Source organism: Anomaloglossus baeobatrachus, chromosome 1 (genome assembly GCF_048569485.1).
Source record: "Anomaloglossus baeobatrachus isolate aAnoBae1 chromosome 1, aAnoBae1.hap1, whole genome shotgun sequence".
In the NCBI taxonomy this organism is placed as follows: Eukaryota; Metazoa; Chordata; class Amphibia; order Anura; family Aromobatidae; genus Anomaloglossus; species Anomaloglossus baeobatrachus.
Window position 1 is genome coordinate 953180404 of NC_134353.1, and position 102457 is coordinate 953282860.

General features: G+C 46.9%; 2 protein-coding genes across 2 annotated transcripts; both read left to right on the forward strand.

Annotated features, from left to right (window-relative positions):
- Window positions 1-200: 200 nt before the first annotated feature.
- LOC142257496 (uncharacterized) lies at window positions 201-66523 on the forward strand. The gene is made up of 10 exons (XM_075329638.1): window positions 201-324; window positions 15708-15776; window positions 16986-17162; window positions 17236-17359; window positions 17441-17505; window positions 38332-38409; window positions 39143-39319; window positions 39402-39525; window positions 39607-39677; window positions 66117-66523. Exons 1-7 carry the CDS (start codon window positions 298-300, stop codon window positions 39248-39250), a joined length of 648 nt encoding a protein of 215 aa, XP_075185753.1. The 5' UTR covers window positions 201-297; the 3' UTR covers window positions 39251-39319; window positions 39402-39525; window positions 39607-39677; window positions 66117-66523.
- Window positions 43827-55183, forward strand: LOC142260267 (uncharacterized). Its single transcript, XM_075331897.1, has 2 exons — window positions 43827-43989; window positions 53583-55183. Exons 1-2 carry the CDS (start codon window positions 43827-43829, stop codon window positions 54992-54994), a joined length of 1575 nt encoding a protein of 524 aa, XP_075188012.1. The 3' UTR covers window positions 54995-55183.
- Window positions 66524-102457: the final 35934 nt, after the last annotated feature.

Here is a 102457-nt window from a genome sequence, read left to right on the forward strand (position 1 = left end):
CCACACGTTGGGGGGCTCGCAGTGGGGGAGGCCACACGTTGGGAGGCTCGCAGTGGGGGAGGCCACACGTTGGGGGGGTTCGCACTACGCAGGGGGTGATGCTGCACTTTGGGGGGCTTGCAGGGGCCCGTGTTGCAGGTTAAGGGGGGCTCGCACAGGGAACTCTGTATTATTAATCTTTGTTTTTCATACACAGCTTGTGACTATCGGCGCTGGGTGTAATTGCCCCCCGTTGTCCCACCTTAGAGACGGAGAGAACAGTGCGGTGTAATCCACATCATCCTCCGGTGTCCTCCAATGTATTCAATGAGAGAGGAATTTATGGTAAATGCAGAAATACAATTTTTACACCAAAAACGCACGGGACTCGGATACAAGAGATTTTTCTTTCATTGTCGCCAATGTCCAACATGGCCTAATTTTATGTATTGATTTGTACAGTTGATTGTTATATATTTGTATCCCCGACCTTCTGTCTCCTCCCCATTACCCTGTAGACTGTGAGCCCCCGAGGGCAGGGTCCGCTCCCCTCTGTACCCGTCTGTCAGGATTGGTTTATTCACTAATTTATATCTGTATTTTGTGTGTTGCCCGTTCCCATGTACAGCATGCAGGGCCGCCACTAGGAATTTCAGGGCCTCATACTGGCAAAATTTTCGGGCCCCCTTGAGACTCCGCCCAGGCCCCAGCCCCGCCCCTGCCCAGCTCCGCCTCCATTCGGCACTCCACTCCCATAGTCTGAGTAGTCATCATGTGACCAATCATTCATGCGATTTTCATACTTAGTCATGTGATGCCGAGCTGCTTTTTCTAATTCTTTCAATGATCAGTGAAAAAGAGAGCGGTAAGAAGAAAAGCGAATTGTCAGATGACCGTAAGTATGAAAATCACGCATGAGTGGAGTGGCCATGTGATGACTGCTGGAACCAGCAAGCAGAGCCGAATCCTGACAGTGAGTATATTACACGCTGTTAGGATTGGGCATGCTACAGGGCTGAATTTTATAATTGAAGGGCTTGTGCAGGTTTGAGATGAGGTGACTGCCGGCTCCTGCATTCTCACTGCACTTGCACTGCACACTTTTAGGTTTCTCCCTTGCTAATTGTAAAGCGGACTTTACACGCTACGATATTTCTAGCAATTGCTGGCGATATCGTAAGCAAAAGCACCCGCCCCCGTCGTGCATGCGATATCGTGTGATCGCTGCCGCAGCGAACATTATCGCTACGGCAGCGTCACACGCACTTACCTGGTCGGCGGCATCGCTGTCGAACAATCCCTCCCTTAAGGGAGGAGGGACTACACATGGGGGAGAGAAAGCGACAGACCCCGCACTACACATGGGGGAGAGAAAGCGACAGACCCCGCACTACACATGAGGGAGAGAGAGCGACAGACCCCGCACTACACATGGGGGAGAGAGAGCGACAGACCCCGCACTACACATGGGGGAGAGAGAGCGACAGACCCCGCACTACACATGAGGGAGAGAAAGCGACAGACCCTGCACTACACATGAGGGAGAGAGCGACAGACCCCGCACTACACATGGGGGAGAGAGAGCGACAGACCCCGCACTACACATGGGGGACAGAAAGCGACAGACCCCGCACTACACATGGGGGAGAGAAAGCGACAGACCTCGCACTACACATGGGGGAGAGAAAGCGACAGACCCCGCACTACACATGGGGGAGAGAAAGCGACAGACCCCGCACTACACATGGGGGAGAGAGAGCGACCGACCCCGCACTACACATGGGAGAGAGGGAGCAACAGACCCCGCACTACACATGAGGGAGAAAGAGAGCGACAGACCCCAAACTACACATAGGGGAGAGAGAGCGACAGACTCCGCACTACACATAGGGGAGAGAGAGCGACAGACCCCGCACTACACAAGAGGGGGAGAGAGAGCGACAGACCCCGCACTACACAAGGGGGAGAGAGAGCGACAGACCCCGCACTACACATGAGGGAGAGAGCGACAGACCCCGCACTACACATGACGGAGAGAGAGTGACAGACCCCGCACTACACATGGGGGAGAGAGAGCGACCGACCCCGCACTACACATGGGGGAGGGAGAGCGACAGACCCCGCACTACACATGGGGGAGGGAGAGCGACAGACCCCGCACTACACATAGGGGAGAGAGAGCGACAGACCCCGCACTACACATGAGGGAGAGAGAGCGACAGACCCCGCACTACACATGGGGGAGAGAGAGCGACAAACCCCGCACTACACAAGAGGGGGAGAGAGCGACAGACCCCGCACTACACATGGGGGAGAGAGAGCGACAGACCCCGCACTACACCTGGGGGAGAGAGAGCGACAGAACCCGCACTACACATGGGGGAGAGAGCGACAGACCCCACACTACACATGAGGGAGAGAGAGACAGACCCCGCACTACACATGGGGGAGAGAGAGACAGACCCCGCACTACACATGAGGGAGAGAGAGACAGGCCCCGCACTACACATGGGGGGGGAGAGAGCGACAAATCCCGCACTACACATGGGGGAGAGAGAGCGACAGACCCCGCACTACACATGGGGGAGAGAGTGACAGACCCCGCACTACACATGGGGGAGAGAGCGACAGACCCCGCACTACACATGAGGGAGAGAGAGCGACAGGCCCCGCACTACACATGGGGGGGAGAGAGCGACAAATCCCGCACTACACATGGGGGAGAGAGAGCGACAGACCCCGCACTACACATGGGCGAGAGAGAGTGACAGACCCTGCACTACACATGAGGGAGAGAGCGACAGACTCCGCAGTACACATGGAGGAGAGAGAGCGACAGACCCCGCACTACACATGGGAGAGAGATCGACAGACCCCGCACTACACATGGGAGAGAGAGCGACAGACCCCGCACTACACATGGAGGAGAGAGAAAGACAGACCCCGCACTACACATGGAGGAGAGAGAGCGACAGACACCGCACTACACATGGAGGAGAGAGAGCGACAGACCCCGCACTACACATGGAGGAGAGAGAGCGACAGACCCCGCACTACACATGGGAGAGAGCGACAGACCCCGCACTACACATGAGGGAGAGAGAGCGACAGACCCCGCACTACACATGGAGGAGAGAGAGCGACCGACCCCGCACTACACATGGGGGAGAGAGAGCGACAGACCCCGCACTACACATGGGGGAGAGAGAGCGACAGACCCCGCACTACACATGAGGGAGAGAGAGAGTGACAGACCCCGCACTACACATGAGGGAGAGAGAGCGACAGACCCCGCACTACACATGAGGGAGAGAGAGCGACAGACCCCACACTACACATGGGGAGAGAGCGCGACAGACTCCGCACTACACATGAGGGAGAGAGAGCGACAGACCCCGCACTACACATGGGGGAGAGAGGGCGACAGACCCCGCACTACACATGAGGGAGAGAGAGCGACAGACCCAGCACTACACATGAGGGAGAGAGAGCGACAGACCCCGCACTACACATGAGGGAGAGAGAGCGACAGACCCCGCACTACACATGAGGGGGAGAGAGCGACAGATCCCGCACTACACATGAAGGGGAGAGAGCGACAGACCCCGCACTACACATGAGGGAGAGGGAAACATGATTTATGTTTAACTCCTTTAAAGCTGGACAATTTTAGGACCATTAAGAAAGTGTTGGAGTCGCCCGATCTACTGCACAGTCTCCTCAGATCAGATTCAGTCGGCGCCGAAAGAGGATGGAAGACAACATCTACAGTTTATTACCTCCAATGATTTCCCCTTATTATCTTCACATATTTTGTATTTTTAGTTGATTTTTTGTTAACATCTTGCGAGGATAATTTGCATATTCCCAGTGCCTTCTGGGATAAGTGAAGAGTCACCGCGAGCTCAAGGAGAACTGGGTTTTGGCCGTTACAGCCGGAAGGAAGACTTCTGAAAGCCAGGGAAGGAGTCTTGCGAGGATAATTTGCATATTCCCAGTGCCTTCTGGGATAAGTGAAGAGTCACCGTGAGCTCAAGGAGAACCGGGTTTTGGCTGTTACAGCCGGAAGGAAGACTTCTGAAAGCCAGGGAAGGAGTCTTGCGAGGATAATTTGCATATTCCCAGTGCCTTCTGGGATAAGTGAAGAGTCACCGCGAGCTCAAGCAAAACCGGGTTCTGGCCGTTACAGCCGGAAGGAAGACTTCTGAAAGCCAGGGAAGGAGTCTTGCGAGGATAATTTGCGTATTCCCAGTGCCTTCTGGGATAAGTGAAGAGTCACCGCGAGCTCAAGGAGAACCGGGTTTTGGCCGTTACAGCCGGAAGGAAGACTTCTGAAAGCCAGGGAAGGAGTCTTGCGAGGATAATTTGCGTATTTCCAGTGCCTTCTGGGATAAGTGAAGAGTCACCGCAAGCTCAAGGAGAACCGGGTTTTGGCCGTTACAGCCGGAAGGAAGACTTCTGAAAGCCAGGGAAGGAGTCTTGCGAGGATAATTTGCATATTCCCAGTGCCTTCTGGGATAAGTGAAGAGTCACCGCGAGCTCAAGGAGAACCGAGTTTTGGCCCTTACAGCCGGAAGGAAGACTTCTGAAAGCCAGGGAAGGAGTCTTGCGAGGATAATTTGCATATTCCCAGTGCCTTCTGGGATAAGTGAAGAGTCACCGCGAGCTCAAGGAAAACCGGGTTTTGGCCGTTACAGCCGGAAGGAAGACTTCTGAAAGCCAGGGAAGGAGTCTTGCGAGGATAATTTGCATATTCCCAGTGCCTTCTGGGATAAGTGAAGAGTCACCGCGAGCTCAAGGAGAATCGGGTTTTGGCCGTTACAGCCGGAAGGAAGACTTCTGAAAGCCAGGGAAGGAGTCTTGCGAGGATAAGTTGCATATTCCCAGTGCCTTCTGGGATAAGTGAAGAGTCACCGCGAGCTCAAGGAGAACTGGGTTTTGGCCGTTACAGCCGGAAGGAAGACTTCTGAAAGCCAGGGAAGGAGTCTTGCGAGGATAATTTGCATATTCCCAGTGCCTTCTGGGATAAGTGAAGAGTCACCGTGAGCTCAAGGAGAACCGGGTTTTGGCTGTTACAGCCGGAAGGAAGACTTCTGAAAGCCATGGAAGGAGTCTTGCGAGGATAATTTGCATATTCCCAGTGCCTTCTGGGATAAGTGAAGAGTCACCGCGAGCTCAAGCAAAACCGGGTTCTGGCCGTTACAGCCGGAAGGAAGACTTCTGAAAGCCAGGGAAGGAGTCTTGCGAGGATAATTTGCGTATTCCCAGTGCCTTCTGGGATAAGTGAAGAGTCACCGCGAGCTCAAGGAGAACCGGGTTTTGGCAGTTACAGCCGGAAGGAAGACTTCTGAAAGCCAGGGAAGGAGTCTTGCGAGGATAATTTGCGTATTTCCAGTGCCTTCTGGGATAAGTGAAGAGTCACCGCAAGCTCAAGGAGAACCGGGTTTTGGCCGTTACAGCCGGAAGGAAGACTTCTGAAAGCCAGGGAAGGAGTCTTGCGAGGATAATTTGCATATTCCCAGTGCCTTCTGGGATAAGTGAAGAGTCACCGCGAGCTCAAGGAGAACCGAGTTTTGGCCCTTACAGCCGGAAGGAAGACTTCTGAAAGCCAGGGAAGGAGTCTTGCGAGGATAATTTGCATATTCCCAGTGCCTTCTGGGATAAGTGAAGAGTCACCGCGAGCTCAAGGAAAACCGGGTTTTGGCCGTTACAGCCGGAAGGAAGACTTCTGAAAGCCAGGGAAGGAGTCTTGCGAGGATAATTTGCATATTCCCAGTGCCTTCTGGGATAAGTGAAGAGTCACCGCGAGCTCAAGGAGAACCGGGTTTTGGCCGTTACAGCCGGAAGGAAGACTTCTGAAAGCCAGGGAAGGAGTCTTGCGAGGATAATTTGCATATTCCCAGTGCCTTCTGGGATAAGTGAAGAGTCACCGCGAGATTAAGGAGAACCGGGTTTTGGCCGTTACAGCTGGAAGGAAGACTTCTGAAAGCCAGGGAAGGAGTCTTGCGAGGATAATTTGCATATTCCCAGTGCCTTCTGGGATAAGTGAAGAGTCACCGCGAGCTCAAGGAGAACCGGGTTTTGGCCGTTACCGCCGGAAAGAAGACTTCTGAAAGCCAGGGAAGGAGTCTTGCGAGGATAATTTGCATATTCCCAGTGCCTTCTGGGATAAGTGAAGAGTCACCGCGAGCTCAAGGAGAACCGGGTTTTGGCCGTTACAGCCGGAAGGAAGACTTCTGAAAGCCAGGGAAGGAGTCTTGCGAGGATAATTTGCGTATTCCCAGTGCCTTCTGGGATAAGTGAAGAGTCACCGCGAGCTCAAGGAGAACCGGGTTTTGGCCGTTACAGCCGGAAGGAAGACTTCTGAAAGCCAGGGAAGGAGTCTTGCAAGGATAATTTGCATATTCCCAGTGCCTTCTGGGATAAGTGAAGAGTCACCGCGAGCTCAAGGAGAATCGGGTTTTGGCCGTTACAGCCGGAAGGAAGACTTCTGAAAGCCAGGGAAGGAGTCTTGCGAGGATAATTTGCATATTCCCAGTGCCTTCTGGGATAAGTGAAGAGTCACCGCGAGCTCAAGGAGAACCGGGTTTTGGCCGTTACAGCCGAAAGGAAGACTTCTGAAAGCCAGGGAAGGAGTCTTGCGAGGATAATTTGCATATTCCCAGTGCCTTCTGGGATAAGTGAAGAGTCACCGCGAGATTAAGGAGAACCGGGTTTTGGCCGTTACAGCTGGAAGGAAGACTTCTGAAAGCCAGGGAAGGAGTCTTGCGAGGATAATTTGCATATTCCCAGTGCCTTCTGGGATAAGTGAAGAGTCACCGCGAGCTCAAGGAGAACCGGGTTTTGGCCGTTACAGCCGGAAGGAAGACTTCTGAAAGCCTGGGAAGGAGTCTTGCGAGGATAAGTTGCATATTCCCAGTGCCTTCTGGGATAAGTGAAGAGTCACCGCGAGCTCAAGGAGAACCGGGTTTTGGCCGTTACAGCCGGAAGGAAGACTTCTGAAAGCCAGGGAAGGAGTCTTGCGAGGATAATTTGCATATTCCCAGTGCCTTCTGGGATAAGTGAAGAGTCACCGCGAGATTAAGGAGAACCGGGTTTTGGCCGTTACAGCCGGAAGGAAGACTTCTGAAAGCCAGGGAAGGAGTCTTGCGAGGATAATTTGCATATTCCCAGTGCCTTCTGGGATAAGTGAAGAGTCACCGCGAGCTCAAGGAGAACCGGGTTTTGGCCGTTACAGCCGGAAGGAAGACTTCTGAAAGCCAGGGAAGGAGTCTTGCAAGGATAATTTGCATATTCCCAGTGCCTTCTGGGATAAGTGAAGAGTCACCGCGAGCTCAAGGAGAACCGGGTTTTGGCCATTACAGCCGGAAAGAAGACTTCTGAAAGCCAGGGAAGGAGTCTTGCGAGGATAATTTGCATATTCCCAGTGCCTTCTGGGATAAGTGAAGAGTCACCGCGAGCTCAAGGAGAACCGGGTTTTGGCCGTTACAGCCGAAAGGAAGACTTCTGAAAGCCAGGGAAGGAGTCTTGCGAGGATAATTTGCATATTCCCAGTGCCTTCTGGGATAAGTGAAGAGTCACCGCGAGCTCAAGGAGAACCGGGTTTTGGCCGTTACAGCCGGAAGGAAGACTTCTGAAAGCCAGGGAAGGAGTCTTGCGAGGATAATTTGCGTATTCCCAGTGCCTTCTGGGATAAGTGAAGAGTCACCGCGAGCTCAAGGAGAACCGGGTTTTGGCCGTTACAGCCGGAAGGAAGACTTCTGAAAGCCAGGGAAGGAGTCTTGCGAGGATAATTTGCGTATTTCCAGTGCCTTCTGGGATAAGTGAAGAGTCACCGCGAGCTCAAGGAGAACCGGGTTTTGGCCGTTACAGCCGGAAGGAAGACTTCTGAAAGCCAGGGAAGGAGTCTTGCGAGGATAATTTGCGTATTCCCAGTGCCTTCTGGGATAAGTGAAGAGTCACCGCGAGCTCAAGGAGAACCGGGTTTTGGCCGTTACAGCCGGAAGGAAGACTTCTGAAAGCCAGGGAAGGAGTCTTGCGAGGATAATTTGCGTATTCCCAGTGCCTTCTGGGATAAGTGAAGAGTCACCGCGAGCTCAAGGAGAACCGGGTTTTGGCCGTTACAGCCGGAAGGAAGACTTCTGAAAGCCAGGGAAGGAGTCTTGCAAGGATAATTTGCATATTCCCAGTGCCTTCTGGGATAAGTGAAGAGTCACCGCGAGCTCAAGGAGAACCGGGTTTTGGCCGTTACAGCCGGAAAGAAGACTTCTGAAAGCCAGGGAAGGAGTCTTGCGAGGATAATTTGCATATTCCCAGTGCCTTCTGGGATAAGTGAAGAGTCACCGCGAGCTCAAGGAGAACCGGGTTTTGGCCGTTACAGCCGAAAGGAAGACTTCTGAAAGCCAGGGAAGGAGTCTTGCGAGGATAATTTGCATATTCCCAGTGCCTTCTGGGATAAGTGAAGAGTCACCGCGAGCTCAAGGAGAACCGGGTTTTGGCCGTTACAGCCGGAAAGAAGACTTCTGAAAGCCAGGGAAGGAGTCTTGCGAGGATAATTTGCGTATTTCCAGTGCCTTCTGGGATAAGTGAAGAGTCACCGCGAGCTCAAGGAGAACCGGGTTTTGGCCGTTACAGCCGGAAGGAAGACTTCTGAAAGCCAGGGAAGGAGTCTTGCGAGGATAATTTGCGTATTCCCAGTGCCTTTTGGGATAAGTGAAGAGTCACCGCGAGCTCAAGGAGAACCGGGTTTTGGCCGTTACAGCCTGAAGGAAGACTTCTGAAAGCCAGGGAAGAAGTCTGGCGAGGATAATTTGCATATTCCCAGTGCCTTCTGGGAAAAGTGAAGAGTCACCGCGAGCTCAAGGAGAATTGGGTTTTGGCTGTTACAGCCGGAAGGAAGACTTCTGAAAGCCAGGGAAGGAGTCTTGCGAGGATAATTTGCCTATTCCCAGTGCCTTCTGGGATAAGTGAAGAGTCACCGCGAGCTCAAGGAGAACCGGGTTTTGGCCGTTACCGCCGGAAAGAAGACTTCTGAAAGCCAGGGAAGGAGTCTTGCGAGGATAATTTGCATATTCCCAGTGCCTTCTGGGATAAGTGAAGAGTCACCGCGAGCTCAAGGAGAACCGGGTTTTGGCCGTTACAGCCGGAAGGAAGACTTCTGAAAGCCAGGGAAGGAGTCTTGCGAGGATAATTTGCATATTCCCAGTGCCTTCTGGGATAAGTGAAGAGTCACCGCGAGCTCAAGGAGAACCGGGTTTTGGCCGTTACAGCCGGAAGGAAGCTTCTGAAAGCCAGGGAAGGAGTCTTGCGAGGATAATTTGCGTATTCCCAGTGCCTTCTGGGATAAGTGAAGAGTCACCGCGAGCTCAAGGAGAACCGGGTTTTGGCCGTTACAGCCGGAAGGAAGACTTCTGAAAGCCAGGGAAGGAGTCTTGCGAGGATAATTTGCGTATCTCCAGTGCCTTCTGGGATAAGTGAAGAGTCACCGCGAGCTCAATGAGAACCTGGTTTTGGCCGTTACAGCCGGAAGGAAGACTTCTGAAAGCCAGGGAAGGAGTCTTGCGAGGATAATTTGCGTATTCCCAGTGCCTTCTGGGATAAGTGAAGAGTCACCGCGAGCTCAAGGAGAACCGGGTTTTGGCCGTTACAGCCGGAAGGAAGACTTCTGAAAGCCAGGGAAGGAGTCTTGCGAGGATAATTTGCATATTCCCAGTGCCTTCTGGGATAAGTGAAGAGTCACCGCGAGCTCAAGGAGAACCGGGTTTTGGCCGTTACAGCCAGAAGGAAGACTTCTGAAAGCCAGGGAAGGAGTCTTGCGAGGATAATTTGCATATTCCCAGTGCCTTCTGGGATAAGTGAAGAGTCACCGCGAGCTCAAGGAGAACCGGTTTTTGGCCGTTACAGCCGGATTTTAGCCTGTCTTCTTCATTGTGAGCGTGAGTGAGCAAAAGTAAGTCTGAGTAGAATTGTTTGTATTTAGTTGTTTAATTACTTAACATTTGTTTAGTGCTATCCCCATTAGAAAATGTGCTCCACTATTGCTAAAGCGATCCAGTGTACATCTTGTCTCATGTATGCAGTCCTTGAAAAGCCGTTCGAGGTTGCATACTGTTGTTCGAGATGTGCGCAAGTTGCACATTTGGAAGCCCAGATACTGGATCTAAATGAGCAGCTGGCAACTCTGAGATGCATTAGCAATATGGAAAGGAGTTTGCTGCTCACTGAGCAGCAGCTTGCTGGGTCAGATATGGGGGAGGATCGTAGTATGGAGCGGCAGGACGGTGAGGTAGGTAGCTGGGTGACAGTTAGAAAGGGGGGTAAAGGGAAAAGTGCTAGGAAGGCTTGTCCTGAACTGACACACCCCAATAGGTTTGCAAACTTGGCAGATGAGGGGGCTGTCATTACAGGGGTAGCATTGCTGCAGCAAGGCATGACCTCTGAACGCCAGAGGAGTGTCTGCTCCAGTTAGGGGGGGGAATAGGAGTGCAGGGCAGGCAAGACAGGTACTGGTAGTGGGGGACTCAATTATTAGGGGGACAGATAGGGCAATCTGTCACAAAGACAGGGATCGCCGAACAGTGTGTTGTCTTCCTGGCGCTCGAGTTTGGCACATCGCTGATCGGGTTGACAGATTACTGGGAGGGGCTGGGGAGGACCCAGCGGTCATTGTACACATTGGCACAAATGACAAAGTTAGAGGTAGGTGGAAGGTCCTTAAAGATAATTTCAGGGAATTAGGTTGTAACAATGTACAGCAAATGGCAATAAGGTTAAAATTTAACTTTTAATTAAGTCTTATTAAAAACGACTCATGGTCTATTATTCACCCGTGCATGGTATCACACAAATTTTAGACGAACACAGACAATTGGGTATTCAATCCCAGGAGATATTGAAAAAAACCCTCACTGCAGAAAGATAGGTCAGATATCAATTACTCCTATGGTATCTTATTATCAAGTATTTTTATCCAAGGGTAGTGTAATAAAACACAATATCTGCTTGTTACCTCAAATTGCTGTTTTACCTCTGGCAGAAATGGGGTATGACATTTCACCCATCCTCTCTGGCAGAGAAAATTAAAGATATTACCTTAATGGGACATGATGCTGAATGTAAATTCAGCCCAAAGGTAATCACTAGAATAAGCTCAATGCCCTCCTTTTTCCCAACGCGTTTCCTCTTATCGACTCATCAGGGGAAGTATTAAATGAAGGCTTATTTAGAGTAGCATGGGACCTATATTGCCCTGGGTGTGAGCTTCATAACACACCGGGTCCGGGGACCACACTTCTTATGGAGTCCACATAAAATGCTGGAAAACGCTGACCTATCTTTCTCCAGTGAGGGTTTTTTTCAATATCTCCTGGGATTGAATACCCAATTGTCTGTGTTCGTCTAAAATTTGTGTGATACCATGCACGGGTGAATAATAGACCATGAGTCGTTTTTAATAAGACTTAATTAAAAGTTAAATTTTAACCTTACTGCCATTTGCTGTACATTGTTCTATTCCTTGGTAATAATTCTCACAAAGTGAATTAGGTTGTAAGCTTAAAGCATGGACCTCAAAGGTGGTATTTTCGGAAATACTACCTGTGCCACGAGCCACACCAGAGAGGCAAAGAGAGATCAGGGAGGTTAACAGGTGGCTCAGGAATTGGTGTAGGAAAGAGGGTTTTGGGTTCCTGGAGAATTGGGCCGACTTTTCAGTTGGTTACAGATTCTATGCTAGGGATGGGCTGCATCTTAATGGGGAGGGTGCAGCTCTGCTGGGGCAGAAAATGGCTAGAAGGTTGGAGGAGTGTTTAAACTAGGAATGGGGGGCGAGGGTATTCACTTTATAGAAGGGGAATGTAGTGCAGATAGTGACCAGGGCACAAGTAATGAAATTGGGGGTGGTACGGGGGGAAGGGTTAGGACAGTTAATACAGTAAGCAGGAATACAGGTACAGAGTCATACGTAACGTGCATGTACACTAATACCCGAAGCCTCACAAATAAGGTTGAGGAATTAGAATTAATATTGTTGGAAGAAAATTATGATATAGTGGGGATATCAGAGACATGGCTGGATGAGAGCTATGACTGCGCTGTTAATTTACAGGGTTATAGCCTATTCAGGAATGACCGTACAAATAAGCGAGGGGGAGGTGTGTGTCTATATGTAAAATCATCCTTAAAACCCATCCTGCGTGACAACATATGTGAGGGTACTGAGAATGTAGATGTAATACTATTGTATGTACTGAAGATTTCGATTGCGTTAGGGCAATGACAACCAGAGACGAGTTCTTGGTGCAAAAGACGTTTCATAATATGTAACCACAATATGTGCACAGAACAGAATATACACAATAATAAGTAACCGTAATATGTAAGCAGAACAAAATATACACAGTAATATGTAACCGCAATATGCACACAGAACAGTATATACACAGTGGAACATAAACACAGTAAATACCTGCTGGGTTCAGAGCAAAGGGGAATTCCCGGGACCGCACACCGGACTCCCCCAGGGAGACCACCAGGAGCGAACCCCTATACAGGGGCTGTCCGGCAATCACCCCAGAAGGCCTAAATGCGCAGCAGCCGGGACACAAAAAGGGCAACAGATATAGTCCAAAAAATGTCCGTACGTGATGTGAGTCCTAGGGTGGATATGAACGGAAGGGACCGGGCAGAAGTGCCGACCAGAGACAGCAGACAGAGTCCGAGCACAGTTGGATGAGAGGTGAAGTCCAGAGCTGGTGTCAGGTGTTTCAACCGGATCCAAACAGCAATCAGGTGATGAGAGCAGCAGGGCAGGAGTACACAGGAAGCAGTATACTCAGGCAACTAGACTAAGCTTAGGGGCGGCTTTTAAACAGATGGACAGGAAGTAGGGCAACAGAACAGAAAATTCCATGTTAACAAAGGGCAAGATCCTTCAAAAGAAAACTGGAAATCCCGGAACTCTGACAGTAGAGTCCCTATGGGTGGAGATAAGGGGGGGGAGAATGAATAATAAAATACTGATAGGGGTGTGTTATAAGACGCCGAATATTATGGAAGAGGTAGAGAATCTCCTCATAAAGCAAATTGATAAAGCAGCGAGTCTCGGAGAGGTAATTATTATGGGGGACTTTAACTATCCTGATATAAATTGGGGAACAGAAACTTGCAGTTCCAGCAAAGGAAATAGATTTTTGATAACAATGAAAGATAATTACCTTTCACAAATGGTACAGGACCCCACAAGAGGGGGAGCACTACTAGACCTTGTACTAACCAATAAGCCAGACCGCATATCAAATATACAAGTTGGGGGTTACTTGGGGAATAGTGATCACAAAATAATAAGTTTTCATGTATTCTTTAGTAAGATGTATAGTAGAGGGGCTACAAGGACACTAAACTTCAGGAAAGCAAATTTTAAACGGTTGAGAGATGATCTTAGTGCAATAAACTGGGATGATGTACTAAGTAATAAAAGTACACAAAGCAAATGGGAGACTTTTATGAGCATCCTGAATAGGGCTTGTGCAGAAAATATACCCTATGGGAACAAACATGCTAGAAATAGGAGGAAACCCCTATGGCTAAATAGAGCTGTAAGGGAAGCAATAAAAGAAAAACAGAAAGCCTTAAAAGAATTAAAGAGGGTAGGTAGTGATGAGGCATTATATAATTATAGAAAATTAAATAAAATATGTAAAAAGCAAATTAAGTTAGCTAAGTTTGAGACAGAGAGACTCATTGCGAGAGAAAGTAAAAATAATCCTAAAATATTCTTTAACTACATAAACAGTAAAAAACTGAAAAGCGATAGTGTTGGCCCCCTTAAAAATAGTCTTGGTGAAATGGTGGAAGGGGATGAGGGTAAAGCCAACCTGCTGAATGACTTTTTTTCTACGGTTTTTATACAAGAAAATGCCATGGCAGATGACATGACCAGTGATACCATAAATTCACCCTTGAATATTACCTGCTTAACCCAGCAGGAAGTACGCCGCCACCTCGAAATCACTAAGGTTGACAAATCTCCGGGCCCGGATGGCATACACCCCAGAGTACTACAGGAATTGAGTTCTGTGATAGATAGACCATTATTTTTAATCTTTTCAGATTCCTTAATAACAGGGTCGGTACCGCAGGACTGGCGCATAGCAAATGTGGTGCCAATATTCAAAAAGGGGACAAAAACTGAGCCGGGAAATTATAGGCTGGTAAGTTTAACCTCTATGGTTGGTAAAATCCTTGAGGGTTTCTTGAGAGATGCTATACTGGAGTATCTCAAGAAAAATAAAATAATCTTATGACAGAGTATCAACATGGGTTTATGAGGGATCGATCCTGTCAAACTAATTTGATTAGCTTCTATGAAGAGGTAAGTTCAAGCCTGGACCAGGGAAATGCAGTGGATGTTGTGTATATGGACTTTTCAAAAGCTTTTGATACGGTGCCACAAAAAAGGTTAGTACATAAAATGAGAATAATAGGGATAGGGGAAAATATGTGTAACTGGGTTAAAAACTGGCTCAGTGATAGGAAACAAAGGGTGGTTATTAATGGTACGTACTCGGACTGGGTCTCAGTTCATAGTGGGGTACCACAGGGGTCAGTATTGGGCCCGCTTCTTTTCAACATATTTATAAATGACCTTGTTGGGGGCATGCGGAGTAGAATTTCAATATTTGCAGATGATACTAAACTCTGCAGAGTAATCAATACAGAGGAGGATAATTTTATATCACAGGGAGATTTATGTAAATTGGAGGATTGGGCTGACAAGTGGCAATTGAAGTTTAATGTAGATAAATGTAAGGTCATGCACTTGGGTAGAGGAAATAACATTTATGATTATGTACTTAATTGTAGAACACTGGGTAAAACAGACACAGAAAAAGACTTGGGTGTATGGGTGGATGGTAAACTTCACTTTAGTGGCCAGTGTCAGGCAGCTGCTGCCAGGGCTAATAAAATAATGGGATGTATTAAAAGAGGTATAAGTGTTCATGAAAAAAATATAGTTCTACCTCTGTACAAGTCACTAGTGCGACCGCACTTATATACTGTGTACAATTCTGGTCACCGATATATAAGAAGGACATAGCTGAACTGGAGAGGGTGCAGAGAAGAGCGACCTAGACTATTAGAGGAATGGGTGGGCTGCAATACCAAGACAGATTATTAAACGAAGGCTTAGGGGGGATCTAATCACAATGTATAAATATATGAGGGGACAGTACAGAGACCTTTCCAAAGATCTTTTTACAACTAGGCCTGCGACTGGAACACGGGGGCATCCGCTACGTCTTGAGGAAAGAAGGTTTAATCATAATCACAGCCGAGGATTCTTTACTGTACGAGCAGTGAGACTATGGAACTCTCTGCCGCATGATGTTGTAATGAGTGATTCACTACTAACATTTAAGCAGAGCCTGGATGCCTTTCTTGAAAAATTTAATATTACCAGTTATGTATATTAGATTTTATGACAGGGTATTGATCCAGGGAACTAGTCTGATTGCCGGATGTGGAGTCAGGAAGGAAATTTTTCCCCATTGGAACTGGTTTGCCACATTGGGTTTTTTTTGCCTTCCTCTGGATCAACATGTTAGGCTACGGGTTGAAGTAGATGGACTTAGAGTCTCCCTTCAACCTTAAAAACTATGATACTATGATAAAACATTTCTCTGTTTTTCTTTTTATTTTTCTTGATTGACCCATAAATGATGAATAAGGACAAAGACAAAATTATGGAGAAGATAGTCAGCCTGAATCTGGAGATAATCTTCCATCTTACTGGAGAGGTGAGAGGCTCTGATGTCATCACATCACATCATTATCTATAGGGATAACAGAGGATATGAGCGGGGAGGTGAGGGGTTCTGATGTCATCACATTACATCATTATCTATGGGAATAACAGAGGATATGACCGGGGAGGTGAGAGGCTCTGATGTCACCACATTACATCATTCTCTATGGGAATAACAGAGGATATGACCGGGGAGGTGAGAGGCTCTGATGTCATCACATTACATCATTATCTATGGGGATAACAGAGGATATGACCGGGGAGGTGAGAGGCTCTGATGTCATCACATTACATCATTATCTATGGGAATAACAGAGGATATGACCGGGGAGGTGAGACGCTCTGATGTCATCACATTACATCATTATCTATGGGGATAACAGAGGATATGACCGGGGAGGTGAGAGGCTCTGATGTCACCACATTACATCATTCTCTATGGGAATAACAGAGGATATGACCGGGGAGGTGAGAGGCTCTGATGTCATCACATTACATCATTATCTATGGGGATAACAGAGGATATGACCGGGGAGGTGAGAGGCTCTGATGTCATCACATTACATCATTATCTATGGGAATAACAGAGGATATGACCGGGGAGGTGAGAGGTTCTGATGTCATCACATTACATCATTATCTATGGGAATAACAGAGGATATGACCGGGGAGGTGAGAGGCTGTGATGTCATCACATTACATCATTATCTATGGGGATAACAGAGGATATGACCGGGGAGGTGAGAGGCTCTGATGTCATCACATTACATCATTATCTATGGGAATAACAGAGGATATGACCGGGGAGGTGAGAGGTTCTGATGTCATCACATTACATCATTATCTATGGGAATAACAGAGGATATGACCGGGGAGGTGAGAGGCTGTGATGTCATCACATTACATCATTATCTATGGGGATAACAGAGGATATGACCGGGGAGGTGAGAGGCTCTGATGTCATCACATTACATCATTATCTATGGGGATAACAGAGGATATGACTGGGGAGGTGAGAGGCTGTGATGTCATCACATTACATCATTATCTATGGGGATAACAGAGGATATGACCGGGGAGGTGAGAGGTTCTGATGTCATCACATTACATTATTATCTATGGGAATAACAGAGGATATGACCGGGGAGGTGATGGACTCTGGAAATGTCTGTAGTTATATTATTAATGTCTCCACACTCAGGATTACACAGTAGTGAAGACCTCCAGTGATCGCTGTCAGGCCCCTGTGTATGAAGGACGGGGAGGAACCCTGAGCCCAATCCCGGGGCCTCCACCTCACCCCCGGATACATGAGGATATCAATGACCAGAAGATCCTGGAACTCACCAACAAGATGCTGAAGCTGCTGACTGGAGAGGTGGGAATGCTGGGACATTACACAGGACGGCACTGGAGGATTCTGGGTAATGACGGTTTCATTGTGTTGTCAGGTTCCTGTAAGGTGTCAGGACGTCACCGTCTATTTCTCCATGGAGGAGTGGGAGTATCTAGAAGGACACAAGGAGCGGTACAAGGAGGTGATGATGGAGGAGCCCCAGCCCCGCACATCACCAGGTAATAGACAGGACTGAATACACCCGGCCTATAATTATCTGTATGTAATAATGATGTCCGTCCTGTCTGTGTCTCCTGCAGGTCTCTCCAGTACGAGGACGACCCCAGAGAGATGTCCCGCTCCTCCTCCTCCACAGGATCCTCAGGTAGATGGAGATCTCCCCTATGAGGTGTAGACGGCTGTGACCTCCTTGTGTTCAGTCTTGTTTTCTCCTCCAGTATTAGATGTTTTATACTTGTGTAATGAGAGCGGTGGAGACGGCAGGATCACAGCTGACCACAGACCTCACATACAAATCTGTGGTCCAGCCAAAAATTTCTATTTCATCATCTAAGTGGAGATTGCAAATCCGTGGTCCAGCCCCATATTGACATTTCATCATGTAAATACTGATTATTAATTTAGTGATGGGTGACACAGGTGTGGGCCTCGGGTTGGGAAACAGCTGGTTTAAAGAGGGGAAAGAGACATTAAACATGAGTAATTAATCCCACGGTTGTGGTGGAATGGGGCATAGATGTGGTGTTGGGGTAGATGCTAATGTTCCTGCAAGCTCTACTGAACATACACGGGCATGTCCTATCTAAAGACTGCTGACAGCTTCCGTTACCGGGCAGGCTACTCCGCTCATTTTCTTTGGCAGCCTCACAATGGTATGACTTGTAGATGAGGGCCAGATAGAGCATGTGCTACAGTTGACAGCAAGTTCTGCATCAAGTGGCCTCTCGTCCTCTTCCTCAACATCACACACAGTACAGTCTTCAGAAGTAGCACCCCAATTACTTTTGTTCTCCTCGCGTCACAATTCTCCAACCATCCAGTGACTGTGGGGAATCACAGATGAATGAGTCTGCAGAGCTGTTCACACATTCTATCCCATGAGTATCAGAGTTTTTTTCCAAAGATTCCCAGACTCGAGGAGGAAAGCATCTGCACTGATGCCCAAAATCTTTGTCAATTGGAACTGGGCCCGGACAAAATTGTGCGAGCATGATCCAGACCCTCGCCAACAGACGTTATCCCCGGGGGTGGAGGTTAGGATGTTGAGACTCGGACACTTGAAGAGCACGCTTAATGGACTGTCCTGTGAAGGCAGAAAGAGGAGGAAGAATGACTCTCAGGGCGATGAGTGGGACAACAGCGAGGATGATGATGAGGTTGTAGATCCCACTTGGTGTGAACCCAGAGACATGCAGTCAAGTAGCTCAGGAGAGGAGGACGATGAGGAGGTTACGTTGCCGCTTTCCGAGCAACCACGCCATGTGCTTCATTCACAGCCAAAACCTCAGGCTGTGGGTATACGCTTTGGCTTTGGCGCCTGATTTGTAGCCAATAAACGTGCTCGGCTTCTTAATCAATCTCCGTAATGCCGCAGCCATGTTGGTTATGGCATTACTGTGATTGGCTGGCCGCAGCGTCATAGGGTCTATAAAAGCCCTTCCGTTGCAGGTTTTTTTTTGTTTTGTTTTTTTGCTTCATCTTTGAGGTTACCACAAAGATGCAGCAAGTCCATTCATTTTGCGTTTTGTCACTGCGTTTCAGAGAACTGGCAGATCAATCCCCTCTGACTCCGGGTCGGTGGGGGATTGATCGCTGGTATTTGGCCGATGCTGCTCCCCATATAAAGTCTATGGGGACAAGAATCCGGGGCAAAAGGGTAGGAGCAAGCGCTTCATACTCACCGATCACCGGGGTGGGTGTCACACTGCTCCCGCGGTAGCTCTTTCACCGACTTCTGTGATTGGTTGCAGTCAGAGGCGCCTCCATGTGCTTCTATATCGTGCAGTAAAATAAATTTTAAAAAATGGCGTGTAGTTCCCCCAATTTTGATGCCTAACCAATATAAAGCCCACAGCTGGAGGCTGATATTCTCAGACTGGCGAGGCCTTTGGTTATTAGGCTGCCCCCAACCTAAAAATATCAGCCTGCAGCCGCTTGGAATTGCTGCATCCATTAGATGCGACAGTCTTGGCATTTTATCCAGCGCATTCCGATTGCCCTGGTGCAGTGGCAGTTGGGGTAATAAGGAGTTAATAGCAGCCCATAGCTGCCACTAAATCCTAGATTATTGATGGCAGGCATCTGAGACACCCACCCCCCCATCATTAATCTGTAAGTGAAAGTAAATAAACAAACATCCAAAAAATGCTTTATTTGAAATAAAACACAAAAATGCCCACTCTTTCACCACTTTATTAACCCCCAAACACCCCTCCAGGTCCAACGTAATCCACACGAGATACCACGGAAATTCAGCTCTACTACATCTGACGCTGACAGCGAGCGGCATAGAACATGACTGCCCACTGTGCGCTCCATGCAGAAAGTGAAGTGAACCACATGACAACCGGTGACTTCACTCGGGTGATTTGCGGTCACAGCTGGAGTCCATGTGTCCTGGAGTCCGCGATTGAAGTGAGACACAGGTGGAGGACTCGCCTGAGTGACGTCACCGCTGATCACGCATCTGACGTCACTCGCAGCGGCCTGATTTGCGGTCACAGGTGGAGAACTCCAGCTGTGACCGGAAATCACCTGAGTGACGTCACCGCTTCTCACACGGCTCATTTCACTTGCTGCATGGAGCTCACAGTGGGCAGTCTTGTTCTGTTTGCTCGCTGTGAGCGTCAGATGTAGCAGTGCTAGACACGTCGTGGGACCTTGTGTAGATTACGTCGGACCTGAAGGGGTGTTTGGGGGGTTAATAAAGTTGTGACAAAGGATGCTTTTTGTCTTTTATTTCAAATAAAGGGGGTTTTTTAGGTCTTTGTGTTACTTTTACAGATTAGTGATGAGAGGGTGTCTCATAGACGCATGGCATGACTAATCTAGGACTTAATGGCAGCTATAGGCTGCCATTAACCCCTTATTACCCCGATTGCCACTGCACCAGGGCAATTGGGATAGTGCTGGGACTGTCGCATCTAATGGATGTGGCAATTCCAGGTGGCTGCTGGCTGATAGATTTAGGCTGGGGGGCTCCCCATAACGTGGAGCTCCCCATCCTGAGAATACCAGCCATCAGCCGTGTGGCTTTACCTTGGCTATATCAAAATTAGGGGCGACCGCATGTCGTTTTTTTTTATTTAATGTATTTATTTTACTGCACTATATAGACCTGCCCACCGGCGGCTGTGATTGGGTGCAGTGAGACAGCTGTCACTCAGCGTGGGGGCGTGTCAGACTGCAACCAATCATAGGTGCCGGTGGGTGGGAGAAGCAGGGAATACGAGATGGAATAATGAACGGCGGTTTCAAAAGAGGAGAAGCCGCCAGAGCCGTGTGACAGCCGTGCAGCGCCGCGCCGGTGATCGTTGAATATAAAGAAGGGAGGGGAGAGACCGACGGACCGACCGACCAACACATCAACAGGGAGAGAGAGAGAGACTATTTAAACAACGACTGGGCATGCCCAGAAACAAAAAACGGATTCCGGCGCCGGTTTCCGGCATATGACGAATGACGACGAATCCGGCGCCCATAGGCTTCAATTATAAAAAGAGCCGTACGGCGCTGGATCTGGCGCAAAGCATTTGTTTGTCAGAGACAAAAAACCTTACAAGAGACGTTTCCTCCGGCCGCCGCATTAGCCAATTACGCCGGATCCAGCAAAAGCCAGATGCAACGCAATACCATCCAGCACAATCCAGGGCTGATACAAATCAATAAGGGATCAAACGGATCCGGCGCCGGATCCGTTTTATCCGTTTTTTTTCAGGATTGTGCCTGATGGAAAAAAACTGATGTGACCGCATCACACTTGTGAGGGACTCCCACGAGTCTGGCATCGCAGCACAGCCTCACACTTCTGACAGGAGCGTGCATGTGTTTCTAGGTACATGCACGCTGATGCTCAGAGAACGGCAGGCTGTGCCGGGTTGATGTCATGCTTGGCAGACCCGCACAAGTCTGACATCACCGGCACAGCAGCATTCTTCTGATAGGAGCGTGCATGTGTTTCTAGGTACATGCACGCTCATGTTCAGAGAACGGCAGACTGTAAAAAGAAAAAAAAATCTTTTCAGAAGGTGGAAATGTGGTGCTGAAATCTGGTGCAGACGATTTCAGCAGCAAATGTGCACCTCCTGGCAAAAAATCGCAAAAAAATAACCGCGGCAAAAAAAATGCGTCAAAACACCGTGGTTTTTTTGCCAAGAGGTGTAGATTGGATGCAGGAATATGGTGTAAAAATTTCAGCACCAAATTTGCATCTCTTGGCCAAAAAAACTGCAATTTTTCTGCGAGGAGATGCAGGTCTGTGAACTCAGTGACCTCCACCTGAAGTCAGGTTACCTGTGATCACAGATGAAGGACTGTGGGAACCTCCAGCTGTGACCGCAAATGACCTGAGTCACGTCACCGCTCAATGCGCACCTCATTCATTCTCTGAATATCACAGAGAGTGGTCGTGCTCTCTGGCCCCTCTCTGTGATATTCAGATGTAGCAGAGCTGAAGCAGCGTGGGACGTCATTTGGATTACGTCAGAGCTGCAGCAGGATGTTGGGGGGTAATAAAGAGGTGAAGGAGGGGGTGTTTGTATGTTATTTCAAATAAAGGATTTTTCTCTGTGTTTATTTACATTCATTTACAGGTTTGTGTGATGCAGGTATCTGATAGACGCCTGTGCCATCACAACCTTGGGTTTAGTAGCAGCCGTGCGCTGCTATTACCCCGATTTGCACCGCATCACGCCACCAAGAAGAGCCGGTATCGCACTCTAATAGATGCGTCAATGGCAAGCGGCTGCGGGCTGGAATATCAGCTCCCAGCCGGCGTTATCTTTGCTGGGGATGAAGATTAGGGGGAACTGCACGTCAAAAAAAAAGCCGCATGCGGTTTCATCGCAATCACACATGCGAGGGACTCACGCGAATCTGCCATAGCATTACCCGGCAGCCTCAAACGTGTGATTGGATACACAGCACAGATACAGCCCGACAGCTGGGGCTGCAGCCGCGCGCTGTATCTGTGCTGCCGATTGTTTATTTTTTACCACCATGCTGACCAGCAGACACACTGCTTTCCCCGCCCACCGGCCATCCTTGTACCTGTGATTGGTTGTAGTCAGCTGACACTCAGGGTGGGGGCGTGTATAGCTGCAACCAATTATACGCACCGGTGGGCGGGAAAAACAATGAATATTGAATTGTTGGCTCTGGAACGGAATAGCGTGACCCGGGAAGCGTGTGCCGCCATGACAGCGCCTCGGTGAGTATTCCGCGCTCGCTCCTACCCCCCTATCCCCTCCACAAACGTTTTTAACCTCTGGATTCCGGTCCCCATTGACTGATATGGGCACCGGATTCCGGAGTGGACTCTTTTTAAAATCTTGCAGTGATCTGACGGTACCGGGTTTTCGGCCGTTCGATCAGCTCTAGTCTCTACCCAAATGTACACAGATTACTCTTCATCATCAATAGATACTAAAAATCATACTGCCATATATGATAATAACTGGAGTGAAACAAGTTATCAAGGAGTCGTACAGGAACATAGAAATTAATCATGTTAAAAATAAAATGTATATATATATATATATATATATATATATATATATATATATATATATATATAATATATATATATATAGTGATAGAAACAATGGGTCACCTCAACTCCAAAATCTGCCTTATAGGTCAATGAGATGACAATAATGTTACCCTTATAGGTCAGATAAATAGAATATAACCTGTGAGCCTCACACCATTATATGATGCAAAGGATCTACATAATGAATGTCCAGAAACACACACACAATTAGCACTGGCACATGCAGAGAATTGGAAACTACTAAACTCTACGCTCCAGAAACTAGCCCAAAGAATGAAGGAAAACACACACATTTTATATAATATATATATATATATATATATATATATATATATATATATATATATATATATATATATATATATATATATATATATATAAATATATATATATATATATATATATATATATATATTGTGAGACTGTGACCGGGGTTATCTATGACGGCCGGTATGTCTCGCCCCGGTTGTGCTCACTCCATGATAGAAAGTAAATCCACTATAGGGTTAATGCTGTTTCCCTACAGGCTGAAGGGAGGGTTAAATAGAATCAGGAACAAGGGCAGGTGTGCCGGGTGTGAGGGAGTGAACAGAACTCCCTGAGTTTTCTGCTGGAGAGGCACATGTATTGTGATGGACTTTTGTTTGGACATTAAAACCGTGTGCTGTGAACCTTAATGCCTGGATCCCGTGTCTTCTGCTGCGCAGCCGACCGTGCTACCTCACATATGGTGGAGAATCGGCGGGCATGACAGCCGGTGAGGTGTAGCATCCATCCCTGGTGACCCAGCTGCGCATGTCCTGGATTCGAGCGGCTATACTACAGCCCAAACCCGGCGACGCCATGGAGGACATACTAAAGCATTTGGCTCAGGCTAATGCACAGCAGCAACAGGCTAATGCACAGCAGCAACAGGCTAATGCACAGCAGCAGCAGACCAATGCACACCTGCTCCAATCCTTGCAAGTGCAGGAAAAAAAATTCCAAGAACAGATGGATCAGGCCAATGCACGTCAGCAGCAAGCCTTGCAATTGCAGGAAAAAAGGCACCAAGAACAGATGGTTCTCCTGGCCAAGTCGATCCGTGCCGGACCGGCAGCAACAACCCCGGGACCGGGTGACGACGGCAGCGTCCGGAAAGCGGTGAGACAAGCGTTGCAAAAGATGACCCCGGGTGATGATGTGGAAGCGTTCCTGGCGGTGTTTGAGCGGGTGGCCGAGCGGGAAAAGCTGCCGACCCCGCAGTGGGCTGAGGTATTGTCGCCCTATCTGACGGGGGAACCCCAAAAAGCTTACCTGGACCTCTGTACCGAGGACGCCATTGACTATGTGACCCTGAAAGCCGAAATACTGGCTCGGTTGGGGGTGAATACCTATGTACGGGCTCAGCGGGTAAATCAGTGGTTCTTTGAAGAAGCCAAACCCGTACGCTCCCAGGCCTATGACTTGTTGCATCTTGTAAAAAAGTGGTTGCAGCCTGACACTCTGAGCCCGGCGCAAATGGTGGAAAGGGTAGTAGTGGATCGTTTTGTGCGCACTTTACCCGTCACCATTCAACGGTGGGTTGGACAGGGTGACCCGAGTACCCTGGACCAATTAGTGTCCCTGGTAGAGCGGCATGTGGCTACGCAGGACTTGATACGGGACACTGAGACTTTGCGTACCGCCCGTCGGTCCGGCCCCTCCAAGCCTAGGGCCAAGGACCCACCGCTGACAACGGTGCAGGAGTCCCCTACCGTCCCGTCTGAGGCCGCGGCCGCCATTCCTGAGGTCCGGAAGGTTCTGTACCCTAAACGACAACCCGTCAAGGGGGTTTCCGTCCCCATGAGATGTTGGCGGTGCCAGCGGGTGGGACATATGGAAGCCCAGTGTCCACTCACCACGGAGCCCATGGATTGTGGGGTTACCCGGCGGGGTTCAATGTATGCTCAGGTGGTGTGTACCGCTGACCTGGTCTCCCCAGAGACGGAGCCCCACTTGTGCCAAATACAGGTGAATGGATGTCCGGTTACAGGATTGTTGGATTCCGGAAGCTTAGTGACCCTTGTGCGATCCACCTTGAGGGCTGAAGTAAAGGCCACAGGACGTACCGTGGGGGTGGTTTGCATACATGGGGACCGCCGCGACTATCCCACGGGGATTGTCACCATCACAGCACCTTGCGGTTAGGTGCAACATGAGGTGGGACTTATTAACACTCTTCCTTATGACGTGATCCTAGGAAGGGATCTGCCCTATTTTTGGACTTTATGGAGGGGACCCCCTAAGTCCCCTCAGATATTGGTTGGTCCGGGACCTGAGCCCTACAATCCTGAATCCGGGACACCTGCCGTAGGGGTCACCATGATAGGGACAGAGTGTGAACCCGGTAGGTCACCCCTAGAGGTATTGGCAGGAGAGGCTGAGACGGTCGAGCCCATCCCGGAGTTGGAGGCGTCCCCGGATACGTTTGGGACAGCCCAACTCCAGGACCCTACGTTAATACATGCCCGGAGTCGGGTGACAGTAGTTGACGGGGTGGCACAGCTGCCCGGTGCCCAGGTAAGGTACCCCCATTTCGCTCTTAAGCAGGATTTACTCTACCGGGTAGATGAAATACGGGGCGTGGGGGTAGAACAGTTGGTGGTGCCCCAGCCGCATCGCCGGCGGGTCCTCGACTTGGCTCATAAACACCTGATGAGTGGCCACCTAGGGGTCAAGAAAACGCAGGAGCGAATATTGCAAAGGTTCTATTGGCCCGGGGTCTTCGGGGAGGTAAAACGGTTCTGCGAAACCTGCCCGGAGTGTCAGCTTACCGCACCACTGACCCATTTTCGCAGTCCGTTGGTACCGTTACCCATTATAGAAGTCCCTTTTGAACGGATAGGGATGGATCTGGTGGGGCCCCTTGTAAAGTCCGCTCGAGGGCACCAACACATCCTAGTGATCGTTGACTATGCCACCCGGTATCCCGAGGCGATACCTCTCAGACATACTGCAGCAAAGCTTATAGCTCGGGAGTTGTTTGCTGTGTTCTGCCGGGTGGGGTTGCCCAAGGAGATCCTTACGGATCAGGGAACCCCATTCATGTCTAAAGTGACCAAAGAGCTATGCCGGCTACTCCAGATCAAGCAGTTGCGTACGTCTGTGTATCATCCTCAAACGGACGGTTTAGTCGAGCGTTTCAATAAAACCCTGAAAACCATGCTAAGAAGGGTGATCTCAAAAGACGGGAAAGACTGGGATATGATGCTTCCCTATTTGATGTTTGCCATACGAGAGGTGCCACAGGCATCCACGGGGTTTTCGCCTTTTGAATTGTTATACGGGCGACATCCCCGGGGATTGTTGGACCTGGCAAAAGAAACATGGGAACAAGAGCCCACCCCCCATAAAAGTGTGATCGAACACATTTTAGGTATGCAGAACCGCATAAGCGCGGTCATGCCAATTGTGAAGGAGCATTTACAGGAGGCTCAGGCCACGCAAAGCGGCCGCTACAATAGACAAGCCACCGTGCGGACCTTTAACCCCGGGGATCGGGTGTTGGTATTAATCCCCACGGCGGAGAGTAAATTCCTAGCTCAGTGGCAAGGCCCCTACGAGATAAAGGAAAGAGTAGGGGTGGTTAACTATAAAGTATTGCAGCCCGGTAGGCGGAAACCTGAACAAATATACCATGTCAACCTATTAAAACCTTGGCAGGAACGGGAAAGCCTGATGGCTGTTTTTTCCCCACCTCCCTCCTCTTCGGGTCGTTCACATCCGGCTCCAGCGACCTCCGGAGAGGACGAACCGGAAGTAAGGATTGGAGAAGCCCTCACCAAGCAACAGAGGCGAGAGGCCAGACGGTTGGTTCAGCAGAACCCCGATGTCTTCTCCGAGCTGCCCGGTAGGACCAGTCTGATACGACACGATATTGTCACCGAGCCCCACCTGAAGGTACGCCTGAAGTCATACCGGGTACCGGAGGCTCGACGACAAGCCATATCGGAGGAAGTAAAGACAATGTTACGCCTGGGGGTCATCGAAAAATCCCGGAGTGAATGGGCTAGTCCGATTGTCCTAATACTAAAACCCGATGGCTCCTTAAGGTTCTGCAATGACTTTAGGAGATTGAACGAAATATCCAAGTTCGATCTCTACCCCATGCCCCGGGTGGATGAGCTGATTGATAGGCTGGGACAGGCGCGATATTTCACCACGCTCGACCTGACCAAGGGGTACTGGCAGGTGCCACTGACGGAGTCCGCCAAGGAGAAAACCGCTTTTGTTACGCCGGAGGGTCTCTTCCACTATGTTGTCTTGCCTTTTGGGTTACATGGCGCTCCGGCCACGTTCCAGAGGTTGATGGACTTAGTGCTGGAACCCCACCAGGCGTATGCATCAGCGTACCTGGATGACATCATTATTTACAGCTCCGATTGGCAGACCCACTTGGAACAGGTACAAGCGGTGGTGGACGCGCTTCGAACAGCCGGATTGACAGCCAATCCCAAGAAATGTGCATTGGGACTCACGGAAGCCCGCTACTTGGGCTACGTGATAGGCCAAGGAGTGATTAAGCCCCAAATTAACAAGGTTGAGGCGATCCAGAAGTGGCCTAGACCCCTGACCACGAAGCAGGTTAGGGCCTTCCTGGGTATCGTGGGGTACTACAGGAGGTTTGTAAAGGATTTTGCGGGACTATCAGCCCCCTTGACGGACCTTCTCAAAGGCAAGAAGTCCGTCATGGTGCGCTGGACTCCGCAGGCCGAGGACTCCTTCCGGGCCCTGAAGGAGGTCCTGTGCGGACAGCCCGTTCTGGTCAACCCTGATTTCCGGAAGGAGTTCATTGTACAGACTGACGCCTCGGAGGTCGGCCTGGGGGCAGTGCTGTCTCAGGTGGTTCAGGGGGAGGAACACCCCGTCACCTTCTTGAGTCGGAAGCTCACCCCTCCCGAGCGGAATTATAGCGTAGTGGAGAAGGAGTGCCTGGCGATCAAGTGGGCCTTGGAGTCCCTACGCTATTACCTGCTGGGACGGCAGTTTCGCTTGGTGACGGATCACTCTCCACTGGTCTGGATGAGGTCCGCCAAGGAACGGAATGCCCGGGTTACCCGGTGGTTCCTTTCTCTGCAGAACTTCCGGTTTACGGTTGAACACCGGGCCGGTAGGTTGCAGGGCAACGCCGATGCCTTGTCCCGCGGCCCGTGTTTGATGGCTGGAGTTCAACCCCGCACGCTTGAACTGAGGGGGGGGGTATGTGAGACTGTGACCGGGGTTATCTATGACGGCCGGTATGTCTCGCCCCGGTTGTGCTCACTCCATGATAGAAAGTAAATCCACTATAGGGTTAATGCTGTTTCCCTACAGGCTGAAGGGAGGGTTAAATAGAATCAGGAACAAGGGCAGGTGTGCCGGGTGTGAGGGAGTGAACAGAACTCCCTGAGTTTTCTGCTGGAGAGGCACATGTATTGTGATGGACTTTTGTTTGGACATTAAAACCGTGTGCTGTGAACCTTAATGCCTGGATCCCGTGTCTTCTGCTGCGCAGCCGACCGTGCTACCTCACAATATATATATATATATGTGCCGCCCCCGTGCCAGCAGCCGACGCTGCTCGGATCCGAGCCTTCAGGGGTGGTGGCTCGAGGGTCTCCGGACCCGAGGGTCTCGCAGACACGCCGAATAAATGGGGGACGTAGATGTACGGGCTAGGCCGTAACCAGTTTGTGACGCCACCCACGGTGTTTGGTGAGGTGGGTCACCACCGCTGCTGTTATGGGGCACCCAGGGGAGATGTTGTGCAGCAAGTTGTTAACCCCTCTGTGGGCAGGGATGGTGGCCACGGGACCCGGTGGGATGGTGCAGGGGGATGGCGACCGCAGGGGTGCTGGAGTACTCACGATTAGAAACACACACAAGTCTGTGGTAACAAAAGATGGTGGTGGCCAGTGCCGCGGTCGGTTGCGTTCTGGATCCCCCACCCGGCTGGTGGTCTCTATCTCTTCCTGCACATGTTTGTGTTAAATGGATCTTCCCGGTGTGAAACTCGGGAGTCTGCTCCCAGCTGGATGTGGCCTAAGGAGCCGTGCCCGCAGACGCTAGCCCGTGGGATCTCTGGGCCTTGGTGGTGACCTCTTATCCCTAATCGGTGGGCTGTTGTCTTCTATGAGGGACTTTGGGTGGGACAGGACCTCTAGTCCTCGCCTCAATTGGTTAATTAACCAGTTCCAGTCGTTTCTGGTTCCTGGCTTCAGGGTCCGAGTAACCCCCGTTGTGCACGATTTCCGGTCGGGTCCCTGGTGTAGGTACCGGCGGGCTACAACCCTGTCCCGGTCCACCTCGGTTCTGCCGAACCGTCTTCTCGTCTCCTGCTGACGGAGACCACTGTCTGCCTCTTAGCCAGTGGCACCAGGGCTCCAACCCTAGCGCTGTTCAACTTGGACTTCTCTGCTGGAGCTACACCTAGCTCCAGCCCACACTCCTCTCCAAACTTGAACTAGAAGCTATCTGCTGTTTTCCCACCCTCGGGCTGTCTAGACTCCTAGGTGAGCGTCTTCCAACCTCCTGGTTCCGCCCCCTGGCGTGCCTATCAGTCCCTGAGGGGGGTGATGGGTTTACTGGTCGCTGTGTGTTTCCTAATGAGGGAAGGTGTTATGCGGGGCCCTATTTGTGACTACCTGGTTTTGCCAGGGCGTCAAATATATATATATATTATGCAAAAAGTGGTTGATCCCTAAGGTGACACATAGTTAGTGACCGGGCCTGGTATCAGTTTGCATTTGTCACAGGCAAGTATGTGAGCAGGGAATCCATGCATAAAGGAGACTGAGGACACAAGATATATTAGCATGCGTCAGTAAAGAGCACAAAAGCAGGGAGCACGTCAGTAAAGGGGGTCGTGGAGAGAGCCCCCCCCCGCGATCCGCTGTATAGCAGCTTCATCAGGGGCAGCGGGGCAGTGTGACAGCTGGTGATGGAGGAGTATGCATGCAGCACATTCTCCAGCCTCTCCCCATTCAGTTTCATCACTTTCCATCCGTTTCAGTCTTTTCCTCAGGCTCCAGACCTCTTTGTTGGGTCCAGCAGGAAATTACTCGCATTTCCCATTGATTTGCATTGTACTCGCTATTTGGCACGATGGGATGTTTACGTCCCGCTCAGCTCCGCCCCTCCGCTTCTATTAGCCGGCTGCCACGTGACGTCGATGTGACGCCGAATGTCCTTCCCACTCCAGGAAGTGGACGTTCGCCGCCCACATCGAGGTCGTATGGACGGGTAAGTACGTGTGACGGGGGTTAATCGTTTGTGCGTCACGTTCAAGAAATTGAACATGCCGCACATACGATGGGGGCGGTTACGATCGTATACGATATCGTATGCGAAATCGTAACATGTAAAGCAGGCTTAAGATATGACAGTTGAGGGAAAGTTGAGTACGCTCCTCATAAATGCTTTTTTTCTTATCACTTTACACTTTTAGAAAAACCACATAGAACTATATAAAAAAAACTCACCAAAAGGAGCCAAGACAGATGATGTATGCGCACACAGAATGTGGTGAGCCTTCCTCATAAAGATGGCTGCAGCCCGGATGCAAGATGCTGATGAACAGCCACTCCAACCTCCACACTAGAGGTGTCATCATCATCATCTGTCTTGGCTCCTTTTGGTAAGTTTTTTATATAGTTCTATGTGTTTTTTCTAGCAAATTTGGTGTAGGGACTCGCAAGTGTGAGAATCCTTGACGAACGGATTGCGAGCTTACATATTTTGGGCCAAAATATAAACTAATATCTCACTATTTGAGGTATGGCACATTTTATCGATTTTTGCAGGATATGTGCTGACGTTCTGAATTCAGGTGGTAAATTGGTGAGCCTGTCATGTGTAAAGGGTGCTTTACACGCTGCGATATCGGTAACGATATATCGTCGGGGTCACGTCGGTAGTGACACACATGCGGCGCAGTTACCGACATCGCAGCGTGTAGCACAAATGAGCGACGATCAATGAGCACAAAAACGTGACAAATCGTTGTTCGTTGACACGTCGCTCATTTCCTTAATATCGCTGCTGTGACAGGTACGATGTTGTTCGTCGTTCCTGCGGCAGCGCACATCGCTACATATGACACCGCGGGAGCGACGAACATCTCCTTACCTGCCTCCACCGGCAATGAGGAAGGAGGTGGGCGGGAGGTTACGTCCCGCTCATCTCCGTTCCTCCGCTTCTATTGGACGCCTGCCGTGTGACGTCGCTGTGACGCCACACGACCCGCCCCCTTAGAAAGGAGGCGGATCGCCGGTCATAGTGACGTCGCAGAGCAGGTATGTGTGTGTGACGCTGCCGTAGCGATAATGTTCGCTACGGCAGCGATCACACAATATCGCACATACGACGGGGGCGGGTGCTATCGCGCTCGACATCGCTAGCCGATGCTAGCTATGTCACAGCGTGTAAAGCACCCATTATGCACTCATATAGTGCTAACTGACCCGCCTGACCTAGTGTTGTGCGTTATTTATAGGCTATAGTTAAGACACTGTGCATCTCGCGTATCTGTGTGAGATGCACTTATATATAGTGCTGATGGGCCCGCCTGACCTAGGTTTTTGGCATCATTTATAGGTCACAGTTCAGACACTGCATCTCACTCATTATATGATGGGCTCCCAGTGCAAGCCTTATGAGTGTGCATGTCTAATGCTAAGCAGCCGTCCCTCACCTCTAGTGTGGAGGTTGGAGTGGCTGCTCATCAGCATCGTGCACCCGGGCTGCAGCCATCTTTATGAGGAAGGCTCACCACATTCTGTGTGCGCATACATCATCTGTCTTGGCTCCTTTTGGTGAGCACTTTACACTTTTAGTAGAATAGCTGATGTGTGGATTACAGCTCATGTGTGGATTACAGCTCATGTGTGGATTACAGCTCATGTGTGGATTACAGCTCATGTGTGGATTACAGCTCATGCGTGGATTACAGCTCATGCGTGGATTACAGCTCATGCGTGGATTACAGCTCATGCGTGGATTACAGCTCATGTGTGGATTACAGCTCATGCGTGAATTACAGCTCATGCGTGAATTACAGCTCATGCGTGGATTACAGCTGATGCGTGGATTACAGCTGATGCGTGGATTACAGCTGATGCGTGGATTACAGCTGATGCGTGGATTACAGCTGATGTTTGGATTACAGCTCATGTGTGGATTACAGCTCATGTGTGGATTACAGCTCATGTGTGGATTACAGCTCATGTGTGGATTACAGCTGATGTGTGGATTACAGCTGATGTGTAGATTACAGCTGATGTGTGGATTACTATATACGGATAAGGCTGCACATCAAACTTAGATAATAGTATAATGCCTCAAGCATATGGAAAAATGTGAACACAGCTCCGCCCCTTTCGGCCATGTTTTTTCCATCTCCTATATAAGACAGTCCTTGGTTACCCCTCTCCACACACAGCAGTTTTTAATTGCAATGAGATGACACACAGGGTCACAGAGCTAGGGACCCCAATATAGAGATATACCTTGACGAGGTTTTGGGGCTCAGTTACATTGATCAATGCGATTGCTAAATATCTCCTTTTTCCTAATATTCATGGCAGGTATGCAATTCATTATTCACATGTTCCAGTTAGCAAGTAGCATTTTTCATTGTATTTTCCAATATTTTTCCATATGCTTGAGGCATTATATGAGGCATTATACCATTATCTAAGTTTGATGTGCAGCCTTATCCTTATATAGTATGTATTTTTTGGCTTGCACTCAGAATACATATATTAGTGCTCACTTCAGTTATCCTATTCAGTCAGATGTGTGGATTACAGCTGATGTGTGGATTACAGCTGATGTGTGGATTACAGCTGATGTGTGGATTACAGCTGATGTGTGGATTACAGCTGAAGTGTGGATTACAGCTGAAGTGTGGATTACAGCTGAAGTGTGGATTACAGCTGAAGTGTGGATTACAGCTGATGCGTGGATTACAGCTGATGCGTGGATTACAGCTGATGCGTGGATTACAGCTGATGCGTGGATTACAGCTGATGCGTGGATTACAGCGGATGGGTGGATTACAGCTGATATATTCTACTTGTTTCTAGCTGAGATAATGAACTTTATCTTGGTGGTTGTTAGTAAAAATTCGTAAACCGCTTAAAAAATCAGTGAAGTAGATAAATCCCCGCCCGGACGGCAGACACCTCCAAGAGCTGCAGGGATTAAGTACGGTGATAGACACCATTATTATTAATCACAGCCTCCATAATAACAGGGTCTGTCCCGCATGACTGGTGCCAGCAAATGTGGGGTTAATATTCACATACGTAATTACTGCAAAGATCTGCAATCACATCAGATATTCACCAATTCCTCATTTACTCCAACATGTTCCTGCAGCAAAAAGAGGAAACAAATGTAGCATTAACCCTTTACTATTATCCTCTAAACACCAACACACACTTATACAGTGCAAACGTGAGAAAGGGGCCACTAAACCAGTGTGCACTGCATTCACTGACCAACTGGCCCTTAGGACTACAAAAGGAGTGTATATATATATATTTATATATATATATATATATATATATATATATATATATATATATATAATGTATATATATTATATTCCTTCTGATAAACCCCTCACTCCACGTGTTATATGCCATTCATTACAATCAGGGGTTCTGGTCACTATAACTCCAGCAACGTATGTTTATATATTCATTCTCCATTTAATAACAGAAGGTCTCAGAAATAACGAAGCAGTGACCCTAAATATACCGTCACACTAAGCGACGCTCCAGCGATCCCACCAGCGATCTGACCTGGCAAACAGGCAGATCTCCACAGCGATCAGAGATCAGCCTCCAGCCACCAGCGACCCATGTAACGACGCTGTGCTTCATAACCATAGTACACATCGGGTTACTAAGCAAAGCGCTTCACTTATAGTTACCCGATGTGTACCTTGGCTACGTGTGCAGGGAGCCGGCTTCTAGAAACTGCGACGCTGGTAATGAAGGTAAATATTGGGTAACCAAGCAAAGCCTTTGCTTGGTTACCCGATATTTACCTTGGTTATCAGCGTCCACAGAAGCCGGCTCCCTGCTTCCTGCACAATCATTTGTTGCTCTCTCGCTGTCACACACAGCGATGTGTGCTTCACAGTGGGAGAGCAACAACTAAAAAATGGTCCAGGACATTCAACAACGACCGGCAACCTCACAGCAGGGGCCAGGTTGTTGCTGGATGTCACACACAGCAACATCGCTAGCAAGATCGCTTTTGCGTGACAAAAAAAGTGACTCAGCAGCGATGTTGCTAGCGATGTCGCTTAAGCCCGCTTTACACTCTACAATATATTTTACGATGTGTCGGCGGGGTCACGTCGTAAGTGACGCACATCGTAAGGTATGTTGTAGCATGTGACAGCGACGTGCAATTGCCGTTCATCGCACGGACGTCGTTCATTCCTGACGACTTGCACGTCAGGTTGTTAATCATACCCGGGGTAGCACACATCGCAGTGTGTGAGACCCCGGGAACGATGAACTGCAGCTTACCTGCGTCCTGCAGCTCCCGGCTGGCAATGCGGAAGGAAGGAGGTGGGCGGGATGTTTATGTCCCGCTCAACTCCGCCCCTCCGCTTCTATTGGCCGGCTGCCTTGTGACGTCGATGTGACGCTGAACGTCCCTCCCACTCCAGGAAGTGGACGTTCGCCGCCCACTTCGACGTCGTATGGAAGGTAAGCATTTGTGACGGGGGTTAATCGTTTGTGCGGCACGTTCAACAAATTGAACGTGCCGCACATACGATGGGGGCGTTGCAAATCGCATACGATATCGTATGCGAAATTGCAATGTGTAAGGCAGGCTTTAGTGAGACGTGGCCTTTTAACAGTTATATTCTTCTGTACGCCTTTCTTTTGGGAAAACAATTTTAAATGTGATCCCAGATCTTTCATCTATTGGGTTAATACTGTCAAGGTAGAGATTTTGGGTAAAGATAGCTAATGGTATCTTCATACAGGGTATCCAGAGACCGGTGCCGCATTAGCTGTATATCAGTGCCGATATTAATGAATCAGACAGTGATCACACAAAACGTGGTCTCTCCTTGAGCCAGCGTCATCCACTGAACTCGTATATTCTATAGCTTAGATTTTAGTATTACATTTCAACCTTCAGACATGTACAAAAAGTATCAATCTGTTTTCTCTCACACATCGAAGCCGCATAGGGAGAGTTGGGGAGTGTAGGTACACAAATTTCATCCCATAGATGGCACATTCCTTCTTTGTGTGGAACTACTGATAAGCATAAATACTTTCTTTGTTCATTGTTTGTACATCTGTTCACTTATTCTTGGTAACCCTTTCATGACTATACAGTTTAGGATTATATTATGGGTCTATGCGATGGCTACATAGACAGACAGATAATTATGCAACTACATCTATATTTTGATTATTTACATACACAGATATTCTTATTACGTTTAAACAAACAAGCTATCACTTAGGCCACCTCCACAGTCCCCCCTTAATAAAATATCTGTGAATATTGTTAACCTTAAATTTTAAAGATTTTTCCCATTTAGATATATTTTATTTGGGACTAATTTGTGACTTACCCCCCTTGGGACTCTAATTATATTTATATATATATATGTGTGTGTGTGTGTGCTTTCCATGAGATTGTTGTCTAATACAACACTACAGGATTTAACCCCCCCCCTTAAGTACTTATTGTATTTATTAAAAATAACTTTATCATTTATAGGGGCTATTAGAATTGGCGTTATTACTTTCATTAGGGCACATTATCTTATTTTAAAATTACCACATAACTAAAAAACAATTGCTACAGATTGTCTATGGTTCTTCTTTCCGGATATGAAACAAAAAGGAGTATGCTTGGTCAGTGCTAGTCCACTTAGGGCCACTTCGTGAACCTGGATGATCTGTTCTTGATAAAAAAAACAAAACATGATGAGGCTTCATGTAAACAGTTTGTGACGCTGACTTGGAAAAAAAACCCTTCTGGAATAATGGGTAAAATAGCAGCCGCTTTCTGCTTCGGTTGTTTCAGGACCGTTGGTTTCTGAGATGTGACGTTAACTTGCGTGTCACTGCCAGTGCTCAGCAGACTAGGCCGGGGACACAACAGCCTGATGGGATAGGCTCTTCCAAAACTTTTCCCGAAATAAAAGAGTCCATAGCTAGCATTTTGTATTAAGGAAAATCACTGAATATATTCATATGAGTTAGTAGGAGACAAAAACATTTATAAATTGTTAGGTTACATTAACCAAACCACATTTTTGGGTCTATGAAATGGCTGAATTAAGTATTTTAGATTACTCAATTCGTACTCTTAACAGTCCCCCCTTGACTCACTTCTGCCATTTCCAAATACCAAGGGTACCGTGTTCCCTTAGGAAAAGAGGAAGAAAGATCTGTTGGGAAATCCTGCCTGACTGAACGTTGAGGCATGGGTGGAGAGGGGAAAGGGGATTCTTCACTGGTTTGAGACCAAGGACCCCTAGACGAGTCCTTACCCTTTGTAGTTGGACTTTCCCATGTCTCAAGGCTCTCTAGAGGGGGCTTTACACGCTACGATATCGTTAATGTTTTATCATCGGGGTCACGCCGTTAGTGACGCACATCCGGCGTCATTAACGATATCGCAGCGTGTGACATTTTTGTGCGACCTAAAACGATCGCATAAGTGGCACAAATCGTTTGCCCTGGAGAGGTCGTCCTAAAACCAAAAATCGGTCACCTCTCATTAGCGATATTGTTCCTTGTTTCTGCGGCAGCACACATTGCTGTGTGTGACACCGCAGGAGCGAGGAACATCTCCTTGCCTGCGTCCACCGCCAATGCGGAAGGAAGGAGGTGGGCGGGATGTTTACGTCCCGCTCATCTCCGCCCCTCCGCTTCTATTGGACGGCTGCTGTGTGACGTCACTGTGACGCCGCACAAACCGCCCCCTTAGAAAGGAGGCGGATCGCTGGCCATAGCGACGTCGCAGCGCAGGTAAGCCGTATGACGGGGGAGCGCGATTTTGTGCGCGACGGGCAGCGATATGCGCGTGTCGTCCAAACGAGGCGGCGGGTACGCACGATAGCGACATCGTTACAGATATCGCTACCGTGTAAAGCCCCCTTAAGTCCTCTTTTCTAACTGTTTTGGCAATGATGGTTTGAGACTGTACAGGTCTTTTTGAAAAGGATAAATATGAGCAGGACACTCAGTACAGCTCCGATGGATTGACCCTTCTGTAATGCGGGGCGTGAATCCATGTTGTCCTGCCGTTGAGCTTTATCGAAATTTAGGATTATATTATGGCTCTATGCGATGGCTACATAGACAGACAGATAATTATGCAACTACATCTATATTTGATTATTTACATACACAGATATTCTTACGTTTAAACAAACAAGCTATAGATTAGGCCACCTCCACAATACCACTTACCCTTAATACTCCCAACATTCACATGTAAGAGATGGATCATAGAGACCTATTAGTAGGTATTGACACTACCTCAAGTTTATAAGAATTACCCCTGGTTTACTGGAGACAAAAAAAAACTCCAAAAATTACAGCATCACAGAGGAGAAAAGAAAAACCTTTCATAAAATCCCAATAGTGACCTCTGCCAAAAAGTCTCCCCCATCAATGTAGATTCATATGGTCGGGTCATTCACATTCCACAGCGGCAAATCAATATCAGGTGTAGAACTCTTACCCTGCAATATAACTAGACCTGACCCTGTGTGCCCCAGACTCCTGCCCTAACCAGGGCAGCACCCCGCACTACACATGGGGAGAGAGAGCGACAGACCCCGCACTACACATGAGGGAGAGAGAGCGACAGACCCCACACTACACATGGAGGAGAGAGAACGACAGACCCCGCACTACACATGAGGGAGAGAGAGAGACAGGCCCCGCACTACACATGAGGGAGAGAGAGCGACAGACCCCGCACTACACATGAGGGAGAGAGAGCGACAGACCCCGCACTACACATGGGGGAGAGAGCGACAGACCCCGCACTACACATGGGGGAGAGAGAGAGCGACAGACCCCGCACTACACATGGGGGAGAGAGAGTGACAGACCCCGCACTACACATGGGGGAGAGAGCGACAGACCCCGCACTACACATGAGGGAGAGAGAGCGACACACGGTTTATGAGTAACCCGATCTCCTGCACAGTCTCTTCAGATCGGATTCAGTTGGCTCCGACAGTAAAAAAAGGGAAGACAACATCTGCACTGTTTTATCTTTTCAAATAATTTCCCCTTATCTTCAGTTATTTTTTTTGTGTTTTTAGTTGATTTTTCTCATAATCATCTCATCCTTTTTACAATAAAAGATCTTTTGTTGTATTCTTTTCATTTTTCCTGATTGACATAAAAGATGAATAAGGACAAAGACCAAATTATGGAGAAGATATTAAACCTGAGTCTGGAGATCATCTTCCATCTTACTGGGGAGGTGAGAGGCTCTGATGTCATCACATTACATCATTATCTATGGGAATAATAGAGGATATGACCGGAGAGGTGAGAGGTTCTGATGTCATCACATTACATCATTATCTATGGGGATAACAGAGGATATGACCGGGGAGGTGAGAGGCTCTGATGTCATCACATTACATCATTATCTATGGGGATAACAGAGGATATGACCGGGGAGGTGAGAGGCTCTGATGTCATCACATTACATCATTATCTATGGGGATAACAGAGGATATGACCGGGGAGGTGAGAGGCTGTGATGTCATCACATTACATCATTATCTATGGGAATAACAGAGGATATGACCGGGGAGGTGAGAGGCTGTGACGTCACCACATTACATCATTATCTATGGGGATAACAGAGGATATGACCGGGGAGGTGAGAGGCTCTGATGTCATCACATTACATCATTATCTATGGGGATAACAGAGGATATGACCGGGGAGGTGAGAGGCTCTGATGTTATCACATTACATCATTATCTATGGGAATAACAGAGGATATGACCGGGGAGGTGAGAGGTTCTGATGTTATCACATTACATCATTATCTATGGGAATAACAGAGGATATGACCGGAGAGGTGAGAGGCTCTGATGTCATCACATTACATCATTATCTATGGGAATAACAGAGGATATGACCGGGGAGGTGATGGAATCTGGAAATGTCTGTAGTGATATTATTAATGTCTCCACACTCAGGATTACACATTAGTGAAGACCTCTAGTGATCGTTGTCAGGCCCCTGTGTATGAAGGACGGGGAGGAACCCTGAGCCCAATCCCGAGGCCTCCACCTCATCCCCGGTAACATAAGGACATCAATGACCAGAAGATCCTAGAACTCACCAACAAGATGCTTGAGCTGCTGACTGGAGAGGTGACACTGCTGGGAATGCTGGGACATTATACAGGACGGCACTGGAGGATTCTGGGTGATGATGGTATGATTGTGTTGTCAGGTTCCTATAAGGTGTCAGGACGTCACCGTCTATTTCTCCATGGAGGAGTGGGAGTATCTAGAAGGACACAAGGAGAGGTACAAGGAGGTGATGATGGAGGAGCACCAGCCCCGCACATCACCAGGTAATAGACAGGACTGAATACACCCGGCCTATAATTATCTGTATGTAATAATGATGTCCGTCCTGTCTGTGTCTCCTGCAGGTCTCTCCAGTACGAGGACGACCCCAGAGAGATGTCCTGCTCCTCCTCCTCCTCCTCCACAGGACCCTCAGGTAGATGGAGATCTCCCCTATGAGGTGTGGACGGCTGTGACCTCCTTGTGTTCAGTCTTGTTTTCTCCTCCAGTATTAGATGTTTTTATATATAGGTTAAAAACATCCATGCCTGGGCAGCTAGACTAAAAATTTCAGCTGGCACCTATACACACTTGTAGGATGTGCAGGTCAGTCTTTTGAAATATTTGCAGTGAGTTTTTTTCTGACTGAGCACTCCGCCCTATAAACCAGGCTGTGTTCATAATCCTTATACCAGGAGTCCTAGCTGCCCAGACATGGAGGTTAGTCCAGATAGTGGCATTTCAAGTTAGATTTTTAGTCTAGCTGCCCAGGCATGGATGTTTTTAACCTAGATAGTGGCATTTTAGTTAGGTACCCGGAATATTGAGATTTACCTTGCCGTTTGGTTTCCGGGCTTACATGCATTGGCCAATTCATAAACTAAAAATCTCATTTTTCATATAGCAGTAATGCAGTACCAGAGTTCCCTTATACATTGATGGCATTTAGTGTGCGGCTGTATCCATTTTGTATTTGCTAGATTTTATCAGCTGGCACCTATACACACTTGTAGGATGTGCAGGTCAGTCTTTTGAAATATCTGCTACGATATTGTCTGGGAGGAGCAGGTGACGGGGGAGGTATTGGTCGGGAATCATGTGCATAACCTGCCCCGATATTATCAGCAGAGGTGCAACTGACAGTCAAAAAGGTGATGAATTTTTAAACTTTACAACCTTGGATTTCAAAGCCTAAACATCCGAGCTGCCCGCTAATGGTGTGTACAGCCTGTGCCTGATAGTGCCTGTACTGCACTGGCTTTACCTTATAGACGAAAATCCTGATGTTTGGTTCCCTTTAAAGAATAAAGACGAGTCCACAACGTTTAAAAACTGCAGATATTTTACTTGTAACACGTTTTGAACACAGTTTCCTTTTGCTTGTGACAGGTTTCAAACAAAGTATTACCATCTTAGGCTGCTTTCACACTTCCATTTTTTTCCATCAGTCACAATGCGTTGTGTGCTGAATGGACTGATGCGTTGCAGATAGTGGTCAAACTGATGTGACGGATTCCTGTGAAATAACGGATCCATTGTAATTTTGTTCTTATAGCCGGGAAAGATTTGTGATTGTAATCCTATATGAACACATCCCAGAGAGGGAGAATTTTCATGACCAGAAGTTCATTTACATTTGATCTGGGCATGCACAGAATAAAAAACACGGATCCGTTGACTGATTCCATCATTTGACGGATTCTGACGATCATAGGCTTCCGTTATAACACACGACGGGCGATGACACATCCGTCGGCATCCGTTATTTTGCCGCCGAGAAAAAACGTTACATTCTGTGTTGCTTCCGCCCGACAGTCAGTTAATAAACGACTAATCCGTCCTGTGGCGGATTCAACACAATGCCATCAGTCACAATCTGTTGTTAATACAAGTCTATGGAGAAAAAACGGATTCCTGCTTAATATTTTGCAGTATACCGTAATTCCTCAAGGCAACGGATTGCAACTGAAGGAAAAAAACGTATGTGTGAAAGCAGCCTTAGTACAAACCAGCTCTTCTGTTTTCGGCTGCTGACAAGTTCACACCAGCTACAATGTGGGTGGAGGTGGTTGGTGCATCCCTGTCCTCTAGGTATCTAGCATACGTGTAATGTGTTTATCTATGATTAGAGGTACCTGCACGGGTATGTTACTTCTTTGAGATTGCTCCTAGAGTCTGTTCCCCAGTGTCAGTTGCCACGTCTGCACTGTTTACACAATCCGGTCCCGGTCACCTTTGCTTCCTCCTGTCAGTTACTTTAGCCTTGGCTTACTCTACGCACTATTCTTACGTCTCCAAACCCATGAAATGCTCCACACTATATCCCCTTCACTGTGGACCGGCTTCTCTGGTTAACTCTTTCAGTCCTGTCAGTGTACCTGAAGCCTAAGCTTACCTTTCCAACTAGGGAACCCAGGAATGGTAAGTCAACATCTAATGATGGCTGGTAGCACTGCGCTCATAGACACACACAGATGGGGAGCTTAAAGGGAAGGTGTCATGCTTTTTATTTTTGGATTAATAGTGATTATGAAATCAAATATTTTTAATACAAAATTAAACTCACTTTTTATTTAGTTTTTATTTAATTCTAATTTTACTGAAGCACTGGGGGCTGCCTTCATGGATTTGGTGTTTGTAACGACAGTTACTCATCTCCTTTATGGCAGCTTCCAGAGCATTGACTCTGATAGTCGGACACCGACTCTATACTTAATACAGTGACATCTCCCTGCTATGACCTGTAGACGCGCCCCCTGGCCTGTCCAGATCAGAGCAGAGGGAGGAGAACGGCGCCATCTTTGTGCAGCTCACAGCGTATGCTGTGTGCTTCACTTTCCCCCTGTCACCCGTTCGGCCTGTGTGAGTACCGGCACCCCTCCCCCCGCCGCTGCTGCTACCCTCCGGGTGTGCATGCAGAACATTGCGAGAGTATTGGCAACCCTCCCCCTGCTGCCGCTGCTGCTACCGTCTCCAATGACACCCTGTGTGATGCTGTCTGCTGAGCTGCGTATCTAATCTTCTCCTGTGTGATGCTGTCTGCTGAGTCGTGTATCTAATGCTCTCTTGTGTGATACTGTCTACTGAGCTGTGTATCTAATCCTCTCCTGTGTGACACTGTCTGCTGAGCTGTGTATCTAATCCTCTCCTGTGTGATACTGTCTGCTATCCTTGGTGACACTTTAGATATTTGCGGTCACCTGCAAAATGGCTCCGCACTGTGATCCTACACTTCATTTTATCTTATCCTTTTGGAAACCCACAGATTGGGAGGGGTAGCTGTGACCTCACACACAGGAGAGCAGATTCTGCCCACTTTACTGCAGTTGTAAAGTGAGATATTTCTACAGTCGGATTTCTGTAGGATTTCAGCAGCTGCTCCCCCCAGTATTTAACAGTGGAAAATATCAAACGTTTTAATTTTTTTTTAATATTTTTCTCAATTACAAACAAACAATAATATTTAAACAAAACATTAAGACTGGGGCCAAACGGGGCACTAGTGCGATCCTCGCATGTCACTCGGCTCACGCTGGCAGCACAGTGGAGTCGAGTATCATGCTAGTATCCCTGCGACTGAGGTCCGACTGTGCGAGCGGACCTCAGCTGCAGGGGGAGGACGACACTGCAGAGGGGCGAGCCGGAGCTCAGGAGAGGAGGGAGGGATTTATCTCCCTCTCTCCTCCGTAGTCGGCTATTGCGATTCTCGCTCTGCAAACGCGGTACACCGGTGTACCGCAAGTGCAATGTGATTTTTCTCTTGCCCCATACACTTGAATGGGTGCAAGAGAAAAAGTCTCGCATTACAATCGCAGCATGCTGCGATTGTTTTCTCGGTCCGATTAGGGCTGAGAAATAAAACGCTCATTTGCGCTGACACACAGGTTAATATTGGTCCGAGTGGAATGCGATGTTTTATCGCACTGTATTGTGTATGTATTGTGTTTTGTCATGCTTGGTATTAATCCAGTCCCTGATCTATATTAGTGTATTGGATCCCAGTAACATCCGAGTGCTGATTAGGGGGGGAGAGGCCGTGTGGTCTCAGGGTTTTTTATATCAGACGTGCTGGTATTTTTTTTAGGGCTTTTACGGCTACAGACAGTACTCCTTCCTATCCTTTCCTATAAAGATAGTTTGGGCCTCACCTTTGCTAATCTGTTTTCTGGCTATGTATTGTTTTTTCTTATATCACTGTAGTTTTTACATGTGGGGGGCTATCTATATCTTTGGGGCTTGCTCCGAGGCAGATTAGTTTTTCTTATATATTTCTATCTGTAAGGATATTTAGTTCTCCGGCTGTGTCGAGACAACTAGGTCATCGTAGACTCGTCCCACGGCTACTTCTAGTTGTGTGTCAGGATTAGGTGTGCAGTCCATTAAGGTTCCAGCCACTCTAGTTACTTTTTGTGATTCCGCATTTTTTTTTATCCTCCTCGGTCCCTGAATCATAACACCCGTCCCTGAAAATTTTTCTCCATGGATTCCTGATTATGTTCCCCAATCAGGAATCCAGTTCGAGACTGCCAACCTCAGGGAAATAGACTTTTTCAAAGTCTTTTTCTCTGAGTCAATTGTCAGTCTTATGGTGGAGCAAACTAACCTGTATGCCCAGCAATTTTTGGCCGAAAACCCTAATTCATCATATTCTATTTGGAGTCCTGTTGACTCGGTAGAAATGATGAAATATTGGGGACTGGTCCTTCACATGGACATTGTGAAGAAACCAGAAATTCACGAATACTGGAGTACTGATATTTTATATGAAACTCCAATATTTGGCATAGTCATGACCCACAAACTGTTTGAGGCCATTCATAAGTTTCTCCATTTTAGAGACAATGCTCCTTCACTTCCGAGCCCGGCCGTGCGCCCAAACAATTGATTTCCCCCACATATGAGGTATCTGTATACTCAGGAGAAATTGCACGATAAATTTCATGGTGCAATTTTATCTGATACCCTTTTAAAAAAAAAAAACTACTTGGATGAAGTAACAATTTTTTGGTAACATTTTTTTTTATTTTCACGGCTCAATGTTCTAAACTTCTGTGAAGCCCCCAGGGGTTCAAAGTGCCCACTAAACATTTACATAAATTACATGAGGGGTCTAGTTTCCAAAATGGGGTCACTTGTGGGGGAGCTCCATTGTTTAGGCACATCAAGGGGTCTCCAAACGCAACATGGCTTCCGCTAACGGTTCCAGACAATTTTGAGTTTGAAAAGTCAAATGGCGCTTCTTCTCTTCCGAGCCCAGCCCAAACAATTGATTTCCCCCACATATGAGGTATCTGTGTACTCAGGAGAAATTGCACAAAACATTTTATGGGCATTTTTCTTGATACCCTTGTGAAACTGCTAAATTTTATGGCTAAAGTAACATTTTTGTGTAAAAAAAGTAAAATTTAATTTTTTTTTCCCACATTGCTTTGGATCATGTGAAGCTCCTAAAGAGTTAATAAACTTCTTGGATATGGTTTTGAGCAGTGTGAGGGGTGCAGTTTTTAGAATGGGGTCACTTTTGGGTATTTTCTGTCACCTAGGCCTCTCAAAGTCACTCCAAATGTGATGTGATCCCTAAAAAAATTTTTTGTAAATTTTGTTGCAAAAATTCGAAATTGCTGATCACCCCTTTTAACTTCCTAATGAAAAAAAAATGTATTTCGAAAATTGCGCTGGTGTAAAATAGGCATGTGGGAAATGTTATTTAGGAACTATGTTGTGTGACATATCTCTCAGATTTATGGGCATAAAATTTAAAATTTTGAAAATTGCAAAATTTTCGCCAAATTTTCAAAAATAAACGCAAAAGAAATCGTAAGTACAGTATGTCACGAAAAAGCAATCTCAGAATTGCCGGGATCCGTTGAAGCAATTCAGAGTTCTAACCTCATAAAGGGATACTGGTCAGAATTGCGCAAAATGGTGAGGTCAGTAAGGTCAAAATAGGCTGGGTGGTGAAGGTGTTAACAGTTGTTCTAGATATGTGTCTGCTGCTAGAACTCTGTGTGGCATTGACCTGGTCTCTAATCTGAGCTGCTGTTTACCTGCGATTTCTGAGGCTGGTGGCTCTGATAAACTTATCCTCCGCAGCAGAGGTGACTCTTGGTCTTCCTTTCCTGGGGCAGTCCTCATGTGAGCCAGTTTCTTTGTAGTGTTTTATGGTTTTTGCCACTGCACTTGGGTACACTTTCAAAGTTTTCCTAATTTTTCGGACTGACTGACCTTCATTTCTTTGTCGCTCCATTGGGAGACCCAGACAATTGGGTGTATAGCTACTGCCTCCGGAGGCCACACAAAGTATTACACTCAAAAGTGTAAGGCCCCTCCCCTTCTGGCTATACACCCCCAGTGGGATCACTGGCTCACCAGTTTTGTGCTTTGTGCGAAGGAGGTCAGACATCCACGCATAGCTCCACTGTTTAGTCAGCAGCAGCTGCTGACTATGTCGGATGGAAGAAAAGAGGGCCCATACTAAGGGCCCCCAGCATGCTCCCTTCTCACCCCACTTTTGTCGGAGGTGTTTGTTAAGGTTGAGGTACCCATTGCGGGTACGGAGGCTGGAGCCCACATGCTGCTTTCCTTCCCCATCCCCTTTCGGCTCTGGGTGAAGTGGGATCTTACCGGTCTCCAGGCACTGAGGCCGTGCTCCATCCACAGCTCCTGGGAATCTGCTGGACATGGAGCGGAGTATCCTCAGGGACATGGCCCTGCTACGTTGAGGTACTCTGTGTCCCTGTGGGGACCGCGCACGGACACACGGCAGCATTGCTGGGTGTGTTAGTGCGCCAGGGACGGCGGCGCTGCCCGCACTAGTGCCATCGCACACTACAGCTTGCTGGGTGTGTTAGTGTATTAGGGGACTACCGCGCTAACCGCCGTTGCCATTTTTATTTCGGGCGCGGCTGGGACTTGTGGTGCGCCGGGGACTTCCGCGCCGACCAAGGCTTATATGCCGGCCGCGCTTATCACTCGCGTCCCCGGCTTGCGCGGCCTAGTCTCACTTCGTTTCCGCCCACAGACCTGCCAGTCAGGGTAGGGGCGTGACGCTGCACAGCACGGCAGCGCTGAGAGCTGGAGTATGCTTTGCATACTCCACCCCTCTCACTGTGTGCACTGTGAAACCGGCAGCGCTGAGAGCTGGAGTATGCTTTGCATACTCCACCCCTCTCACTGTGTACACTGTGAAGCCGGATTCCCGCATTTTCTCAGGCACGCCCACGGCTTCCTCCTCTACACAGGACGCCGGCAGCCATTCTTGTCAGTGTTTTCTGTAGCGACAGAAGAGACAAGTTTAGGAATCCCTGGCAGGGATTCGGATAGTCACACAAACGCTGTGACCAGGCGTTAAGCAGCGCCTGTGGGGCTGACTCCACTAGTGCCGAAGTGCACATATACATATCTGCTTATTCACTATGCAGTGCACTGTTTAGCTGCATTTTTGTATATACCCTCCTTGATTGTGCGGAGGACATAACAGCATATTGTCTGTGTAAAATAGAGGTGCAGAAGCACATGTTTTCTATGCAGCCGGTACAGCATGTACGGCTATATGGCCGGCAGTGTACATAGACCCCCATTGTATACTACGGAGTCTCTGCTAATCGTCCAGGACATGGGGACGGAGCCTGCAGTATTTACTGACAGATTTTCTGAGGCTATGACTATGATACTAGAAGCCTTGCAGTCCAGACAAGTCTCTCAAATCCATGGCCACTGTTCATTCATTATCCATGGTCCCCCTCAGTGGGAACAACTTTGAGCTCCGAGGGTGTCATGTGCTTCCCAAAGTGACGGCTCTGACACGGACGACAGTCCCAGACAGCCTGAGAGGCTCACTATGAGCGGCCCTCGACTTCATCACACTAGTCAGGGTCCCAGCAAGCGGACTCTCTGTGTGATGTGGCGGAGGTAGCTGCTCAAGATCTAATCCTGAGACCGCTCTCAATCTGGATACACCTGATGGTGACGCCATAGTCAATAATCTCATAGCGTCCATCAATAGAATGTTAGTTATTTCTCCCCCAGCTCCTCCAGTGGAAGAGTCAGCTTCATAGCAGGAGAAATTCCATTCACGTATCCCAAGCGTAAATTAAATACTTTCCTTGACCACCCTGACTTTACACAGGCAGTCCAGGAACACCACGCTTATCCAGTTAAGCGCTTCTCCAAACGGCTGAGGATACACGTTATCCCTACCCCCTGACGTGGGCAATGGCTGGACCCAGTGTCCCAAGGGGCATCCTCCAATCTCCAGCTTGCAGCTAGATCCATAGTTGCAGTGGAAGATGGGGCTGCACTTAAAGATGCCACTGACAGACAGAGGGATCTCTGGTCGAAATCCATCTATGAGGCTATCGGCGCGCTGTTAGCTCCAGCATTCGCAGCCGTAGAGGCACTCCAAGCTACTTCAGCTTGTCTTACACAGATGGACACGGTCACACGTACATCTGTTCCGCAAGTGTCATCCTTAACCGCTCAAATGTCTGCATTTGCGTCTTATGCGATTAATGCTGTCCTAGACTCTACGACCCGTACGGCAGTGGCGTCCGCTAACTCCGTGGTTTTACGCAGGGCCTGGGTGTTAACTGAATGGAAGGCAGATTCTGCTTCCAAAAAAGGGCTTAACCAGTTTGCCTTGTTCTGCTGACCGACTGTTTAGTGTGCGTGAGATGTAATCATTAAACAGTTCAAAAGTAAGGATTCTTCCTTACCTCAGCCCAGACAAAACAAACCCCAACATACCAAGGGACAGTCGGGGTTTTCGGTCTTTTCAAGGCTCGGGCAGGTCCCATTTCTCCTCGTCCAAAGAGGACTCAAAAGGATCAGAGGAGCTCAGTTTCTTGGCGGGCTCAGTCACGCCCAAAAAAGACAGCCTGAAAACCCGCTTCCAAGAGGCTTCCTCATGACTTGCGGCCTCCTCTCTCCGCATCCTCGGTCGGTAGCAGGCTCTCCCGCCTTGGCGATATTTAGCTGTCACAGGTCAAAGACCGTTGGGTGAGAGACATTCTGTCTCACGGGTACAGGATAGAGTTCAGTTCTCGTCCTCCAACTCAATTCTTCAGAACTTCTCCACCTCCCGACCGAGCCGATGCTCTTCTGCAGGCGGTGGGCACTCTAAAGGCACAACGAGTGGTGACCCCCGTTCCTCTTCAGGAACAAGGTCACGGTTTTTACTCCGAATTATTTGCGGTGCCAAGAAAGGACGAGTATTTCCGTCCCGTTCTGGATCTAACACGGCTCAACCAGCTCGTGAACACCAGGCGGTTCCGGATGTAATCCCCCCGCTCCGTCATCGCCTCAATGTTTCAAGGAAATTTCCTAACATCGATAGACGTCAAGGATGCTTATCCCCACGTGCCGATTGATCCAGAGCTCCAGCGTTTCTACGCTTTGTTATAAGACGCGAACACCTTCAGTTCGTAACTCTGCCTTCCGGCTGGCGATAGCCCCACGGGTCTTCGCTAAGGTCATGGCAGCAGTAGTACCAGTCCTGCAATCTCAAGGTCACTCTGTGATCCCGTATTTGGGAGATCTACTTGTCAAGGCACCCTCTTAAGGAACATGCCAACACAGCCGAACGTTGCGCTGGAGACTCTCCAGAGTTTCGGGTGGATCATCAACTTTTCAAAGTCAGATCCGACCCCGGGCCAATCACTAACATATCTAGGCATGGAGTTTCATACTCTCTCAGCGATAGTGAAGCTTCCGCTAGACAAACAGCGTTCACTACAGACAAGGCTGCAATCTCTCCTTAGGATCAGTCGCACACGTTGAGACGCCTCATGCACTTCTCACGTAAGATGGTAGCAATGGCGGCAGTCCCTTTCGCGCAGTTTCATCTGCGTCCACTACAATGGGACATTCTCCGCCAATGAGACGGGAGGTCGACGCCCATCGACAGAGACGTCTCCCTTTCTCAGGCGGCCAAAGAATCGCTACGGTGGTGGCTTCTTCCCACCTCATGGTCAGAAAAAAGGTCCTTCCTACCCCCATCCTGGGCGGTAGTTACGACAGGCACGAGTCTATCAGAGTGGGGAGCAGTTTTTCTCTACCACAGGGCTCAAGGTACGTGGATTCAGCAAGAGTCCACCCTTCAGATCAATGTTCTGGAAATCAGAGCAGTGTATCTTGTCCTACAAGCCTTCCAGCAGTGGCTGAAAAGCAAGCACATCCGAATTCAGTCGGATATCTCCACAGCGGTGGCATACATCAACCACCACGGAAGAACACGCAGCCGGCAAGCCTTCCAGGAAGCCGGCGGATTCTGACGTGGGTGGAAGACACGGCATCCACCATATCCGCAGTCACATCCCAGGCGTGGTAAACTAGGAAGCAGACTTCCTCAGTCGCCAGGGTATGGACGCAGGGGAATGGTTTCTTCACCCGGACGGGTTTCAGGAGATCTGTCGCCGCTGCGGGATGCCGGACGTCGACATAATGGCGTCACGGCACAACAACATTGTCCCGGCTTCATAGCACAGTCTCACGATCATCGAGCTCTGGCGGCGGACGCCTCAGTTCAACATTGGTCGCAGTCCCGGCTACCTTATGTGTCCCACCTCTGGCATTGTTGCCCAGAGTGCTGCGCAAGATCAAGTCCGACTGTCGCCGCGCCATCCTCGTCGCTCCAGATTGGCCGAGGAGGTCGGGGTTCCCGGATCTGTGGTACCTCACGGTAGGCCAACCGTGGGCATTACCAGACCGACCAGACTTGCTGTTTCAAGGGCCCTTTTTTCCATCTGAACTCTGCGGCCCTGAACATGACGGTGTAGCCATTGAGTCCTGGATCCTAGCGTCTTCAGGATTATCTCAGGAGTGGTTGTCACCATGACGCAGGCCAAGAAGCCAACGTCCGCCAAGATCTACCACAGATCGTGGAAGATATTCTTATCTTGGTGCTCTGCTCAAGGAGTTTCTCCCTGGCCATTTGCATCGCCTATTTTTCCTTCCTTCCTACAATCTTGGTTGGAAAATGGTTGGTCGCTCAGCTCCCTTAAAGGACAAGTCTCAGCGCTATCTGTATTTTTTCAGAAACGCCTAGCCGACTTCCGCAGGTACGCACGTTCCTGCAGGGAGTTTGTCTTCTCATCACTCCGTACAAGCGGCCGTTAGAGCTCTGGAGTCTGAACAAGGTTCTAATGACTCTCTTGAAGCCGCCTTTCGAACCTTTGAAGGTTGTTTCCCTTTTCCGTCTTTCACAGAAAGTGGCCTTTCTAGTAGCGGTCACGTCTCTTCAGAGAGTGTCTGAGCTAGCAGCGCTGTCATGCAAATCTCCATTCCTGGTCTTCACCAGGACAAGGGGGTTCGGCGTCCGATTCCGGACTTTCTCCCTAAGGTGGTATCCTACTTTCATCTCAATCAAGATATCACCTTACCTTCTTTGTGTCCTCATCCAGTCCATCAATTTGAAAAGGATTTGCATCTGTTGGATCTGGTGAAAGCACTCAGGATCTACATTCCCGCACGGCGCTCCTGTGCCGCCCGGATGCACTCATTGTCCTTGTCGCTGGTCAGCGTAAAGGGTCGCAAGCTTCCAAATCCACCCTGACTCGGTGGATCAAGGAACCAATTCTTGAAACCTACCGTTCTGCTAGGCTCCCGGTTCCCTCAGGGCTGAATGCCCATTCTACCAGAGCCGTGGGTGCGTCCTGGGCATTACGGCACCAGGCTACGGCTCAGCAGGTGTGCCAGGCACCTACCTGGTCGAGTCTGCACACTTTTACCAAGCATTATAAGGTGCATACCTACGCTTCGGCAGACGCCAGCCTAGGTAGACAAGTCCTTCAGGCGGCGGTTGCCCACCTGTACGAAAGGGCTGTTTGACGGCCCTACCACGAGGTATTCTTTTACCCACCCAGGGACTGCTTTTGGACGTCCCAATTGTCTGGGTCTCCCAATGGAGCGACAAAGAAGAAGGGAATTTTGTTTACTTACCGTAAATTCCTTTTCTTCTAGCTCCAATTGGGAGACCCAGCTCCCGCCCTGTTTTCTTAGGGTTTTTTTCGGTACACATGTTGTTCATGTGAATGGTTGCAGTTCTCCGATGTTTCTTCGGACTGAATTGGTCTTTAAACCAGTTATTGGCTTTCCTCCTTCTTGCTTTTGCACTAAACTGGTGAGCCAGTGATCCCACTGGGGGTGTATAGCCAGAAGGGGAGGGGCCTTACACTTTTGAGTGTAATACTTTGTGTGGCCTCCGGAGGCAGTAGCTATACACCCAATTGTCTGGGTCTCCCAATTGGAGCTAGAAGAAAAGGAATTTACGGTAAGTAAACAAAATTCCCTTCTTCTTCAGGAGTGGTAAATGACAACGAGGTTGTCGTGGAAGGGGAAATAGGTGGGGTGTTGTAGGTGTACATGTGGGAAGTTCCATTAGCCAAAGGTCTAGTGAGCAAACACCGGCTCATCCTATCCCAAGAGCAATGAGAACAACTGTTACTGGGCAGCCTACTCCACTAGATTTCTTTGACAGCCACACATTGCTTCAACTTTGAAATGAGGCTGATAGAGAACAGGTGCTGGAATGGATGGCAAGTGCTGCATTAATTGGCATCTCCTCCTCTTCCTGCACCTCAACATCACACACAGTTCATTCCTCCAAGGTGCCACTCCAATTACAATTGTTTGCGCTCATGTCACAAATCGCCAAACGGCAAAGTGACTGGGGAAAACCACACATGCAAGAGGCCTGCACCTGCCACGCAAACATGCTTTTAAATGTCAAGTCTCCATGATAGGTTTCAAAGTTGTCTCTTGTCTGCATGGTTATGGGAGCACTAGCCCTACATCTGTCTCTCATCCACTTCTATATTTCTTCTGTCAATAGTGTAGGAAGCTAATGGCTATGCCAAAACAGTGGTACTGCACTGTAAAACGTATTTCTGCTGTTTTGGAAGGATTTCGCCCCAAACCCCCGCCCCCCCCCCCCCCCCCCCCCCAAGGTGTTTTCTCTGCTTTATGTTTGGCCTCCCTTTGAATTCAGTGGGGTTCAGAAAGGTTTGATAAAGGTTCAGTTTTGTTCGACTAACGCACCGTATGTTTGGTTAGGCTCGGCGAAACGAACCCTGAAAGGTTCACTCATCTCTTATATGTGCTGTTGTAGGGCAAAAAATAGTTGCACTGGGGAGTAAGTCCCGAAGGACAGCCGCTGCCATATGGTTACGGCAAGCCTCAGTGTCCAGTATGGCTACATAATGGCTACATTTCCAGTGCAAGCAGTCTGTAAATATGCCCGTATAGTGTTTGGTCCCACACTGCAAAGCTTCTTCTTTAATTGGGAACATGAAGCATTTGAGGAGGCACCAAAGCAGGATGGTTATGCTGATTATGGCTTCATCATCACCATCTTGGTTGTTTCCTCAATTTTTTGTAAAAAGTCACAGATTTCAGACATCCATGTTCATGAGTCAGTTTTTATGCATGGGGGCTGACCGGAATACCTCATGTTGGACTTGGTATTATAAAGTGCGATGGAATATATTTGGCGTTATGTAAATAAAAATTAAGCTGTATCTGGTATTCATCTAATGCCTTCTGTTGGTCAGAAAGTCTTGGCAAGTACATGTGCAATGTGGCGTTCCAGCGTGGTCACGTCAGACAGCTGTCGCTAAGCTGCCACTTGCAACCGCTGCTGAAGCCCTGCCAGACAAGTGGTAGCTGGAGTGGATTGGTGGAAATGGGCGCACACACAGGGTACTTTCACAAGTAGCTCTGGCAAATTGGGCTCGTTTTTCATAAACTGCTGAACCACGAAGTTGAGCACGTGGTCCAGGCATGGTGCATGGTACATGTGCGAGCTTCTTAAGCTTCAGAGCCACCACCAGGTTATCACACACGAGCATGGCTGGTTGTTGGTTCGGAGGGCAAAAGACACAGATCTGTCGCGTCTATTAGACCTTTCAACTCTGCTGCAGTGTGCGATTTATCATCTAAAGACAGTCCTTTAAACAGCCTGTTGCTTCACCGAGGCAGTATTTCCAGCCTGGGACTGATGGGGAAGGTAAATCAGACCAGGATGAAAGGAACTAGAGGAAGGACCCTCCAAACTTTCTGGTAGAGGGCCACCTGTGGGCTTTGCCAAATGTATGAAAAAGGGCCTTTCAAAATGTATGAGTGAGGGCCCTCCAACCATTATGGTGAAGGATCGCATGTTGGATCTGTAGATATGGTGGGAAAAGGAGCAGCTGGAGAACCCCCCCCCCCACCACCACCCCCAAAAAAAAAGATCCACAGATGCCATCTTGTGCGCAGTGTGTCTGGAGTTAGTGTAGGGAAAGCTTGTGTTGTTGGTCATTGAAGGGGCAAATTTCACAAAATCTGTTTTTTATTATTTTCACAGAAGATAGTGGCATTATACAGAATACATATGAAGAGCAAGTAATTGTCCCAGATCTACCCTCAGTCCTTCACAGGCAGGATCCGTCATCTGCTGCTTCTAAACAAAGTCTTGATTCACTGCAGAATGTTCAGCAAAATAAAAGCCACAGAAGGGGTGTTAAACAACAAAGAGCTCAGACAGGGGAGAAGCCGTATTCATGTAATCAATGTAGAAATTGTTTTACCCACAAGTCAGCTCTAATTTCACACAAAATAATTCACAAAGGAAAAACAGTTTCATACCAAGAATGTGGAAAATGTTTTAGTTTTAAATCACAGCTTGAAGTTCATCTAAAAACTCACATTGAGGAGAAGTCATTTTCTTGTTCAGAATGTGGGAAATGTTTTAGCTGGAAATCAGAGCTTAATGTGCATATGAAAATTCACACGGGGGAGAAGCTATTTTCATGTTCAGAATGTAGGAAATGTTTTATTCTGAAATCAACTCTTGATTTCCATATAAAATCTCACACTGGGGAAAAGCCATTTTCATGTTCAGAGTGTTGGAAATGTTTTATTGTGAAATCACAGCTGAATCGGCATATGAAAACTCATACAGAAGAGAAGCCATTTTCATGTTCAGAATGTGGGAAATGTTTTATTCAGAAATCATCTCTTGATTTCCATATGAAATCTCACACTGGGGAAAAGCCATTTTCATGTTCAGAATGTGGGAAATGTTTTATTCTGAAATCACAGCTGAATCAGCATATGAAAACTCATACAGGGGAGAAGCCATTTTCATGTTCAGAATGTGGGAAATGTTTTATTCAGAAATCATCTCTTGATTGCCATATGAAATCTCACACTGGAGAAAAGCCATTTTCTTGTTCAGAATGTGGGAAATGTTTTATTCAGAAATCATCTCTTGATTGCCATATGAAATCTCACACAGGGGAGAAGCCATTTTTATGTTCAGAATGTGGGAAATGTTTTATTCGGAAATACCATCTTAATGTGCATCTAAAATCTCACACAGGGGAGAAGCTATTTTCATGTTCAGAATGTGGGAAATGTTTTATTCGGAAATCACATCTTGATAGGCATATAAACACTCATACAGGGGAGAAGCCATTTTCTTGTTCAGAATGTGGGAAATGTTTTATTGTGAAAAAACATCTTGATCAGCATAGAAAATCTCACACAGGGGAGAAGCTATTTTCTTGTTCAGAATGTGGGAAATGTTATCGTTGGAAATCACAGCTTTATGACCATATAAAAACTCACACCGGGGAGAAGCCATTTTTATGTTCAGATTGTGGTAAATGTTTTATTCGGAAATCACAGCTTAATGTGCATCTAAAATCTCACACGGGAGAAGCCATTTTCGTGTTCAGAATGTGGGGAATGTTTTATTCGGAAAGCACAGCTTGATCAGCATATAAAATCTCACACAGGGGAGAATCCATTTTCATGTTCAGAATGTGGGAAATGTTTTTTTCGGAAATCACAGCTTGATCAGCATATACAATCTCACACAGGGGAGAAGTCATTTTCATGTTCAGAATGTGGGAAATGTTTTATTCTGAAATCACGGCTGGATCGACATATTAAAACTCACACAGGGGTGTTTTATTCAGAAATCAGAGCTTAACCCTTTCACGACCGGCCGATTTTTCGCTTTCCGTTTTTTTTTTCGCCATTCTTTTTCTGAGAGACGTAACTTTTTTATTTTTCAGTCAATATGGTCATGTGAGGGCTCATTTTTTGCGGAACGAGCTGTACTTTTAAATGAAACCATCAGTTTTACCATATTGTGTACTAGAAAATGGCAAAAAAATTCCAAATGCAGAAAAATTGCAAAAAAAGTGCGATAGCACTATGGTTTTTGAGATATTTTATTCACTGTGTTCACTATATGGTAAAACTGATGTGTGGGTGTGATGCCTCAGGTCAGTGCGAGTTCGTAGACACCAAACATGTATAGGTTTACTTTTATATAAGGGGTTAAAAAAAAATCGGAAGTTTGTCCGAAAAAAGTGGCGCACGTTTTACGCCATATTCCGTGACCCGTAGCGTTCTCATTTTTCGGGATCTTAGGCTCAATGACGGCTTATTTTTTGCGTCTCGAGCTGACGTTTTTAACGGTACCATTTTTGCGCAGATGCTACGTTTTGATCGCCTCTTATTGCATTTTGCGCAAAAGTTGTGGCGACAAAAAAACGTCGTTTTGGCGTTTGGAATTTTTTTGCCGCTACGCCGTTTACTGATCAGATTAATTGATTTTATATTTTGATAGATCGGGCGTTTCTGAACGCGGCGATACCAAATGTGTGTATATTTTTTATTTTTTTAACCCTTTAATTTTCAATAGGGCGAATGGGGGGTGATTTGAACTTTTAGGTTTTTTTGTTTTTTTTTAATTTTTTAAAACTTATTTTTTTACTTTTTTTTTTTATTTTACTAGTCCCCCTAGGGGGCTATTGCGATCAGCATTCCGATCGCTCTGCAGTATCTGCTGATCACAGCTGGAAGGCTGTAAACAGCAGATACGCTGTCTTTCTCTTTTGCTGTGCCCCGGGCACAGCGAAAGTGAAACCAATTCATGTGTAGTACAGGAGTCATCACATGACCCTGTGCTACTATGACAACTATCGGGAGTCACGTGATCGCGTCACGTGACTTCCGGTTTCGGCGGTAAGTAAAACTTTACCGCGATCGCGCTTATAATGGCGCTGTCATGTATTGACAGCGCCATATAAGGGGTTAATCGGCACGAGCAGATAACGATTCTGCTCGTGCCTAGCAGGCACACATCTCAGCTGTGAAAATCAGCTGAGATGTGTGCCGATCGCGGCATGCTGCCGCCGGAGGACCGCGGGCAGTAAGATTATGTCATTTAGGACGTAATTTTACGGCCCGCGGTCGTTAAGGGGTTAATGTGCATCTAAAATCTCTCCCAGGGGAGAAGCCATTTTCATGTTCAGAATTTGGGAAATGCTTTGCTCACAGATTCACTTTTGTTAGACACATGAAAATTCACACAAGGTAAAAGACATGTTTGTTTAAAATGTGGGAAATGTTATAGCAGTAAATCAACTCTTGCCTTGTGGAGGTGGCCAAAGCTATAAATTATGTGTTCAAACGTAATAAGAATATCTGTGTATGTAAATAATCAAAATATAGATGTAGTTGCATAATTATTTGTGTGTCTATATAGCAATTGCACAGACCTGTAATATGATTCTAAGCTATATAGTCATGAAGGGGTTACCAAGGATGAGTGAACAGATGTACAGACAATGAAAGTCTTCATAATGATGAGCAAAAGTCTTATCAGTAGTTTTACACAGAAAGAATGTATAACGAACAGAGATGTATTTTACAGCATACTGGGAAATATTGGGGAGTGGAATACTCTCTAAACTTCCTGTTCTAGTCCCAAGGTGCAGAGAGAGAAGGGAAGAAAGCTGTACACCATGCCTTGGAGATTTTTAAAATGTTAGAATTACCAAAAGGAGGTCGGTTACAACCGTCACTATGGGCAACAGCATTGAAAGCAAAAAAGGGCAAGTTAAAAGACAGGAGATTGTTGAATGATGCAGAATTGTTTGGCAGAATATCGCAGGCATTGCTATCAGAAAGATATATTGAGGTTGAAGATGAAGATGAGCAAGGGGATGTTGTGTTTTAGTATATGTTACCCGAGTCTGAGGACAGATCTGAGGGTCATCCGATAGGTTGTGTAATACTTATATATGTTCTGAGGATTTCGATAGCGTAGGGCAATGACAATCAGAGACAAGTTCTTGGTACAAGATATTTTATAATATGTAACCACGGTAGATACACAACGGAAAACACAGCGGTACAAATACACACAATACCTTCCCGAAACGGAGCGAAGGGAATTCCCGGGGCCACGCACCGGACTCCCCCAGGGAGACCACCAGAGCGAACCCCTATACAGGGACTGTCCGGCAATCACCCCGAAAGGCCTAAATGCGCAGCAGCCGGGACACAAGGGGCAAGCGGTAAAAGTCCAGGAGTGTCCGTACGGAATAAATGTCCAGAGTGGTTACGAACCAGAGAGAACCGGGCAGAGTGCTGACCGAAGATGGCAGACGGAATCCGGGCACAGCTTGAGAAACCGGGTAAGGTCCAGAGTCGGTCGGTCGGTAGTCTTTAGGAGGATCCAAAGGCAAACAGGATTAGCAGCAGCAAAGCAGGAGCACACAGCAAGCAGTATACTCCATGTTAACCGAGGGCAAGCTCATTCAAAAGAGAACTGGAAAACCTGGAAACCTGACATTACTCCCCCCCCCCAGAGACGGCCTCAGGACGGATCAGGGCCTGGCTTGTCCGGGAAACGTCGATGAAACTGAGCAATCTTCCGGGGTGCCCGAATGTTACCCACCGGTTCCCAGGAATCGTCCTCGGGGGCGTACCCCTGCCAACGTACCAGATACTGAAGCCGACGACGATGGAGCCGGGAGTCAATAATGTCCTCAACCACGAACTGCTCCTCGCCGTCGACCATCACAGGCGGAGGAGGAGGCACAACACGACCATGAAACGTATTAGGGGAAACGGGTTTGAGGAGAGACACATGAAAAACCGGGTGTACCTTTAGATGGTGCGGTAACCGTAGCCGACAGGCCACAGGGCTCACGATCCCGGTGATCTTAAACGGACCGATGAATTTTTGTCCCAGCTTCTGCGAAGGAACACCCAATCTCAGGTTTTTGGTAGATAACCATACAGAGTCCCCTACCTTGTACATGGGTGCCGGTTTCCGGTGAGTGTCTGCCGACCTCTTGTAACGTTCCTGGGCCGTAGCCACAGTGTCCTTTAGAACCTCCAGATTTTGTCGTAGTTCTGTCAATCTGTCCTCCACCGCTGGCACCGAAACCGGTGACCTAGGCAAAACAGTCGGATGGTAACCCAGGTTAGCGAAAAAGGGCGTTACCTTAGTGGAGCTGCTCTGAGTGTTGTTGTATGAGAACTCCGCCAACGGAAGCATCTTCAACCAATCGTCTTGGAGATGGCTGACATAACATCGAAGGTATTGTTCCAGGGTTTGATTTGTCCGTTCGGTTTGCCCATTTGTCTGAGGATGGTATGCAGAAGACAAACAGACATCAATCTGGAGTGCCGTACAAAACCCCTTCCAGAATCTAGACGTGAACTGCACGCCCCGGTCAGAGATGATCTCGTCTGGTACCCCATGCAATCGGAATACGTTCTGGATAACCAAATCCACTGTCTCTGCGGCTGAGGGAAGACCGGTACACGGAATGAAGTGAGCAGCTTTAGTCAATCGATCCACCACCACTAAAATGGTATTGTGCCCGCCTGAGACTGGCAACTCCACAATAAAATCCATGGAGATAGACCCCCAAGGGCGAGATGGCACGGGTAACGGTTGGAGGAGTCCCGTAGGAGCCACACGAGGGACCTTGCACCGGGCACAAACCACACATGAGTGGACATAGTCCTTCACATCCTTTAAACAGGTAGGCCACCAGAAAAAACGGCTCAGAAATTCCTGCGTCTTCAGTACCCCCCTATGACCAGCCAACACGGAGTCATGGACCAATTTGAGAACCCGAAGTCTTACGGCCTCCGGGACATAAATGCGTCGCTCTCTCAACCACACACCATTCCGAAGAACAAGAGTTACATCATTCGGGGGGGCAGCAAGAAATACGTCACCATCATAGGCCAGCTTGATGTCCTTCCACAAGTCCTGGTCCTGGATTACTCCAACGAAATTGGCATCCGATAACACGGTCTGAGACGGGGTTCCAGGCACGGAGTCCACGGCGTGGATTCGGGACAAGGCATCGGCTTTCCCATTACGTGAACCTGGACGGTAGGTAACGATAAAATTGAATTGGTTAAGAAATAGGCTCCAATGGGCTTGCCGTGGAGACAGGCACCTGGCAGACTTAAGAAATTCCAGATTACGATGATCTGTGAGTACTATCACTTGCTGCGCGGCTCCCTGTAAGTGGTGTCTCCATTCCTTGAAAGCGGAAATAATCGCCAATAATTCCTTGTCCGCAATGTCATAGTTCCTTTCTGCAGGGGACAACCGGCGGGAAAAGAAGGCACACGGATGCAAGAGACTCTTGTCCCCAGTCCTTTGAGAAAGAATGGCCCCTAATGCATAGTCGGAAGCGTCAACCTCCACGATAAAGGGAAGTGCGGGATTCGGATGTACCAATATTGGCGCTGAGGTAAAACATACCTTGAGACGATGAAATGCTTCCTGGGCCTGGGCGGACCACACAAACTTCTGTCCTTTTTTGGTTAACAGAGTGATGGGACGAACAATCTCTGAAAAGTTACGGATAAAGCGTCGGTAAAAGTTGGCAAAACCGACAAAGCGTTGTACCTCTTTGATGTTTCCCGGTTCCGGCCAGTCGAGAATGGCTTGTATCTTGCTAGATTCCATGTTCAGTCCCTGAGGAGAGATGACATAACCTAAGAATTGTATTTGTGAGCAGTGGAACTCGCATTTCTCCAGTTTAATCTACAGGTGGTTTTCCCTCAGCCGGGTAAGTATGGTCTTAACGTGCTCCTGGTGTTCCTGTAAAGAATCAGAAAAGATTAGGATATCGTCCAGATAGATCACCATGAATTGGTCCATGATATCCCTAAAAATATCGTTAACTAGATGTTGAAATGCCGCGGGAGCGTTACAAAGTCCAAAAGGCATCACTAGGTACTCAAAATGTCCGTACCGACATCGGAACGCGGTCTTCCACTCGTCTCCGGGACATATACGAAGCAGATTATATGCCCCACGGAGGTCTAATTTGGTGAATATTTTTGCCTGTTGGACCCTCTCCAATAGCTCAGGAATCAACGGTAACGGATACCGGTTCCGGATGGTTATCTTATTCAGTTCCCGGTAGTCAATACAGGGTCTCAGAGTCCCCTCCTTCTTTTTCACGAAAAAGATGGGTGCCCCTGCGGGTGAGGTAGACGGACGAATGAATCCCTTGGCTAGGCTTTCATCAATATACTCTTTTAGTGCTTCTAGCTCAGGTGCCGCCAACGGGTAGACATGACCAAACGGAATCTCCGCCCCTGGGAGTAAGTCTATGGGGCAATCATACGGTCTATGCGGGGGAAGCTGATCGGCTTTTCTTTTGTCGCATATGTCAGCGAAGTCACGGTAAACCGGGGGTAAAACAGGTACCTGTACAGTGCCCTCCGTATTTGATGTTACTGGAACCGGAACAGTTGGACAAATGGTCGGACCACTCTGTGGTGGGAAGGTTATTTCTTTAGTCTCCCAATCGATGACGGGATTTGTAGACCGTAGCCACGGAATACCTAAAATAATCGGAAAATGAGGAGAAGAAATTATCATGAAAACAAGGGTCCCCTGCTGACCTGGCTTCATCACGCATTCGAGCGGTACGGTTTCCCGATCCACTGGTCCAGAGATTAACGGAGATCCGTCTACCGTCTCCATGGTAACCGGTGAGGATCTTTGCTGAGTCCGGATACCGTGTTTCCTGGCAAAGGAAGAGTCCATGAAATTTCCCCCTGCCCCAGAGTCTATCATTGCAGAGGTAGGAATTAGCTGTCCCTCCCAACGGATCTGAATGGGGAGTGAGCAATGGGTATATTTCCCCTCTGAGTCCTTCGGTGAGGTAGACATTACCGTCAAGGGAAACACCGCATCCAAGTGTCCACTTGCCTCAGAGATATCAGACTCTGCGTCCGTGTTGTCACACTCTGCCATGGCTGCCAATACCTTATTTGGGCGATTTGGACGTTTCGGGCAGTCGATCAAAAAATGGTCCGATTGACCGCAATAGAAACACAAACGCTCACGGAGCCGGTGTTCACGACGTTCATTAGTCTCTCGTTTTTGCAGAGAGTCCACTTGCATAGGTACGTCCTCGGCCTCCCGTGGCGTCCTGAGAGCGGGTTCTCGGGAAGGAAACGCAATATTGTTTACACGGTTTACAGCTGCCCATTTTTCCTGTCTACGTTCCGTCAAACGGGTATCAATGCGCACACAGTGCTGGAGAAACAGTTCAAAATCCCCTGGAGATTCGGAACGGGCTAACTCGTCCTTGATGGTACCGGACAAACCTTTTCTGAAAACAGACAATAAAGCATTGTTTCCCCAATCGGTGTCTACCACTAACCTCTTGAACTCAGTGGCGTATTCAATGACAGAACGCTTTCCCTGACGTAAGGAAAGGAGAGCCGCTTCAGCGGTAGCACGGCGATTCGGATCATCAAACATTTGCGCCATTGCATTCAGAAAGTCATCCAGGTGATTCAAACGTCAAATGTCCCGATTCTCTATCATGGGATTAGCCCAAGCCAGTGCTCGTGAGGTTAATAACATGATGATACATAACACCTTTGACCGATCAGAACGGTAATAATCAGAATGTACATCGAAAAACAGTATACATTGGTTAACAAATCCACGGAACTGACTACGATCACCATTGAAACGGAATGGGGGTAACCTAGGCATACCGGCAGTTGATACGGACGTAGTGGGGACGGCTTCCTGAGCCTCCACTCTGACTTGCAAATCCTGTATAGCCGGCCCCAGTACCTGGTGATCATGGCCCAGCTGTGCCTCCACATCTCTAAGTTTATTCTGCACCGCCTCCATCTCCTGCTGCAGGGAGTTAATCATGGAGAAGAGCTGATCTACTCGTGTCTCAGTCATTGCCCCAGCGAAATCCTCTTATGGCCTGAGTATAATGTAATACTTATATATGTTCTGAGGATTTCGATAGCGTAGGCCAATGACAATCAGAGACGAGTTCTTGGTACAAGATATTTTATAATATGTAACCACGGTAGATACACAACGGAAAACACAGCGGTACAAATACACACAATACCTTCCCGAAACGGAGCGAAGGGAATTCCCGGGGCCACGCACCGGACTCCCCCAGGGAGACCACCAGAGCGAACCCCTATACAGGGACTGTCCGGCAATCACCCCGGAAGGCCTAAATGCGCAGCAGCCGGGACACAAGGGGCAAGCGGTAAAAGTCCAGGAGTGTCCGTACGGAATAAATGTCCAGAGTGGTTACGAACCAGAGAGAACCGGGCAGAGTGCTGACCGAAGATGGCAGACGGGATCCGGGCACAGCTTGAGAAACCGGGTAAGGTCCAGAGTCGGTCGGTCGGTAGTCTTTAGGAGGATCCAAAGGCAAACAGGATTAGCAGCAGCAAAGCAGGAGCACACAGCAAGCAGTATACTCAGGCACTGGACTAGGCTTAGAGGCGGCCTTTTAAGCAGCTGGTCAGGAAGTAGGGCAACAGAACAGTAAACTCCATGTTAACCGAGGGCAAGCTCATTCAAAAGAGAACTGGAAAACCTGGAAACCTGACAGGTTGTTTTGTTGCTGCCCCACAACCTGATCCCCATTCTATTCCCCCGTCCCGGAGATATTCACAGATGCTGCAGTCACTAGACAGCATCCCTTAACCCTTTCCACACCCATACCCCTTTTCCCTCCCATACCTGCAATGCCGTCTTCCCCCATACCGGCCAGTCTGCCGTCACACTCCCCAATTACCAATCCCCTCCCCTTGGATCCCCCTTTTTTCCTTAAGACACATAGTGAGCCTTACCCCGAACCTGACAAGGAACAGCCCTCATTTAAATATGTCCCTTTCAACCCCACCCAGTCAGCGGCATTAATCCCCTGCCTGCCAGTTCCCAGCATTAACCCTATGCGATTTTATAGGAAGATGCTACAGGTCCATCAGTTATACTCAGCTGCGCGGAAGGACCTAGATAATCTCACCAAAGTAAAAGCAGGAGACAGTTTTTGGCCCTTGTGTATACAACCGCGCCGGTGCAGCCCCCACCACAGCCCATGCCCCGACAGGGCCCAAACCCCATATACGTAGCTCCCAATCAACAAAACCAGCAGAGCCAGCAACAGAATTGTTGGCGTTGTGGTCAATTTGGTCACTATCAAAGAAAGTGTCACACCCCCAAATCTCAGTGTTTGGCCAGGTACCCTCAAAACCGTAACCAAAACTTGCAACACATAAATTTATAATAAAGGTGTTCCCTGTAGATTCAGTAATGATCTACCTGAAGCCAGGTGTGCCTTTTCCCAGAGTATCACAGTATCCCTTTAAATCAGTCCCAGGAGATTTCCCAAGATACTGCCCACAGTCCGGCTGCACCCAGGAGTCTGCCCCAACCTTCCCTAATGACACAGGGGGGAGCCCCGGACTGCTTGTTTTTGTTGCAGTGATTTCCAGTCCCAAGCCACCCGCTCTAATGATGCTCTCCATTCCACTCTATCAATCTTAAGGTTTCTATAATATATGTTTCTGTAGTACCTTTGTTTCTGCTGGCTGACACGGTACAGAAATATATTTTATATATTTCTATAGTGAAAGTTCTGCCCATGGTTTTTTTCTTGTATCTGTTTTGCCCACCACCTGTTCTAATATCGCGCATCCTGAAGGAGATAGGGGGGGCATAAATCAATGCAGGGATGTGTGGGAGTGTTTTTTTTTTTCCAGTAAGCTGCTGCTAGTCACAAGTTGTAGAGAGCAGGAAAAAAAAAATAAATAAGGAAGTAGAGAAAAGTAAAAAAAAAAGGTAGCTTCAGCAGATTTACAAAGCTGTTTCTGTCTTATGTACTAACCAGTGCTTTTTCCGGCTGGTGGAGTGGATTTTGTTTAATCCTTAGAGTTCAAAATTTCATAGGAGATTATCAATAGTATTCTGCTGCTATTTAAACAATAAATTTTTTATTGAGTTTCAAATTATTAATACAAAGAATGGAAAACATTAAAGAATGATGATTGATTCACTTATAGATTGGAGTAAGTCATAAACGTTTGATATACCGTGAAATGCGACTAAGGCCATTTTGGCCGTCTAAGTTATCACATTATAAACCATTTCTTATAAAACTGAGATTCATATTCTGGTAATAAAATGGAGCCGCAAAAACAATTACTTTTTTTGGTCTTATATATAATCATATAAATTTCCAATCGTAATCCCCATACCTAGGGGACTTCTGCTGCTATTTAAATAATTAAATTAATTTTGCAGGGAAAAGTATATTTTTTAAAATATACAAATTAGGTTTTTTTGTTTTTATGGTTATGTTTTTTTTTGTATTATTTTTGCATACAGACTGCCAATATTGATTATTTTCCTTTTTTTTGTAGATACAGACTATCTATGAACCCTGTTGTAAGGTTTCAAAATTTCCCAGTAGAGTATGTTATATTTATTTGTTGGTTAATCATATTGTTTACTGTTATAGATCTATATATTTTGTCAAAGTAGTATATATAAAAAGGGAGGAAGTAGATATCTATTATATTTTTCTAGCAGCAGACATATTGGATAGGCTTTAAAGCAGGCTTTGAAGCTGGCCTTTCTTTTGCAACAGTTATGTCATGTTTATTGGATTATTATGAATGTAGGAATATATGTCTGTTATAGGAATGATCTAATCTATATTTCTTTTAGTTTTTGTTTTTATAGATGAAACCAGAAGGTGGTCGATTCTGCACTGGATATGCTACAATTTGCACAACATGAGGTAGTCTAAATTTAGGCCACTCCCTCCCCTCCTATCGGTACGAAAGGAAGTGACGTAAGTGCCTCTCTAGATGGGTGGAGCAGAGGTAGGTAAGATAGTCAAAATGTATGTAGGATGTAGATCTTTCCTGTTGTCAAATAAGCTAGGTACGCCGAAAAGAAAGTCTAGATCTGTGCTGATGCAATCGGATGGAGATCCCCGTACAGGTGCAGCTGACCAAGAAGCAGTGAACGGGCCTAGAGTTGAGGAGTCCTTTACCATGCATAAAGACCATGCCTCGGTGACATTTGTCACGTCAGTGACTTCTGTCACTCCTTGTGTTCTTAAATCCCTACAGGAACAAGCGAATCAACAGGGAGTGGAGAGTGAGATGCAGGGAGCCAGCTGACTGAGGAAGGTCTGTGGATGAAGGGCGGTAAGCTTTCTCTGCCATGAGATCTCTTCTTAATGATGGCCCAAGTAGCATGGACTAACATCTGTGACAGTTGGATATCAGTGTGCGCTTTGGTGACACCAGGGTTCAGTACCCAGGTAGGCAAATTCACCCAGTCTTGTAAAACACGATTTTGAAACAATGAAGAAAACTGAAAAGAGTCCGTAAAAACACCCTGCACCTGCTCTACCCATTCTTAGAGACTGCAAACTGATTATGGATGTTTATCATGAGCACGTTGTATGCAAGTCTGTGCGTGTTGTGTAGATTTCTTTCCAGGTCTGGTCAGAGGCTTTCCAGTGCAGAAAACGACGTCATTGCTGAAAATCCATATAATGCAAGTGGTATGTAAAAAAACCCAAACTGATAAGTTGTAAATCAATGCGTGTTATATTTCTCTTTAGTGTGTGTTGTGTTTCTCTTTAGTAATAAACAGGTTCCAATGTAAAATGTTTCTTTTTGGTCTAGCGCAAACCACGTATAATTTTTATATGATTGACTAATTAGAGAAATAAACAAGTGTATTTTCTAATTCCAGATCCTAAATCAGAGTTAGTAGTATATGGTTTTCGGTCAGGAGACTATTAATCCTAAAAGGACACAGAAAATTCGATAAAGCTCAACGGCAGGACAGCATGGATTCACGCCCTGCATTGCAGAAGGGTCGATCCACCGGAGCTGCACTAAGCGTCCTGCTCATATTTATCCTTTACAAAAAAACCTGTACAGTCCCAAACCATCATTGCCGAAACAGTTAGAAGAGAGGACTTAGAGAACATTGACATTAAGGAATAACGTTTGGAACTCCATTCTATGTCTGAACTGGGTGCAAAAAACCTAAAAAAACATCACTATGGGGAGATAAGGTATGCACACCAGTGACTATGGAAGGGGAATACATGGAATAGCAGAAACTGCTGTGTGAATACTGACATGAAAAATTCAATAGCCATTTGTAAGAATGAAATGTGAAAAATGGAACCTGCATTACTGCCATGAATATATGAATAAAGAGAAATTTAGCTACTGAATTGATCAATGCAGAAGAGCCCCAACACTACGCCAAAGTATTTCTCTACGTTGGGGTCCCTAGCTTGTGTGTGTCCTCTCATGCAGTTAAAAAACTTACCGTGTATGGGACGCTGAGACCCAGGCTATATATGCGTATAATGTGGATTGGCAATAGGTGTGTATGGGGAGGGTTCACAAACGAAAAACTACTAACATTAAGGAATAACGTTTGGAACTCCATTCTATGTCTGAACTGGGTGCAAAAAACCTAAAAAAACATCACTATGGGGAGATAAGGTATGCACACCAGTGACTATGGAAGGGGAATACATGGAATAGCAGAAACTGCTGTGTGAATACTGACATGAAAAATTCAATAGCCATTTGTAAGAATGAAATGTGAAAAATGGAACCTGCATTACTGCCATGAATATATGAATAAAGAGAAATTTAGCTACTGAATTGATCAATGCAGAAGAGCCCCAACACTACGCCAAAGTATTTCTCTACGTTGGGGTCCCTAGCTTGTGTGTGTCCTCTCATGCAGTTAAAAAACTTACCGTGTATGGGACGCTGAGACCCAGGCTATATATGCGTATAATGTGGATTGGCAATAGGTGTGTATGGGGAGGGTTCACAAACGAAAAACTACTAACATTAAGGAATAACGTTTGGAACTCCATTCTATGTCTGAACTGGGTGCAAAAAACCTAAAAAAACATCACTATGGGGAGATAAGGTATGCACACCAGTGACTATGGAAGGGGAATACATGGAATAGCAGAAACTGCTGTGTGAATACTGACATGAAAAATTCAATAGCCATTTGTAAGAATGAAATGTGAAAAATGGAACCTGCATTACTGCCATGAATATATGAATAAAGAGAAATTTAGCTACTGAATTGATCAATGCAGAAGAGCCCCAACACTACGCCAAAGTATTTCTCTACGTTGGGGTCCCTAGCTTGTGTGTGTCCTCTCATGCAGTTAAAAAACTTACCGTGTATGGGACGCTGAGACCCAGGCTATATATGCGTATAATGTGGATTGGCAATAGGTGTGTATGGGGAGGGTTCACAAACGAAAAACTACTAACATTAAGGAATAACGTTTGGAACTCCATTCTATGTCTGAACTGGGTGCAAAAAACCTAAAAAAACATCACTATGGGGAGATAAGGTATGCACACCAGTGACTATGGAAGGGGAATACATGGAATAGCAGAAACTGCTGTGTGAATACTGACATGAAAAATTCAATAGCCATTTGTAAGAATGAAATGTGAAAAATGGAACCTGCATTACTGCCATGAATATATGAATAAAGAGAAATTTAGCTACTGAATTGATCAATGCAGAAGAGCCCCAACACTACGCCAAAGTATTTCTCTACGTTGGGGTCCCTAGCTTGTGTGTGTCCTCTCATGCAGTTAAAAAACTTACCGTGTATGGGACGCTGAGACCCAGGCTATATATGCGTATAATGTGGATTGGCAATAGGTGTGTATGGGGAGGGTTCACAAACGAAAAACTACTAACATTAAGGAATAACGTTTGGAACTCCATTCTATGTCTGAACTGGGTGCAAAAAACCTAAAAAAACATCACTATGGGGAGATAAGGTATGCACACCAGTGACTATGGAAGGGGAATACATGGAATAGCAGAAACTGCTGTGTGAATACTGACATGAAAAATTCAATAGCCATTTGTAAGAATGAAATGTGAAAAATGGAACCTGCATTACTGCCATGAATATATGAATAAAGAGAAATTTAGCTACTGAATTGATCAATGCAGAAGAGCCCCAACACTACGCCAAAGTATTTCTCTACGTTGGGGTCCCTAGCTTGTGTGTGTCCTCTCATGCAGTTAAAAAACTTACCGTGTATGGGACGCTGAGACCCAGGCTATATATGCGTATAATGTGGATTGGCAATAGGTGTGTATGGGGAGGGTTCACAAACGAAAAACTACTAACATTAAGGAATAACGTTTGGAACTCCATTCTATGTCTGAACTGGGTGCAAAAAACCTAAAAAAACATCACTATGGGGAGATAAGGTATGCACACCAGTGACTATGGAAGGGGAATACATGGAATAGCAGAAACTGCTGTGTGAATACTGACATGAAAAATTCAATAGCCATTTGTAAGAATGAAATGTGAAAAATGGAACCTGCATTACTGCCATGAATATATGAATAAAGAGAAATTTAGCTACTGAATTGATCAATGCAGAAGAGCCCCAACACTACGCCAAAGTATTTCTCTACGTTGGGGTCCCTAGCTTGTGTGTGTCCTCTCATGCAGTTAAAAAACTTACCGTGTATGGGACGCTGAGACCCAGGCTATATATGCGTATAATGTGGATTGGCAATAGGTGTGTATGGGGAGGGTTCACAAACGAAAAACTACTAACATTAAGGAATAACGTTTGGAACTCCATTCTATGTCTGAACTGGGTGCAAAAAACCTAAAAAAACATCACTATGGGGAGATAAGGTATGCACACCAGTGACTATGGAAGGGGAATACATGGAATAGCAGAAACTGCTGTGTGAATACTGACATGAAAAATTCAATAGCCATTTGTAAGAATGAAATGTGAAAAATGGAACCTGCATTACTGCCATGAATATATGAATAAAGAGAAATTTAGCTACTGAATTGATCAATGCAGAAGAGCCCCAACACTACGCCAAAGTATTTCTCTACGTTGGGGTCCCTAGCTTGTGTGTGTCCTCTCATGCAGTTAAAAAACTTACCGTGTATGGGACGCTGAGACCCAGGCTATATATGCATATAATGTGGATTGGCAATAGGTGTGTATGGGGAGGGTTCACAAACGAAAAACTACTAACATTAAGGAATAACGTTTGGAACTCCATTCTATGTCTGAACTGGGTGCAAAAAACCTAAAAAAAATCACTATGGGGAGATAAGGTATGCACACCAGTGACTATGGAAGGGGAATACATGGAATAGCAGAAACTGCTGTGTGAATACTGACATGAAAAATTCAATAGCCATTTGTAAGAATGAAATGTGAAAAATGGAACCTGCATTACTGCCATGAATATATGAATAAAGAGAAATTTAGCTACTGAATTGATCAATGCAGAAGAGCCCCAACACTACGCCAAAGTATTTCTCTACGTTGGGGTCCCTAGCTTGTGTGTGTCCTCTCATGCAGTTAAAAAACTTACCGTGTATGGGACGCTGAGACCCAGGCTATATATGCGTATAATGTGGATTGGCAATAGGTGTGTATGGGGAGGGTTCACAAACGAAAAACTACTAACATTAAGGAATAACGTTTGGAACTCCATTCTATGTCTGAACTGGGTGCAAAAAACCTAAAAAAACATCACTATGGGGAGATAAGGTATGCACACCAGTGACTATGGAAGGGGAATACATGGAATAGCAGAAACTGCTGTGTGAATACTGACATGAAAAATTCAATAGCCATTTGTAAGAATGAAATGTGAAAAATGGAACCTGCATTACTGCCATGAATATATGAATAAAGAGAAATTTAGCTACTGAATTGATCAATGCAGAAGAGCCCCAACACTACGCCAAAGTATTTCTCTACGTTGGGGTCCCTAGCTTGTGTGTGTCCTCTCATGCAGTTAAAAAACTTACCGTGTATGGGACGCTGAGACCCAGGCTATATATGCGTATAATGTGGATTGGCAATAGGTGTGTATGGGGAGGGTTCACAAACGAAAAACTACTAACATTAAGGAATAACGTTTGGAACTCCATTCTATGTCTGAACTGGGTGCAAAAAACCAGTTCAGACATAGAATGGAGTTCCAAACGTTATTCCTTAATGTTAGTAGTTTTTCGTTTGTGAACCCTCCCCATACACACCTATTGCCAATCCACATTATACGCATATATAGCCTGGGTCTCAGCGTCCCATACACGGTAAGTTTTTTAACTGCATGAGAGGACACACACAAGCTAGGGACCCCAACGTAGAGAAATACTTTGGCGTAGTGTTGGGGCTCTTCTGCATTGATCAATTCAGTAGCTAAATTTCTCTTTATTCATATATTCATGGCAGTAATGCAGGTTCCATTTTTCACATTTCATTCTTACAAATGGCTATTGAATTTTTCATGTCAGTATTCACACAGCAGTTTCTGCTATTCCATGTATTCCCCTTCCATAGTCACTGGTGTGCATACCTTAGAGAACATTGAGACATGGGAAAGTCCAACTACAAAGGGTGAGGACTCACCTAGGGGTCCTTGGTCTCAAACTGGTGAAGAAATCCCATTCCCCTCTCCACCCATGCCTCAACGTTCAGTCAGGCAGGATTTCCCAACAGATCTTTCTTCCTCTTTTCCTAAGGGAACACAGTACCCTTAGTATTTGGAAATGGCAGAAGTAAGTCAAGGGGGGACTGTTGAAGGTACGAATTGAGTAGTCGAAAATACTTAATTCAGCCATTTCATAGACCCAAAAAATGTGGTTTGGTTAATGTAATCTAACCATTTACAAATGTTTTTGTTTCCTACTAATTTCAGTGATTTTCCTTAATACAAAATGCTAGATATGGATTCTCTCATCTCAGGAAAAGTTTTAGAAGAGCCTATCCCATCAGGCTGATGTCTCCCCGGCCTAGTCTGCTGAGCACTGGCAGTGACACGCGAGTTGACGTCACATCTCAAAAACCAATGGACGCGACACAACTGAAGCAGAAAGCGGCCGCTATTCTACCCATTATCCCAGAAGGTTTTTCCAAGTCTGCACCACAAACTTCACATGAAGCCTCATCATGTTTTGTTGTTTTTTTTATCAAGAGCAGATTATCCAGGTTCACAAAGTGGCCCTAAGTGGACTAGCACTGACTAAGCATCCTCCTTTTTGTTTCATATCTGGAAAGAAGAACCATGGACAATTTCCAAATGTCCTTTTGTTTTTTTTTTGTTTTTTTAATTATGTGCTAGTTTTTAAATAAGGTCTAGATTCAATTTTTCTTAATCAGGATAATGTGCCCTAATGAGAGTAATAACGCCATTTCTAATAGCCCCTATAAATCATAAAGTTATGTTTAATAAATAAAAATAAGTACTTAAGGGGGGAGCTAAAGCCTGTAGTGTTAAATTAAACAACAATCCCATAGAAAGCCCACATATATAGATATGGATATAATTAAAATCCCAAGGGCAGTAGGTCACAAATAAGTGCCAAATAATAAAATATATCTAAATGGGGAAAAATTTTAAATTTAAGGTTGATAATATTCACAGATATTTTATTAAGGGGGGACTGTGGAGGTCACCTGAGCTGTAGTATGTTTGTTTAAACGTAATAAGAATATCTGTGTATATAACTAAATCAAAATGTAGATGTAGATGCAAAATTATCTGTCTGTCTATGTAGCCATTGCACAGACCTATAGTATAATTTAAAGTTGTATAATCATGAAGGAGTTAACCAAAGATGAAGCCAGAATGTGAAGCTGTAAGAAGAGTTATCAGTAATGTTCACATAGAAAGAATGTTTTAATGAACATCTGCTGGGAGAAATAGGGGAGTGACACTCCCATAAACTCTGTGTATCATTTTCAAGGCCAAAGGTGCCTTCTGTAATAATTAAGTTTCTTTCAATATAATAATGAGCTCAGTGGGTATTGCTGACTCAAGGAGAGAGCATGTTGTCTGTGTGTTCTTTGTCTTATATACATTGATATATATCGGCACTGGTATACAGCATTAATGTGGCACCGTCTCTGGATCCTAAATGAAGACTCCATTAGCAGTCTTCACCCAAAATTCCTCCCTTGACAAGACAGCCGAGCAAAGAGACAGCCGGGCAAAGAGACAGACCGGGAAAGAGACAGACGGGGAAAGAGACAGACCTGGAAAGAGACAGCCGGGCAAAAAGACAGCCGGGCAAAGAGACAAACGGGCAATGAGACAGACAGGCAAAGAGAGAGAGACAGAAAGACACACACACATATAGACAGATACAGAGATAGAGAGACATACAGATACAGAGATGGAGACAGATAGACTGATACAAATACAGAGAGATAGAAACAGACAGACAGAGACATAGACTCAAACAGACAAGGAAAGAGACAGACAGAGAGACAGACAGCGACACACAGACAGAGACTGGGAGAGAGACAAAGAGACAGTTACTATCCCGGGCAGCGCCCGGGTACTACAGCTCGTTACATATAAAATAAAGTTCATAGTACATATGGTTGCATCTTGAAAAATGTATGCAATAAATAAGGAAAAAAAGGGGAGGGAAAAAAAAATATCAAAAAGAATAGCCCAACAAAGAGAGAAAATGATGTAAGTGAAAGTGGTAGGGTCATCTCACATAAAGCTTCCAGGTGAGGGTGAAGGAGCAAGGGACTTGGGTGTCATTATAGAGAAATAGCGCTATTGTGAAGTAATACTCCTACCCAGCAAATGAGTTATCCCTTCAAACCATAGAAATTCCAAAAATAGGGAACATGTGCAAAGCGCTGTTTAGTATATACAGAAAAAAAAATTGATCACTAATGGAGTCTGGGGAACAGGCTAAAGCTCAGCCCACCCTGCTCACCTATTAGGTATGTGCTGTAAGATAAGGCTCTATTGAAAGCGGTATCCACGGTATGTAAGCGGTATGTGTATTTATAAAGCGCTAAGGAAAACAAACAGAAGCAGTCATCACTAATAGGTTCATGATAAGCATGGAGCGGGATTGTTGATTACTGCACTTACCTAGTGGGATGGCACCATCTGTATGGAATCTATGAAGCAGCGGTATCCACCGCCGTGGTAGCAAGAGGGTTGGGGAAGGCACCAGGGTTAAAAAGCCAGTCCCAGCCAATCAGGGGTGAGCGGGCAGTTCTGTCTATGTCGCAGAGCGATGACCGGTCATAGGAGGCTCGTTCAATACAACCAATAAAATGTTAGTGGGCGTGGCTAAACAGCACTGCATAGAAATGCATGGAGAAAAGCAGGCGCTTGCGCAGAGGCTCCAAAGCTGGACTTAAGCACTCATGGAGGGGAGTGTTTACACTAGGCTTGTGCTGTGAGCAGGTGCACACGTTGTGGACTAGAAGGGCATACATATAACAGGAAAACGAGAATTAGTCAGTGAATTATAGGTGAAATCCTGTTCTTATGGCAGAATCAGCCGGTGAGTCATGGAAACCAGTGGACACAGAGGAGAATCCAGAGGAGAATTTATGAAATTGTATAATCACAGATGTATCCATAAGGAAAGAGAATTTACATTAGTATTCAAATAGGCACAATACTATTACAGTAAGATCATCAGTAAAGGGCAGAAACAATTTAAAATTAATCAAAAATCATGAAAATGAGTAAATGATATGCCTTATTCAACCCTTTTGGGTGCAATATATTAAGTTTGTGAATCCAAAAGGCTTCTCTCTTAAGCATCATTTGTTTATTGTTGCCACCCCTGCGCGGGGGCAAAACCTGTTCAATTACCTGGAACTTCAATTGCGAAATTCTGTGTCCCGTGGTGTTGAAATGGTGGGGAACCGGTAATATATTGTCTTGGCATCTTATTGTGGACTTATGTTTAGCTATTCTATCCTTTATGCGCTGTGTGGTCTCGCTAACGTATAATAAGCTACATGGGCACTTTATAATGTATATAACATGCATCGAGTCGCAGGAAAATAGTCCCTTATCTGATATTGTTTCCCGGTTCGTGGATGTACTAGTGTATCCCCCTTCTGTATATTATTGCACTGGGAACAATGCAGACAGGGAAATGTTCCCATTTTGGGTGTACCCAGAAGTCTTTGGATGGGTAAAGTTGTACTGGGCCCTATATCAGCCCTGACTGATCTTTAAGATTGTTCCCTCGACGAAAACAGGGGAGAAATTTGTTATGGAATTCAGGAACTTTGGGATACCCATTTTCCAAAATGTGCCAATGTTTACGAATAGCACCATGTAATTTATACATAAAGGGATGAAAGGTGTGGACAAATGGGATATGCCCTGTGTTACCCTACTTTTGAAAGGATGTGTGTTGTAAACACTCATCAAGGACAATTGGAGGATATCCACGCTGTGCAAATTTATTTCTCATTTCCGATAATCTTCGTTCCCATATATCGGGATCAGAAACAATTCTTTTAACCCGTTCAAACTGGGAGATAGGGATTGAATTTTTGGTGGCTTTGGGATGGTGACTTGTGTAGTCTAGTAGGGTATTATGGTCCGTGGGTTTAACGTGAAGATCAGAGGAAAGATTACCATAAACATCCTTTAGTATACAGTGGTACCTCGCTTAATGAGTAACCCACTTAACGAGAATTTCGCTTAACAAGCAAAGCTTTCTGTTAGCTTTGCTGTACGAGCGAAATCTTCACTGCAAACACTTCCGGTTCCGTCCATCCACCGCGCTCTGACCCGCACTTGCAGTCCACACAAACACACATGTACCAACCAACCAACCATTTAACCAAGAATCAGCAAAAAACATTAGTGCATGCCCTCATCATCTCCCGCCTCGATTACTGCAACCTCCTGCTCTCTGGCCTCCCTTCCAACACTCTTGCACCCCTCCAATCTATCCTAAACTCTGCAGCCCGCTTAATCCACCTCTCCCCTCGCTATTCCCCAGCTTCGCCACTCTGCCAATCCCTTCACTGGCTTCCCATCACCAACGAATCCAGTTCAAAACATGAACCATGACATACAAAGCCATCCACAACCTGTCTTCTCCTTACATCTGTGACCTAGTCTCCCGGTACCTACCTGCACGCAACCTCAGATCCTCACAAGATCTCCTTCTCTGCTCCTCTCTTATCTCCTCTTCCCACAATCGCGTACAAGATTTCTCCCGTGCCTCCCCCATACTCTGGAACGCTCTACCTCAGCACATCAGACTCTCCCCTACCGTGGAAAGCTTCAAGAGGAACCTCAAGACCCACCTCTTCCAACAAGCCTACAACCTACAATAGCCCTCAGTCCAGTAGACCAATGTGCGACCAGCTCTGTCCTCACCTATTGTACCATCACCCATTCCCTGTAGACTGTAAGCCCTCGCGGGCAGGGTCCTGTCTCCTCCTGTACCAGTCTGTTTTGTACTGTTAGTGATTGTTGTACGTATACCCTCTTTCACTTGTAAAGCGCCATGGAATGGGGTGTGGCCTGGACCTCATGTAGAGAGGAAGCAGCGTGGGTGAGCTCCTGCCTGGATCCTGAATTATCCTGCACACCGGCCTTGCTGACAGGCACTACCGACCCTGGAGGGCTGCAACACAACTTATAACACCCAGGGAAGCGAGCACAGCCAGGATATGCCGACCCGCAGTAGCAATAAAAGGGACAGAGACGCGCAGGAGCGTGCCTCTGAAGAATCCAATATGGCGCCGCCGGCATCCACACCATCCCGAGCTGGAGCAGTGGGAGTAGCAAGCAGGTTGGAGCGGTTTGCCAGAGTGGCCCCTGGCACAGAGCCTACCTGCAACGAGGCACCCGATGGCAGCGCTGAACGGGCCCTGGAGCAGGGAGAAAACATACCCGACAGTGAGACTGTGAGTACCCTGGGCCCTGCATGTTCAGCAGCACAAGGTATGCAAACACACAGGCCTGTGCTGGCAGAGGGAGGAGGGGGAGATGTGGAGCAAACAACACCTGTTTTCACTGAGGCCATACTGAGAGACATTCTGGCAGCAATTAACTCTTGCAATACCACATTGGCCACTCTAAGCAGCCAGATGGGAACTGTCACCTCAGATATGGCCTGTATTAAACGTGAGCTGCAAGGGGTGACTGTCAGAATGGGGGAGTTGGAGGAAAGAGTGAGTACAACAGAGGATAAATTGCCCCCAATGTCACGAGAGCTGGGAAAGGCCACGCAAAATATCTCCACACTGCTAAACAAGGTGGATGATTTGGAAAATCGCTCCCGCAGAAGTAATTTGCGACTGGTGGGGGTCCCAGAGAGGATGGAGGGCAATGACCCACTGAATTTCTTTGAAAAATGGCTTAAAGACACCATGGGAAAAGACATACTGTCCCCTTTCTTCACCATTGAAAGGGTGCACAGGGTCCCTGCGCGTGCCCCACAGCCGGGAGCACCCCCACGTCCTATTCTGATTAAACTACTGCACTATAAAGATAGGGACACTATCCTGCGCAGAGCCAGAGATATCAAAGAACTTGCAATTGATGGGAGGAAGATATCAATATTTCCTGATTTCTCCATGGAAGTGCAACGTAAAAGAGCGCGATTTATTGAGATCAAAAAACGACTGCGCAACCTGCAAGTGCCATACTCCATGATGTACCCTGCTAAGCTGCGGATTGCTGCGAACGGAGAGACTCATTTTTTTGATACGGCTGGGGCGGCATTGTCTTGGCTGGATATCAATGAGAGATCCCTGAGGAGGAAGAATACCTGAGATTTCCCTTTCTGCCGCCAGGCGTTGTTTTTGTTTGGGACGCTATGCTGGTGAGCTCATTACAGTTAAATTCATCTAGGATCCAGGTTGGGAGACGGCCGGTTCATTGTGGACACCCGCTGCACTAGCGAGTTGTGGACCCCCTCCCTGCATGGACTTGGGGCGTGTTTTTAGCCCTGATTCTCTCTATTTGGGAGAAATGTGTAAGATACACTTGATTTTGAGGGCAGGGGCACTGCGCACTGTTGTGCGGAGCCCTATCTCTCTCCTTGTTTTTCTTGTTTATTGTTGTATGATGCAATCTGTTTGGGAAGTGTGGTGTGCCTCAGTCGTGTCGCTCAACCTAATGTTTTTGAGAATCGGTGGAGAACGCCTCTCTCCTCCAGGTATGAAGTATCCGTCCGGATCATATCTTAGTCTACGCTTATGGCGACATCTTTAAATATTGTAGCGTGGAATGTTAGAGGGCTCGGAGATGCGAACAAAAGATGTGCTATATTTACTCACCTACAGAAACTTTTACCGGCTATTTTATGTCTCTCCGAGACCCACATGGTCAGGGATAATGTTCATTGGCTGAGGAAGGGATGGATCGCGCATGAATATCATTCCACATACTCGACCCATGCACGGGGTGTGAGTGTGTTGGTGCACAAATCCATCCCGTTCTCATGTACCAAATCAGTGATTGACCCGGGGGGCAGATTTGTATGTTTGCTTTGCATGCTGTATGGTATACAATTTATTCTGGTTGCGATATATATCCCTCCACCATATTCAGTCGAACCGGTAAAAAGGATATTGTCTATTTTAGATTCCCTTCCATCTGTGCCGACGCTTTTGATAGGGGATTTTAATAATTACTTACATCCCTATCTAGATAAATTACACTCGGGAAACATATCGGAGAACGCCGCCCCGACTTCATTTGCTAGAATGCTAACGGAGCTGGGTTTTGTAGATCTTTGGCGTGCCCAACACCCCACAACCAAACAATTCTCCTGTTACTCTAGCTCCCACCACACCATGTCACGGATAGACCTGGCTATTGGAAACGCACTTATGGCCTCATATACACAAAAGGTGGCCTACCTACCTAGAAGCGTATCTGATCACTCACCATTACATGTTACGCTTGCATGGGGAAACCCCGTCACTCTGCCCAGGCCTATCTGGAAACTTAATCCCTTCTGGATCCAGCTTATTGGGGGATCTTCACATGATAACATTCTGGAATACTTCCATATTAATGAGTGCTCTGCACCGCCACACATAGTTTGGGACTCTATGAAAGCTGTGGTAAGGGGCATATATATTAGAGAAATATGCATACGCAAAAATCAAACCAAATGTTACACCCAGAGTCTGATTCAGGAGGTATCTGATGCGGAGGCTGCGGTGGTGCTCAACCCAACAGTAGAAACTAAAAACACTCTAGAGAAGGCACAGATGTCACTCAAAGAAAATCTCATGTCGGTGGCAGAAAATAAACGCTATTTCCTTAAACAAAATTATTTTATGGCGGGGGAGGGCGTGGGGCACCTACTGGCCACAGTCATTAGAGCACAGGAAGGATCTTCTTATATAAATAGGTTAAAGACGGAATCAGGTGACTTTGTAACAGCAAGCGAGGATATAATAAGAGAAATAAAGAGCTATTATATGCGGCTATACACATCAGACTGTGACCTCACGGAGACTGAGATTGAGCAGTATTTGGATGCTCTCTCTCTTCCTACACTGAGTGATGTAAACAGGGAATTGCTGGACCGGGACATCTCATTGGAAGAACTGGAGGAAGCGCTTGGCCAGACACAAAATGAAAAAGCTCCGGGAACGGATGGCCTGCCTGGAGAGTTTTATAAAGCGTATGCACCCTTACTGCTACCCAAACTACTTAAGGTATTTGAAGAGGCTGAAAGGCAGAGGGTCCTCCCGCCCTCTATGAGGGAAGCCTTAATAGTCTTAATATTAAAACCTGGAAAAGATCCAGAGATCCCGGATTCGTATCGCCCAATCTCTCTCCTACAAACAGACATTAAATTGCTGGCCAAGGTGCTCGCCAATAGGATGTCCCGAGTCATCTCATCTATAGTGCAGAGTGATCAGACGGGCTTCATTCCATGCAGAGCCACATCTATGAATCTCAGGAAATTATATTTGGGAATTCAACATAGTTCTGAGGTACCGGGGGAAAGGGCAATTTTGTCATTAGACGCCGCTAAGGCGTTCGATAGCCTTGAATGGGAATATATGTGGGCTGTACTTCGGATAATGGGCTTTGGACATAGATTCATAGATTGGGTAAAACTGCTATATGACTCACCGGTGGCAAAGGTTAAGGTTAATGGCAGGGTCTCCGAGTCTTTTCCTCTTGGAAGAGGTACTAGACAGGTGTGCCCGCTTTCACCCTTGCTATTCGCAACTGCAGTGGAGCCGTTGGCAGTGGCAATACGGAAATCCAGGGAGGTAGAGGGATTTCGGTGTGGAGCCGTGGAACAAAAGATATCATTATACGCAGACGATCTACTCTTATATTTAGACAGGGTACGTTCCTCGATTTTGCTGGCAATGAATATCATTCGGGAATTTGGACAGAGGTCTGGTCTACTAATCAACTGGTCCAAGTCGGCTTTAATGCCGTTGGACTCCCTTCCGGGGGACTTTTCGGACTTACAGATTCCAGTTCCTGTGGTCCGGGAGTTTAAATATCTGGGAGTAATTGTCAGCCCAATCCCGAAGGATTTCCAGGCCCTAAATCTGGAACCCCTGTTACAGCGATTCAGAGCAAAAGTGCATACCTGGTGCCGTTTGCCGCTATCAAATGTCGGCAGATCCAATTTAATTAAAATGGTAATGATGCCACAATTACTATACCTTATACATAATTCTCCAGTGTGGATATGTAGGGAATTTTTTGTAAAAATTAATACAATATTCCGGGAACTTATTTGGAAGAAAAAGCAAGCTAGGATTCGACTGGAAGTGCTACAGCGGGGAAAGGAGGAGGGAGGACTGGCGGTACCAAACCCATATATATACTATATAGCCTCCCAGATGCAACATCTGAGGGGTTGGGGCAAAGAAGGAGGGTATGATACCAGTGGTGATATAGTGAGAGAGGGATCAGTATGGAAGTACCCAGGTTGCCGGTTGGATGTGGGACAAAGACAGATAAATGGGGCACGATATCCCACACTGGCTATGATATTCCGGGTGTGGGACAGGGGTAAGTCTCTTTTGGGGATAAGCGGACCTACAGAGCTCTGGCCACTGTGGCAGAACCCCGACTTGCCAGAAATTAAAAAATTAGTAGGGTTCAGAGGATGGGAGGATAAAGGGATCCATTTAGTGTCACAAGTACTACAAAATAATACTCTTAAAAGCTTTGAACAATTGAAAACGGAGTTTCACCTTCCGCATGTCTTCTTTTATCAGTATTTGCAGCTGAGACACGCACTGGAAAGACAGGGGAGGACAAACCCGGTCACAGTGACACATAATCAAACATTACATAGGCTGCTTACATCTGAGTCCTCTAAGGGTCTTATTTCGGAACTATATAAAAAATTACTACCTGCCCATCTGGAAACACATCCATTGCTTGTTAAAAGCAAATGGGAACGAGACGTCGGTCCCCTGACGGAAGGCCAGTGGTCTGATATATTGGAACAAGTTCCTAAACTGGCGGTATCGGAGTGCCAAAAGCTGTCTCAAATATATCTCATCCACAGGGTATATAAAACTCCCAGTCTACTATTTAAGATGGGACTCAGACCAAACACACAGTGTGTTAGGTGTGGACAGGATGATGCCCATTTGATGCATGTTATGTGGGAGTGTGAACACATTGGTGATTTCTGGAACCAAACCCTGGGACTTATAGGTCAAATATATCATATCACAATACAACCGTCGCCCCGCCTGTGCCTGTTGAGCCTATGGGAAGGAGAAGTGGATCCGGATTCTCCAACAGCCCTGGGAATAGCACGTATCTTGTACGAAGCAAGAAAGCTACTTGCATATCACTGGTTAGACCCTCTACCACCAACATTACCAGAGCTCAAAAACAAATTAAATAACGTCATAAGATTGGAAAGGGGAGTTTATTTAAAAAGAAAAACATTGAAAAAGTTTTACAACATTTGGCGGCCATGGATGGAGTTGCCGGGCCTACCCTCTAGTGCACTGGTTCGGGATGCAATGCTGGACCGGTTACTGTTGTGCCTGCAGTGATGGCGTGTGTGAGGAAGGGAATTAAAACTAGTTTTTTCTGTGGCGAAATGGACTTTGAATGAAGAGGTGAGAGAGGACTGGAATGGTTTCATGGATGACTGCACGGAGAGGGAGGAGCAGGAGAGTATAGCAATATGATGTGGAGCGACGCGGCTGATGGAGGAGGTGTTCCTGTTAGTCTGAGGCATTATTGCATAATTTAAGTTTTGTTTATTTGTAGAGCCACGAGGTTTGTAGGCTCAAGTTATATAATATAATTATGATTTGAGAACTCTATTATTATATTTACATATATGCAGAGAAAGAACCTGATTTATAAATCATATGTGTTTATCTGTTTATTGTTATCAGTTATATGAAAAGTGAAATACTCTCTGTATTGATCCCTAATGATTTAATAAAAAAAGATCTGATTTAAAAAAAAAAAGCGCCATGGAATAAATGGCACTATAATAATAAATAATAATAATAATGTACGCACAAACAGACATGCATGCACACACACATACAGTATTATGCTCACCTTACCTTCCGTTCCACCGCCGGGCTCATGGTTCTTGTAGTTCCCGGGTACATCGCGACGTCCTCGCGGCGAACTACAAGACCCAGGAGGCCTGCGATGGAACGGAAGGTAAGGTGAGCATATAATATAACATAATATATGTACCTTTCGTTTCATCGCTGGCCTCCTGGGTGCTGTAGTTCGCCGCTGCGCTCCAATCCACGCTGTGTATCGGCATCCATAGCAACGAGGCAGGAACTTCCTGTCACTGCTACTGAAAGGCAGCGCGCTGGCCAATCAGAGGCAAGCAGCTCTGCATTTGACGTCAGCGCTCTGGCCAGGAAGTTCCTCCCTTGTCGTTATGGTAATGCGATACACAGCCCGGCCCCGTACCAGAGAACAGCAAGTCCCAGGAGACCGGCGATGGAACGGAAGGTGAGGTGAGCATATAATATGTGCGTTTGCGTGCGTGCATGTGTGTTTGTGTGTGTTTGTGTGTTTGTGTGTGTGTGAGTTTGTGTGTGTGTGTGTGTTTGTGTGTATTTGTGTGTGTTTGTGTGAGTTTGTGTGTGTTTGTACGTGTTTGTGTGTGTTTGCACGTGTGTGGAATGACAGAATAGGGGACCAGGATGGGAAATTTAACACGTTGTGGAACGAATCATTTGCATTGCAATGATTTCCTATGGGAAATCTTGCTTTGCCTAACGAGTAACTTGGTTAACAAGCACAGTCCCAGAACGGATTGTTCTCGTTAAGCAAGGTTCTACTGTATATGTATCCAGAAAATTGATCTTATTATGATGGAGCTGCATAGTAACCCTGAGTGAAGGCCACGTGTTATTGATGCTTAAGGAGAATTCATTGTACAAATAAAACCGCAAAAAAGTGACTTAAAGGGAATAACAATACATTTTTATTGAATAACAAGTGCCTTACAAAGTTTCAGAAAAAACATTAATATTGCACAAAGATGAGGGAACAAAGAGTCCTCAGGTACATACATACACTAATTGGTTAAAGCATGATTTTTGTAATACAAAGGATGCCATTAATCCCCACAAAATGATAGATATTCATAAAGTGCAGTGTGCAATAACTACCGTACTGAATCCCATGGCCCCAGAGCAGGCATTAGTCAGGACTTGTAATATCACATTATGCTCTGGCGCATATAAGGAACAGGGTGATCAGTTATACAAGTTATTTACTCAAAAATAATGAATTCTATTGCACACAAGAACAAAATAAAAAACTACATTGTACAAGAGATTGTGCAAAATGCGTACTGCATAACATGGAATGATGGTAACAATTTCAAATATGTTCTATACAATAGCAAAGATGACGATATTCTCCTCAATATGATAAATGCTCATAAAGTGCCATGTGCAGTAGCTATCACGTTGCAACCAACAGGTCCTTCTGCATCTCAACCACTTAGTCCGGACATTGTTCACAGATTGGGAGGAGGGACGCGTCACCATCCCTCCCACTCCTGCGTTACTGCACGCAGCCAGACAGAGGGGAGATATAGCGGACCTTGGTGCATATAAGGTGTCATTAATACTCTTTAGAGTATAAATGGAAAAGTGCATATGGAGATAATCACACCACCTCCAAAATAGCCACATACACCATATGTAGGGGAATAGACAAACCCCATAGACATATGAACCATGCTGATCGCAAACTTACTATAGAGAATAGGATTTCCACAATATCCACCCAATACAGAAAGAAAGGACACCAAAATACATAAATTACATAAATCGCATATATGCAGACTACTGCAGAGAGTCGCACAGGGCGCATCTGGAGATGATGGATGTATACGCAGTAATTAGCGGCAAGATGAAAAACTGCTGAATAATCCAGACCGAATGAGTAGCCACGAGTGAAACTAAAAACATTAATAAAATACAAATATATTAAAAATATAATAATTACAATACAAAAGGTGCATAAACAAGTTGAAGCATGGAAGGCCAACACAAAAGAGAGAACCAGATCACAAAAAAGGGGCAAAACTAAGGCTTTCATTAAGTCCCGCGGGAGACATTGTGCCCAATATAACAATCCATCGTGTCTCCCGCTGGGCAAGCACCTTTCTCACGTCACCACCACGAATCCCCATATGAATGACATCAATACCTACAAATCTAAGGGATCTTGGATCACAGTCATGGAATTTTTTAAAATGGGTCGGCAAAGTTATTAATTTTGTAATGTCCTTTTCAAATCTGGCGGCCTCGATGTCTCGAATGTGCTCCCGCACGCAGATATGGAACTCACGAGAAGTCAACCCAATATATATCCTGTTGCACGTGCAAGTTGCGTGATAGATAACATTTTTCGTGCCACAGGATACATAATGCTCAACAGAGAATTCCTTTGTATTAGCTACGCCCCGGAACAATCTAGTCCTACGTATGTTACTACAGGCCGCACAGTAACCACAGGGATAACATCCCTTAATGGGGCGAGTTTCCCCAAAGGGATTCCCTGAAACAGTAACGTAGTGACTGTGCGTCAGGAGATCCTTGAGATTTTTTGATCTCCTTGGAGTCATAGCTGGCTCATCGGTGATACATTTCCCCAGAACAGGATCTGTACGCAGAATGGACCAATGTTTTCTCAAGATCGACCTCATGGTGTCCCACTGATCATTAAAGGTTCCAATAAACTGAATAATACTCTGGTTATCCTCCCTCCTCTCTTTGTTATATAACAGCTGATGTCTTAGAGTATTCTTAGCACTTTTGTACCCATGTCTCACACAGCGACGGCTATAGCCCCTTTCAAAAAGTCGAGTTTGTAAATCACCAGCTTGTTTTTCAAAGGCTTCTGGGATAGAACAAATCCGCCGCCTACGTAAAATTTGTCAGATCGGGACAGCCCTGATAGTGCTAGAATGAGGACGCATGAAGGAGTGCATTTACAGACGTGTACTTCTTGTAGACGTCCATCTGCAAATGCCGCTCCCTATACACCATTAGGGAGATATCCAAGAAATCCATCCTCTGGGTATCAAATTTGAAAGTGAGTCTAATATTATATGGATTCTGGTTTAATGCATCCATAAATGATCTGAGCTGGTCCACTGTACCCTGCTACAACAGAATCATCGATGTACCTGATCCAGCACTGAACATGGGAAGCGACACCCACGCCCTTGACGCCAAGAATCTCCCTCTCCCAAAAGCCGAGAAAGAGATTAGCGTACGAGGGCGCGCAGACCGCACCCATTGCAGTGCCGTGTGTCTGCAGATAAAATCAATCACGGAATACTAAAAAGTTGTGGAACAGGATATAGTGGAGTAGCTCAAGAATCAATTCACAAAGAAGGCTGTCGCAACCACTGCTCATCAACAAATAGCGGACTGCTCGCAAAACATCACTGTGTGAAATACACGGGTACAGGGATTCTACATCAGCAGACACAATCAAGGTGTCTGGATCCACAAAGACCCCATCAACCTGTTTAAGGACGTCCGTTGTGTCGGCAAAGTCTCAGCCAGTGGCTGTAAATAGAAGTCTATAAACCTGCAAGCTGGTTCACATAAGCCGCCAATGCCAGACACAATTGGACGCCCCAGTGGGTTGACGGGGTCTTTGTGGATTTTAGGGAGGAGATAGAAGGTTGGAACCATAGAGGATCTCACTGTGAGGCCATTGAGTACTTTTTTGGTAATGATGCCCTCTTCAAAAGCCTTTATCAGGATCTTCTGTAACTGAGCCACAAATGTGGGTAGTGGGTTAAAATCCAATCTACGATAGGTGTTTTTATCATGAAGATGTCTCATAACCTCCTTCTCATATTTTTGATTAGGCCATACAACGTTTCCCCCCTTGTCCGCTGCTTTTATCTGAACATCAGTGAGCTCCTGGAGCTCTCTCAATGCCACCCTTTGACGCTGACTGCAGTTATCATGTGCGCGTCGTGTGGAGATAGTACGGAAATCATCCGCAACTAACCGTGTAAAGATCTCCACTGATGAACACAGAGACAGAGGGGGAAACCTTGTCGATTTAGGCACAATCTTAGGAGGGAACCCACCTTGTGGCTCAGAGTTACTCTCTAGCATAAGCTCCTCGAGGGCCATCAATGCCTCCATTTCAGTGTCACTTGCTCTGGGTGTCCAGAACCACGTGTGTGCAATCTTCTTAATAACAGTTTTTTGGACAAGATGTGGAGATCAGGTAGGGACTCGAGTGGCCCCACCCATATGCAAAAGACATCATCTATAAATCTACGACATAGAAGACAATGTTTGATGAATAATGGATGCTTGTAAACGATGGTGTCCTCAAAGTCTGCCATGTAATAATTGGCATAAGGGGGGCCACATTCAAGCCCATCGCAGTCCCTCATGGCTTTAGATAGTATGTATCTTCAAACAAGAAGTTTTCCCTTAAAACTAGATCAAGGAAATCCATACACAGATCTATGACTGATGGTTGAATGCTATTGTCATATAAGAGGAGTTTACGCTTGGACTCCATGCCCCTATCGAGTGTAATATTAGAGACTTTCTACGTCAAGCTGACCAGCAAGGCCGTGGGGTCAAATTTACCTATGCGTTTAATGGTGTCTAGAAAATCAGACGTATCCAAAATAATTGCTTTTGTTTTATCGGTAAGGGGGTCAGTATCTTTTCAAGAAATTTGGGGGAGAGTGGAGAGTCTGAGGATGCGACAATTGGTCTCCCTGGGGGGGTATTAAGGCTTTTATGAATTTTCGGGAGTATATATATGACCAGTGTGACAGGGTGTTTATTCGTTAAATATTCTACTGTCTTTTGATTGATAGTACTATTATTCAGTTGTTTCAATAAAACATCCCTGATTTTTTGTGTGGGATCCCTCAACAGTACATGATATACATCAGAATTATTTAATTGTCTTTTAATCTCTCCTATATAATCATTATGATTCATAATTACCACCGCGCCACCCTTGTCAGTGGGTTTAATTATGATGTCTTTATCTTCCAGTAAGCTGTTGATCGCCCGTTGCTCGACGACTGACAGATTGCTTCGTAGATGAATTTGTCCACATTCAACACTTTTTATCAGCTGTTCAAAGTCTCTCTGGGTGAACTCTATGAAGGTCTCTAGGGGAGCTGATCCCCTTGGGGGTCTGAATGAACTCTTCTTTGTAAGGCCCATGTCTGTGATAGAGACCAAGGCAGATGTAGGTTGGGTTATGGATGTTATAGATTCGCTAAAATGGGCATCGAGTCTCAGAGTTCTATAGAATCTATTCAGGTCCATTTCTAATTCAAAAGTGTTAAATTTTTGGATTGGGCAAAACAATAAGCCTCTATGTAGAACCAGCAATTGTGCTGGACTGATTAACTTAGATGAAACGTTAACGACTAATGAGTCTTTACCTGTGACCTGGTTGATTTCGACATTCCTATGTTGCCTCTTCCCGTAGCCCCCTCTCCTTGTTGTCGATTTTGTTGTCATGTACATCCCCTTAAAACAGAAAAAGTGGAAGACTGCGGACCTCGAGGGCCCCTGGTATCTCTCTCCTGGCTGGACAAGGATTCGCTGGAAGATCCTCTGTATTGTGATCGGGGTCTGGAGCTGAAGAAACCTGAAAACCATCTGTATACTCAATTGTATTGATAATCCTCCGTATCACGAGTGAATTTTGGGCGTTTTTTATTCTCTACATCACTTCTTTTCTGTGGGTAGCAAGGATTTTGTTGATTTGAGCTTTTAATCCCTCAAGTTCCTCTCGGGATGTGATAAAGGTCTCCAGCTGGGTGTTAATGGCTGTGATCTTATCTTAGGTCTTCTTAATTTCCTTCCGTAAAAATTCAACTGTTAAGGCCACGTCTCACTAAGCAACATCGCTAGCAACATCACTGCTGAGGCACAACTTTTGTGACGCAACAGCGATGTTGCTAGTGATGTCGCTATGTGTGACATCCAGCAACAACCTGGCCCCTGCTGTGAGGTCGCTGGTTGTTGCTGAATGTCCTGGTTCATTTTTTAGTTGTGGCTCTCCCGCTGTGAAGCACACATCGCTGTGTGTGACAGCGACAGAGCAACAACTGAATGTGCAGGCAGCAGGAGCCAGCTTCTGCGGACACTGGTAACCACTGTAAACATCGGGTAACCAACAAGCCCTTCCCTTGGTTACCCGATATTTACCTTCGTTACCAGCGTCTGCCGCTCTCACGCTGTCAGTGCTGGCTCCCTGTTCCCTGCATACGTAGGTGGAGTACACATCGGGTAATTAACCCGATGTGTACTCTGCCTAGGAGAGCAGGGAGCCAGCGCTAAGCGGTGTGCGCTGGTAACCAAGGTAAATATCGGGTTGGTTACCCGATATTTACCTTAGTTACCAAGCGCAACATCGCTTCCACGCGTCGCTGCTGGTTGGGGGCTGGTCACTGGTTGCTGGTGAGATCTGCCTGTTTGACAGCTCACCAGCAACCCGTGTAGCGACGCTCCAGCGATCCCTGCCAGGTCAGGTTGCTGGTGGGATCGCTGGAGCGTCGCTTAGTGTGACGGTACCTTTAGGGTCATTAAGTCAAAAGAACATTTGTTAAGAATCTATTCAAACCTCCTGTTGTTGTCTGGGTTCTCGTGAAAAATTGTGGGTCTGAGTTTGGCCTTCATTCAGTCCTCCGGATATCCTCTGTGCCCTCAGGTACTCCATGAGGGTCACACAATGCAGTTCTAGATTAATGAGGTGTCTTGATTCTTTTTCAAATTCCCGTCCTCTATAAGATGCCAAGAGAATATATTACCGGTTTCCCACCATTTCAACACCACGGGACACAGAATTTTGCAATTGAAGTTCCAAGTAATTGAACAGGTTTTGCCCCCGCGCAGGGGTGGCAACAATAAACAAATGATGCTTAAGAGAGAAGCCTTTTGGATTCACGAACTTAATATATTGCACCCAAAAGGGTTGAATAACGCATATCATTTACTCATTTTCATGATTTTTGATTCATTTTAAATTGTTTCTGCCCTTTTCTTTTTTTAATCCAATTCGTTTTTATTGAAAACACGGCAGATACAAAATCATGCATGGTAAATGAAGATTACATTTGTCAACCACCCGCACATGAGGGCTCCATACATTAGTATACTCCAAGACAATCCGGTTACAATTCCTCTACCTTACACTTTAACCACACAACAACATGGGGAGGGAGGAGGGGGGGAGGAAAGATGGGGACTTTATTCAAGTAACTGGGCACAAGAACAAAGGGGGAGGGGAAGAAGGTAGGGTTGTGGGGAGTGGGAGGGGAGGTTAGTAAGGGTAGAGGGTTAGGGTACCTTCACACTTTAGCGATGCAGCAGCGATCCGACCAGCGATCTGACCTGGTCAGGATCGCTGCTGCATCGCTACATGGTCGCTGGTGAGCTGTCAAACAGACAGATCTCACCAGCGACCAGTGACCAGCCCCCAGCCAGCAGCGACGCGTGGAAGCGACGCTGCGCTTGCACTGAGCCGGCATCGGAAAGCTCCGGACACTGGTAACTAAGGTAAACATCGGGTATGGTTACCCGATGTTTACCTTAGTTACCAGCGCACACCGCTTAGCTTAGCGTGTGCAGGGAGCAGGAGCCGGCACTGGCAGCATGAGAGCTGCGGAGGCTGGTAACGAAGGTAAATATCGGGTAACCACCTTGGTTACCCGATGTTTACCTTGGTTACAGCTTACCGCAGGCTGTCAGATGCCGGCTCCTGCTCCCTGCACATTCAGGATTGTTGCTCTCTCGCTGTCACACACAGCGATGTGTGCTTATCAGCGGGAGAGCAACAATAAAAAAATGAACCAGCGCTGTGTGTAACGAGGAGCGATCTCACAGCAGGGGCCAGATCGCTGCTCAGTGTCACACGCAGCGAGATCACTAATGAGGTCACAAAAAACGTGACTCAGCAGCGATCTCAGTAGCGATCTCGCTGTGTGTGAAGTACCCCTTAGATGCCTGCCTGCATTACCAACCCCAGCCCACCAGCCGGGCCCATCAACTCCTACTAGACCTCTCTTATAGTTTCTGCCCTTTTCTGATGATCTTACTGTAATAGTATTGTGCCTATTTGAATACTAACGTAAATTCTCTTTCCTTATGGATACATCTGTGATTATACAATTTTCATAAATTCTCCTCTGGATTCTCCTCTGTGTCCACTGGTTTCCATGACTCACCGGCTGATTCTGCTATAAGAACAGGATTTCACCTATAATTCACTGACTAATTCTCGATTTCCTGTTATTTGTATGCCCTTCTAGTCCACAACGTGTGCACCTGCTCACAGCACAAGTCTAGTGTAAACACTCCCCTCCATGAGCACTCAAGTCTAGATTTGGAGCCACTGCGCAAGCGCCTGCTTTTCTCCATGCATTTCTATGCAGTGCTGTTTAGCCACACCCACTAACCTTTCATTGGTTGTATTGAACGAGCCTCCTATGACCGGTCATCGCTCTGCCATGTAGACAGAACTGCCCACTCACACCTGATTGGCTTGGACCAGCTTTTTAACCCTGGTGCCTTCCCCAGCCCTCTTGCTAGCACGGCGGTGGATACCGCTGCTTCATAGATTCCATACAGATGGTGCCATCCCACTAGGTAAGCGCAGTAATCAACAAGCCCGCTCCATGCTTATCATGAACCTATTAGTGATGACTGCTTCTGTTTGTTTTCCTTAGCGCTTTATAAATACACGTACCGCTTACATACCGTGGATACCGCTTTCAATAGAGCCTTATCTTACAGCGCATACCTAATAGGCGAGCAGGGTGGGCTGAGCTTTAGACTGTTCGACAGACTTTAACCTATTAGTGACCACTTTGTGTTCTGTATATACTAAACAGCGCTTTGCACATGTTCCCTACTTATGCAATTTCTATGGTTTGAAGGGATAACTCATTTGCTGGGTAAGAGTATTACTTCACAATAGCGCTATTTCTCTATAATGACACCCAAGTCCTTTGCTCCTTCACCCTCACCTGGAAGCTTTATGTTATACTAGCTGTAGTACCCGGCGTTGCCTGGGATAGTAACTGTCTCTCTCCCAGTCTCTGTCAGTGTGTCGTTGTCTGTCTGTCTCTCTGTCGCTTTCCTTGTTTGCCTGTGTCATTGACTCTGTCTGTTTCTATCTCTCTGTCTGTATTTGTATCAGTCTATCTGTCTCCATCTCTGTGTCTCCATCTCTGTGTCTGTCTCTATGTGTGTGTATGTCTGCCTCTCTCTTTCCCCGTCTGTCTTTTTGCCTGTCTGTCTCTTTGCCCGTCTGTCTCTTTCCAGGGCTGTCTCTTTGCCCGGCTGTCTCTTTGCCCGTCTGTCTCTTTGCCCAGCTGTCTTTTTGCCCAGCTGTCTTTTTACCTGGCTGTCTGTTTGCCCGGCTGTCTCTTTACCCGCTGTTTCTTTACCCGGCTATCTCTTCCAGGGCTGTCTCTTTCCAGGGCTCTCTCTCTGCCCGCCTGTCTCTTTGCCCGTCTGTCTCTTTCCAGGGCTGACTCTTTCCAGGTCTGTCTCTTTGCTCGGTCTGTCTCTTTGCCCAGCTGTCTCTTTGCCCAGCTGTCTCTTTCCAGGGCTGTCTCTTAGCCTTGCTGTCTCTTTTTAGGGCTGTCTCTTTGCCCGGCTGTCTCTTTCCAGGTTTGTCTCTTTGGCCGTCTGTCTCTTTGGCCGTCTGTCTCTTCCCCGTCTGTCTCTTTCCTCATCTGTCTCTTCCCCGGTCTGTCTCTTCCCCGGTCTGTCTCTTTCCCGGTCTGTCTCTTTCCAGGTCTGTCTTTTTCCAGGTCTGTCTTTTTTCCAGGGCTGTCTCTTTCCAGGGCTGTCTCTTTCCAGGGCTCTCTCTTTCCCCGTCTGTCTTTTTGCCTGTCTGTCTCTTTGCCCGTCTGTCTCTTTGCCCGTCTGTCTCTTTGCCCGTCTGTCTCTTTGCCCGTCTGTCTCTTTCCCGGTCTGTCTCTTTCCAGGTCTGTCTTTTTCCAGGTCTGTCTTTTTTCCAGGGCTGTCTCTTTCCAGGGCTGTCTCTTTCCAGGGCTGTCTCTTTCCCCGTCTGTCTCTGTCCCAGTCTGTCTCTGTCCCCATCTGTCTCTTTCAGGGTCTGTCTCTTTCTAGGTCTGTCGCTTTGCCCATCGATCTCTTTGCCTGTCTGTCTCTTTCCTCATCTGTCTCTTTCCTTGTCTGTCTCTTTCCTCGTCTGTTTCTTTCCCGATCTCTCTCTTTCCCATTCTGTCTATTTCCAGGTCTGTCTCTTTGCCCAGCTGTCTCTTTCCAGGGCTGTCTCTTAGCCTTGCTGTCTCTTTTTAGGGCTGTCTATTTGCCCGGCTGTCTCTTTCCAGGTTTGTCTCTTTGGCCGTCTGTCTCTTTGGCCATCAGTCTCTTCCCCGTCTGTCTCTTTCATCATCTGTCTCTTTCCCGGTCTGTCTCTTTCCCGGTCTGTCTCTTTCCCGGTCTGTCTCTTTCCAGGGCTGTCTCTTTCCAGGTCTGTCTCTTTCCCCGTCTGTCTCTTTCCCCATCTGTCTCTGTCCCCGTCTGTCTCTTTCCCCGTCTGTCTCTTTCCAGGTCTGTCTCTTTCCAGGTCTGTCTCTTTCCAGGTCTGTCTCTTTCTAGGTCTGTCTCTTTCTAGGTCTGTCGCTTTGCCCATCTATCTCTTTGCCCATCTGTCTCTTTCCTCATCTGTCTCTTTCCTTGTCTGTCTCTTTCCTCGTCTGTTTCTTTCCCGATCTGTCTCTTTCCCATTCTGTCTATTTCTAAGTCTATTTCCAGGTCTGTCTCTTTGCCTGTCTGTCTCTTTCCAGGGCTGTCTTTTTCCAGGGCTGTCTCTTTCCAGGTCTGTCTCTTTCTAGGTCTGTCTCTTTGCCCTTCTGTCTCTTTCCAGGTCTGTCTCTTTCTAGGTCTGTCGCTTTGCCCGTCTATCTCTTTCCTCGTCTGTCTCTTTCCTCGTCTGTCTCTCTCCTCGTCTGTTTCTTTCCCGATCTGTCTCTTTCCCATTCTATTTCCAGATTTGTCTCTTTGACTGTCTGTCTCTTTCCAGGGCTGTCTCTTTGCCCGGTCTGTCTCTTTGCCCGGTCTGTCTCTTTGCCCGTTCTGCCTCTTTGCCCGGCTGTCTCTTTGCCCGGCTGTCTCTTTCCAGGGCTGTCTCTTTGCCCGGCTGTCTCTTTGCCCGGCTGTCTCTTTCCAGGTCTGTCTCTTTGCCCGTCTGTCTCTTTCCAAGGCTGTCTCTTTGGCCATCTATCTCTTTGGCCATCTGTCTCTTTCCCGGTCTGTCTCTTTCCAGGGCTGTCTCTTTCCAGGGCTGTCTCTTTCCAGGTCTGTCTCTTTCTAGGTCTGTCTCTTTGCCCTTCTGTCTCTTTCCAGGTCTGTCTCTTTCTAGGTCTGTCGCTTTGCCCATCTATCTCTTTCCTCGTCTGTCTCTCTCCTCATCTGTTTCTTTCCCGATCTGTCTCTTTCCCATTCTATTTCCAGATTTGTCTCTTTGACTGTCTGTCTCTTTCCAGGGCTGTCTCTTTGCCCGGTCTGTCTCTTTGCCCGGTCTGTCTCTTTGCCCGGTCTGTCTCTTTGCCCGGCTGTCTCTTTCCAGGGCTGTCTCTTTGCCCGGCTGTCTCTTTGCCCGGCTGTCTCTTTGCCCGGCTGTCTCTTTCCAGGTCTGTCTCTTTGCCCGTCTGTCTCTTTCCAGGGCTGTCTCTTTGGCCATCTATCTCTTTGGCCATCTGTCTCTTTCCCGGTCTGTCTCTTTCCAGGGCTGTCTCTTTCCAGGGCTGTCTCTTTCTAGGTCTTCCTCTTTCCAGGTTTGTCTCTTTCTGGGTCTGTCGCTTTGCCCGTCTATCTCTTTGCCCTTCTGTCTCTTTCCAGGTCTGTCTCTTTCTGGGTCTGTCGCTTTGCCCGTCTATCTCTTTGCCCGTCTATCTCTTTCCTCGTCTGTTTCTTTCCCGATCTGTCTTTTTCCCATTCTGTCTATTTCCAGGTCTGTCTATTTCCAGGTCTGTCTCTTTGCCTGGCTGTCTCTTTCCAGGGCTGTCTCTTTGCCCGGCTGTCTCTTTGCCCGGCTGTCTCTTTGCCCGGCTGTCTCTTTCCAGGTCTGTCTCTTTGCCCGTCTGTCTCTTTCCAGGGCTGTCTCTTTGGCCATCTATCTCTTTGGCCATCTGTCTCTTTCCCGGTCTGTCTCTTTCCAGGGCTGTCTCTTTCCAGGGCTGTCTCTTTCTAGGTCTTCCTCTTTCCAGGTTTGTCTCTTTCTGGGTCTGTCGCTTTGCCCGTCTATCTCTTTGCCCTTCTGTCTCTTTCCAGGTCTGTCTCTTTCTGGGTCTGTCGCTTTGCCCGTCTATCTCTTTGCCCGTCTATCTCTTTCCTCGTCTGTTTCTTTCCCGATCTGTCTTTTTCCCATTCTGTCTATTTCCAGGTCTGTCTCTTTGCCTGGCTGTCTCTTTGCCTGGCTGTCTCTTTCCTGGTCTGTCTTTTTCCTGGTCTGTCTCTTTCTAGGGCTGTCTCTTTCCAGGTCTGTCTCTTTTCCGGTCTCTTTCCAGGTCGGTCTCTTTCCATTTCGGTCTCTTTGCCCATCTGTCTTTGCCCGTCTGTCTCTTTCCAGGGCTGTCTCTTTCCAGGTCTGTCTCTTTGACCGGTCTGTCTCTTTGCCCGGTCTGTCTCTTTGCCAGTCTGTCTCTTTCCAGGGCTGACTCTTTGCCCGGCTGTCTTTTTGCCTGGCTGTCTCTTTGCCCGGCTGTCTTTTTCCAGGGATGTCTCTTTCCAGGGTTGTCTCTTTCCAGGGTTGTCTCTGTCTGTGTCTCTCTCTATCCATCTCACCACTGACATCATATTACTTCAGACATAAACTTCTTATACTAACAGTTTAGTTTGTTCCTATAGCAACCACTGACAGCTGCTATTAATGACCTTTAGCTCCTACCTCCATTCAGTTAAATGGAGACATGTTTTTTGAGTGTAACTGTAAAGCACGGGGTTAAATTTTCCTGTCAAAACATAGTCTATGACGTTCCCTGAGTCACATGGAGTGTCTGTGCAAAATTTCGTGATTGTAAATGCGACGGTGCGGATTCCTTTAGCGGACATACACACATACACTGAGCTTTATATATTAGACTAGCTGTAGTACCCGGCGTTGCCCGGGATAGTAACTGTCTCTCTCCCAGTCACTGTCTGTGTGTCGCTGTCTGTCTGTCTCTCTGTCTGTCTCTATCCTTGTTTGTCTGTGTCTATGTCTCTGTCTGACTATTTCTATCTCTGTCTGTATTTGTATCAGTCTATCGGTCTCCATCTCTGTGTCTGTCTGTCTCTCTCTATCTCTGTGTCTATCTGTGTGTCTGTCTATCTCTTTCCCCATCTATCTTGGTCTGTCTCTTTCCAGGTCTGTCTCTTTCCCCATCTGTCTCTTTGACCGGCTGACTCTTTCCAGGACTGTCTCTTTTCAGGACTGTCTCTTTCCCCGTCTGTCTCTTTCCAGGTCGGTCTCTCTCCCCGGCTGTCTCTTTCCCCAGCTGTCTCTTTCCAGGGCTGTATCTTTCCAGGTCTGTCTCTTTCCCCTCCTGTCTCTTTCCCCGTCTGTCTCTTTGCCCAGATGACTCTTTCCAGGACTGTCTCTTTTCAGGGATGTCTCTTCCAGGTCTGTCTCTTTCCAGGTCTGTCTCTTTCCAGGTTTGTCTCTTTCCTTGTCTGTCTCTTTCCCGTCTGTGTCTTTCCAGGGCTGTCTCTTTGCCCGTCTGTCTCTTTCCAGGGATCTCTCTTTCTCTGTCTGTCTCTTTCCCTGTCTGTCTCTTTCCAGGGATCTCTCTTTCCAGGGCTGTCTCTTTGCCCGGCTGACTCTTTCCAGGACTGTCTTTTTTCAGAGCTGTATCTTTCCCCATCTGTCTCTTTTCAGGGATGTCTCTTTCCAGGCCTGTCTCTTTCCCCGTCTGTCTCTTTGCCCAGCTGTCTCTTTCCAGGTCTCTCTCTTTCCCCGGCTGTCTCTTTCCCCAGCTGTCTGTTTCCCCACCCGTCTCTTTCCCCACCCGTCTCTTTCCCCGTCTGTCTCTTTCACCGTCTGTCTCTTTGCCCGTCTGTCTCTTTCCACATCTGTCTCTTTCTCCGCCTCTCTCTTTCCAGGGCTATCTCTTTCCAGGGATGTGTCTTTGCCTGGCTGACTCTTTCCAGGACTGTCTCTTTTCAGGGCTGTCTCTTTCCAGGTCTGTCTCTTTCCAGGGCTGTCTCTTTCCCCTTCTGTCTATTTCCCTGTCTGTCTCTTTCCAGGGCTCTTCCCGGTCTGTCTCTTTCCCGGTCTGTCTCTTTCCCGGTCTGTCTCTTTCCAGGGCTGTCTCTTTCCAGGGCTGTCTCTTTCCAGGGCTGTCTCTTTCCAGGGCTGTCTCCTTCCCCGTCTGTCTCTTTCCCCGTCTGTCCCTTACCCCGTCTGTCCCTTACCCCGTATGTCTCTTTGACCGTCTGTCTCTTTCCAGGGCTTTCTCTTTGCTCGTCTGTCTCTTTCCAGGTCTGTCTCTTTCCCCGTCTGTCCCTTACCCCGTATGTCTCTTTGACCGTCTGTCTCTTTCCAGGACTTTCTCTTTGCCCGTCTGTCTCTTTGCCCATTTGTCTCTTTGCCAGTTTGGCTCTTTCCAGGGCTGTCTCTTTCCAGGTCTGTCTCTTTCCCCGTCTGTCTCTTTGCCCGTCTGTCTCTTTACAGGTCTGTCTCTTTGCCAGTCTGTCTTTCTGTCTCTTTCCCCGTCTGTCTCTGTCTGTCTTTTTCTGTGTCTCTCTATCCACCTCTCCACCGGCATCATATAACTTCACGCATAAGCTTCAACTAACAGTTTATTTTATTCCTATAGCAACCACTGATAGTTGCTATTAATAACCTATAGCTCCCTCCTCCATTCAATTTAATGGCGGCAGGATTTTAGAGACTAAAGGGTACTTTACACACTGCGACATCGCTAGCGATCTCATTAGCGATGTGAAATTCTATCGCACATAGGTCATTTACCGCATGTGCGATCCCGAAAGATCGCACTTGCGATCTAGAATTTCACATCGTTAATGAGATTGCTAGCGATGTCGCAGTGTGTAAAGTACCCCTAACTGTAAAGCACGGTGTTACATTTTTCTGTCAAAACATAGTCTACGACGTACCCTGAGTCACATGGGGCGTCTGTGCAAAATTTCGTGATTGTAAATGCGACGGTGCGGATTCCTTTAGCGGACACACACACACACACACACACACACACACACTGAGCTTTATATATTAGATGACACTACCACTTTCACGTACATCATTTTATCTCTTTCTTGGTCTATTCTTTTTTCATCTTTTTTTTGCCCTCCCTTTTTTTCCTTATTCATTGCATACATTTTTCAAGATGAAACCATATGTGCTATGAACTATTTTATATGTAATTGTATAATATTGGTCTACTTTATTTTCAGTCATTGGCAAAGGTCATGTTCTGGGCTGAAACGTTTGTCGGGCTTCACAGTGAACAGCATGTTGCCGCTCTGCTGGGCAGGTACAGTGCACCGGAGTCCCCGCCCCCTCCTTCCCCCACTTCCTATGCACTGCTTTCTGTATATGCCCTGTATGTGGTGGAGAAACAGGGTTGCCCTCTCTGTCTAGGACACCATCAGCGATGTTTGCCCGACGGTGTTCTCAGCTCATTATGTTGTATGGTGTCCGGAGAAATGTGACCCTCCTCCCCCGTGCTCTGTCTCTGTGATGAATGCAGCCTCCCGTGCTCCTGGTTTCTGAATAGTTAGGAGCAGAGAGCAGGAGCGTCACCTGACACCAGGTAAGCAGCACTGAGCTCTGCATTGCTCGGCTGTAAGGACGCTGCAATCATCACAGCATGGAGGAGAAGATACAGCATAAGTGAGAAGAGAGAACGAGCATGAGTGACAGTGCATGGGGAGCAGAGAACAGAGTGCTCGGGTGACAGTGCGGGGGGGGGCAGAGAACAGAGTGCACGGCTGACAGTGCAGTGTGGGGGGGGGCAGAGAACAGAGTGCACGGCTGACAGTGCGGGGGGGCAGAGAACAGAGTGCACAGCTGACAATGCAGTGTGGGGGGGGCAGAGAACAGAGTGCTCGGGTGACAGTGCGGGGGGGGCAGAGAACAGAATGCACGGCTGACAGTGCAGTGTGGGGGGGGCAGAGAACAGAGTGCACGGGTGACGGGGGGGCAGAGAACAGAGTGCACAGCTGACAGTGCAGGGGGGCAGAGAACCGAGTGCATGGCTGACAGTGCAGGGTGGGGTCAGAGAAGCGAGTGCATGGCTGACAGTGCGGGGAGGGGGCAGAGAACAGACTGCATGGCTGACAGTGCAGGGGGGAGAGACAAGAGTGCATAGGAGACTGAGCGGGTGGGGCAGACTAGAGAGTGCATGGATGAGAGACAGGGGAGTGCTTGGGGGGCAGAGGAGACAGCACAGGGGGAGAGGAGAGAGTGCATGAGGGGGGATTATATAGAATATATTATATAACTCTAGGTGTATGTGTGTGAGTGTATGTATCTCCTATAGACTCACATTAGGGGCGATAGATAAATGAATACCATGTAATGAACATTATATATCAGGTGCTGGGGCAGAATACTGACAGGAATGTGTGTGCAGGGGGCAGGGTTGGACATTGAGGCCGGCCGGTGCCAGCTGTGACTGTGAAGTTCGGCAGTCAAACATGTCATGATTGGTTGAGCTGCATGTAAACAAAGTGCTGCAGAGAAAAAAGTGAAAAATCAAGAGGAACAAAAGTTAGAAAACGAAAAAAAGAATGTAGGGGTGTTTTATATGATAATATAATGATGATTAGCTTAACATTTTTTGGGGAGTTTATGTCGGACAACTCTTTTAAATATTAGCCTCCTAATGGCATTTTGCAACATAGGGTCAGTGACAAGTCATCTCTTATAGCTCAGTGTATTGTCACTTCACTTGAGTGATATTATATACTGAATTTTTTGATAAGACGCACTTTTCCTCCCAAAATTTGGGAGGAAAAAGAGGGGTGCGTTTTAAAACCCGAATATAGCTTACCGGGGAAAGGGGGGCTGCCTGTGCGCGGGCGGCCCGATGCATGCGGGTAGCTGGGTGCCTGCGGCCACTCTGTGCGGAAAGGCGGACTGCGGTGGCTGTGCTGCAGGTGTCCCAGTCTGTCCGCAGTCCCGGCTTCAAATTATGGCACAGGGAGTCAGCGCGTGTGCAGATGTAGCTCTTGGATGAGAGCTCCATCTGCCCACGCGCCGCTCTGGGCACCATCGTTTGAAGCTGGGACCGCGGACAGACTGGGACACTCGCCACTCAGGCCTGCTCCACTACTAACCCACCGCTGCCACCACTGAACCGCCGCTGCCTCAACCACTGACCTGCCGTTGCTACCAGCACAGCCTCTGCCTCCTGTGTCCCTGCTCCACCACTGCTGCCGCCCCATCCAGTTTGACAACACCGGAATATAAGACGGACCGGACCCCCTTTCCTTTATATCTTTTTTTATCTCCACATTTGGGGTGCGTCTTATAATCTGGTGCGTCTTCTAAAACCAAAGATACGGTACATCTCTGGCAAAAATTGAGACATCACTGCAAAAGTTTCCTCTTTATATTTTTGAGTAAAATGTAAATTGTTCTTTTATTCTATAAATTACTGACAAATGTCTCCGAATTTCCAAGCAATAAATTTTGTATTTATTTTCTGAAAATGAGAAATGGTGAAAATAACAGAACAATGCATTGCTTTCACATCTCAAATAATGCAAAGAGAACAAGTTCATAATCATTTAGAAACAACAATACTAATAATGTTTTACCTCAGGAAGATTCAGAGATCAATATTTTGTGGAATAACCATGATTTTTAATCACAGCTTTCATGCGTGTTGGGTGCCTTCCACCAGTCTTTCACACTGCTTTTGGGTGAACTTAAGCCACTCCTGGCACAAAAATGTAATCAGTTCTTCTTTGTTTGATGCCTTATGACTACCCATCTTCCTCTTGATTACATTCCAGAGGTTTTCAATGGGGTTCAGGTCTGGAGATTGGGCTGGCCATGACAGGGTTTTGATGTGGTGGTTCTTCATCCACATATTGATTTACCCAACTGTGTTGCATGGCGCATTGTCCTGCTGGAAAAAAACAGTCCTCAGAGTTGGGGAACACTGCCTGAGCAGAAGGAAGCAACTGTTTTTCCAGGATAACCTTGTATGCAGCTTGATTCATAAGTCTTTCATAAAGTTTATTCTCCCCAATTCCAGTTTTGCTGAAGCATCTCCAGATCATCACTGATCCTCCACGAAATTAAACAGAGGGTGCAAGACACTATGGCTTGTACGCCTCTCCAGGTCTCCATCTAACTATAGACGACCCTGTGTTGGGCAAAGCTGAAAATTAGACTCAGAGAAGATTACCTTGCTCTAGAAATTGGGCAGATTAAATTTTCTGCCTCCTCATTGTGCATTTTGAAAACAGCCACACTGCTAGTTTTCAGTGAGTCCTGTATTTCAGTTGTGACTTTTGCTGACGACACTTTACCACATACAGAACATAAAAATTGTTTCTACCCTTTGTAATTTGTCTGATATCTTACAAGATCTGATTTCTGGGAAAAACATTTCTCACATTCTGGACATGAGTACGGCTTCTCCCCTGTGTGAGTTCTTAGATGTTCAGCAAGAGTTGATTTACTGGCACAGTGAAACCTTGGATTACGAGCATAATTGGTTCCGGGAGTCTGCTCTTAAACCAAGTTACTCTTATATCAAAGCAAATTTTCCCATAGGAAATAATTGAAGCGCAGACAATTTGTTCCACAACCTAAAAATATTTACTGTATTTATACAAACTGATTACAGTAATACAAAATAATGTACTCTATTCATGTAAAATTACAGCACACTAACAAAATACAGTACAGTAAAAAACATAAAACAAATTAAACTACACATTACCTTACAATAGAATTATTGGTGTGCGGGAGGTACAATATAGAGAGAAAAAATGATGTATAAATATGACAATCTATATTGTAGTACAGTACACAAAAGTACACACCCCAAATCTATTCTCCCCAAAATAAGGGCACAACTAAGCCAAATGTGGGGTAGGAATACTGCACAGGCAATTAGATTACAGTTCAAGCAATGTGCTGTACTGGTTAGCAGAATGAAAGTACAGTACAGTACTGTATCCACAAATGCAAATTGATAGACATGCTATATACCGTGTTTTTCCAAAAATAAGACCTCCCCCAAAAATAAGCTCTAGCAGGGAATTTCAGCATTTTCGGAGCAAGGCATAAATATAAGCCCTCCCCCAAAAATAAGCCCTAGTCGCGGTTCAATAATGAAGTGTCCGTGCAGCTAAAAAAGTTAAATACTGCAGGAAACCTCATTATAGAAAGCAGACACCCCGCAAATCACACACACCAGATGCCGAGCGGAAGGCTCTACAGTGATCGCACCCCCGCACACATCCGATCTCACGCACACAAACATCGGATCACACACACTCACGACATCCAGCGACACCAATTTCTTCTCGCCGCCAGAATCCATAGAGGCAATGCAGTGGAGTGCAAGGACCTGCCGCAATGCTTGCTTACAGGACCAGCGGACACGTGACTTCCTCCCATCATTCCCTGCGGCCAGAAGCATTTGTAATGCTGGATGTGATGAATGAGTGTCTGTGTGTGTGCTCTTCTGTGTGTGTATGTGTGATCTGCTGTGTGTGAGTGTGTCGGCCAGAAGCAGGGGAGGATGGCGTGCAGCACCCACCGGAGATCACAGGAGGACCTGGGAGACAAGCAGATGAGCAGGTCTGGTAAGTATGAGCCAAGTGTGGGGGGGGGGGGGGGGGGTGTCTGCTTTTTTGGGGGGGTAACCTTACCCACAACCATGTTTCTCCAATAAGACCTCCTCCAAAAATAAGCTCTAGTGTGTTGGGGGGGGGGGCAAAAAAGTTTAGCACAGTGTCTTATTTTTGGAAAAACACGGTAGTATATAATAATAATAAAGTTTATATAGCGCCAACATATTCTGCAGCACTTTACAGTCCTGTGGAAGGTTGTATAGACAGAAACAAAACAAAATGGTACATAATTCAACAGCTATAGTAGGAATGAGGGCCCTGCTCGAAAGGTTATAATCTATGGGGAAAAAGGGGGACACAACAGGTGAAGCACACTTGTAGATTTGGCCGGCCATCATTATGCTAGTTTATTGGTTACATATAAAGATGAATGATCTGGTCTTTTAACAGTAACCTTTTGGGTACCCTTACGTGCTATTGGTTGTATGTAGGATGTGAGGACAGAAATAGGAGAGAGAAGGTTACGAGTAGCATTTAGAAGGTGGGACGGGGGAGAGTTAGGTTAGGTTAAGTTATTATGATAAGCTTGTCTGAAGAGATGTTTTTAAATGTACGCTTAAAAACTTGGGGGCTGGATATTAGTCGCATTCTTTGCGGTAGTGCATTCCAGAAAATTGGTGCGGCACGAGAAAAGTCTTGGAGACGGAGGTGTGAGGTTCGTATTATGGAGGATGTTAAGGGTACTTAACACGCTGCGAAATCTGTACCAATATCGCTAGCGAGCGTACCCGCCCCCGTCGGCTGTGCGACACGGGCAAATCGCTACCCGTGACGCACAACATCGCTAATACCCGTCGCACGGACTTACCTGCCTATCGACGTCGCTCTGGCCGGCGAACCACCTCCTTTCTAAAGGGGCAGGTCGTGTGGCTTCACAGCGACGTCACACGGCAGCCG

What these genes read in the sequence shown, in the direction of transcription:
- LOC142257496 (XM_075329638.1), top strand. Translation starts at nt 298, where the DNA reads ATGTATTCAATGAGAGAGGAATTTATG. An exon ending in CAATGAGAGAGGAATTTATG is followed by an intron (nt 325 to 15,707) that starts GTAAATGCAGAA and finishes ATGATGAATAAG; the next exon opens with GACAAAGACAAAATTATGGA. An exon ending in TCTTCCATCTTACTGGAGAG is followed by an intron (nt 15,777 to 16,985) that starts GTGAGAGGCTCT and finishes CTCCACACTCAG; the next exon opens with GATTACACAGTAGTGAAGAC.
- LOC142260267 (XM_075331897.1), top strand. Translation starts at nt 43,827, where the DNA reads ATGGTGGAGCAAACTAACCTGTATGCCCAGCAATTTTTGGCCGAAAAC. An exon ending in AGAAATTCACGAATACTGGA is followed by an intron (nt 43,990 to 53,582) that starts GTACTGATATTT and finishes TTATTTTCACAG; the next exon opens with AAGATAGTGGCATTATACAG.